Here is a 144,179-nt window from a genome sequence, read left to right on the forward strand (position 1 = left end):
CCGGCATGTTTTTGTTGTTCGTCACGTGGTCAAGTTGAATATCATTTTTTTGTCTAATTGTAAAGAATTTTTGCGCTTGACACCTAAAGATCGGAGAGATGTCATTGTGAAAGCTGGCAAATGCTTGAATTGTTTGCGCCAGCATATGGTTAGGGATTGCGTTCATGCAAATAACTGTCGTAAGTGTGGGCCTAACAACGATAGGAAACACTATTTTCTTCTGCATGATTTTTATGTGACGTCACGTGATTCTCTGGATTCTGTTGGGAAAGATGATGCTCGTGCCAGAGTTCCTGTGCGTAATGTTAAGATTGGAAATGTTAAAGCAGCCTTTAACCGCGTTACTGCTGCTCGTGTTTTGAATCCAATGACTGGCAAATCGAAGTTGGTGTATTGTCAGCATGATCCTGGTTCGCAGTTGACGTTTGTTTCGAGTGATTTGGTGTGCGAACTTGGTCTTAAACCGTATGATAAAGCGTCGTTTAAAATGGATACTCTGGCTGGTCAGAAACCTACTTGTGCTGACCTTGTTAAACTCAACATCCAGTCGTTAGAGACTGATGAACTGTTTTGTGATATAACCTCGGTGGTTAACCCAGCTTGGGCTGACGATGTTAAAACTTTACCCCATAAACAAGATTTAAGTGGTTTCCGTCATTTTCATGACGTGAATATGTTTCATTTGAATGAATGTAGTACTGTAGATGTACTGATTGGCAATGACAACGCTTATTTGATGTGGACAAAAGAAGAGCGTGTTGGTGACAATCGTAGTGAACCGCATGCTTTGCTCACTCCTCTCGGTTGGTTGGCTTGTGGTGGTAAGTCACCCTTAGTTGAAAGCGTTGCTAAAGTGTGCAGAGTGCAGACGTCTTCAGAGTCGGATGTCATCTCTGGCTTTCAGCGTAAAATTCAGTCTCGTGATATGGAAATAGCAGACCTGAATAAAGTCATTCAGGATTTGACTTTGCAAAATGAAACCTGTGAATTGTCTCGCAATGATATTTTGGCTAGAGAACTTGTCGAACCGAATATTGAGTTGAAAGATGGTCGATTTGAGATACCTGTTCCGTTGAAGGAAGATATTGATCTACCTAACAAATTTGTGTTGGCGTCAGATAGAGCAGCTGCTTTAAGGAAGAAGGCTTTAAAACAATCTGAATTTCGAGGAACTTGTGTTAATGAGGTAATGTTTTCGCGTCCTGATTTGTTAAATCCTCTGGCAGATCTCTTGGCTGGATTTCGGCTGAGTAGATTTGGTTTCGTGGCCGATATGACCAAATACTTCTTTCACATTTTGGACTCTTCATTACGTAAGCCCAATTTCATTGAACTGCTTACGTACACAGGCAGTGCCGTTCGGATCGTGAACGAACGCCCTTTGGTACCTTTGAGTGACGACCCTAGGGATTTTACTGTCATCACCCCTGCCTCACTTTTGACCCCATACTTAGACCCATACTGTGCTGTTGGGCAACCACATGATCGTGACCAATTAAGAAGGGATTATCGGTTCAATTTGTCACTTTCTCAGCAGTTTTGGAGTAAATGGATCGATTTTTACTTGCCAGGTCTTCAGGGCCGGAAAAAATGGCTAAAAATGGCCGAGAATTTGGAACCTGGTCAACTTGTAGTGGTAGGTTCTCTCCAAGACATTGGTAAACGTGGGACGTATCAACTTGGGAGGGTGCATGAGGTAGTTCCACAAATTAGGAAAGGGAAGCCTGTGGTTCGTAGAGCCAAAGTTGCCGTCTGCAACTATGATGAGAGTACGGGGAAAGTAAAAGTAGACTACGTGTTGAGGGATATTTCGTGCCTCGCCCCCGTAAAGAACACCTAAGTGTTAGGGTTTGAGCATGGTTTTGTCTGCGGTGGCCGACCCTTGTCTGAGCCCGAAACAGTCGGTTATTATCACAACTATTGTATATAGCGTCATTTTAGCGTGTACCTATGGTACCAATTTCATGTATCGTCGTGTTTATTCTTATTGTTGTTCATTCTTTGCATGCCCTTTGTATTTACGTATTAACTTAAACGTGAGTGATTCAAACAATTTGTGTATCGTGTGTTTTTATTCATTGGCTCACAATTGTCGTCATTTCTTTTTAGTTATGCCATGTCATACTGTCATAACTAGGGGCCGCTATGTTCCCGACAATTTTCACCAAATCAAACGTCATATAAAAACCGTTCAAGTCTACTGAATATTACGTCATGGAAATTCCTAAAACATGAGCCAAAATTGCACCAGCGTTCATAAGAATTGTGTCAAACCTGTTTGGGCCTGTTTGGGCCTGTTTAAACAGGAAATATTACATCAGCTTTAAACACCTGTTGGAATGACTTCATAATTGTCTTTCATTATTGCGTCACAGTACTGCATACGTGAATTTGAGATATTGCTATCTATTCTGGTCATTCGTAAAATGATTGTTTGAAAGTTGGCCGCACATTTAACTGTTGGCTTAGTGCTTGCTAGCTGGACAAAGGTTCCGTCTTTTATCCAGGTAATCTGTTCTGTAGTGACAGTTTTTCAGTGGTGTAAGGCGTTGCACCCCCTCGTTTTCGGTAGCCGTGGGCTAATTTTACAGAAATACACTGTTTGAAAAGAAGTTCAAGTGTGTGTTTCTTCGGTCATTATATACAGACGAACGGATTCGGGAACTTTATGTTAAAATTTTCCCAAGAAGAGATTATGGTTTACCGCTGTGACCACTGTTTTATCTTTATCTGACAGTGTTTCATTCACAGGCTTTCAATGACCACTTTGTTATTGTTTTGCTCGAGGTAGTCTACACTTCTTCTTCCGTCTCAACTTGAGGTAGAGATTTAATGTGCTAATCTCTTCTGTCTTTTTAGCAGAGGCAATTTTTACGAACTTCAAAATGACTCCTTTATTCTTTTTAGTTCCTCTTCTCTAGCTTTCTTTTTCTTTCTAAAAAAATCTTTACTTTCTTTTACTCTTGTCATAGGCAAAAATTAACTTTAAAAAAATTGCAATTTAAATCTTGTTCTGGAATCTGCAGCGCATTAGTTAAAAACAATAACCATAATTGCAAATTTGCTGAGTTAAGCTAAGTGATCTATTTAAGACCTGGAACTTTAAACCTTTCACTAACCTAACCCATCTTCACAGATGAAGATGGAGGAATCCCCTCTATCTACCACAGACAGATGGTAAAGGTGACAGTTGACTCGATGACCTCACGGTCCATTCCTGTGAAATAAACATTTAATTTGACCCCAATGAAATGTAGTCCAGAAAACCAACCTCTCATACGAAAGAAGAAGAAGTGAAATAAACTTAAAACTAATCTGAACTTAACTACCGTACCAAAGCTAAATTGACTGAGCAATGCTATAGCTTACAAGTACAACCGACATTCTATCATTACTTCAACAGCATGATTGCATGAATATCATTAAACCGTCACAAATACCGCATGGTGAGGCACAATCTAAAAAAGTTGCAAATTAGTTTATAGGCATAGCCTAACTTGTTTAATTTTTTGGCTTCACTTAGATCAGTGTTAACTTAGGTCGTCTAAGTCTGAGTCTCTCCGAGAATAAATTAACGTGACTGTCTTTGTTCGTTTAAACTTTAAAACGTTATCACATTTTGCCGCCCTCTAGCAACGTGCCGCACCTGGATTTATCCACAAGATCCAACGGGTAGTTACGCCACTGATGGGTAGTACCAAATTTAAATCATAAGTAGAGTAGACCATGGCAGTAGACAACCGGAAACAGACATTGCCGTCGGCTGCAGCGTGGGTCAGGCGTATGTCGGAAGGCGTACACCGATGCATAGCGCTCAAGTCCGCTTTCCCGCAATGCAGGATAAAGATAAACAAACAAACAAACAATAACTGCTTTATCGGGGTTGTAATCCAGTACTGCGGGACCATCTAACGCAGGGGTTCTCAACCTTTTTACGATCTCGTATCACTTGGACGCTCTGTAGCCTACTGCCAAGCTTACCACTTCTTGCAGAACAACTAATTTGGTCGAATCATATTTTATCCAGAAAAATAATATTGGCGTACTAAAATAACTTAACACTAAAGCACCACAACTAAATTTAATGAGATTTTTATTTACTGTCCACCAATTGGTCGATTCGCGGTGTAAATTTGCTAACAGCGCATCGAAAGTTATTTCTGGGCGCACCTAGTCGGTTTCGACTTTTTGTTCATCATGACTGAAAATCCTTGCTGACATTCCCACGTGGAAGGGAAAATGAGTACCGGTAGCTGTGGAACAGCATGGGAAGCTAGCGGTGAATATGAAGAGGCCATACTGAGCAAGAAGTTTATTGGAGAACATTCCTTGGAACTGATATCGAACATTTTATTCCGATCTACTTTTACATTTATTATTTTTACATTTATTATTTAATATTAATTATTTAATATACATTTAATATTTAATTATTTAATACATTTATTAATACATTAATACATTGAGTTTAATTCCTAGGCTATTATTACAATTCTATTTACTTCCATCGGTCATTGTAGAAAGGGGGTACGAGAAAATTTCATGAAAGCTCAAAGGGTAGGCTTACGAGGTGGGCCTGGCCCACCCACTTTTGAATACTAAATTTCTTTGAAAAGGTAGTGAAAACGGCAAATCAGAGAGAGAGAGTTCCAAAAAAAAGGTCTTCACTCATTTGATGCACAGTAGTTTGATTATCTTTGATAGCTCAATGATGAAATCCAATCTTCAAAGTTTTCTGTTGAGTCCATTATTGATGTGCAGCACGTGTGGGTGTGTGGTTGTGTGTGACTGGTGGAGCAATCTATCAATCAATATAATTATTGTCTATGCTCTCTATGGTTAGAACAGTGATATCATTACACATATGTACGTACTGTATAATGCTGCATATTATTACTCCCAAGTGGTACTGTATTATAACTGTGTGCAGTGTGTGTATTGTTGCTTTTTTATTTGTGCGTACATCGCCACATTTTGTACAGCGCTATTGAGCAATTCAACAATTTTGTAAATTTTTTTGACCAAATCCGGCCCAAAAATGGAAAATTTTGCCTGTTGGCACGAAATTATGAAAGCGCAATGTGTAAACGTGTAAAATGTGTAATGTGTAAACATTTTGACATAATGTGTAAACAATGTGTAAACAATATGAAAATGCAATGTGTAAACCAGGGGTCGGCAACCTTTTTATAACAACAGGCCAAAGCCAAACTTTACATGGTCTTGGCGGGCTGTAGCCTATTAATACCAGTTTTGATAGATTCAGAGGCATAATTTCAAGGCGTTGACGTAGCCTAATCCCTAATGCCTTCAGAATATCGGCTAGTAATATCCTTGACGGGAATCAGCTGAACAAATTCTTAAACATCAAAATTTTTGTTTACTGCACGCACAAATATCGCCAGCTCAGATGTAGGATTATCTGCCGTGTCTGTGCTCTCATCTATTGCCATTGCGAAAAACTGTCGATATACAATAACTTTTTGCTAGATGTTACGTTCTCCGATATCTCTTCTTTTCGTCGAGTTATGGTTCTCGTTGAAAGACTTAGGCCTATATCTGAAAAGTAGTTTGTTTTTTTCCTCTGGACATATGTTTTCAATAACCTCCATCTTGCACCTTTTCCCAAATTCTCCATCACTATACGATTTCTTGTCTTTTGCTATTGATTGTGCTCAGGCCCGCAACCAGCAAATATTTTCAGGGGGGGAGGCATTCAATTTTTATCAAAGAACAAACATTAAAATGATTTATTGTGACATTTTTATGTTAATGTCCACACCCATTGATAGAGTGTGTGGCACTACCATGTTACGGTTCAGTGGTCATAACTTATGTCAATCACGTTTTTGTTAAGTACAGCCTTAAAGGAAACTAGCCTTTGTAACCTTTTCTCATTTAGCTATGACTACCCAAGGAAGAAAATTACGATATCACAGTGATGTGTTCAGTCGATTACAAATAAAATACAACATCTGTAGGCTACGAACCGCATTGGCACGACTGGAGTCATAAATTAATCAATAACATATATTTACATCAACATAACAAACAGATACATATGAATAAACTCAACACGGTAATTACAAATTACAATCCTGAAACATTTTGTTGGCTCAACAAGTTTTTATGTTTGTAGGCCTAAAGAAGTTGACTTTGCAAATGCAAAATAACATTTTAATTTAGAGCAGAACGTCTAACTTTCTACTTGATTTGGCAAGTTCGTTTAATACCAATTCCGCGCTTGGAATTTGAGTACGATGGATTTGCATGAGAGCTAGTCCAGAAAGCCTGTCCTGCCCCATAGTGCTTCTAAGGTAACTTTTCAAGCGTCGTAGACAGCTAAATGTTCTTTCTGCAGAAGCAGTTGTGACTGGAAGTGTAGCCAAAATTATCAAGAGTTTGTAGGCTAAATGTTTGGATAAAACTCTTTTTGGGATTCTATTGCTGACACCGCATATAATTGCTGACACCGCATATATTGCTGACACCGGTGCTGACACCGCTATTGCTGACACTTTCAAGAATTCATTTAAAATCAGATTTACAAACGCCTAAGCCCAACTGAATAGCTTGCGAATTATGTAGTTGTTTTTAAACGCTTTTTATGGTGATGATGGATGCTGACATTATATATACGGTACGCTAACGAAACAGATAATGAGGATGCCAGCCTAATTTATCAAACAAAATCGTTAGCATAGCTTCCAACCAGCGTAGCCTACTTTCGGCTTCGATAGTCTACACTCTACAGTATGACTGTACGTGTACGACGTATAGTACATTTCATACTGCATAGAACGCTTAAAATTTTTTCAAAAATTTTTGGAGGGAGGACAAATGCCCCCAATGCCCCCCCTGGTTGCGGGCTTGATTGTGCTACCTTGTAGCTAGCAAAACAATTTTCTGATTTATTGGTTTTCCTTTCCCTTGTAACAGAGAAATTTGCTGTTTTAAAGCTATTTTTGAGTAGATTAACTTTGCCGTTCCTTGTTTGACCCATTAACTTGGAAAAAATAATATGTTTTGCATCATAATGGCACTTTATATTGAGTTCTTTGTTTATACAAACAGAAACGCTGCAAATCAAAGACGTGAGCCTACTAAAATGATTAATGAAAAGTACTTGTTCTTCCATTCGATTATACTACAATAAACCACTCTCCTGGCCACATATCATTATAATTTGTTAATGAGCGGCGGCCGGCGGGCCGGATGATTTTTCTCGGCGGGCCGTAAGTTTACCGACTCCTGGTGTAGCCTAAGTGATTTCAAATATTAGGAATGCAACAATGTTATGGAAGGTCTGGGGGGCTAAGCCCCCCAGAACTTGGATTGACTTTGATTGCTGCGCCTCTGGGCCTGTACCGACATATTCGTCATCAACCAACATTCTGCAGTGCAGTTATCTTAATTCAATTGTTTAGCCTACCGTACTCTCAACTGTTTCAAGTTTTAATTAATTAGCATTGCGTCTGGCAGCACTCGCCAAGGGTGACTGATTTCGCCTATAAAACATACTGGTGTGGTAATCTTCTCCCTTTTCGATCTACGCTCTCGCCACGGGAAGTCAGTGACGTTTCTGAATCCGCTCTGATCGCTGCAACGATTGCCGCAATAAAGATGAATTCTCAAATCTAGTGTTGCGTTTAAGTCACCTCAACCCAGCAGTGTTACACCTCAACTCAGAAGCGTTACAGGCCCACCTACTTTAAAAATGGTTCCTCCATCCCTGCCTAGGCCTACATGATTTACTATTCAGGCACTTTTAAATCTTTCAAAATTTTGCACTTTTTTCCGTTCATTAACGTGCTGGTAGGTCTATATCGACTATTGTTGTTATAGTCTAGTATCTTTTTCGTTCCCGATGCGTTAAAGACGAAATATAAAATGATTGATTGAATGAATCTCAAATGATGTGTTCTGTAAGCTATGTCACCATAGCCTACTCGAGTGATGTTTGGGCACTGCCCCGATAGCGCAATTGGTTATTGCGTCACTTCTGGAACGACGAAGCTTCAAGATCAAGCTGCGCTGGCTGCTGGTTCGACTCTCATGGGTGTGCGTTTGAGCAACGCACGTTAAGGACTGCTCTCTATTCAGCGGCATCTATAATGGATGGAATAATTCTCCGGCAACAAGACTTCACCAATCCGAACTTCACCCTGTCAATCTCGGTGACCGGGCCTGCGTCATTGATTCAAAGCCTCTACAAGTATGCGAAACTGCCAGGATTAAGCTCTGCGAGAAGCTTTCCCGGTCCGAGGATAAAGATTCAATCAATCAATCAATCATAATATCTTCTGAATGTGATTATAGGCTACTGGTACTCGGGATGTTGCTGTAGCAGTTACAACTAGGTATAGGCGGATGCTCCAGACAATTCGACGTCCGCTACAGGTTTCTCACGACAGTGGTGTATGCCTAATATTGTTAGCCTAAATGACCTGGTGATCAGTAGGCTATGTCTTCTCAATAGTTAAATAACGAGTATTTGGATAGCTAACATGAACACTCTTTGTCCATTATAAGATACTCACATGGCCCGCATGTCAAACTTTGAGAAAATTTGGCCTCCGAGTTAAAGGCATATACTAAAGGAAAATTTCAAACCGGAATTAAGCATTAGAATGAGTAAACTGAACATTCAAGAATACATTTCAAAAACAATTACCCAAAAAAATTTGTTTTCAATGGCGCTGGCAAGGCCCAAAGTCCAGTGTTTCATTTATTTTCATTTTTTTCAAAATGACCAAAACGTGCAAACACAGCTCGAGAATACGTCATAAAGTCCAGCAATAACAAAAGCCACGTTACCAATCTGATGTTTTGAGCAAACTGTCTGCTGTTTTGATGTTAAAATGTGCTGTTTTGATGTAATTACATACATAGCCTACAGTCAAATCGCTCGCAGTAACAATTATTGCGTGATCGGTTGATTGCTAGACTTTATGACGTAGACTTTATGACGTTCTTTACAGTCGCACGCTTCGTTGCTCAGGCCAATCTCGTTTTGAAAGCTCTGACAAAAGCACGCGCACAATGGTGGTCAGACCGCAATGGGGCAAAATTTTATTGAAAATCGTTTTATGGTAGCATGTTAAACACAAAGAACGTGGAAAATCGCCAAGTCAGGTTTTCCTTTAATACCCCTTTAAAAAGTTTGCACACTCCAGACATATCAATCAATCAATGGCCGTTTATTTGTCAGTAACAGAGTAGGCTACATGTTTGAAATACGCAAGTAATATACACAATGCAAAAGTTACACAAGTTCTCATACCGACAGGCAGACAGCGAGACGACCATACGGTCTACAAGTCAATTGCCGCCCTACAGAAATGACGATTTTGCCATTTACAATACAAGAGAAAAAATAAATAAAACGTTAAAACGCTCCCGCTCTTCAACATGCAACAAAAAAGCTATCTACAGTAGCCTAGGTTACTAATTGTTAAATTAACTTTTACCTTTTTGTCTTCTAAAAGGTGTCGTTTTGTGAAAATATTCGAATAAACCAATTAAATACCTCAAAAGCCTTTGTAATGTTATACGTTTTAAAGTTGGCTGCTTTTACTGTGTTTGGTTATTTCTTGGAAAGTTTGGCTGCAAAATTATTTTAGATCTGGCAACTTTGAGTAGGAGTTTGGTCTTTAAAATTTATGAAAGAGAAAGTTTGTCAGGAAATGAGAAAGTCAAGAGGAAACATAAGAATTTGTAAGTTAAAACATTCCAGAGAACAAATTTCTTCATCATGTAGTTTTTGATTAGTGTAGTTTTGTGGGAATTACTAATCATACGCACCAGTTATAAATGCCTTTTCACTGTTGTTAACAAGACTATCTTTTATGGTACCGGTAGTATTGGGTGGCAGCTGCCTCTTTTGTTGTCACAAATTTTGATAATAAATATTGGCTTATAAGATGGGCAGAAATGTTACATGATTTGAAAAGTCCAAAGAGTAAGGCAGAGCACATGTATTGTATGGCCTGTATCTTAAAAAGATAAACTTAGTGCGTCCGCCTCTGAACCGGTAGGCATGGGTTTGATACATTGTCGGGTCATACCAATGACTTTTTAAAAATGTTATGGTACTGATTCTAATTCCTGCTTGGCACTGAGCAGTGAAGTGGATTCGGGTAATAATGTACTCAGTTGCACCTCTATACGGCTGCATTGACACTGTCTGCTTTGTAAAGCGCTGAGGAGCAACGCATTCTGCGTTGGATACGGTACCGGTATAGCGCTATATAAAAACTAACATTATTATTATTAAAAATAGCAATGAATAAAAAAGGTGATGATTGCTTGAGCAAATTTGTGAAGGCTTGAAACCAGTTGCAGATCCAATAAGTGATGATCACCGAGATTGAAGTTCTGCCCAATGAAATGGCATTGTCTCTAAAATATTTCATCTGTTACCGTACCGGTATGTGTTGCTTAACTAACAGCTACTCATGAAGACAGTTGTTCAAGCACATGGTAGCCTACTGGTATTGCTGTTTTTTGGTTGGTGGAGTTGGTTGTTTATTTGGCTGAGCTATCAGGATGGTTTAACAAAAGGTGAAAAAATCATATTTTCTTACATTTGTTTCGAGGGTGTCAAACACTGTTCAACGTTGTTGTTCAGAGTTTGCTTAAAAAAGTTGTAAAGTTTCCAAAAATAAACACAGTGAAACTCCTTATCAATGTAAGGACTATAGTTGAACTTAAGGACTTTAGATCATGAAACATGTTTAACACTTCAGTCCTCGAAATTAGCGGCAGCATGCGGCAATTGCCGTGGTAAATGCTGCCGCAAACGTCATAATGGCCATTCTGTTACGGCAATAAAAATGCCATTGCAAAATGAGCACTTAAATAGGACAAAAATTTTTCAAAATTTCTTTCTGTGTTATTTACTCGCAGCGGGAGTTTAATTAGCAGAAACATCGCATCAAGGCCTCACCTCGGACTATTTTACTTGCTGTGAACACTCACGCAGTCTTGGAAATTAGCATATTTTTACTTCATCAAAAACGTTGCCGAGGCCAAACGGCAACAGTTGAAATTGCCTCAGCAATTGCAGTGAATGTTTATTATGAAAAAATTGTACCAAAACATGCAAAATGAGAAGAGAAAAATATACTAGAGTAAACTATCATGACAGCAATGTTGTTTGATTTGTTGTGATGTGTAGTAATACCAAAAGTAGCGATAAAGCGAGCACAGGCCTTAAAACTCGTGTTTTTTTCCGGCAGCCATCGTGGCCTACCGAGAGCTCCTTCTCGGCGGCCAAATCTGCGTGCTTGGAGGCCAAAATACAAATAACGATAGCACAAGTAAATAGAATTAAACTTGCAACAAGGCCAAAATGAACACGTAGTGTTGTTGAAGTCTGGGCGACGTCCTGCTGTAGAATCGTTGCACCACGCAATAACTGCTTTATCGGGATTGTAATCCAGTATTGCGGGACCATCTAACGACACTAAATTGTTTCAACTGCATCACCGATTACCGAACACCGCCTTTCATAAAACCTGACCATTTATACCGTAATGATGTCACCATTGAGTGTGTGAAGTCACTAACCAACAGCGGAAACATTTCTTAACTCTGATGAAGACACGTGTTTTCCTCTCGGATGTCAACTAACCTACCCAGACAACAAAATCCGTCATTTTTACATTGATTCTACGTTTACAGTCGTTCAATCAGGGTAAAATTGACGAATTTTGTTGTCTGGGTAGTTCTCGTTTTTAACAACGATTCAATGTCCGACAACATTGAATCAACATAAAAACGACAATATTGCAAGCCAATGTAAATTAGCACTTCGGATTAAGACTTTGTTAAAATAAACGTCGGGAATTACAAACAAGACTTAGCCATGGACGCGCTGAACCTAATTCTGCGTCACTCTTTGATACTAGATATTTTCGACAGCTAATTCACGATCATTCGATTGCAAAATTAAATAATTGGCTAGAAGAAACCGGCGGCCAAACTTGGCCGACTGAGGAGGTAGCACCGGCGGTCATTTAAGCACTACTTAGCGGCCATGGCCGCCGGTTGCTTTAAGGCTTGCGTTAAGCACACGCATGGCTTAGCCTGGTTTTGGTCATTGTTAACCTCAAATACGTCTTGGTCCGTCTGAGTGTGCTGAACAAAGGTTCGGCCTCGCAAGATGTGCATGGTAATGTCAAGTACAATCGTATGAGGGTTGCCACGCCACATTTGGAAGTTTTACATGATTAGTAAGGTGTCGTCTTCACAAAGTTTAACAACATTGTTGCGTTCTTCCAATGACAACACTGTATGGTTATTAATGGACTTTAAACCTCAGGCGTTGTTGTAGCTAGGGATGGGCAATTCAGAATAATTCACTATTCCAGAATTATTCCGGAATACTAAACCGAATCCAGAATCGAATCCAGAATACCAAATCCTATTAACTTCCAGGCTCCAGCAATGCAAAAAGTAAAAAATTTCAGACACAAAAGCTACACAATCAATATCAAAGTAAATGTTTGTTGCAATGTAACACATTAAGGCATTCTAAATGACTGCCAGCCAAACGGGAGCAGTGTTGCCAGATGATGGAAGCCGCTTGGCACCAAAAAGTAACTAAAATTTCACCAGATATTTAAAACACCCTAAATAAAGCAATTTCGCCTAAAATGCAAATAGGTTTTAAGACTTAAGACACTGCCATCACGCATACGCAAACCTCTTGCAAAACGTTTTCCATACGAGCAGAAATTATTTGCTAAAAAAATTAAATAAATTGAAAAAACTTTCTTGAAAGAAATGGAGTGGAAAAATTTCATCAGATTTCACCAAAAAGTTATCTGGTTCCAAGGTCAAAAAGCTTCGCAATAAAGACCTCTAAATTTCACCAGCATTTTTTAATTTGATATTCTATTTCCCCATCTGGCAACGCTGAGCGGGAGCGCAGCTTAGTTGACGTCAAGCCAGCAGTGGAAAAGCATCGCTGGGAAGATGCTGATGTGGCGGGTATGTTGAGATATTTCAGAGCCAACTCCTTTAGCAGGGGCATCTGCTCAATATTGTTACGCCCACCAGTCAAACTATCGCAGAGTCGCATACGCTCGTGGGTTGTGGATTGAAAAAAAGCATTGCACGATTGTGCAATGTGCATGTGTACAAAGCGTGAAGAAAATTGCGCGCTTTGTTTCTTTGATTGCTCATGCGAGCGAGTGACGTAGGGTTGCATGCGCCGTGCGCGCACAACGCTTGCAAAATGTTTTTGAAAGTGCGGAACTGCGGATGGTGTCAGTGCAAAGAAAAAAGTGAGCAAACCACACTTTTTTTCAGTTCACTGTCTCAAGCTGACAGCTTGCACAAGACTTATGCATATCTTTAAAATTGAATCTTATTACCCGGTTTTATTACAGTTTTGGATTCGGATAGTTTAGGATCCGAATCCTTCTGGATTCGGTATTCTGAATTGCCCATCCCTAGTTGTAGCATGCTGCATAGGAAACGAGCTACATTAGTGTGAATTTGAAACAGATATATTTTGAATAAACTACTTAAAATGAAAAAAAATTGAAATACCGGTAAGAGCAGGAGGTGCGCCGCATCCTTGCACCCTCTTACTCTACGCCTATGCATTTAACACACAACATTTATGAACACATTTATAAACTTATGAGGTTTACCCACACGAATCAATAGAATGAGGTGGATTGCATCACACAGTGGTAATACCCATTCACAACAAACCTTTTTTTTATGCGAATTGGCTAATGATATCAAAATGTCTGACAAGTGTATGCGATTAACTGATTTCGTTAGCATAAATAATATTTTCTTGTTCAAAACTATCGGTTCTATACTTCTATGGCTATGCAGCCTCAAAGGAATTCTATAGCTTGATTAAAGAATTCTCAAACTATTCTTTATGTATGGTAGGTAATTGTTGTACTTTTGATCACCAAGTACAGACTGTTTTCAAAAGCATTTTTTTATTTATAGGTGGTTAATAATGCATATTCTTGGTTTATAAAACTTAATCATAAAGTAAATAATGTTTTTCAGACAAAGATACAAGTAGAGGATTTTGTTTTTAAAATTATGTTTTGCTGCTTGCTTTGTGAGTAATTTAATTTAATTTTTATTATTAAAATGCTACGGACTATAAGACAAAGCTTTCGTCGGAAAAAACAACCAAGAGTTCCAGAAAGCAATCGACCACATCAATGGCAAAAAGATGAAGAGGCTGTCAAAGAAGCGAAGTGTAGTTTTCATGTCAAAGTACACAATTACTACAATTACTGTGCAATCGCCACATTTTGCCTGTTTTTTTGTTTTGTTTTTTTTCTTGGTAAAAGAAATGGATGACAACGATTGTACAATAGTTCCTGTACAATTGTATTAAGTCCTTGTACAATTGTATTAAGTCCTCAGTTTATAAACCCATTTACTTAATACAGTTATATAGTTCCAGTCAGAAATTATTCTATCCATTCTCATGTGGCAATAAAAAAAACAGTTTTTTAACTTGATATGCCCAATCAATGCTGATGAAGCAGATTGATGAAATTTGGTGAAATTGCAATTTACAGTTTTGCATTGCAATTTGTTCATATATTTGATCTTGTTGTTCTGCTGATGCAGTTTTTAATTTAACTGCTAACCAGTTGTGCGATTATTGAGCACAAGGCAATTGGTGCTCTATCTGAAATATACATATAGTATTCCTGTTTGAATTTACTTGATGAAATAGCAAAGGACACAGTATGGACTAACTTGAAAAAAAGCTTATCATATATAATAATATATAATATTCATACTGTGTATCTTAGCCTGCTTGTTATGCTTTTGCATGAAAACGGTTATTATTGTGTTGTTTATAAATAAAGAATTTTTTTAGTCAAGTGTAATTGCTTTAAAACTATGCCAAGGCAGTGCTGAATGTGCTGATTCAAAATTTTTCTATTTTGGTAATAACTTAGCCATTTTAGTTTTTTGTAATCACTAGCTCTGCTACCTGCATTGAGCACATTGTTTTGCATTTGCTATATACAATTTATTCTTGAAATATGTATAATAACATAGCATACTATATATATATAATAATAATATATACAGTTGTATATAATAATATATATAATATATATATATATATAATAATATATATAATAATATGTATAATAATATATAATAATAATATATATATACAGTTGGGGAACTGTTTATTTTGAAATTCGTGTTTGGGGGAATCACTATATACAATACATATTAAAAAGTAATTGAATCTTCTGTTTCCAGTATCTGGGCAGCGTCGAAGTCCAGGAATCGCGTGGCATGCATGTTTGTGAGCAAGCCGTAAAACAACTTAAATCTGTAAGTATGTGAATAGATTTAATATACATTTACTGACAGTGCAACAAATCACATTTGATAAAGATAGTTTTTAATTTATTGCTCAATTTTGCGAAAAGCATGGTGTATTGACTAATGACTATTGAGGTGACCAATATTTTGTATGTCGAGAAAAGGAAAAAAATATCTTCTGAGAGGTGTCATCGACCTCACAGCAATGCTTGATATTTATGACTTGGTCACATGTCTTGTAATACAAACGTTTTCACGCAAGTCAACGACAGACATTACATTTGTATATGTATATTTGTGGTGGAATGGTCACTTCAGATTATTGCTTGATTCTGTTGTATATTTTCAAATTACAAGCATTACATATTCCAGCAGTATTTGCATTGTTTTATGTCCGCTACCATTTAGGGTTGGAATGTGACGACAAAGTTACAACTCCCATGATCAGCATTTTGCCCTATTCTTAAGATTTGCCAAATTTAACAAAAAAAAATCAAACTAAATCAAACTTCTCATAAAAAAGCATAAAAAAGAAACTCAGTTTGTTTTAAAATTCTGGGAACTTTTGCTCAATTTATTTAAAATGAAGTCAAAATACATACAAATTGCATGATGTGTCATACTGAATACCACAAAATGTGAAGCAATTAAACCTATACATACAATTTATTAAATATTCACCAGGCTTATACAAGCCTTAAAGCAGCCGGCGGCCATCGCGGCCATGTCCGCTAAGTGGGTCTGCTACTATTCGGCGAGTCCGATTCGACTAGTCCGATTCGGCGAGTTCCCTATTCGGCGAGAGCCCTTTTCGGCGAGTGCCCTATTCGGCGAGTTTTTGAAATTTTTGAAAGGAAATTATCGTGTACGTAGCCTAATTATAATTGCCGTTTTTACATCGTTTTAACGTCGCTAAACGTTGAAATCGTGCAGAAAGGAATAAAAATAAAATGTTTGAACTATTAAATTAAAATTCGTCATGTCAGTTCAGTTATTTTTATTTCTGACCATCATATGAAAAACAATACACGTCAACATAGCAAAGGTAGAAGCGACAAAACGCGAACGTTAAAACGTGCTTGAATTCGTCATGTCAGTTCAGTTGTTTTTCTTTCTGATCATGATATCAAAAACAATACACGTCAACATAGCAAAGGTGTAGAAAAAGGTAGAAGCGACGATTTGTTCCAAGAACCCATTTAGCATAACATTTCATTTGTACTTTGATTCAACGTCTTAATACATTATCTTATAAATGCAACGTATCGTAGGGCTTCTGTGAATGTTTCTCAGTTTCAACGTATCCTAGTCAGCAAAAGCACCCTTTTCTACACGATTTCAACGTTTAGCGACGTTAAAACGATAGGCCACACATTTGGTTAGCCTTTTCATTCTGTTACTACAATGTAAAAATAAACTGTTAGGCTAACTGGGTTCTTGGAACAAACTTTTGCTGGTCGGGATAACTAGGCTACGGTAGCCTACCCGATAATTTCCTTTCAATCTAAGCTGTAGGAGTGTAGGTCACACATCTGTTGATCAACTAATCATTTTAACCATAGGCTCCACGCATATTTCCGCGTGGGAGCAACTTTTTATGCTGCATTGATACATAAAACAATAGATGAACTAGCGATCGGCAGCAGGAAAACATTTTTAAATGCAAACCGCAACAGCTTCGCAGTAAATAATCACTAGAACGAGTAGCGATGCTACAATCCCACCCCAGACAAAAAAATCTGTCATTTTTACGTTGATTTAACGTCTGCAGACGTTGAATCAATGTAAAAATGACTGATTTTGCTGCCTGTGACATAGCAAAAATCTACCATTTTGCGTCGATTCAATGTCATCAGATGTTGAATGCACCCAAAAACAACATAATTTGCTACGTTGACGCAGCGTGCGTTTAACTTAATGCGCTTGCAAATAGCCTCGCTGTCGCTTTCAAAAGTTGAAACCTCTGCAGAGAATTGTCGCGGCAGTGAATCGGTTGCTGTGAAAATGAACTTGAAGTCTCGGCCCGAGGTTACCACTAACCAACGTAACAAGGGCTGGTGCAAACCGCACTGCCCACAGTCGCACAAGCGGCATAATCAACACAACAATGGCCTCGCGCAAACTGCATGGCGCACACACGTCCGTTGCCATAGAAACCCGATCAAAGGCGGGGAATATGCGCATGTTTTGTTTCATCTGCAACACGAAAATGGGCATATTACAGCGAATTGAAACTTGAAAGCTGGTCAGCCATATGTTGCGATATTGTAGCGAAAAGGGAGCAATGTCAAGTCGAAAACTTAATCAAACGTCTCTCTGTAACTATTTTTCAAGGGTTGTTTACGGATGTCAGCAACTTTTAAATTTATTAAAGGTGACGTGCTGTTGAATTGCTGTAAACATGAATGATTTTACTTTCAACAGGTATATTTTCAAGCATGTGATCAAGTTAGTATTTTCATTCCATTTACAGTATACCTTTTAGTAAACCTTTTCGTCTCTTGTTTCATGCTCATAAATCTAGTTCGTTGCTAAACTTTATGTTGCGCTTAGCTTAAAGAGTCGCAGTCCATCAACCGCTAGCCAACGCAGACGCATAGCATGTGTTTTGGTCGAGCTTTGTTTATAATAATTAACGGTAGGTCGAACGTAGCGATAACTCCGAGTGTGGCAATAAAAGCAATCCTAGTGTGGCGACATAATTACGTCATCCATCTGCGTGACATTTCGCTGAATTTACGTTGCTGCTGATGAAACACGCTTTCACCCCCACGGCCAAAAAAATAGTTAGGCGCCTATGATTTTAACTATTCAAAAGTACTAACTTATAGACATAAACATGAGTTTTTTTGTAACATTTTCTTTGTTTTATTTTTCCTTCATATCTTAAATTTTTCTGAAGGTGATGCAACCTTGCCAAATTTCTTTCAACTCAATAACTTACTTCGGTCACAAGCACGTTTTAACGTTCACGTTTTGTCGCTTCTACCTTTGCTATGTTGACGTGTATTGTTTTTGATATGATGGTCAAAAATAAAAATAATTGAACTGACATGACGAATTTTAATTTAATAGTTCAAACATTTTATTTTTATTCCTTTCTGCACGATTTCAACGTTTAGCGACGTTAAAACGATGTAAAAACGGCAATTGCAATTAGGCTACGGTACCCGATAATTTCCTTTTAAAAATTTCAAAAACTCGCCGAATAGGGCACTCGCCGAAAAAGGCTCTCGCCGAATAGGGAACTCGCCGAATCGGACTAGTCGAATCGGACTCGCCGAATCGGACTCGCCGAAACGGGCCATTCCGCCGCTAAGTAGTGCTTGAATGACCGCCTGTGCTACCTCTTCCGTCGGCCAAGTTTGGCCGCCGGTTTCTTCTAGCCAATTATTTAATTTCGCAATAGAACGATCGTGGATTAAATGTCGAAAATATGTAGTATCAAAGAGTGACGCAGAATTAGGTCAGCGCATCATAGTCACTACTGTTGTATTGAATATATCCAGCTGCGATCACCAGCGCTGTAAGTCTTGTTTGCAATTCCCGATGTTTATTTTAACGAAGTGTTAATCCGAAGTGCTAATTTACATCGGCTGGCAATATTGTTGTTTTTATATCGATTCAATGTTGTCTGACATTGAATCATTGTTAAAAAGGAGAACTAGGTTAGTTGACATCCGTGGGTAAAAAACACGTGTCTTCATAGTTGAGAACGCTGTGGGTTAGTGACTTCACAGTTCACACCCTCAATGGTGACATCATAACGGAATAAATGGTCAGGTTTTATGAAAGGCGGTATGCAGTTGAAACAATTTACTGAGCTGCGAGCAGTTAAAACAATTTAGGGTCGTTAGATGGTCCCGCAATGCCGGATTACAATCCCGATAAAGCATTTAATGCGTGGTACAACGATTCTATTGCAGGACGTCGCCCAGACTTCAACAACGCTAAGTGATCATTTTAACATTGTTGCAAGTTTAATGCTATTTACTTGTGCTATCGTTATTGTATTTTGGCCTCCAAGCACACAGATTTGGCCGCCGAGAAGGAGCTCTCGGTATGCCACGGTGGCTGCCGGAAAAAAACACGAGTTTTAAGGCCTGCTTATAATTCAAGAAACAAATATATATATCGTTTAAAGTTTAAACTGTCTTTTGAAGCACAGTTTTGTTTTGATGGGATAGCTTAATTCTTATATTGTATATACTGGTTTCGTAGTACTGTATAGCTTTGGGAAAGAAGTACCGTACCAGTATAATTTTAACAATTCCATGAACATGTGACTGACAATAACTTAATAGGATTGAATAGCATTATTCAAAACAATTATTATATATACAATGCACTAACAGAATAACAATATAATATATTCAAACGTTTTTGGCAATATTTTTGTACAAATGTTTGTGTCATCATAATTTATATTTTTATTAGAAATAAAAAAGTACTTTAACCATATTATGTTTGCCCTGGGCAACTAATGTAGGTTTGATAATTACCAAGCTTCCAATGTTTTTAAACGTTTTGTGGCCTCTAGTTGGTAAAGTTTACCGAAGTCAAATAATCTCAGGATTGGAACTAGAAAAAGATAGACTATGCAAGATTGGGATTTCTGCTATCCCAACCCTACTACTGTTGTGGCATCTTTGTTGTGCACTGATATGTTGCATTTAGTTTTATGCTTTTATTTATACTTGATGCGTATTAGCACCAACATGATTACTATCTGCATGGTTTTTGTTGTATCAGGATTTGCGGAAGAAGCGTGTTCCACATTTCTTTGGACGGGTAAACAAGATGCATGTTGCATTGTGCATGAACAATTGAACATAGAGTACCATATTGTATGATGGACTGGCTAGACTAATCCTTTCATACTAATTCAACAATTTTTATTACTGACAAGTTAAATTGTCAAGCAACTTACACCTTACAGGCACCGACAATACTTAAGCAGTCAGCTTGGTGCAAGGAAAGAATATCATATTATATATATACTGTTACTGTAGCAGACAAAAGTATTAGCAGTTTTCATAGTGCTTGTGTAACTTTGAAAGCAATGCATTCAATGAGGGCTGGGTGTAGCACCATTTGTCATGAATCATTGCATAGGCGCACAGCATGGAAGATTGCAATTAGATGACAGCTTAAGAGAATTTCAATAATCAAACTATACATATATTACATACATATAGCATGAATCGTTTCAGGGTGGCTAGGTTACATAAATGATAGTGGAATTGTCGCTATTGGTCTACTGCTTTCCATGCTTCAGAACATGGCTGTATTTGCAACCGAATGCTTCTTTCATGTTTAAAATTTAAACAGTAGTTTTTCTTGTTGGTGTGGTGTGAACTGCAGTTGACGTGGTGTAAACTGTGAAGACTTGAAAATTTACATCCTTTGCAATAAATTCAACCCTTGTTTATGTGTGTTGCTGAATGCTGACAGTATCCCATTGTAGAACAAGGAACAAGCGATACAAACTTCCCTCATAAGTGCTTTAATAGTATGGGTCGAATTTCAACAGAATACTTTGCTCAAAAGTTTTTTTAAGACTAAAGGATTTCATGGTGGTTCAAGTACTACTACATTTTTCTAAACTTTAACAACTGCGGCACTCTTTGAGTCTTTGTATTGGTTGCACCATTAGCATGTTGTTTTCCTTTTTGTTTCCTAACAAAGTTTCATAAACCACTTTAATGTCTATTAATTTATTAAATGTTTGCTTCTAAGTTGCCTCGTGACTTTGCTTGTGGTTGTAATAGTCAAAAGGTAATTCTTTTTACAGTACAATATATTGTTTTACACATCATTGCTGTTTAAAGCAACACTTCGGGATTTATGTATGCCTAGAATAATGGTAATCTTGAACATTTGCATAGTAAGAATAGTTATGCAAAGTGACATTTCAAAAGAGCAGTTTTTTTATTTTAGAAATTTAAAAAAAAGCATTTGTTGAAACAGGTAAATTTTAAAAACAAAACAGTGTTTGTTTTTTGTTGACTTAGGTAATTTCTGAATTGGCATTACTAAATATAAGTACGTATTTCTATACTTGAACATCTAAGACCAATAGCATGTTATTCAAAGTTACTGTTACCATGATACCATGTCGCCTAGTACGTTCTGGTTAACAGAACCGTCATATTGATTTGTGCTTCGTGTGGATAGACGAATACTAAGAGAATGGTGTTATTTGACTTTTGAACAATCTCTGTATCGAAACTTTCAGTGGTGAAAATAACAGATGATTTGTTAAAACGAATTGTCTGTATCGGTAAGATGAGCAACTGATGCATCACAATCAGTGAAAAGTTCATTTTGAAGCATTTGTACAGCATTGAATGTAATTTTGTGGTCTTTTGCTTTCAACCCCATTACGACTTTTTCTACGCTTCCTGCCGTAGACGTTCGTTTCTTGCCGTGATTGACGGATACCTTGCCCCTTAACAAAGCTGAACCTTTCCACGGTGTTGTAGCTTCGTTTTCACTGATTTATTTAGTTATAAGAGTATATTCTTTGATGTTATTTCAGATTGGATTGCGCTTTAAACATTTCGGCATCAAATAGAAACTTTCAACAAGGTTTACTGAAATTGAAGCAAACACAACCTTGCATGTATAATACGTTTCTGGACACTTGTTTGTAAATTAGGTATTAAGGGATTCAAGTGTAGCCTACCTTTTTATTAACAAAAATACAGGCTACTTCCTACTTGTCATTAATATGCCTTTTGTGTTCGGTTGCACTCAAAAAGTTGAAGTTTTGAACAAGTGGTTATTGGATATGCTACTGGCAAAGAAGCCAAGCTTGACATCTTTAGTTCAACCCTGGTATTAATGGACCATTGCAACATGCTTCTGTGCGCTGTCGCCAGGCGTCGAACTAACATCCTCCTATCACTAAACATACATTTGACAACATGTCTGTTGTTGTCATATCCAAACTTATGTCGTGTACAGTGTACGTGTACTTAAGGCATAGAAGTCAATTTCCATTTACACCTTTTAAGCATGCCTTTAAGTGCCCTGCCAAAGACACAGCCACATGCTCTTGAGTGGTATTGGACCTGGGTTCTCACTGCTTGGCTATGTAGAGGACCACATGTCTTGCAATAATGCAGTCAAGTGTACAATGTTATGGAGTTGTAAGCTCAAACAGTTTTTGGTATGAAATGTTTTTCCAGAAAAATGCATACAGTAGGGTATATAATTACATAATACGGTATATATATATTTTGTAAATACTTCAAAAATACTTAGAAAAATACTCTCGCCTATTGTTTTGCCACAACTTACTAACATTTAACTAAATTCTAGGAGATTCATTACAAATTGTTTCACAATCAATTGCTTGTTGTTTTCACGGCAAAAAGTTTCCACTCTCACTGTAATTGATTTTGTTAAAGCAAAATGCTTGGTTAAACTGGGTGTAAAAAGCAGAAGATGAAATCCTGTAACGAACTAGTGCTTCAGAAATTTGAAAACTATACTGTTCTCCATCTTTCTGACTTTTTTTTCAAACCATTATGCAGTTATAGCAGAGCACCGTTTGGTGTGCTATAGGGCTAGGACCTAGCCGCTAGGTATATGTTTTACCACATGTTTGACTAATAAACCTTTCTTATTTGGGTTGTCCGTTGCATGAACCACTGCTGCATGGTTTTTCATTGACGTGGCACATAGTTTGCGGTCATTTTTGCATTGATTCAACGTGTACAGACTTTGAATCAATGTAAAAATATCAACTTTGCAAGTTGGGTGATATTCTGTGGTAAGATGATGAGGAAAGATGTGTAACTTGTGGTATGTTTTCAGCATAAAAAGAAGAAGATTCAAGCAGTTCTTTACGTCTCGCCTGATTCGCTGAGGGTCGTCGAAAACTCAACGAAAGCACTTCTGCTGGACCAAACCATAGAGAAAGTGTCATTCTGTGCACCAGACAGGAATTATGACAGAGCATTCTCTTACATATGCAGAGATGGAACGACTAAGCGATGGTTATGCCATTCCTTCTTCGCCGTAAAAGAATCGGTTAGTAACGCACACACAGGTTGCATGGATTATTACGTTGTACATTTCCATACTCGGCAAATGCATTAAGTATGTTCCGCTAGGCATAATGTGTTGTGCGATTTCCTGCAGATAATCTATTTCACCAGTTGGTAAATGCCTTGTACAATTATAATATATACGTATCAATCACTCTACACTTTACCACTCGGCATCTCTTTCAAATTGTATAAATTTGTCTTTATGAAGTAATTGGATAAGTTTATCAGCTGGAACGTTGTGATGAAACGCTTTTTTCGTTAATTGATCATCTTTTGTCGTTTACAAAATGCAGCTGTTGATAATGCTGATGTTTCTTTTCTCTATGATTAGAAAGATTAAGTTTTTGTGCAAAAGTTGTAAATCATTTCTGGGATATCCAGGCCCACGAACATTCAGTATGGTATGAACTAATAACCTTTGAACGCACGCGTCTTTTCTTTTTGACTGTGGCAAAATCGTTGAGCCGTGACGGTCATGCAGTCGAAAGAGCCAGCTCAGTGACAAAGCTGCTTCGTAGTGATGTTTGCTCTGCGATGTAATCACAGCTCAATACTGAAAAACAAACTAAACATAATGTGTTGTAATCACTTGTGGTAATGACGTAGTGGTGCTGTCTTTAACTGAGAGTGGCTCCTAAAAACGATGCCAATTGTGTGTTAACATTTTATTAAAGTTTTAAAAATGTATGTGCAGTGGAATACATATCAGAAAACGCATTTGCAGACCACAAAATGTACTCAAATGTATCTGAACGAATGTAAGTTTTGATGCACCGATAAGGCTTTTCGAAATTGCCTGGTTGCTTTTGGAATCGTAGGAAGCTCGTGCTGCCTTGCACGTTGATTTGGTTGCAAGACCAGACTCCAGAAGCGCAACATCCGTTGTACTGTTGAAATGACTAGAAACAAATTACACGTAATTTTTTTGACTTTTTGCAAGAAAATGAGCAAGATTTTTTTAGCATCTCTAGTAAAATTTTCGTGTGAATTCGTTCACATTAATGCTGGCTCATTGTTCTAAAAGCATATGGTCGCTTGGCCTTTCACATTGCGCAGGACCAAGTTTAAGATTTTTCGTGCTTGCATAAAATAGTTTTTTCGTTATCTGATACCGTGACTTTTAAACGTCAATTTTATCCCACTGGATTTTGTGAACAAAAGTTTTGGACTATGTCCAATGCCAACCAGTTTTTCTTCGGAGTTTCTTGTTTCATCGATACTTTTGTTGATAATTTGTTGCATCTTTCTCTATCCTGTCTTAGAAAGCGGGAGTACCTTTTGATATAAAAGTACCACCATAAAGGGTCCCATTGAACCAACATTAGGGTCCCATTGAACCAACATGATTCGGTGTACTAGGGTCCCATTGAACCAACATGATTCGGTGTAGAGCTCACCAACAAGTTGTTTGATTGGGTAATATTAACCACCTTGTGCATAAAACTGTGGTGTTATGACTTATGAACGAAAAGTTAAAAGTATATTTCATTGAATGAAAAGCATTTCAGCTTTAAGTGTCCTGCCAAAGACACAGCCGCATGCTCTTGAGCGCTATCGAACCGGCGCCCTTTCGATTGCCGTTCCAGAGCTCTCACCACTCGGCTATGCAGCCGAAATTATTGGTTGAAACACAGGTTCTTTTCGCAAACTTTCAAATGGCATGGCGAAAATCCACGCACGTTAAATGTTACCCCGCTCTTTGCTCGTGGGTTTCGATTTCATTTCGAAATAATCAGGGAATGAATTTGCCCAAATTTCTTAACCAAGACAAAGCAACTTTTCAACGAAACGAAATTTCGTTTCGTTTTGATCAACCTTCACTTACTGTTAACGAAACCTCTTCATCACCAGGGCGAGCGGTTAAGCCACGCGGTGGGGTGTGCCTTCGCCGCGTGCTTGGAAAAGAAGCAGAAGCGAGAGAAGGAAACTGGCGTCACTGTGACGTATGACAAGAACCGCACGACCTTCACAAGAGAGGGATCGTTTCGCGTTCAAACACTCACGGAGCAACAAGAGAAAGCAAATGCAGCTAAAACAGGTGAAAACCTAAATAAATCTGTTTGTATATTATCACCTACTCGGCGGTGTGCTTCAATCAACTTCCTATTTTTTCGATTTATGTTCTCATTGAAAGCTACATATTCTTATTATTTGTTTGAACGTATTCAGTATATATACTTTTCGTGCAAAGGTACCATACCAATAGTGTATGCAATGTTGTATTCTGTCTTGATGGTTAGAGAAGCTGCGCATTTCTCAATTCATCTCCGGGAAGTGAGTTCAAGTATCACATAGCTAAAACTGACCTTTAATTTACTACACAGCTGATCCCGCGCAAGTTCATGCCCAAGTTCATAATCCGAGCGCGGTGCCCCGCCCCCACGCTCCTCTTCATCTCATCAGGCAAGCTTCTATGAGGTATGTACAATTGACTGGAATTGAAACTGTATTCATTTTTTTTTTGAGAGTTGGCTAATGGCAATACTGTACTGTATTACCACAGGCAGGCAACGCACAACAACACAACAAGATTGAGCATTATGAGAATATATTTTACATATTTACAAGTAGTTTTATCAGTCGAACGTTTTCGGCTTTGCCTAAGCCCTCATCAGAAATCTGAAAATATTTGTAAGGCGTGCAATAAATTTCAGCTTTTTTATTAACGTAACCAGCTAACTGACTAAATAGCGAGAAGTACGCAGCGAACGAAGGCAATCGTGTGGAAAACTGACTTCAGTTTCACTTCGAACAGTTTTCCACATTGCGGAAAGTGCCTTACCTCTCTGGTATAAATTATAACTTACTTAGTTTTTTTTTTTTGTTCTGGCCTCGGGGAAGTAAAGTGGTAGCGTGGTCTCAAAATGTTGTTTTTGGTATTTAAGCTGCTGGTTTTGCATTAAAATAAAGTTATTAGATGTCCAATCAACGTAGGCTGAGTTTTTGATCGTTTTTATGTTGTCACAGGCCATTCGGGACCAAGAAAGGCGAAGACCCAGAGTTGAACACCCCATTCAAGCGCAACTACTCGGTGCAAGTGAACAAACTGCCGTCTACGATCAACCGACAGAACATTCAAGTTATGAATCCGGGTTAGAAGCCAGCCAGAAAATCAATCATTTTTGCATCGATTCAACGTTTACAGACATTCTGGCGCAGCGGATAAGGTGTTGGCTTTCCGATCATGCAATCCTGGTTCGACTTTCGGCTTAAGCTGGTTGTTGATAAATACCGCTCACCTTTACCCAAAAGTGTAATAGATTGGGTGGGCGTAGTTGCCCTGGGAAAGGCGGCCGAAAAGGAACTGGCCGCCCTATTCTCGTTAGTGCTAGAGGCCTAGTATTATCAGAACCTTATCTTCTCATTCCCCGCTGGTTGGATTGAAGCATTGGGCCTCCATTACCTCTACAGACGTTAAAACATCTGTAGTTATAACCTGAACCTGATCTTCTGACACTCTGATAAGTTTGTGCAAATTCATCCAAGTTTGTGCAAATTCATTTTATGATGTCATTGTTGTCTAATATTTTTCTTGACTTTCAGTTCCAGAGCTGGATGAACCATTCGACGCAAACAACTCCCAATCACAAACTACCAATATGTTCACCCACAAGGATGACCCGTTCGCTAAAGCTCCCATGCCCAAGCTCGGCTCTGTATCCACGCCAAAACCAGGTACTCTAACTTCCTATTGGTAACAAAGTCATGGGACAGTTTGTCACTTGTTCTTGCTGACCTAACAAAAATTGGGTGATTAAAACCAGGAGTTTGAAGTCGGGCAAAAAGTATGCGAATCCGACTCCTCGGATTATAACTGGCCGACTCCGGAGACGCCAAAATTCCTTCGACTCCACAGCCTTTAATAAAACTATGGAAGTATGACATTGTGTCTTCTGATCAATTTAAACCAACCTAGAGCGTGTTTAGTGTTTAGCCAATCTTTAGTCTACTTGGATTCAGAAGCTTATGATTCTAGTCCGTAAAGTCATTGCTACACTATGGATTGTTTGTTGCTGTTTTTTGCCAAGCTTTACCGCGTATCCATACGTTGTCTGCACTGATGCGGCAAAGCCTGATTATATCTAATTGCCAGAACTATCTGATGCAATTGAAGCATGTGGTTTTGGACTTGGTTTTCTATGAACTTCAATGATTCTATTTTGTAGTTTTGTGTGAACATTATGAGGTGGCATCTCAAGCAGTGGATTAACGTTGATGAGACGTTGCATGAGTGACATATTTGAAGAATAGACGTTTCTCTGTCTTGAATAGATTAGATACATGAATTTGCACGGGCTCTGTTTGCCATAAACTTCCCAAGGAGAATTCAAACTTATTAGGGGCAAGTGTTTTATAACCAGGTAGTCTTTCTATTGCTACAAGCAACTTATTAACCCTCTGACGTTTCAAAGTGATGTCTTTATTGAAGCGATACATAGAGATAGACATATCAAATATAATTATTACTTTATAAAACCTCTACAGCTTGTTTCACCCTAAAATGGAGATCATCGGAAGGTCCTTACTCAAATAGATCCCCCTATTAGGATAAAACAGGCTGTAGAGGTTTTAGAAAGTAAGAACTATATTTGATGTAATTTGCTCTGCTTGACTTTTTTGCTTGGCATTGAGTACTTTGCAGTATTAATATTTTTGACCACTCTTTGTAGTATTTTTTAGAGATAGACGTACATATAACGTACAGTACTGCTGACAGTGCACACCGTTTCGGCCTTCCGGCCTACTCGGTGCAGTAGGTACACTGGGTATGGCCACTAGTGATGCAAGCCGCGCCGCGCCGCGTACGCGGCCGCTTTTGACTTTTTCGCCGCGTGCCGCGCCGCGCCGCGTGGAAGGTTGAAATGACAAAGCCGCGCCGCGCCGCTTGCCGCGTAAACTTTCAAGAAATTAATTTTTCGTAAACGTAAACTTTCAAGAAATTAAACTTTCGTAAACGTAAACTTTCAACTTTTCAAGAATCAGCTATGAAACTTCAAATTTAAATTGGAAACACGGATCAGTTATTTTTCCCTTCGGAAACCCTAAGATGGAAAGCTATGCAAATGCAAATTGCAAATGGCTTGCAGTTGACAGGGTTTTAGGGCTTGCTTGTCAGGGAAGCTGTACGAATGTTTTTGGTTAGTAGCCTAGCTGATAAGCTCAGTTACCAGGCTATAGGCCTAGCGCAACTACCGCATTATTTACTATATCAGTTAGCCCAGTGAGTTCAGGCTATAAGTTTTACTCTTGTGTGTGTAGTTCATATAGCCACTGGCATTATAATTGCATTATTGCTTACAAAAAGTGTTCAAAAGTCCTGATACTGGATCCAGGAACATTCTATTTGTCTTAGTTTGTATTATGTCTTAGAACTTAGATGCATTGCTGATAAGAGAATATGATCTGGTTAGCCTGGCCAATTAGTGCACAACTGTATTGGTACTAGGTTACCAGTTATATGCCATGGATGCTTTTTCCTACAATTGACTTTCTAAACAATAACTCGTTAAAATATTTTTTTTTAATTTTGTAATTTGCGGTGTGCGGTGCGGTGCAGTGTCAAAGTTCCAGATAAATTGCGGTGTGCGGTGCGGTGCGCGGATAGATGAGTCAGTTGCGGTGCGGTGTGCGGATAAAAATTTTGGGTTCGCTGCATCTCTAATGGCCACGGAGATATATACCCGTAACCTCCGTGGGACGTTTTCTCATTTGTGGAACCCAAGCTCCAAAAAATAGTACTACCGCCAACCTTGCCAAAGTGCTCAAACTGCAAGCAGTGAGCTTTGCGCAATGCACAGCAACATAGCCTACCTCCAGTAAAGTGCTCAATCGGCATAAGCCAAGAGCGTCCATTACTTTCCCAGTTCCATGTTTACAGTTCAATGCCTAATTAGGGAGTTTCCTCCTTTGTTGAGCTAACTGATTTCCCAAGGCTGATGATTTTGTTTAATTTAGTGAAGTGATTCCCAACAACAACAATATATATAAAGAAAGCAATAAAGCAAATGACATTTCTATGTCTACTGTTCATGTAGAATGGACTCAAGTTGATCTTAAATTATATTTAACATTCTAAAATTCATTACAATTGAATTGAAATTAAAATTTTCTTATTGATTCATTTATCGAACATCCTTGTAGCTGCGGCCGCACAGAGCTTCTATCAAACCGCATGCTAGTGGAGATGAACTGCTACATGACTGGTACATTACGAATCGATACCGTGCACATCACGCTATCATGTTCACTCCAGTTTGTCTTTCCTGATTTTGTCAGCGACAAGAGATGCCGTAGTTGTTGATTATATCCGCCCCGTTAGCTCAGTGGTTACCAGCCCGACTCAAGCGGCGCTGGTTTGGATCTCGGGGTGTGCGCTTCAGCAACGCATTTCAGGATTGTTCTCCATTCAGGGGTACCAAGTAGTTGGAATAATTTTCCGGCAGCAACAATCGGATACTTCGCTCTGTTAGTCTCGGCATGCGTCAGTGATTCAAAGCCTCTACGAGTATGCGAAACTGCTGGGATCAAGCTCTCTAAGAAGCTTTCCCTGTCCGAGGATAAAAATCATGTCAATTAATATCAGCTCCACAAGAATAGTGACACGTTTCGCTTTGTACATTTATGTCATTCGACAACCCGTGTTATTAAATTTGCCACACCAGGTACACATTGAATATTTTACATGCTGTATAGTCAAGCTGGCTTCAGTTATCAGTATAGAAACTGCTTGGTCTATGGTGGCTGCAGTAATTTTCTGAGAAACAAAAACAACTTCGGTTAGCTGGAATTCCTCTCGATTACGCTTCACTAAATATACATGCCGCATAGTTTGACTTGAAACTGCTATGCAACAAAGCCCCCTTCAGAGTATCGAGCAGTGCTTTAGTATCATAGGTCTACCAAACAAGGGACAAATAGATGATGATGCTCTAGTACAGTGGTTCCCAACCTTTTTGTTGTCACGGACCCCTTTAGACAAATTATTAATTCTGCTGACCCCTACTTAAATTTTGCCTGAAACTCAACATACTATTGACTATTTGACTATTGTAATAACTATGCTAGTCAACTACTGTGCTGTGTCATGCATTGCCACTATGACTCCTGCGGCAAATATCAGGTTAAACAGTTGCTCAAATAAGAAAATGAATGAATTGTTCAAGAAATGTCAGCAGTATTTAAATACTATGGTGACCCAAAGTGCCATGCCGAAACTTTTTCAACGTAACCAAATTTAATGAGAGAAATGAAAGTAAAAAATCGCTTTTCCTTTTTTTTTTTCTTCAAAATTCTTCAAGGTAATCACGGACCCCCAAATGCTTTCTCACGGACTCCAAATTGGGAACCACTGCTCTAGTATCATAGGCAGTCGCAATCTCGTATCTTTCTGGGCGGTTTCTGTCGAATATTTGAATTTCTTGAATGTATCTTAGCTGATAAATCTGTCCTTGTTTAATTGGTTGAACATCTATTCTTTGTGTGTTGGCATCTTGTTCAATACTTTTACTTTAACCCGCTATTTTACCGATAAGTGTAACGTTTGCATACTGCTCTATCTGCCACGTCTATCGGAAACTATCCATCGTTTGTGGTCTCAAGGCAATGCCCGGTGGCTGCAGGTTCACATTATGTGTCAAGGAAATCAATCTTCAGGTTTGCCTTCAAGCAATTTTTTAAGTATCTTGCCAAAGACTTAACTGCGCACTCTCGTTCGGTGTCGAACTGATGCTCTTCGGAGCCCTGTGTTTGGATTGCCATCGCTTGGGTGAACACTGAACAGCCGAGTTTTTTTATCGTCTTCACTTTTACGCTTTCGCGTGTAGCCTGCGTTTTAATGGTTCTATTGTGAAAAACTGATGATTTTCGTTTTAGTGGCATCAAACTGCCCCATTGCCTGCTTTTTAACTTTCATTTAAACCTTTCATTTTCCAGCCAACGGATACAATGAGATTCTAAAGCCTACTTCACTTCCGGTTAACAATCAGCAATCAGCTGCGCTCGCGCTCCAGCAAGCGGGATTTACTGGGGCAAGTTCCCCTGTGCGCGATACAAACCCCTGGGCAGCGGACGCGAGACAGCAGCAACCTGCCATGGGAGATCCTGGAAGCGCCGTGATGACACGACATCAGAGGACTCCATCAGAGGCAGATCGGTGGCTCAATTCCGTCCAGCAACAAACAGGAGCCATGCCCACGTCGACAAACACCGGTTTTTCATCAATGACACCACAAAACCTCCCTTTCAACTGGAGCAAAAACAATGGACAAGGCTTTCAAGTGAATTTATAACTTTTAGTTTTTCTTTATCGATTCTTTAAAAGAGAAAAGTATTCCATTATATTTTTAGCCATTCTTTAATTGCAATTTTATGTCAGTCCTTATTGGTGCATTTTCATCGCTAGATGGGGTGCTGCGTGGTGTGTTGTCGTCAATCAATGTGTTCAAATTAATTTTTTCTTACCCGTCTAGCTATTTACTTGTCTACTTTTATAGTAAGCTGAAGAATAACAGACATCAAACCAACCGTTTTTTACATTGATTCAACGTCTGCAGAGGTTGAATCAATGTAAAACATGGTTGATTTGTTGTCTAGAATAACACTTCTCATGACGCTGGTATTGTATATAGTTTCTACTAGTAATGGCTTCACATACCCAGTTTGCAAATCAGTAATTTTTGCGTTGTTTCAACGTCTGCAGACGTTAAATCATTGTTATAAATGACTGATTTGCTGGCTGTGTGATTTGTATGCTACTTTTATGCGTCTTAATGTACGAAATGTCTGTGCTTACGCATTCTCTATGATTCTTTTTGCTTTTGTCAACGTTCAATTCAGCTTCAATCAAACACCGACGTGGTCCGTTGGCTGGATATCGCGAGACGCCGTTAATGAAACTTTTCTATCTGATCTCTTTCAAACCTAATTTGTCATAAACTGTCGCAGTGTTTTCATGCAACGTAAAATTGCTAATATGTTATAAAACTTTACTCGCCTTAAATGGACGTATGTTTTCTTTTTATAAGTTTCGCTAGTGGGAGGCCACAGTTAATCACTGACTGTGAGGAACAACTTATGACAAAATTCTAATATTTTTGTGCCAGCGTTTTCTAAGCCAGCAAAGGTAACCCATTTTACATTTAAACGTTTGACAACGTTAAAACGACTCAAGACAACAACTTTTGGTATCTAAGGTTGCAAACATCGGTAATCAAGCATCTCTAAATCCAAAGTAATAATAATAACAGCATTTATATAGCGCCGCATCCAGAGTGCAAACTATGCTCCTGTGTGCTGTACGTGACGATGGTGGTAAAATAATGTGGTACTTCCAGTCAAAATGTGTAGAGAAATATGTTTTTTGACCCACAAGTCAGTTGGAGAGCTTTAGCTTCACGTCGTCGTCGTCGTTTTCATATGTTTTCAAGTGAGTTTTCAATTTGAAGAAGATTGTTTGTAACCCCAGCGACATTTTACTCTTAATAATCTGCAACAAATAGGGTAGTGCGACGTCGCTTGTATGCATTGCATATGCAAAACGGATGTACGATCATTTTTGTTGGTCCTTGTAGGTATTTCTTTTAAAACTAATTTGACAACCCTTTGAATGACGTCACTCATTTTTCATATATCTTAATTTGTTGTTTGCTTGGCTCAACATTAAACTTCAAAATATTTTTCTTTTTCAAAAAATATCCACCTTATAGTTTTTTAAGTGCTGGTAGCGACAAAAATTTAAGGTAGATACTTTTTTTGTGCTTATACCTCCAGTACATGTGCTAAAAACTTTGGAGTGTCCTGTTTTAAATCAAGGTTCACCGGTTTTTAATAAATCACCGGTTTAAATTCATTGTGAGGTTACGGTGATGTCCACAGCTGTTGGTGGAAATGAACTTCTGAATAAGCTATCTTTCTTTACATTGATCCAACGTTTGCAGACGTTGAATCAATGTAAAACTTGTCTGATATGCTGACTGGGAGGTACCTAAGTTGGTATTGTTGCGCCACCCGTGTGTGAACATTTTGCTTCCCCTGCTTGTTAGTTAATCGTTTCCACGCTGATACAACGTCTGCAGTTGCTTTGGGGGCTTTTTTTATGTATATTTCGATCAGCTAATACTAATCATGCAAACTAACTTCTCTGAGCAACGTTTACTAATTCATTTTACACTTCTTACTTTTGTGACATGCTTGTTATTGTAACTTACCCCATATCTGTCAGCTAAGCACAGATTATTCAAACTTCAAGCCACTAGAAAATTACTATAATATAATTTTTCAAATTTTGTGTCAGTTTCGTAGGCTTCCTTTAGGTTTAGAAAGAACGGGTTTGCCGGTGGTGAGAGTACAAATATGGCTTCCACTCTCCAACACCAGCTTTACACGACAATCCTGCTTTTTGTGGGGTATCACAAAAAGCAGGATTGTCGAGTCCTCATTACTTTTTGCCGAGAAATACTTATTTTTTTCATACACACTATTAAAAACCATGGCCAATTTAAAATTTTTCATTTTACTATATCGGTGCGAATTTTCTTGGTACCTTTCCGAACGGTGACGCTTGATTCCATTATTCATCACAGAACGATTCAAGGTTTTTGTATTTTACTGTAATTTAGAACAATTCAACATTCATCCAATGTACGACTTTCATCGATGCGTGATTTGTGTTTGAATGGTACTTTCTCTGCGAACTATAAACTCTGTGCTTGTATACTTCACACAAAGATCCCAGACATCAAATTAACCGTTTTTTACATTGATTCAACGTTGAATCAATGTAAAAAAAGGTTGATTTACTGTGTGGAAATTGATGTCTCACAAATGAGCATTGTTAAAATCTGCTGATCTTGTTAATTTTTGCATGCCGCTATTTTCGATTAAAAATGCTTCGTTTGTATCGTCTTGCCTGAAACTGGAAAAAGATTGTTTTCCCCGAAAACCTTCCCGATCTGCAAAAAGTCTCACCTTTTAACATTGCGTTTTCTGTTTTACCCTCCCGTACGCTTCTTGCTGGTGTAATTTCATTTGATGTTTTTATAAAAAAAAATTTGGAAAAATATATTGGGCCCCAATTTGTGACTAAATGCTTCTGGCGTTTAAATTTGTGTTGATCTCAAAATGCCCCAATTTGCTTTAGTCCTCTTTTGCTTGACTTGTAATGTAGCTGATTTTGCAAGTTACGTTGCAATCATTTCTGAGCGTTGAAAATACAGCAAACTAATTTTTATTTTGTATTTTGAAAAGAGATAGATTAAATCAGGAAGTAGCCTACATGCAACTGTGAATGCCACAGGTTGTGTTGTAGCTTTTCCATCTGTTTATACGATTCTCTTGTTCCCTGTATTGCAAGTGTTGGTTTGGTTGGTTGGTTTTTGAATCTTTATCCTCGGACTGACAAAGCCTTGATTGGTTATTTCTGGTAGTTTCGCATACTTGTAGAGGCTCTTGACGCAGGGCCGGTCACCAACGAATGTCTATTCCGTTTGGTGGCATTTCTCCATGCCACCCGATCCTGATGATCGACGAGACGAGATCTTACAACCGCAGGTCATCCCGGACGTTAAATGCTTGATTTTTCCCTCAGATTAAGAAAGTCTTTTGAAAGCTTAATCCTGGCAGTTTTGCATTGGCCTGCCCTACTGGTAGTGAAGAATTTGAACCACTTACGAAGGCTTGTCAGTGAGATCGACAGAGTGAAGTTTCTGTTTGTTCAGTTTGTTTTTAATTCTGACCATCCATCACAACGGCGAGCAACATATGCCAAACATGATCGAGGTTTAGAAAAAGGTTGACGCCACAAAACAGGAACGTTACATTCTTTGATACCAAAACAGGATAGCCTAAAACCAGTTTAAAATTTGGCATTGTCGTAACGCCGTAAGTTTTGTCTAAATTCTTCCATCCACTCAGTGCCGCTGAACAGAGAGCAACTACCCGCCAGCAATAGGCTACAGTTAAAATTCAAAGGGAGCTCATTTTTACCAGCACTCCACCAGCTTAGCGGCTAGATAGAAGAACTGTGAGAAGATAGTGAAGACGTAACGGTCATTGATAAGAAACAGCAATTGTCGGCAGCAATGGCGAGTGGTTAGCGCGTTGGGCTCACAGTCGAAAGCCTGCATGTTCGACTCCAGCCACCCGCACTTGCTGTTGTTTCTCTGGGCAAGAAACTTTACGATAATTGCCTCTACCCAGTGATCGATTTCGAGTAATGGGTAGTACCAAATTTAAGTCATAAGTAAAGTAGACAACCGGAAACAGACATTGCAGTCGGCTGCAGCGTGGGTCAGGTGTACGTCGGAAGGCGTACACCGATGCATAGCGCTCAAGTCCGCTTTCCCGCAATGCAGGATAAAGATAAACAAACAAACAAAAAATACCGCCTCGTTAGCTCAGTGATTACTTGCCCGGCTAAAATCACGCGGCGCTGGTTCGACTCTCGGGGTGTGCGCTTGAGCATTTCAGGACCGTTCTCCATTCAGCGGCACCCAGTGAATGGAATAATTCTCCTGAAACAACACTTCAACAATCGGAAAACTTCACTCTCCCAATCTAGGTTACCGGCCCTGCTTACTAGGTTACCGGCCCTCCGGCCCCTAGGTTACCGGCCCTCCTCTACAAGTAGGCTATGCGAGAACTACCAGGAATAACTAATCAAGAATTTGTCAGTGCGAGGATAAAGATTCAAAAACCAACCAGACAGTGAGGAATACGATTCTGGCCCAATGGTCTATTTGCATTCCCAGGATTAGGTTCTACATCAGAGAGAGAGAGAGAGAGAGAGAGAGAGAGAAACCTTTTATTTCGTCTGTTGCGACAATAGTACGGTACAATTATAAACAATCTACCTTTTTCTTGACCTTTGCTATGTTGATGTGTATTGTGTTGATATGATGGTCAGAAATAAAAAAAACAAAAAAAAAAACAACTGAACTGAACTGAATACGAATAAAATAGTACCATAGCTATCTAAATACCACAACAGACAGGAAGCAGCGAAAGACTATATCAGTCATCGAGTCAGCTGCTTCCCAGCTCTTAATGTGACAAATGTCAAGCATCGGCAAATTACGTTGAAACAAGATAGGCTGATGTTCAGTAATATTAATGAAAGAAAAAAAAAATCATGTGCTGCTGCGATCCTTAAGTGAAGTCCTGTGGTTTTATTCAAATATAAACTTTATTCCGGGTGATTAAAAATAGGAAAAACTTTTGAAATCAATAAACTCTTGTAGCAAGGGCGTTTAAACTTCAGTGCAACCAAGAAAAGTTCAAGCCAATAAATAGTTCAAGGCTACGAGTAAAAACATTTTCAGTAACAGTATTACAATACAAAAATAATCACAATTTAAAAAAAAGGTATAGCCTAGGCCTATTGTTCTGTCATAAAAGAAATGGCTGAGTGACTCTCAGTGGTACCTGTTGGCTGCATGAAACTAGCGCAATGTGACCATATAATTTGACAAACAAATTGAATAGAATGTAAATGAGAAATAATTGAGTGTAACCGAATAACACAATAGGTCAATACCGGTAATGTTTTCTTCAGACGAAATTTAATAAAAATCAAATCCAGACGACGTATCATTACAAAGTTTGAGCCCAAAATAACAATTTATGACAATTTTTGTCACTTTTCCACTGACATAAAGCAACAAAATTTAAATTCAATTAAAAAAATCAAACACTTCGCATTGAAATAAAAGCAAGAAAAAAAAAAGCATTTTTGTCGATTTAGGCTAAGTGCGATTGATCCAAACTTGTCTGGCAGCCCTTCTTAAAAACTGACTAGGCTTGATTGCTGGCCAACGTTCGATTTTTATGTCAAAAACTAAGTAAATTATCGCTTGCTTTCAACTAAAAACCTTAAATTACTTTAAAACCAACTTCACTCTTCTTATGTAACCCATAAAAAGTAAAATATTTTGTAAATTACAAAAAAACGTAACCCTTCTACTGTTGCAGATTAACCAAAAGCGGATGAAGTTTCGCATCCCTATGATCTACAATCCCTAGCCTACGCTAGAAGCGGTTCTGCTGTCAACAGGGTTAATAATAACTTCAATAAAAAAAACTTTACCCTGCACTAGGATAACCAACTTTTCTTTCTAAATTTAATTTTTTTTTAATAAGGTGTTGCGGCTGGGGCACATTTTAAACTTATTGTTCTGTATTGGCATCATTCACGTCATAACGTTACGTCGCTTCTAACTTTTTCTTGGCCTCTGTTCTGTTTGGTATATGTTGTTTTTCGTTGTGATGGTCAAAAATAAAAACAAACTCAACTGGGCTATCGGTGCGAACTGTTGAATGTGTGACTGTGGGATGTGAAGGGAGGATTGTTGAATGTGTGAACTGTGAAGCCAAAGTAAGGCTAACTGGTGGTATGTAGGCTACGTCAGAATAATCCTTAGAAATTTTGAAAAATTAACTCTTGCAGCAGCTGAGTCATGGCTTAATTTTGCTTTTACTTTTTTTTGCATAAATTTTTGCCGAAAAATTGAAAATTCCATTTTTCTCGTGAAACTGAAAAGTTAAACCGGTTGAACCTTCTATGGTTGAACCATATCTATAGTTGAACTCACTCATCCCAAACATTTTCGTCAAGCTCCAGTAGTTTCATTCCCAGGGGATTGTAATTTGTGTATTCTACTACTGTAGCAAGTACGGTATTGCTTTCAGAATTTTCTAATTTGATCCAGTGTAGAAGTAGATAGTCTATCAGCTAAGAAGTTACGAGCAGCTTTATATTTTAGATAGGGTATTTGTGGTAGTATATATGCAATTAGTAGGCTAGTCACTGGTTGGTCAAAAACAGGGTTATGGTACCCAAAGCTTTCTAGAAATCAATAAGGTTGCAACATTGATTGAATCTTTATCCTCGGACCGGGAAAGCTTCTTACAGAGCTTAATATTGGCACTTTCCCATACTTGTAGATGCTTTGAATCACTGACACAGGCCCGGTCACCAAGATTGACAGAGTGAAGTTTTCAATTGTAAAAGTATATCTTTGTTCCAGAAGTTACCGGTATGCGCTAACCAACTGAGTTATCGGGGCGGACATAAGTCACAATCAGGTTTTAAGAATGGCATGTAAGCTGGTAATTTACTAGGCAAAAATTGTCATAACATCTAGGCTTCTGACTGGTTCGGTTGGCATATTAGTTGTTTAAATGTTGTTTTCTTTGAGCTATTCCATCCAGTACAGGCCTCGAAATTCGTTTTTGTTGACGGCGGACAAACGTGTCCGGTCTGAGCAGCTATCTCGGCGGACAAATTAAGTCTCACGGCGGACACACCAGTTGTAGCGTCGATCGTCATGCTTAATCACTTTATCTTGAAAATTTTTCGCCATTGGAGAACTATAGCTACGGTTTAGAAGGCTTTTTAAAATTTCAGCGAAGTCACTCCGAAAGGCTTTCATCAGACCAACGACGTGCGCTTGAAGTGTCAAAGCGCCGTGTAGCTGCTCAATACGCCGCATAACTGATTAACTTTTACCGAACGGAGGTCGTGTGGCTTCTTGCGTCACACTGCTCAAGGCACCAGTCGGAAAAACTTTTACACTAACGCTACTATTTTCTGCAAGTTTCACTAGGCTTTTTTCTTTAAGTTTATTTTTGCGTGTCATGTGAGCAAAAGTGAATTTTCCCTGGGCTTTTTCTTACTTACAGTAATACCAAAACTTAACAAATTTTGCTGCATCTTACTGTAATAACCTACTCGTATAATCTAATTTTGTAACCAACCTTGCCTTATCAGTATCACTCGGAGATCAAAGCCAGACATTGTGACGTAAAACTTGAACAAAGTTGCGCTGATTAGTGTGGAAGTACCCGTACTCCCATCGATTCGGGTCCACGTCTTTTAGGCGCTGACAGTTAGGCGCTGGTCTAATAGGCGCGCACACTGTGGCGTCTAGATATTTAGGTGCGAAGCACTGTGGCGCCCGGTCATTTAGGTGCTATTGCTAGTCAGGTTTTTTGTAGATTGTATCAGCTTGGCAGGTAGGAGCGTAGGACAATGCTTTTCACACAAAATATTATATTGAACAGGAAAATATATTGTTTTGTTGATGCGTGTGCGTTGTTGGTCATGGTTTCAGTGAGTGAAGTTGCTTAAACCGGCAATGCTTTTTCACACAAAATGTTATATTCAACAGAAAAAATATATGGGTGAAGCTGCTTAAACCGAGAATGCTTTTCACACAAAATGTTATATTGAACAGAAAAATATGTCATGGTTTCCGTGAGTGAAGCTGCTTAAACCGGCAATGATTTTCATATAAAATGTTATATTGAACAGAAAAATACGTTGTTTTGTTAATGCGTGTGCGTTGTTGGTCATGGCTTCAGTGAGTGAAGCTGCTTAAACCGGCAATGCTTCTTCACACAAAACGTTATATTAAACAGAAAAATATATGGGTGAAGCTGCTTAAACCGGTAATGCTTTTCACACAAGTTGTGTGAAAAGCATTGCCGGTTTAAGCAGCTTCACTCACGGAAGCCATTATATAATTTTCTGGCAAGCTGCCACTCTGATACAATCTACAGACTTTACTAGCAATAGCACCTAAATGACCGGGCGCCACAGTGCTCCGCACCTAAATATCCAGACGCCACAGTGTGCGCGCCTATTAGACCAGCGCCTAACTGTCAGCGCCTAAAAGACTTGCTCCCCATCGATTCTTAGCGAAGAATTCACCTTTGTTACCCTGATTCAATGTCATCAATTGTTGAAGCAACGTAAAAATCGAATGTTTTTCTGCTTGAATGGAAGCTACCCAAACCACAAAATCTATCATTTTTGCATTGATTCAACGTCTGCGTCTCCATTGAATTAATATAAGAATGATAGATTTTGTTGTCTGGGTGAGGGATACAGTATTCACATTTTCTGGATGCGCGCTAGAATGCGCGGAAATTATATTCTTACAACAATTGTTGTGCTATGCAATGACGATTTGTATCGCTAGTTCCTGTGTTATTTCTCGGCGGACAAATATGACCGATCTAGATGGTACTTTCCGCGGACATCACATGCTGTGACGGCGGACATGACCGCCGTGTCCGCCGTGAATTTTGAGGCCTGCAGTAGTTGCCGCTGAATGAAGAAAAGTTCAGTTCAGTTGTTTTTATTTCTGACCATCATATCAAAAACAATACACGTCAACATAGCAAAGGTCGAGAAAAAGGTAGAAGCGACAAAACGCGAACGTTAAAACGTGCTTGTGACCAAAGTAAGTTATTGAGTTGAAAAAAATTTGGCACGGTCGCAACACCTTCAGAAAAATTTAAGATGTAAAGGGAAAATAAAAAAATAAAATGTTACAAAAAAATAAAATAAAAAACATATCATAATATATAGAGATGTACCGATATATCGGTATCGGCATCGGTATCGGTGATATCGGCCATTTTTTGAGTATCGGTATCGGCATCGGTATCGGCAAAATTTGGCCGATACTGTGGCCGATACTAAACATGTAATAAAAAGGCGTTTGCTGCGAATTTTCTGCAGAAGCAAAGATATAGATTTTTTAAAGTAGTAACTAACGTCACATTGATGTAGAAAAATAAAAACCTGTTCAAATTTTTGATACCTCACACTCCCATGACTTCATGCGCACACCTTTTGGCATTGTTTGCTTACAGTGATTCTTTCACTCAAACAAAACGTTTTGTTTCAGAAGTTTTGCGTTGTTCGATTCTTAAGTTGTGAAGGAGACTCAATTTCTCCAATATTTATCATTTGTGTTTCTTTTTTACTCTCAACAGAGGATAAAACCAGGCCAGGACTGCCCAGGTGGCGGAAATGTGTATAATTTTGCATCGTTTTTGCGTTGCTGGACGTTTGGGGGACCCGTGTAACTTGGTTCTTTTTGGTGGGCTGGTTCTGTCGGTTTGTGATTTGGTTTCCGCATTTAGTTATGGTGGACTCGCCAAGCTTGGGCAATGTCGTGGCGGAGTGGGTGGGAGCGGTGAGACTGCGAGTCCTCGCTGGGCTGGTCAATAAGTGGTCTTGTTGCACCTGGGATGGCGGCCTCGTTGTGGGGGGAGCGTTCTTCTCGGCTGTCGGCGCGGTGCTGGGCACTCACTGGTGTGGCGGGCTATTGCAATTCGCTGGCCATAGCGGTGTGGCTTCCACGCTAGCCATTTAGACCATCCAATCAACTATATGTTTCTCGGCAGCCGTTTTGCAGCAAGAATTGACATCGACAAGAATTGAAATGGCTAGTGTGGAAGCTGCACCGTTGTGGTTGGCGGGTCGCAGCTGCTCGCTGTGCTGGTGGGTGCTCGGCCTTGTGCTGGTGACCGGGAGGGGCGCTCCTTTCTTCGCGGTGGGGTTGTCGTCTTGGGCGCGGCAGGACCGTTTTGATTGGTTTGGTGAGGATTCGTGGTCCCATTGCTTTCGTGTTGGGCCTGCTAGTTCTGCCGTGGAATTGTTTGGGCTTGGTGGGTATGTTGCAGCGAGGGGTGGAAGTTGGGTCGCGGACTGGTGGAGCCGGCTTGCTGGGGGCAGCCGGGTTGCATAGTTTTTTTGGACGTTTAGCAGCGTGGGGGCGATGCGGGATTGTGCATTTTTGCTGCCTGGGTGGTCTTGGCCTGGCAAAAGCTTTTCAACCAAACGACAAGCGCCCTTAGGTTGCATATTACTTGTCGAATAGTTTTTGTACGACTACACAAATCACTTGGTTTATATTTTACATCTTATTATCAATTATGATAGCCTATTTGGAGAGTTTGCGCAAACACTTTATTTAATTTTTCAGAAACCCCAATTATGATGTAATGTTTCTTCCCTTATACCCTAGTCCTCAATTATGGTGGCCTTTCATTACTAAAACCTGCTATTATGACACAAAAATGCGGTTGAGATTGGATTCTTGAATCTTTAATAAATTATACCAATTGAAAGCTTTTTTTAATAGTTTTATGCAATTAAGGTAAAACTTAGCATTTGATATAATACCTTGCAAATACCAAAATTGCATCTTTTTGTAACACCAAAGTATCGGCCAAAATATCGGTATCAGTATCGGTATCGGCCTAAAAAAGTGATATCGGTATCGGGATCGGTATCGGCCACAATATTGGTATCGGTACATCTCTAATAATATATATAAATTTAGGCTATAGCTTTATTAGCCCACATAGCTTTAGCTGATATATTTAAGATTTGTATGGACAGTTGCTATGAAGATCGGCCATGGTGCGTTATCAAGAGTGCTGATGGTCGTGAGGGGAACATGTCTTGATGCGTTTAGCTCATAGCAAATAAGAGCAAGGCAGGCAAAGAAAATCCCACAAAGAAATCCTACCACGGGCAAAGCCACTTCAAGCGCAACGCACCATAGGCCTTGCACGAATCACAAAATAGATAGGCCATAACTTGACGACATGAAAACAATGACAAAAACAAATAAAACAAACTAGCAAAAACAACATCATCATTTTGCGGAAATCCAATTATACCGAGGAAAGTACTTATGTCTTGAAGATATCAAGCGTGCTTTGTTACAAAGTTGCGTTGATAAAGCGATAATTTTAGACCCCAGTCAGCTAAACTCGTCACATCCACACCGATCCAAAAGTCTTGGAATGTACTGCTCAAGCGCACACCCCAAGAGTCAAACCATCAGCTCTTGATCTTTAGTCTAGCACTTAGCCACTGAGCTTGAGCTCCACCAGTAAAGGAACAACAAATGACAAGGCCAAGCAATGATAGTTCAACCATAAAGTGTGTGTATGATATAGAAATTTCACTCTGTCAATCACCATGACCAGGTCTACATTCTCTAAAAGATTAAATTGGAATCAATTTTTGTTTGTCATAGTTTCATTTTTGTCGCATACATTTGTGATAAAACTACAAATGTAGCATACTGTAATTTAGTTTACAACATGTACGGTATATATATAGTAAACGTTTAACTTGTTTCATAGGTTGCTGTATAGAATATGCTTTATTAGATAAAGTGAATTTTGTTACAAAATGTCTCAGTTGTCTCCAGAATTTGTTTTAAAACGTTCTGGAGAATCTATAAGTGACTTAAACTTCTGGATAAACAAATACAATACCATATTATTGGCAGCATACAGTGGAAATGCTGGTATTGATTTATGGGATTTAAAGACAAGAAGATCAACAGTGAACATTCCATCTGACAGTCCATTGGTTTCTGCATGCAGTTTCAATTCTGATCAACTTGTCTCACTTGATAAAGAGGGAAATTTAAAACTTGTTGATATGGCCAGTGGAGCTCCTCAAACTGAACTTCAGTTGTGTGTGCCAGAAGTTGCATTCTGTAAAGCTGCTGTTGTAGAAAATAACGAAGAACCATCTGAAAACTACCCATTTGTCGCAGTTCCAGGTGATGCCAAATCATCTATTAATATTTGGGATTTGCCTAAAGCAACTCTTCTGAGTAGACTCATACCTTCGAATGATATGAACCTTGGAATGCCATGGGGTGTCAAGTTGTTTTATTCAGAAAGGTTGTATGCCATTGTCAGTTATGAAAACGGCTCAATGTTGTGTTGGGACATTATGGAAAGCAAGATTTTTTCTAAATCAGTTTCTTTTTTTAATGAACCTGTGATGTGTTTTGATGCATGCAAGGATTCAGACAATACCAAATGCTTTGTTGGAGTGTCTGGTTCAGTTACTGATGAGTTTATCAAATGGAAAACTAATTGTTCTGAAGATTCGTTTGAGTCTACAAATGAAATCGAGAAAACTACACCAAACAATGTCAAATGTCAAAACTTTTCTGTTTTAAAAACCCAAAAATTGTTAAACCCAGGTTTATCATGCGTAAAAATCAGACCAGATATGAAAATACTTGCTACGGGAGGATGGGATTATAAAATACGAATATTTTCATGGAAAAGTGTTAAACCTCTGGCTGTTTTAGATTACCATACAAACACTGTGCAAGCTATGGCATTTACAAAATTTTCTTGTAAGAACCTGTTGGCTTGTGGTTCAGTTGATAATAAAATCAGCATTTGGAATTTGTATAGTTAAAGATTAATTCACTATTTGTGACTACTTTTATGCTGTGTTTCCTAGGACAAATACCGGATTCTACTCAAATGCGAAATCTTTCAATTTATACTAACTTTTTTTGTTTGTTTTATTATCTTTATCCTGCATTGCAGGAAAGCGGACTTGATAGCTATGCATCGGTGTACGCCTTCCGACGTACACCTGACCTACGTTGCAGCCGACTGCAATGTCTGTTTCCGGTTGTCTACTCTACTTATGACTTAAATTTGGTACTACCCATTACTCGAAATCGATCACTGGGTAGAGACAATTATCGTAAATTTTCTTGCCCAGAGAAACAACAGCAAGTGCTGGTGGCTGGAGTCAAACATGCAGGCTCTCGACTGCGAGCCCAACGCGCTGTATCGGTTCTGTATCATTACCCTCAGACTGACTAGGTCTCTGATTGGTTGTTTCCGGCAGTTTCGCATACTTGTAGAATGTAGAGGCTTTGAAGTAAGGTACTGATGCAGGGCTGGTTATTGAGTTTGATTGAGTGGTGCTGCTGAATGGAGAGCAGTCCTAACATGCTTTGGTGAAGCACACACCTTGGGAGCTGAACCAGCGCCTCTTGATGTTGAGTCGGACTCTTAACCACTCAGCTAACTAGGTGGACACTGAATATCAGTAAATTGCAACAGTGTCACTTTTTGTCATACCGGTACCGGATGTGCTAAGATTGGATTTTCTGAAGTATAGCCTAGGTAAAGCGACAAATGCACGTAACAGCTAAAAGGCCTCGAATGCGCGGAGGTGTAAATTATAATAAACAAACAAAAATATTGTAGGTTCCGACTGGTGAATTTTGTAGCACTAGCATCATTCTTGCAATGATTGAAAATGTAACATCTTACCTTTTTGTTTTCGTAGAAAAATTTCTCTTCAAGTCTAACTAAATCTAACTTTTAATTTTACTCCAATAACCTGTTTGCTGTTAGGAAAATTGACTTTGCCTGTGCGGCTGTGCTGACACATTAGAAATCCTACTAACGCCATTTTTTCCTGATTTGCAGCGAAGAGCTGATAGGCTACTGTCGTCATATCAAAAGAAACAAACCAAATCTCTCTGTTTTACTTTCTTTTTGACGAAACAACGCCATCAAGATTCAATTGCGTCAGATGTTCGTTTGCGGGCTCGTGTTGAAATCCGGCTAGGGTTGCCAGATTGGACTTTTTAATGCCAGATTCCACAGATTTGTTTTTTTTTTAGATTCTGTTGGCTTTAGAAATTATACATTTGGCCTTTTTCTAGATTGAGAGTTGAAGTTAGAAATTATACAATTAATAGAAATTATATTACAAAATAATAGAAATTAGAAATTATTCTATTTGACCTTTTTCTTGATTGAGAGTTGAAATTATTGAATACGAGTTGATGAAAGTTTGTGCCATTATATATAAGTTGTGATCGAAATTAGAGTTATATATATCATATAAGACAATTTATGCAAAAAAATAAAATAAGGCCACTGAAGTAAAACAGTTTTAATGATAATAAATACGATACAAAAAGATCTGGCAGCACTACTTTCTCAAAATGCATTAGTCTACCAGTCACCTTTTGATTTTGAACAATTTAGTGACAAAAAGAACTATTTAGGTTGAGACGCTGTGAGCGAAGTAAGTACCGGTATATATAAGTCTAAAAATAAATGAATGAAATATCTGTTTGGCCTTTTGTTGTATTATTTTGGCTTTAAGACCTTTTCATAGTCTGGCAACACTGATGTTAGTCAGCCCAGGTAGGTCTTACCCAGACAGCAAAATCCGTCGTTTTTACATTGTTTCAACGTCTCCAGACGTTGAAACGTTTTTACATTGATTCAACGTCTCCAGACGTTGAATCAATGTAAAAATGAGGATTTTGTTGTCTGGGTTAATATTTCTTTTTAACAGATCATATTGATAAGTTATTAAGCGTTACACTATATTATATATATAATGGCTGACTGGTCGGAAAATGAGATGGCCCAAGCCATAGATGATGTAAAGGAAGGCTCCATTAGCGTTCGAGAAGCAGCTCGACGTTACAATATACCGGAGAGTTCGATTCGAACTCGGATCAACAAAATTGAAGACTTTGTGACTCTTGAAAAAGGTAGACGGCCAGAACTTGACAAACAGCAAGAAAAATCTCTAGCTGAATGCATCTCGGTTGTCTGTACTAATGGGTTTAGTCTTCGTCAGGTCGATGTTCTGGACATCGTTCAGGATTATTTAAAAGCAAATGATTTGCAAACTCGTTTTCGTGATAACAGGCCTGGAAAGCAATGGCTACAAAACTTTATGAAAAGAAACAATTTGTCCTTAGAAAAGTCTAACCTTATCAGCAAAGCCAGAAAATCAGCCACTAGTAATCCTAAAAGAGTGATTGAAAGCAGTGCTGATGAGAGTCAACAAAGCACCAGTGCTCCTCCAGACATTACCTTTTATCACTTCTACACTCAACTGGGACCAAAACCCATTATTGACCCAGGAGAAAATCATGAATGGGTACCAACCTGGTCATTGGCAAAAAAGGCTTCAACACCAGTTACTTCAACACATAATTAAAAAAAAAACAAGTTTTGAGGAGATTTTCATTAACAGATTGCCTCAAAACAGCAGACAGGACAGTCAAAAAAAGAAGAAAAATAGATTTAAGTGCCAGGGTAATCACTGACCAAGAATACCTCAACACCATACAGCAAAGAGAAATGATCCAAAAAAAGAAACAGAAGGTACCAAAATCAACTGTAGGCTCACACAAATCCACTGTAGGCACGCAGAAATCCACTGCACGCCCACAGAAATCTACTGTAGGCCCACAAGATATCAAGGAAAATGTGAAATGTTTTTGGAGGGTGATTTCACCTCCAACAGCCGAGTCGGAGATACTTATGCGGTGGTACGCTTGCATATATACAAGCACAAAACAAAAAACCTCACTTTTTCTTGGATGAGGCCTGCGGCGATTTTTACAAGACGAGAAAGGTCCAGTTGCCAGCTTGGAAATCGACTGCTGCTTGAAGATGCAGCCAAAGGAGGAAGGTGTCTACGAAAGCATCCCTCCTCACCTTCAAAAAGACATCGAAGTATTTCCATGCTTCAACATCATATCAAACGCGGAGGTAGAAGCACTGCGTGGGGATCGTTGGGCAGTTTCGAACATTGCTCAAATCAAAGCCTGCTATGCAGAGATGCAAAAGCAGAACAGGGAAGAACTTTACAAGCAGTTCAAAAGTGAATTTGTGCAGTAAATGTGAATACAGCTGAGTAACCAATGAATGGTGCAGCTGAGGTTACACCATTCATTGGTTACTCAGCTGTAGTCAGCTGCTTGTCCCTAAGCCCTTTGAGGACCGCTGGGACATGTGTCCCATGCACTTAGCCGATAACCCCCCAGTTAACTTTAAAAAATTTGCCGCTGCTGATACCCTAAGGTAGTATTGGATGTCTACCCTAAAATGAAGGAATTGAATTCTTTTTCGCGAAGATGTGTTCTATATGACATATGAAGTATAAACAAACAAATTCTACATAAAACCATTTTCCGGAAATTTAATGGTCCTCAAGGGGTTCATAAATGGTAGCCAATTCTAATTTTTTTATCCATTCCCACTTTTCTGCTTATGTGTGCTTGTTCATTTTGTGTTTCACCTAGTCTTGTTGATTTATCAAGTGTTCTTATTTTTTCATTGTGATGCTTCGCGCCTTCAAGTAGCATTTCTCAAGTGTTCTCGACAGATATTTCTCGCGTAGCCTACCGGTACCAATATTTTTTTCATTTTGATTGTTGGCGCATAGGTTACCTTCATTTTCTCAAGTGTTCTTAACAGCTATTTCGCATACTTTCATAATAAAACCTAACTACAGGAGCTGTTTTAAGTTCTGTATAAGTCTACCAAGAAGAGAAAGCTTCTACCTTGCATCATTCTTCAGCATCAGTCCGTCCCGATAGCTAAGTTGGTTAGTGCGTGAATTCGTTAACGAAGAAGCTTCAAGATCAAGCGGCGCTGGTTCGACTCTTATGGTTGGTTTAAAACCATCCAATAATAATAAGCATGTTTTTATTTGCGCCCATTGCGATATCATTCAATATATACAGTGCGATCACAGATGCGATACAAAAGACAATAGGAAGCAGCGAAAAGGAACCAACTATTCTTCTTAGTACCGGTATGCAAAATACCGTAACATAGGCTACTCCGTACTTGATGTCTGCCTGCTGATTCACTGAAGTAGCCAGTCTGTAAGGAAAAAGAATGAGGTAAAATGTTCAGTAGAGCAATTTTCCTTTATCCATTTAATGAAATACCAATTCAACAAGAAGTATTAATTTAATGAAATACCAATACCCTGGTCTGGGGGCAGTGCCTGTCTTTGGGGTGTGCAAACCATGCGATCGTACAGGGCCAGTAATTTACTCAGAAAATGCAGAAAACATAGAGACAGTTAGACAGTTTCATACCCAAATTTTTGTTGAACATGCTGTCAAAATGCACCAAATTCAAAGTAATTTTTCAAAACTTTCTGCGGAGGCCCCAAGACCCCCTGCCAATGTCGCCCGCCGGCCCTCAAACCCCCCTCCCTTTTCAAAATACCTAGCTACGCTACTGAATTGGATGATTTGGATAATTGTCATTGGGGCCCGCAAAGCATATTCCGCACAGGGCCCGAAATACCCTAAGACCGGCACTGCTGGGGTCACAGGAAGAGAGTTCCGACGTCCCTAAGCCCTGTGAGCCATTATTCATTCATTCGATTGTGCAATAGGTGATGTAAACCTATTTATTTAAGTGGTTTCCGCGCAATGAAATTCCATGTGCGCATTACCGTAATAAGCGTCACGCATTAATATTTTTGAGTGAAAATGCGCGTAGTGAGTCTTTAATTACCTGCTTAACAACGCGAACCGGAAATGACGTAATTTTTTGGGAGTACATACCCAAGATGTTAGGCTAGCTACAGGATAAAAATTAATTGAAATGTGCAAGAACTATTTAAGCTACATTAAACTTTCTTTAAATTGCCGCGCATTTGTTGCTTTACCTATATAATGTTTTATTATTTTGTGCCCAATCCTGACTACCTGGCTGTTTATGTCAAAATTTGTATGTATATATGTACGATTGTACGTACCATGTTATCATGCTAATCATTGGCCACATGCCAATTGCTTAATGCTTAGCAACTTTATAAAAGTTTTAAACCAATTTTCTCACTCAGTTATTGATTCAAAGACACTTTTTATTGAAAATATGAGATACATATATAAATAAGCTTTACATCAAAGTTGTGCTATTTACACTTCACAAATTTCTCACCATTTTTATTCAGATACGGTACGGTACTTTGTTGGTTACATAAACACAAAATACTTAGAATGACAAAATGCCTTTGCTCAATATTCGTGGTATTGATGTTGAATTCCCGTTTAAACCTTACGATGTGCAACTTGTGTACATGACAAAGGTCATTGAGGCACTGCAAACTCGCCAAAATGCTGTCTTGGAGTCTCCAACAGGCACCGGCAAGACACTGTGCTTACTCTGTTCCACATTGGCTTGGCGAAAAGCAGAACTTGTTCGAGCAAAAAATGCTCCAACACCAAACCTGGTAAAATTTCATCAAATTGATTAGGTTTTAATTCTGAAGCAACTTTTCCAATTGATAAGAACATTATATTATGTTTTATTTAGAATTAGATGATTGATTAATGATGCACTGCTTATTAATAGGATATTAATTTGTTGCACAAATGATTTCCTCGGAATATTTTCACAATTTGGAATAAACAATTTATGGTATTAATACCACAAAAGAGTGCTCCATGTTTAGCAAGGCAAGTTGAAGTAAATAAAATCACTAATATCAAAGTAATGATGTTACGCAGTGGACATCTAATAATTTTGAGAGCGAAGTTAAGGTGCTTTATCATTGCAAGTCAATTTTGTCACGTATAATCCCAATATTTGATTAAATGAATGTGTCTTCCAATCATTTGTTGAACAAAACTGTTTTTGTTCGATAGTTTTCATGTCAAGTTCATTCTGCCACTAAGTTTTACTTTATCTGCAGCCACTTCCAGAGGGTTTGGAAGCATGGGGTATGCAAGAATCTAATCAAGAACCTGCAACCCCTTCAGTTCCTAAAATTATATATGCATCTCGTACGCATTCGCAGTTGACCCAAGTCGTCAATGAGCTCAAAAGGACAGCATATGGCAAAAAGTAAGGTGGATCATTGAAAGTCAATTTCTTTACAAATTGATTAAAATCTAGAGCGCGTCTTTTGGGTGCAGACGGTTAGGTGCCTGCCTAATAGTTGTGGCGCCCTGTCATTTATGTGTTATTCCCAGTGCAGTCCATTTTATCAGGTGCTTGATGGCAAATGTTAACTGCAGTTAGTGGCATATACATGATTTTCTCAGGGGAGAGCATAACGAAGTGCTTAATAAATATCTTCATCCTCACACCTCATGCACCTGTTAAAACAAGAGAGCTTGCTAAGTGGTTTCTTGGCTGTACTAGTGTACTTGCATAGTGAAGCACAGCACACTCATACGTTTCAAAGTGAAATTCCTTTTGTAACACAGCATGGAGACCGGTCGCATAATCAAGCATTTCTGATAAATGATTATGGGGTCCACGTCATTTAGGCGCAGACAGTTAGGCGCCGGTCAAATAGGCGCGCACACTGTGGCGTCTGGATATTTAGGTGCGGAGCACTGTGGCGCCCGTTCATTTAGGTGCTATTCCTAGTGAAGTCTGCAGATTGGCAGGTAGGGCAATGCTTTTCACACAAAATGTTATATTGAACAGAAAAATATGTTGTTGTTTTGTTAATGCGTGTGTGGAGATGAGGTGCGAGACAATGCTCTACTACTCTTGATATTAGCACATCTCCACAGGACATTTGCTAAGCATCCTGAACATAGGTTGTAGCCAGATGGAACCTTACTTAATATGTTATCTTTCGCAATTATACTTCTAGTTTTACTCGGGATGAATTGGTGGTGTGGCGAGTACGTATGAGACAACACTCTACTACAAGAATACATTTCTATATAAGGCGGCATATGAACCCTGGCTACAAGATGCAAGCATAATGGTGCGACTTTGCTCGTCATTAACCTAGTCTCGGTTTTGACAGAAAACTAAGTTACTCTTCAGTCTTCACTCAAGCCTACCACCCGCTTGAATATAGGCTACGGTATATTTTTTACTGATTAGTGTAGTTATTATTTGACTCACTAAAAGTGAACTCATTCATGTTCGGAAACTTGAAACCTGGACTAGCAACAAATAAATGCCGAAGACATGCATTAAAGTACAATATATTTTTCTGTTCAATATCACATTTTGTGTGAAAAGCACTGCCGGTTTAAGCAGTTTCACTCAGGGAAGCCATGACATATTTTTTTGTTCAGTATAACATTTTGTGTGAAAAGCATTGCCCTACCTGCCAGGCTGCCAAGCTGATACAATCTGCAGACTTCACTAGGAATAGCACCTAAATGAACGGGCGCCACAGTGCTCTGCAGCTAAATATCCAGACGCCACAGTGTGCGCGCCTATTTGACCGGCACCTAACTGTCTGGGCCTAAAAGACTTGCTCCCTGATTATGAATATAATTTGACACACCTAATAGCACCTATTGACCGAGCAGTGAGCATCACAGTGTATGCACCTATTTGGCAGGCACCTAACTGTCTGCACCAAAAAGATGTGAACGCTTGATTTCTAGTTGTTATTTCGTATGATGCTATTAGTCCAAGCCCATTTTTATTTAGCCAATCCATGAGGACATTGTTGTATTGGTTGCCTGTGAGGTATCCTTTAAGCTTGGTTACTGGGCACTCCAATGTGAGATGGTCTGTGGACTGATTTGAGGCGTTGCATTTTGGGCAGTTTGGCTGAGTTTTCATTCCCTATCGATAAAGTTTGTCATTTATTGTAGTTTGTTTTGTTCTTATGCGATTTGCAGTGGACCATAATGTCCTGGTTGCTTTGTCAATGCATGGGAGAGCTTTTGTTGGGTCTGTGATTACTTCTCTACCAGGAGGGATTTCTTGTTAAAGGCTGTTTTGTATGATTTTTTGCATAAACATCATTACCAGTTATCCAGTATATCTTGCATCAAATTGTCCTAATTTTGTAAAAGTGCGCCATTTCTGTATGAGTACCAATATATCTACTTTTCAGTGTAATGATATCTGTGCTGGGCTCCCGTGAACAAATGTGCATTCATCCAGAAGTTTCCTTGCAGAAAAGCAATCAAACAATGGTACACATGTGTCGTAACAAAGTATCTAAACACATTTGTCAGTTTTATAACAATGTGGAAGGTTAGTAAAAATATCTGCTACGTTTGAACCACTCTTTGTCTGAGTAACTGAACTTTGTCATTTGTTCTTATTGTTGCCATTTTGAGTGGCTCATGAATATATATTTTTGTCTTCCACTTGCATGACAAGAAGTGGTTCTAGAATTAACCATGATGATAGCCAGGTAGTAGATACTGTCGGTAATATAATTTGTCAACTCAACTTGTTTTTAAGATGCTCGAAAGAATAACGTTTTCACCAATGAAGTTATGGACATTGAAGATCTGGTTACTAAAGGAAAGCAAAGAAACGCTTGCCCATATTATTCGGCACGAGAGATATCAAAGCAGTCGGAATGCTCAATCATATTCACGCCATATAATTATTTGTTGGACCGAAAGTCGAGACGATCCCATAATCTTGAAATAAATGGAAATATCATCATCTTTGATGAGGCCCATAACTTGGTGAGTTGCAAATATACCGACCATTCGGTGACCAACTTGTCTGTTTTGAATCGAAATGACAATATCCACTAGCCTACAATTGCAATATGCTTGGTTAGATAAGAGAATTCAAAAGGACAGTTTTACAGCAAAACTAACCAAAATTGAATCAAAATACAATTTTAAAATACCATATTCGATTATGCTTTGTTTCATGTTTTATTTGTTGTCACTTTTGAATAAAATGGTTGTTCATTATAAGTTATATACTGTACTTATTTTTGTATTTATATCAATTGCCCAATCGGCTACTTTAAATCATTTAATGTGTAGGAGAAGTTATGCGAAGAATCGTCTTCATTCGACATTACCTCCTTAGACTTCGCTCACTGCATTGATGAGGTGGGGGACTTGTTGAAGGCGGTGACAAAAATGGCAGACACTGGCGTAGTGGCGGATGGGCATGAGGCTGGAGAATCGACTGGTTGGTGATTTGATTTCTGCTTTCATCAGTTACTTAAACAACGTTACATCGAAGTGTGGTGCATGCTTGTTGGCGTAATAAATCTATTGTTTTCAATTGGGAAGTAGGTTTTCAGCAGAAATCACCTTTCCAATTTCCATCCTTGCAGCTTTGACAGAATTCAAGAAGGAAGAACTAGCGCTGATGAAGCAGTTTTTCCTCGCTTTGGAGAAGCAGCTTGATGAAGTGAACCTTCCTACCACAAAGAGCAAATCGGAGCCTGCAAGGTTGGTGGATGACATTGTCTTTGGAGCAAAAGTTGCTGATGATTTCGCTGGAAACTATGGCTCATTACTTCTTTATGTGCAGCGTGCTTTTTATTGTTGCATTTTTAATATCTTAGTGTTAAATATCAACCTCACTAGCCTGGAAGCATGGCAACAGAGCTGCATAAACTAGCGGATCTCTGCCGGCAGGGACAAATTCCAGGTTTCATCTATTAAAAAAGGGAAAAATGGATGATGATAATGATAAAAGATGTTAGCGGTTAGCGCGTTGGGCTCGCAGTCGAGAGCCTGCATGTTCGACTCCAGCCACCCGCACTTGCTGTTGTTTCTCTGGGCAAGAAACTTTACGATAATTGCCTCTACCCAGTGATCGATTTCGAGTAATGGGTAGTACCAAATTTAAGTCATAAGTAGAGTAGACATTAGACAACCGGAAACAGACATTGCCGTCGGCTGCAGCGTGGGTCAGGTGTATGTCGGAAGGCGTACACCGATGCATAGCGCTCAAGTCCGCTTTCCCGCAATGCAGGATAAAGATAAAACAAACAAAACAAAAACAAACAAAACAAACAAAATTAATTAATAAACAGTCTGCGTTTGCCTTCACTGCCTTGTGCTGATAGGCAAACAAACGAACTTTGCAGTGATTGCATTAGTCAGATATATCTTGCTTGTTGCTACCTCTCTGTTATTCAGTTACTACGACACTCATTGCAGCGGTTTTTGTTTTAAGCTCAAAATTACGTCACAGATTTATCTTCGATTATTTTTCCAAAGTCAATCTGACGTTCGAGACTTATGATGTGCTACTGGAGCTTTGCGACAAAGTCTCTTCTTACCTCTCCACGTGTAAGTGCATTGTAATGAGCAAGTTTTAGCAAAAGCAAAACCTACATCCCAGACAGCAAAATCCGTCATTTTTACATTACAACGTTTACATTACTACGTCATTTTTACAACGTCTGCAGACGTTGAATCAATGTAAAAATGACGGATTTTGTTGTTTAGGATTGGACTTCTCGGAGCACCATGAGCTTCACAATGTCATCCGGCGTGGCCGGATACTTGGTGGAGATTACCAGTGAAAGGTGTTCATAGATCTTGGCAACATATTTTTCTTGCAAATTGTTTTCTAGTGAGCACTTCTTTCCGCACCAGAGGTACAGCACTTCAGAAGTTTTCTGAAGTCATCAAGACCGTGTTCAACGCTTCCGACTCCTCCAACAACCAATTCTTTGGAAACGATCCGGACTCAAGCAAGAGGAAGATAGCGGAAGTGTCAAAACATTACAGAGTTCACATATGTGAAGAGGATAATGCTTTTAAGAAGAAAGACCTTTGGTCGAAGGACAAAGCCATTGCCACTAAGCCAAGTATGTTACATTTCTAATCTTGGCACAGTTAATAATAGTGTTATGAATACATGCGTGCTTTTTCAGATTTTTATACAAACTTTTTCACCGTTAAAGCTTTTCAATTCTACTATTTTAATCTGTGACATCCATCCACGCTTCACAGCACGTACTCTGTCCTACTGGTGCTTCAGTCCTGGCTACGCCATGAGAGAGTTGGTCAGCTCTGGTGTGAAGAATCTCATCTTGACCAGTGGCACCCTTTCCCCCATTGATTCCTTCACCGCCGAATTGCAAGTGTAAGTTATTTACAAGCTTTTGACTTTGTTGTGAAACAAAAGTATTTGTGATGTCAAAGTCTGTGGCTAATCATCAGGAGGATGAGATTACAAGATATTGCGACTGCGTTGTGCCTACTGCATTGCTGAGAAGTAGGGTGGCAATCCAATGTTTATCAGTGGCAATCTTCATCAACGTATGCTATATTTTATTGTAGGAATTTCCCCGTCACGCTTGAAAACGATCACGTGATCGACAAGCATCAGGTCTTTGTCGCTTCAGTATCGAGCGGCGTGGACGGTGGTCGCCTGGAATCGACGTTCAAAAGCCGGTCGGACAACGCGAAAGTCCTCGAGCTCGGTCGGACAGTGGTAGAAATGCTGAAGCTTTCACCAGCTGGCACTCTCGTCTTCTTCCCGTCCTACGCGGCAATGTCGCATTATGTGACTGTTTGGAAAGTAAAAAGTTTTCTTGAACTGTGTTGACTGTTTTGATGTATGTATGTGCAAGGACCAAAGTTTAAGAATTGCCTTCCGAGATCTTTTTATCGCATCCAGGGTTACACTTGGGGGTTGAACATTTATATTGGTATTAGTTGAATGTGAAGCCAATCTTCCTTGCCCTATTCATGATGTGAAGGTGTTTGGAATATAATATTTCCCAAAGCAATCAAATTGTCTTTCAGTTTAAAGCATATTTTTGCTATTCCGTTGCATGTCTTATGATTTGATTTTTGTACCGTTTACATGCAATCTGTATATCTTAATCTAAAGTGGTTGGTGTGTGTTGTTCTTATGACGTCATCTTGCTCAATGTTTTAATTGTGATTATATTTTAGGACAAGTCCAGCGTGATGCAGATGCTGGAATTAGTGAAACCTTGCACTGTCGAACCTAGGACCAAGGGAGAGCTCCGATCGGCCATTGACAAATTCTATAGTGACGTCAAATTACCTGACGGAGGCGCCCTGTTCGCCGTCTGCAGAGGAAAGGTCGGTGTTAGTGTCATCAACCGATTGGCCGCATACGCTTTCAGTATTCACTTGGTGTTTTTTATTGAAATTTGATTTACGGCCGGTGGTTGAAGATTTAGCTTGATTGAGCGAGAAGGCAAGGAAGCCGATCTTCGTGTTTACTTTCAAGTGTGTCGCTAAGTGACTTGTCAAGGCACTGTTGGACCTACGTTCTTTTTGAGTGTCTGCCAAACACGTATCGTTAAAGGGCCACCGGTTCATATCCCACTGATGTAAATGTTATCACTCAAAGCAGTTGTAATCACGAAAATACTAGTTTGCATTGGTGGCACGTGTGAGAGCATTTTGTAGTGTATTTAAACACGTTAAATGCCATATTTGATAAAAGGACATGAGGATCGCTTCACTGACAGCCTAATCTATTTCTCTTCTGCCAGCTTAATGCTCCACTGCTAATTACCAATATTAAAAACATGGCAAGGGGTTACTTACCCTTGTAGTGAAACTAAGGAACTTTCGGGTGAACCCATAGCAATTCCACATTCATTGTTTCTAATTTTGCAACCAAGTTTAACAATCCGGTTTCTGAATTTTAAAATCTAATTTTTGGTATTGAAAATAGCAACAAATCAGGCTGGATACGTGTTGCTGCTTTCAAGGTTTCGGAAGGCCTCGACTTCGCAGATGACAACGGACGAACTGTTATCGTGATCGGAATTCCATTCCCGCCATGGCAAGACCCTAAAGTCAAGTTGAAAATGTCGTTTTTGGATGACCTGCGCCGCTCGGAGGGCTCCAATTCTAATGTAAGTCATTCACACGGAACTTGTGTTCAGTTTAGCTATGAAGAGAATAGCTATCGTCTAGCAGCTTCCAAGTGTGTTCCAGAAAAAAATGAACAAATAAGCAGTAAAAAAATAGGACCCTTGGCCCCATTCTCAAACGCAAAACAAAAAGCACATATACGTAGTTTGTTGTTTTTTAGGGCATTCAAGGCAACGAGTGGTACAGGCAGCAAGCTTGCAGAGCTGTCAATCAAGCCATTGGAAGAGTGATACGGCATAGATACGATTATGGCTCCATAATACTTTGCGACTACCGGTACTCCAAAAAGGAACAACTCGAAGAGGTACTTGCAAACTATTGTTAAATTCGGTAAATTATACTTTTATTTGCGCACATTGAATCAATGGTGTAGTACCAATTGCAACACGTACTGTCCATACAGCAAATCAGCCGCTTTTTTATTTGCTGTCTGGGTGGCTATACCACCACGCTATGGTGATATACTTAGTTCAAAAACGCAAATGTTGCACGGATTGAAATGTTGCGAATTTACTTGGCATCACCAGTCACCACCCACTCAGCAATGACATGTGATATGGTGGGTTTGAAATAGATATATTATTATTACATCTGGTCTAAACGCTAATTTGATTGTAGTAAATTTGCTTCTTTAAACGTAAAATTATAAATAATGTTTCATCTTCAGCTCCCGAAGTGGATCCAGTGCCACGTGTGTAGCTTCGATGATTGCCCGAAGTTTCTTCGTCGCCTCAAGTCCTTCTTCTGCTCCATTCGAGAAAAGGAGAGAATTCGACTTGGGTAATGACTGGAGTTGGTTGTGTTACATTGTTAGCGCCTTGTAACGCGTGTCTCACATACTGGTCGTGTATATCTGTGTTCTATGACGAGTACTGAAAATTTGGAGTGAGAAAGACAATCTTTGTTTCTATTTTCAGTTTTTCAGGTCACAGCCCTAAGAAGGACCTTGAGCATTTCTCTCTAGAGCAGCATACTGTTCATAATCATGACAAAAATCAAGGGCTATAGTCAAAGGAGTGGCATTCACAATCGACGACACACCTTTAAGTGCCTTTCCAAAGACAGAACCACGTGCTCTTGAGCGGTGTCGAACTGACGCCCTATCGAACGTCGAACCAGAGCTTTCAACCACTTCGCGTGTCATTAAACGTCTTGGATGCTGAACTCGACATTCTTTGGTTACTTCCTTTTACCATTCGGCCACACAACCGTTGGTATTAAGATTTGCTTTCATTCAGATCCATTGTTTGTGAAGAAATGTTGCTATTCGTCATTTAAAATTCCATAGCAGGCGCTCCTGTACTGGGAATGCTTGATTCAACTTTAGTGTTTGTTGTATGGAATTACAACCAAATATCCACCATGAATCGACATTATTAAAACAGGTTGATTGGGCAGTGACGATCAGGAACGCTATGCTGTCCAGACAAGTTGTGCAGTGGTATTAGAATTTGAAAAGGTTAAGAATCGCTACTGTAGACAGCTCTTATTTTTCCATAATACTGATTTTTCTGTTTGTCGTTTTTCGCCGACCATGACGTGCAGTCCATCGTTTCAATGTTTTTTCTATTTTGTATCACATTTTTAACGAACCAGTATGCAGTATACACACTTTGACGCTGTGTGATCTCACAGAACAACGACCACCAAAGAAAGCCACAAATCTGGAGTGGAATTGGAAAAATCCCACATCCTGCCTCCCACCCCGTCTGGTCAACTGTCGTTTGGTGGGGTTGCCACTCAGGAGTACATACAACGCTTCCCGAAAGCCAACGAGGTGGACATCCACGTTCCAAGCAAGGGATGTCCGTGGATGTGAGTTTTGTGGTGTTGTGACCCCTTCTATATTTTTGTTTCTAGGCTGATGTCCGGTGGTTTTCTTTCTTTTTGCTTCAAAAACAGTTCTTCATCCCGAAATATCAGGATCGGCCAGTTGTCTGCAACGACTCCTCCACTTCTTTTTACTGTTGGCGTCTTCAATTTTTAAGTTTTTCTTTCTCAGATCATCTTTCATTGTGTCTCCCCATGTTTTCTTTGGTCTTCGAAAATTTCTATTAAATGGACGGGAGTCTTCATGTTGAATTTCAAGCATGTCAATAAGTGTTTGCTAAGCCACAAGCCGCATGCTCTGGACTGGTGTCGAACTTACGACCTTCACATCGTCGTGCGAGAGTTCTCTTCACTCGGCCACTAAAACAGTTCCATTTTGTTTTGACTAATAGTTTAAATTGTGATCTAACCTTTTGCGATCACGACAGTTAAGCCTTGAATCAAATTTGCTATTTCAGTACCACCCCGTACATAGCGCCCGTTCAGCACATTAGTCCATGTTTTACATTAATTCACTCTCTGCAGACGTTGAATCAATGTAAAAGATAGGCTGATGTATTGTAAGGATAGGTTATGTGCATTTTGCCAGGGTATTTTTTATTTAGTGTTTGAAGCTTCTCGTGTCTATTGGCACTTTCTTTGTCGGCTGCATAGCCGAGTGGTGACAGCCCTGTTACGTCATGCGAGAAGATGCCGGTACGGTACCACTCAAAAGCATGTGGCCGTGTTTTTAGCAAGACACTGGCATTTCTGAATATGGACACGACGATTGGCTTTCTTGCCTTCCGGTCCACTTTAGCTAAATCTTCAACCATCTGACGTAATCGTGGATGCGACAAAAAATGCTTTTCTGTTTTATTGTTGTGTCAGCATTGTAGCTTCCCTCTGGTAAAGTTAAGCTATGAAGAATGAACCCTACTAAACTTTATTGTGATCAGGGAGAAGATGTACAAGCCTACCCGCCAACCACATCTTAGTGGCGATACTCAAAGCAGTTTCTTCAACGCTGGATGTCGCAAAAGAGCTTCCGACTGTAGCTCAAGGTTTGTCTCGTCTTTGTTTAGCTTTAAGTTAGTTATATAATATGTAAAGGGCATAGAAGCGTGCCCAAGGCAGACAAAGATTAACCTACTTAAACCAACAAACCGACAAAACTAACACCAACATACACCTAATACACACAGCAAACAACAGAGAATCTTGGAAACTTTTCATACAAGAGGCAGTCAATGCTTGGAATCAAGTGCGACAATAAAAGAAGAAAGGGCATATTGCTTTATGCAGACACAATAAGTGGTGATGATAGAACCATTCATTTGAGATTTTACAAAGTAAATCTCCGTTGGCTTTGTATCAGTTGCATTTCAAAGTCAGACTTCAGTGAATAATCTCGCTTTGCAACTCAACAGCTCCACCCCGAAAAAGAAAGGAACCCTCATAGATGCGTTGGACGGGTGCGGTGACGTCGCTCGTGACGTCATAAGCGATGAGCTGGCGCCAGACGAGATCGGGGAGGCTGCGGTAAGACGACGTCATTTCGTGTTTTAGACTGAAAGCCTTCCCTGAGATTATGAAGTTGTTTTCTTGATCAATTAAATCGACTTATTTTACATTGTTTGAACGTCTGCGAACACTGAATAAATCCAAAAAGGACATGTTTGCTGACTGGGCTGGAATTGAAGTTTAAAAGCTTCGAGAATATCATCACCCTATCATAAAGGATAGTTATCCCAGGTTGCATCAAGTACACCTGTCATTCACTAAAGACCTTAACATGTTGTTTCACTCTTATTGGGGTCATCAAAAGGGACTTATTGAGATAGAATCCAAGTCATGTGCTGTCTTTTACTTTCCTTAATGTTGGAATCTCCTCTAGGCTCATCGTGTGTCCACCCATCTACTGGTTATGGACAAACGGATGGAAGACGAAAGATTAAAGAGGAAGAAGAAGATTAAACTAAAGGTGAGATTTTGATGTGGACAAACATATAAGAGCAAGAGGTCAACGCGAAAAATTAGTTTAACAATTTTCTTCGTCGTCTTCAGACTTTATCTCTGTTATAGTTAGTACCCGATTTAGATCAAATTTTCTGCACACTGCTACGTATATAACTTTGCCGTCATTGAGTAATTTTATCATCACGGTAAATCGGCTCATTTTTGCTTGGAAACATTTTATTTCAATGCACATTATGACTGAAAGTATGGTACTATTTTATCACCGTCGTCATGTACAGCGCCCAGGAGCATAGTTTGCACTGTGCATGTGGCACTACATGAATGTTATTATTAGATACGCGAGACGATTCTTTCAAAGCAGATTCCTGGTTTCTTTCTACCGATTGCAAGGTTGTAAACGCCGAAAATTTTTGTCGTGTCTAAAGCGGCTCTCAATATTCCAATGTTGGGAATTTTTGGGTTCCATATCCTTACAGTAGTCCTTCTGGTACTCTGTGACGCAACTACGGCTTGTCTATGTGACCGAATTGTTTGCGTTATTATAAGTTTGATTAACTTAAAGCAATTGTTAACTAATTGAAACATTGCAGCCACCGTCGCGCGTTGTGCCTCCCGAACCAGCTTGCTGCTCCTACGACTCCACGAGGAACACCGAAAGAGGTTGGTGATGATTTTGTATGTTGTGACGGTTTTGTGTTCTTCAACACACTCATGAGATGTTGCCCAACATTTGGTTGTTCGTGAGCCCCTACAAGACCCTGGATCCTGCTCGTCAATAAAAATCAAGATTTGTTTTAACGTGATTTAATTCACCACCTTAGCTAGAAAGCCTTAGGATTATCAGGTAATGTTACTTAACTTTGCATAAACTAGGTCAAAGAATTTCTAATTAACGTTGTTAGTGGGGAACTTTCTTTTGGAGTCGCTCCATCTGGAACATTCTGGAAGGCTTTTGTGATGTGCAGTTTGGCGTGGCTGCGTTTCGGCTGTTGACTAAAGGCACACGTACCCTGTGTGTGTGTGTCGTATCCGGGCTTACACCCTGTGGTTAAAGATTTAGATTAAGTAGATTGGAAGACAAGGAATTCAATCTTCGTGCCCACCTTCTTCAGGTATGGCTTACAAAAAGTATCCTGCCAAAAACACAACCGCTCTTGAGCGGTGTCGAACCGGCGCCCTTTTGGGTGCTGTACCAGGGCTCACACCACTCGGCCATGCAGCCAACCTACCTTCATCAGCTATTTTTAGGAGCTTAGTATTTATTATGCACGTCATTTTTCCTGCTCTGGTATATTTACTAGGATGTTTCATTTTTTCACGATTTTTGAAATTGAAAATGCTTGGAGTCTAATCAGATCGGATTTTGGCCACATACAGCCGATCCAAAATATTTTTTTGATCGGACGACTTTTAGAGGGTGCGCGACCCCCCCAAAGTTTGAAAATTTGAAGCGTGGGAAAATTTGCAGGAAGTATGCGATATCTCGGTAACGGAAGGAGATAGGAAGACGGGCAAGGTGTCAACTTGTTCGGAATGGCCAACTTCCTATCTGCGCTTAATACATTTTACTACCCATCTGCAACGGAAAAAAAGTTAATTGCGAAAAACTGTTTTTTTCATATTTTCGATGTTTTCTTCCCAGTTCTACAGAAGCAAAACCCTTCCAGTAACTGCAGTGATGACAAATGACATTTTTTACGAACAAAAGGTTTTGTTAAATGCACTTTGATCTAACAATGCAGGTGGACGACTTGTAGAATATTATACTGTGCTTTTTAAGTTTTCAGAACTACATTCTTGTTCGAGTTTGTAGTAAGAAGATTTGTTAGTTATAATGTATAGGGTTGTTTTGAGAAGCTCCCGTTGCAGATTGAGTCGATGTCATTCGCCATCTGCTGGTATAATTTACCATGGATTGTCATTGCAGGTGTTAAGATTTAAGTATTGGCTATTTGTACCCAGAAGTAGTTAGTTCAATTGCTATTATGCCAGAAACAAGACTTGACGCCAGTGAGACATTGCAGAAATTTGAAAAGCTGCCAGGGAATGTACTACCCACAAACATAAGCGTTCTTCACCACTACATTTTTTTATGCAAGCAATGCAGTGAAACGAATCCCAAGTTCTTCAAGAAGCCTCCATGTTTTGCTGATGTCAAGGGACAGTTGATAAATGATATAGTTCATGTTTGGGTTAGTGCCAGCCTTCCGGTGATAAGCATCATTCGAGTTGAGACCAGGTTAAAACTGCTCATAAACAAATTTAAGGCAATCAAGAAAAGAAAACAGCCACAGACGGGAGCGACAGAAGGTATATTCCATGAGCTGTTTGATATCTGCAAGTGTAAATGTGCCATTCCATCACAGGTGAAGTTTTACAACGGCAGACTTTCTTGTAGCTGTCAATGGATGCACCGTATCCCAGAAGAGGAGGTTGAGTTTTTGCAAGATCAAAGTTCTGCTAGAAAGATGTTTATTACTGCATCTCGCGACAGATCTTTTACTTTAAGGGTAAAAAAATAGATTGAGTCATCAGAGTTCTTACCAGCAAAAGTTACCAAGTGAAGATGAACCATCTTACTCTTATTCAACCAGCTCAGAAACTTCCAGCCTGGTAGCACAGGAGAGGCTAAGGCGAAGACCTGCAGATATGATTACACCTGATATAACCGTTTCCAGCAGTGAGTCTTCGGAAGATGAGACACGAGGCTTAATTCTTGATCCTGATTTCGCCAAGACAGCAGTAACAGGTGGCAAGATGTACACAAAAAAACGAAAAATTGCCGTAAGTTCTTTAAGCTGTATGTTAGCTGACCGGCGAAACACTTCTACTCGCCAACAATCTGACCAGTTGCTTGCATGTGCTGGTGACGATATTGCTGCCTCACCGACTATCATGTATAGATGTAGGGAGAAAACAAGAAAGCTGTGTTTAGAAAAATGTGATGATGACATCTCTGCTTCCGATTTCCTGCAGCTTCATTATGATGATCGAAATGTGAATGGTATGGATCGTTATGTGTTTTTGGTTCAAACGCATGATCGAGCAAAGAACAAAACTATGGAAAGAGTTATCGGAGTAAAGTCTTTTCTCAAGGAAATTTCTGTTAATAGTGAAGCTGTCTTTAATGCGATTATTGGTGCATGTGGTGCATTTAAGCAATGCTGAAGAATAATCATTAAGTATTACATGCCGGCAGTAATTTTTATTCTTGGGTAACATGCCCGAATTTTCGTTCTACATGATGTTGTTTATTTGTTTTGCTTTCACTGGTCACGACTGGGGGATCCCTGTTCCTGCGTTTGAGTACCTCTAGTCCGCAAGTATTGTACATACTGTTGAATTTATGATTTTCTTTGCGTTCACATGGTGTATGACTCTTGATTTGCACAGCCACGTCAATGTCAACTGTTTTGTTTAATTACTCTGTGTTGGTAGCTTATGCTGAAACGTTTACATGTGAGAGACACTGTGCGATAGGAGATGACGGTATTCTAAGCCAATCGCGAAAGGAAGTCCATTGTTGTGTAACATTCGATGCACACTTGTACCCTATGCCATAGCACATGTTTGTTGCTCTCTATAACTTGTAATCACTGTAGTTACTGGTTCCAAGGGTTTTGCTTCTGTAGAACGAAACATCGAAAATATGAAAAAAACAGTTTTTTGCAATTAACTTTTTTTTCGTTGCAGATAGGGTAGCAAAATGTATTAAACGCAGATAGGAAGTTGGCCATTCCGAACAAGTTGACACCTTACACGTCTTCCTATCACTTTCCGTTACCGAGATATCGCATATTTCCTGCAAATTTTCCCACGCTTCAAATTTTCAAACTTTGGGGGGGGGCCGCGCACCCTCTAAAAGTCGTCCGATTGAAAAAATATTTTGGATCGGTTGTTTGTGGCCAAAATCCGATCTGATTAGACCCCAAGCATTTTTGATTTCAAAAATCGTGAAAAAATGAAACATCCTAATATTTACCTTTACAGAAGAATATGCCCCATGGAGTAAATCCAACTCCGTTTGTGAACCCATTCTAGGCCAAGAATGAATTTGAATTTTCTTGCAAGGAATTTTCTTGTATCCTTTTATTTTAACATGTTTATAAAACGTGATGTGCCTGTATCCGCCCTGTACCGTTCGATGGGTTAAATCGCTCACGACCCAGACGCCCTTACGAACTCTGACTTAAAATACACATCGTGTGAACAATGATGAGATTGAATTTGCAAGGATGCTCTAAGTTCATTGGTTCCAAAGTGAATGAAGCACTTGGTTTCGGGCCATGTACCTGGTTCTACGCCCGGTTGAGTCAAATGTTAAATAAACTCTCACGTCCTGCCAAATTGCAATAATCTTGGTGGATTTATCTGCTGGAAAAAAGACGCCGAAATCAAGGCCCCAAGCCTCATCAGTGCGACGCTGAAGAGTGTGACGAGCACCAAGGTTCCCAACGCTTAATTAAGTTCAAAATCACTGTAGCCTACTTTGAACTACTTTTTTTGGTTAATTATTTATTTTAATTGTGGCATTCGTAGAGTTTTCATAGAGTGTTGGTTTGTACTTTGCAGTTTCTTTGGAGCGTTTACGGAATGGGCCTCCTGTTGTGTATCTCAATGAACTTCGTAGCACTCTCAACAAAGAGAACTACGCCAAATTCAAAGCAGCCACTAGCTCTTACAAGAAGAATGGAGACTTGTCCGCTATAGTCAAGGAACTTTCTAGCTTCTTATTGGTCGATGAATCGTCACGTGACCTGCTGAAGACCTTCGTACGCTTCATAAGGGTTGAACATCAGACGACTTACAGCGACTTAATAGAATCTTTATTAAAAAAAAATGCAACGTGACCCATAGTTCAGGTTTAGCTTTTGCACCGTGTTATGTCAATCGGATTGCGTTTTGTCTTTTGTTTCTTCATTTAGTATAACGATGCAATTGCATATCCTATCGAGTCGCTTGGAGATAAATTCTCATCGGGGTTTAATTCCTTGTGTAGTCTTTTTTTTGCGAACTACGATAGCAGAAGTTGAACTAGTCCATTGCAATTTGAAGACGCATTGCCACCTCATGATGATGTAAGCTTGTACGGAAATTATGCTATTTTGTTATCATCTCAGTAGGCCTACTGGCACTTCTTTCAACATATTTTCGGTATAGGCAATCCTATTTTTTATTTCGTTGTCTTTCATATATTGTAACAATTGCGCATGTGTTGTCGATTGTAGATAATGTAGTCACAGTGAGCACACAGGTGATGCGTATCTTGCTGCAGCCTGTAGACTGAACGAAGTTGAGGCTGCTCTATTGCACTGTAGCAATTGACAACAAATTACACCCCGATAGATGAGTTGGTTACAGGTAACGACTAAATGATGAAAAAGTTTCAAGATCAAGTGGTGCTGGTTCGACTCTGGGGGTTTGCGCTTAAGTAATGCATTTCAAAAGCAGCTCTTCATTCAGCGGCACCCAGTGGATGAAATAATTAATAGGTAACAACACTTCAACAATCAGAAACTTTACTCAAGTTTGGAACCTCCATGAGTAGTTTTAAAGCACGCATACAGGCAACTTCTGGAAAGGCTTCTCAGTCGGAAAATAACGATTTTGACAATCACATTGAGGTAAGGATTCAAAGCTAGTTTTCAAACAGAAATTAACCTAAAGTTAATATTTTTGGCAGTTTAAAGTTAGCCTACTTTCAAGCAAGCATTGATTTGCATTTTGCAAACGAGCTCAAATAACATTTTGGCGGGAAATTGGAAAAAGCATCTGTTGCGTTACAAACACTCCTTCCGCAGCTTGTTTCCTATGTCATGCTCCTGAAATTTCTGGCTCCTTGTTGCTGAAGACTTGATTTGAGCATTGTGGGGTTCTAGTCGCTGTTATCACGTTCTTTTTCAAACCTCTCACAAAAAATTCTGAGGAAAGGGATGCGGAAAACAACGGAAGGGAGGGGCGGTTCAAAAGGTTCCTAAACAATCTGCTGCGGTTGATCTGCACGAGACGGATCATACCAGTAGAAGATGACATAAATTTGGTTGTTAAGCTCTGCATGATGCGTAAGAAAATTATTAGTGAACTTAAAGAGAGATGCAGTGGTTCTCAACCGGAGGTCCGCGAAGCAATTTCCGAGTTTTCAGCATGATTGATAAATTATGAAATTTAAAAATTGGTTGGTTGTACTTTATTTGTGTATTAGGCTACTGTGATTTTCAAACTGTACTTCCCAACAAACTGGTGCGATACCCTTTGAAAGTTCGAAGGTTTGGTTTCTTTAATAAAAAAATTATAAATGAATTAATTTTTTAATAAGGCTATGTTCAACTTAATTCTTTTGAGACCGCAGTCTATTGATCAATGGTATAACTTAGAAATACAAACGTTGGTCAGCAGTCTATCACCACTCTCAGTTTTGCAATGATAAAGATTATAACGAATTAATATTGATAAGAAATAAAAAATAGGAAAAATTGTTTGTAGCCTAACGGTTGTAAAATTCTATTGATTTTTGATAAAATTTATAGAAAAACATCAAATCAACATATACTGATTTTTGATTCTGTGTGCCAACATAGGCTAAAGCTAATAGTCTTCGATGTCATCAACCGTCATAAGTGCGTCGCGAGTTCAGCAAATTCTTCCAAGTGTGTCGCTTCGAAACTTATGAAACATTTGATTCCATTATAGGAGAAGCGATACACCAAAATTTCAGATATAATTCTTTTTAAGGGTCCGTGACCGCTTCGAAAGTACCAAAAGGGGTCCGCCAAAACAAAAGGTTGAGAACCACTGTATTAGTGATTGAAATTATACACTTTATTGCAACAGAAGAAATCCTCAAAAGATAGTCTACGCTAAAGTTTAGTTACATCATTTTGTGCATGTATGAAATAACTTAATACTGCCATTGCAGCAAAAAAAATGTCAAGACTTTTTATAGTTGACTAAACTACAGGGTCATAATTAACGTTATAACTTCAAACAACTGCATTTAACAAACGGTAGACAATTTTTGAGTAATAAACATATTGTCAAGTAAATATTTAGGAAAAACAAGTTAGGCCTACTCAATGTGTACGCCATTAGCGTCGATAACAAGTCGGAGACGCTTCGAAAAGGACCTGCAAGAGTCACGAATAACTCTTTGAGGTAGGCTATTTTGACTCATTCTTTTTTTCTGATTAGCTTTCAGTGCTTTTACGCTTTGGTGATGTTTAGTTGAAACTTTGCTCTCCAGATGATATCAGATGCCAAAGTCTAGAGATGAAGGAGGCCATTCTTCCTTGGAAATGAAGAACGGCACAGTGGCTGAAAGCCAGTTTCGCGTTCTTTTAGCTCCATATGAAGGGGCAAAATCTTATTGGAATGACCAATGACGTTTATTGAAGTGTTTCTTTGCCAAAGGCAACAATGAACCCTCAAGAATATCATTTAGGCAGTTTTCTTGGTTCAATTTTACTGCTTGGTCCACAAAAATCAATGACCTCCTTCCTGATTCGTTGACTGCAGCCCACACCATCACTGATGCCGCCCCTTGTCTCCGAGTGACTACCCGGGGTTCCACGTCACTATTTCTTGACCAAATACGATCATTCTGACTGTTAAAATGATGCTGGACATCAAATTTATTTTCATCGCTGAACACAAGGTTTGGCAGCGTGCCTCCTCCTTCAATGTGTGAGAGCAGAATTCTGGCTCTGGAGAGTTGTTTTTTAATGGTATTGGCATTTAGCAATTATTTCTTCATGTGTTTGAATGGGGCTCGTCTTCTAATCCTTTTTGAGAACTGTGAACATGGTTCCATAGACCACGTTCGTCTTCTTTGCCAGTTTTTGAATTGGATCTCTTGTAACGTTAATTATTGATGACCCTCTATATATCTGTGACTTCAAATATGGGTTATCAAAGGTGATAAGTTTCTTTAGACCTATGGAGCGTAGGCCACAAAAAGATGAAACGTTTTAACGATAATAGGCAAAAACATATTTCGTATGCGTTGAATCTGAAATTCCAATACTGTTTTGATCGATTCGTTTGTGTCGTTTAGATGCAAATAGCCTAAGAAAAAACTTATTTAAAAAAAAGCCATGAAACGTTTTTGTTTTGCTTTGATGACAGGAGTGTTAAGAGAAATATTCTACTCAGATAGAATCCCAAGTAGTCTGAAAAAATCTGTAATCAAAAAATCCAACGAGTATTTTTTCTCAAAAATAGCCAATCATTTTCATAGCGAAACTTTTTTTCCTAAGTTACATAAAGCATGTTGAGATTAGTAGGTTTTCAAAAAATCAAAAAGAAACTCAATCAATTTCAAAAAAGAACTTTAAAATTCTTAAGATCATTGAGGTGCGTTGTTGAATAATTAAGTGTTGTGGTTTTGATAGCTAGGCCTGTCTTGTTTCAACACACCCCGCCCTTTTCCCCTTCCCGAGTGAGTCACTGCAGGATGCAGGTTCTTCGGATATGCTCAAACTAAAACTGTCAACAACCAAAAGTACCGTAGAACAATGTTGCCTTATGGTGGCTCTGCAACAATGCAGTAGCTGGGGTGTAAATAACATCACAAAAAATCTTTGATTAGCCTGTTCAAACGGCATTAAACCCAGACCTAAAGCTTGCCTGGGCAAGGTAAACGACACCTCTAAGCTTAATTTTTCATATTTTCAGAGATTAAAAAATATACATCCCTCTGGAAATATTACAGTAGTCATAGCTCCTTTATGCTAAACATTTTAGTGAAGATGACTGCTACTTTTAGATTTTTTTTTTGGCATTGAGCACTCTTTTCATAAAAAAAAGTTTTTTTGTTGTAAAGATGTGGTCTGGTAAGAAATATTTCACTGAGGCTAGATTCGACTTGGCCCGCATACGTTACCGCAAAATCTTGTGCTGATAAAATACAAAAACTTTATGTGCCTAAAAACATTGCTAGGTTTATCTCCATTTTGTATAATGTGTAAAAGTCGCTCGCTGCTCGTGAGGATCGAACTAAGAACGTCTTGGCGTGTCTCTGAATTGCTATTAATTACACCACGATGTTACAATATTGATCTACCGACGATAGTATTGATGCAACTGACAGAAATTAAATTGCTTTATATACTAAACTATTTAGCCAACTGTACTTCCTCTCTTTTTTTACCACCTGGAGTCGACGTAGTTGTAATAAATATGCTTGCTGTTATTTCAAGCTGAAATTTCCTTTGGGATATGAAGCTAATCAGTTAGATATAGCTCAACAGTATAGTTTCGAGTCCTATGGTAAATTACTTTTAAGCAATGATAAATGTGAAGAGAGCATTCTTCTACTACAGCACTTCTTTGTCAACTGAGTCTTGGAAAGTAACCACGTGGGGTGGCCTTGGGAGAGGGCAATCACTTCTAAAAATTTTATCTTGCTCTCCAAAAAATGGGCGTTTAATGCTATTAAAACGTTTTAATGACACTGTATTACATGTTGAATGATGTTTCATAAATGTTTGGATGCGTTTAGTGGCTATATTTTAAAATAAACTCCTCATTTCACACATTTAAATATTTACCCCCCAATTGTTGCTCTTGCTCCCTTAAAACTCTAGCTCTGTCACTAATTGACTTCCAATGTATCAGGCATTTTCGCATTTCCATGATGTTTTTTTATTGATTTTAACCTTCTGTAGTAGATCACTATGACACTGCTATAGCTCAAATTTTGATCCAATGATATGATGATACTGTATCGTACTACAATGTACAAACATATACTGTAGCCTACTTTGAGTTAACCATTTTGTATAACTTAGTGTTATAACGATTGTGATTGTAATCATGCTAAAAAAATAAACAACGCTTTAAATGTAGTACTGAGGTATTGCATGCCATATGTGGACTCGCGTCTTCAGAGCACACAAGGTAGCGAAGGTACCGTCAATCACTTTACACACTTTTATTAACAACAACAAAATACTACGTGGCCAGCAGTTGAGTTTTTTTTGTTTTTCAAAAGTATTGTAGTGATTTTGTTGTTGCATTTTGTCGTTTCTAAACATTGATAGCATATGGGACATATTTTTGGACACATTTTCAGACAACTAAAAGCACGACATTTTCTTGGGTTTACAGAAAAACTTTTGTTCCACAAATAGACGTAACTTACATTTGATATATTCCTCTGGCGCTAGTTCGACTTTCAGGATGTGCGCTTGAGCAACGCATTTCAACGACTGCTTTTTCAACGACTAAAAAAAAAAAAAAAAAGACAACGACTGCTCTCCATTCAGAGGCAGCTTATGGATGAAATTATTCACAGACATCAATACTTCTACAATTGAAAACTGCACTCTGTCAATCTCGGTGATCGAGCTTGCGTGAGTGGTTCAAAGCCTCTGCAAATTATACGAAACTGCCAAGATTTAGCCTTTACAGTTCGAGGATGAAGATTCTCTCAATCAATAAATAAATCAATCTAAATTGACCAGAATAGTAAATTTGCAGACTTTGTTATTATTTCGTCAGGGGGGCACTATGTTTTTTATACAGAGAAAGTCCTCTAGTTTGTTTGACTTAGCTTAAATTGGCTGGAAATACGTCAGTGAAAGACTTAAGGTAGTGCTTCCCAACCGGTGGGTCGCAAAGCTATTTCAAGTGTTTCGCGAAGCATTTCTAAATGTTACTGAATGTAAAAATTTTCTAAAAAGTACCGACATTACTATGGATCTCACAAGCCGCAGTTTGGTCTTGAACAGTAGCCTACTGCGGCTTTGCCATCGCTACTCTTATCTTCACATCATTTGTTGATTTTCCATTTTCATGAATTGTGCACCCTGTTTTCTTTTAGATCGGAAATTATTGCATTATCATTAGCCTATGTAACAATGTAACAAATACGGTATGTAACAATTAGATGTATTGTGTCGCATTAACTATTTCAGTACGTACGCCAGTAGTAAAGATGCCATAATAAAGATGTCATATCTCATTGTGGGTCGCACAATAAAACTTGCATTAAAAGTGGGTCGCGAACTGAAAAAGGTTGGGAAGCACTGCTCTAAGCCAAGGGTCTCAAACTCAAATGACTCTGAGGGACAAATGAATACTAGTAGGCTAAATTTACCGGAGGGCCGCAGTACACGCTAAGAATTCTATAGGCAAAATAACACATTAAAAACACAATAAAAAAGGATGTAAGAACGCATTAAAAACGTAACATCGCAATTAAAGAAATTGTAGTCCCTGAGTAGTAGCCTACGCTGTACCAACGAAAAAAACGCGAACTAAAACAAAAACAACGCAGAAGGAACGACTGGAATATGAAGAGGAAAAATTTTGCAACCAATTTTTAAAAAGTGCGAGGAAAAAGAACTACATTCTTGAAGCACTGTTTGCCACATATAGCCTATCCAAGCTACTATTGCTATAACGGTACAAGAAGTGAATGGGCAATGTGAATTTGATGTAACAATATGAGTTTCTCGCACTCAATAAAATGGCGCGACAGTAGCGCTTTAATGTGATGTGAAGTTTGATGGGCATTTTCAGATCAGATTGGAGCAATTTTAAAGTGAACTTTACCTTTTTAAATTTATAGAAAACATACGCACTTGAGCGAATTGTTGATCATTTGAAAGTTCAAAACTGCATCGCGGGCCGCACTAAAGCGTTCTCGCGGGCCGCGTGTTTGAGATGCTTGATCTAAGCTGCTGTTTTTGCTTCTTACTGTGTCATGTTTTCGTATTATCTTTTCTCGCTGTATAAATGGTGGAGGATAGCAGTTCAATTTTTCTTAACTGATTTTCTCAAAAATTTGAAATCAGTGATATTTGAATAAGACCCTGTGCTAAAACTGTTCCTAAAAATTTCAAAATCCCATGTCCAAGACATAACATTTAAATTTATTTATGCAAAAACTGTGACACTCTTTAATTGAAGATCACGCTGAATAATTTACCAAGTTGGATACTACTGTACAACTATTTAATTCCGTAATTGTCCGCAGACGTTGAATCGATGAGAAAATGTAATAACTACTGTTGTGGTTATCTGAGCAACAAGACGATATTGATTTACTGTATGGTTAAAGTGTTTGATAAACCTTTTTTTAAAGTTTTGTTCTGTTAAAATATTTTTTGTTTCATTAATGGATCGCGGTATCATTTTATATCAAGCAGTTGATACATTGCGCATTTCCTACTTTGAGGAAATTATTTCGCTACTTTTTTTTCGAAACACAATTTTCAAAATGTCTTGTCTATTATTTATTATGACGTTGTACAGTTATATAAGGAAGAATGCCAGCAAAGTTATCAAAAATGTAATTCAAGCTAAAACTTCCGCTTCCAATCATTCCCAGTGTGGTTCCTATTGAGACTTAGCACAATGGCTGATTCTAAAGCGTCTTGTGTAGCTGAAGTTGCTTTCTCAGCTACGTCTACTTTCTACCCGAGGGTATCGTGCTTCAACCAGCTAGAAAACTGTGACTTTTTGCATACATTGTTCGTCTGCGGACGTTAAATATGTGTAAAAAGGACGGACTTTGCTACTTAGAAAGGAGGAAATTGCAGCAAGAAAGAAAATTTTGTCTCAGGGTACTCCAAAACTATGAACAATTGAACATGTGTTCACTGCTGAGTGGTTCATCGATTGAACTTCACTTTTCTGTAAATTTCTGAAAACATGTTGAAAATCTGCATACACTAGTTTTGGTCAAGTTTCTTTCGTTTATACATTTGAAACGAGGGCTGACCATTTGTATGTTTACTTCACAATATACAGTATATTTTAACAGTCTGTGTTAGCCGCATTCGTCATAGCACATGACTAGGAAACTGTGTTCCGAAAGCTAGTGCGATTCGCTATTACTGCAGCGAACTCGCAGCATCAGGCTAAAACAGGTCGTTAAAATCTACATTGTGAAGTAAGCAACGAACATGTTGCTAAAAGCGAAACTCAATCAATTGCATTTGTATGTTTGCTTGACTCTACAGTATTCAACTGGAGGATATAAATCAGTCAGTAGCGTAGCCAGGAATTTTGAAAGGGGGGGTTTTGACGACCCAGCGGCGAGGGGTCTGGGGGGCCTCCCCCAGAAAATTTTGAATCCAAAATTACTTTGAATTTGGTGCATTCTGAGAGCATTTTCAACAAAAATGTGGTTACGAATATTCCTGTAAAATGGTGGTGTCTGGTGGCATAGCAAAAGGATAAGATCATGTTTTCTTCGGCATTTTTCGGAAATAAAGCTAAGTTTCTATGTTTTCTTGTTGCTAATTCCTGGCTGAGATGTTTGGTATTGGCAAAACTTGCTCTTTTAATGCAATTTTGTTTAAAATTAGGCAATTTTTTTTAGACTGAAAGCATCATTCTCAATATCGTGACGTCACACGCGTGCCTAGGGGGGGTTGTAACCCCCAACCCCCCCCTCCTCCCCCCCTTGGCTACGCCACTGAAATCAGTCTAAAACTTTGTAACTGTAGCTAGGAGATTACAAACCGTGTCACGTACGAAAAGCCAAGGGTTGAATCATCTGAAGGAACTTTTCCCGCAGCAAGGTTCGCATCTCTTTAAAAATATGTTCAACAATTTCTATCTCTGAAAAAATAAATTGGAATGCACTTTCACAATTACGAGAAAGCTCTGCTAGATAAGTTCACACCGGTACAAAAACTAGCCAATCAGAACTATGAGTGATAAAAATATCACAACATTAAGAAAATCCAGCACTGTCAACAACTTGCATTTAAAGCAGCTAAGATTAAATAAGATTCCGCAACTTGGAGTTAGAACTGTGAACAAGTTGATGGTTTAACGCCGGGATCAAGTTGTCTTTGTTTTGAATTACGTATCTTTTGCTTTTTCTCCACGTGAGCCCTTTTTACATATATTTATCTAAGATATAGGGAGCCTAACACATTAGTCAAAAGTTTTACATAGCGTTTCTTTCTTTATCATGCATACAGACTGGCGTTAAGTTGATGAGTAAAAATAAATTTTACGCCACTGAAAGGTGTTGCGAAGTTGCTCTATGTTTTTTACTTCGTTAGCATAGAGACATTGTTGGTGACTGACCTGAGGAAAGACTTCAAGATGCCTTCTTGAGCCAGTTTGCGTGGTTAGTGCTTGCAGGACGCTCGAGAATGAGTCGGTTTCCCACTTTGCGTGAGCACATTGCTGACGACAACGAGGGAGGTCAATGCTGACAGATTCGGAAGACAATTATGTTGAATGTTGGACATAGAAGCCTTTTCTTTACTTCCCGTCCTCGTAACTTGAAGCTTTTGTTTTTTTCGCTGCAACTACCAAACATGAGTCTAGATACAGCAAAAGTCTTTCTTGAGCAAAGCATTGGACGAATGAGTGTAGATTTGTGGAACCTAGTGGCTGAAATGGTTATGGTCACAAACACTTAGCTGTACAAACCTCTACCATGCAATGCAAAGACTTTACATTAAACCATAAATTCCGCTTTTTAAACAAATCAAAGCCGTTTTTCCACATCTCTACATAATTGGAGCTTTTTTGTATTCTTAAATGATTTGACGTAGATTCAAATTCAATCCCTTCCAGAACTTGTGTCAGTGTTTCCAAAAGCAACCGACCAGTTGTTTTTTGACTATTTGCATGAACTTTGCTTATTTGCACGAATGTTTGTTGTGAAACAATGTTTTTGAACGTAGAAATAATTAAAATCAATTCAAAAAACATCCGGCCAGATTGCAGCAGACACAACAGCTTTGTTGTAATCGAATTCTTCTACAACGCACATTGCCATACAAAAGCAAAGTAGCCAATCAGAACGCAGGAACTAGCGTCTTGCGTGCTCGAATTCCTTTTGTCTCTCCAGCAGCAAATTACTCTCCGACGATTCTATATTGTCCATACGAGCGTGGCATTTTTTGAACATAGAAACATGATATGTTTTGCGATAAAACTTTTGAAGTTACATTTCATTCTTGAATATAATATTTGTAAATCAAATCATCAGAATGTGTAAACTGAAATTAGGCCAAGGCAGCACGCAGATAGTTTGGTCGGCCATCAGGACAAGCAGCTCTTTCTATAGTGCTTTGTTATTACAAAAATTATTAAAACATTTTGTTTGCTTGGCCTTTGCCATGACGCATCAATTGACGCACTGGCGGATTTACTCGCTATATTTCACGAAAAATGAGGGAAAGAGAAATTATTGAGCGTTATTTTTATTGTGCTTTTCAACATCAAAAAATGAACCTTGTGAAAACGTGACTGCAGCAGCATCCAATGGGATTGCAAGTTAGATAAAATTTTGTGCATGTTTTCAGACACAGCAGTATCGTAGAGAATTGTAAATAGGTTATGGTTTGAATGATGTTCAAAGTCAAAGTTGAATTGGCTAGCTGGTAAGTCCGTGCTTGTTTAATGTATTACTTTTTTGCTTTCTGTAATGCTTTGCTTGCAAAAAATGCATCTAATAACAGTTGTAGAATAAAATATTCCGCTTATGGATGATACGTTAGCTAATATGACGTCACGGAATCATTGCACTGCAAATGCGTTCTATGTCAGTTTTATCAATTTTATAATACATTTAATTTATTTCTTTCTTTTAAAAACTATATTATAATTGTTAGAGACATGATTTTTTGGCAATGAAAAAGTAAACAAATAAAATGCGATTCTGTTCTGGGATCAAAAGAGATCTAATATTCACTGTTGTATTTTCATTACACACAAACGTTAAAAAAGCTCTCTTGATAAGAAATGAAGTACAATAGCATTAATATCTAGGTTAAGGATTGAAAGCTGTTTTTAATAAACGATTTACTTTGCTGACAGATTCCTGCAGATTGGCCAAGAAAACAGGAGACTGGTGATCGATTCTTTGTCAAGGTAAGAATAGTAGGCTCTTATGCATTAATAGTGATATCTACAACACGGGCCATCGGCGCGGGTTTTGGATCCAACCAGATACACCATTAACATTCTCTCATCTTGTGGTAACAAGTATTTCAACTTATACAAAGCTGTGGGAGAAGCAACAGTCATATTTCATTTTGCACCACCTGCAAAGCAGTATAGCTTTGTAAGAACAGTGAAACACTGTTTTTCTTGCCAGCGACAAAAGTTGAAATTTTCTTAGTAGTATTCGGAATCTACTCGATTCCATGTTCCACTAATATTTTTGTTTAAAGATTTACTTTAATGTTATCACATTTTTGTGATAATTGCTACTGACACATCAAAGGTCTGCATGATCATCTTCTTTCTACTTTAAGATCCTTGTTTTGTTTTGCGAACGATGGAGTAAATAGAGAAGTACACGAATAGTAGATTTTTCTCCTGCTTAAAGCTATTTTAGTTACTTATGATTAACCACGCGAGGTTTGAACCACAAGTAGTTAACACATCTGAAGAGGACATGACTCTAAAAGAGGCACGAGAGCTCAGACTCAGATGCACAGCTGCAATGCTTGTTAACAAATATTAAGCGTAGACGTTGTTTCAATAACAATTGACGTTGAAAAAATGTAAGCAGAACAAACTTTGCCAATTGAAACCATTGGAATGAACGCCAAAACAATTCTCAACCGGTTTTATGCTTGGAATTTGTTCAGACGAAAAACTATTATCTTTGTCTTTTCAACGGTGATATTTATAGACCAGAAAGAGTTTAACAATTGATAGAGGGGCTTTAAACCTTTTGTGCTGCTAATACAATAGCGTTTTGCCCAAGCTGTGGTCTGCAACCTGGATCAAATTTCCTTGATTCAACTAAGCGACATTGATCAAACGAATGATTTTAGTTGTTGGGTTTTGGACACCACCTGTTATGCTGTAAACTTGCTAACGATTCTTATGACATCTGCAAACTTACACATATGATAAGGGACACACGGCCTACTAGAACACGGCCAAATATGTTGCTATTTGAAGAAATTTCTAAGAGTCTGAATTGTTACAATCATAACTATGACAAACCTATCATCTTCCCATTTCCAAAAGTAAGTAAAATGAGCAATATTTGCATCTAGACATATTTTTGGCTTGTTTTTCCAGAGATTAGATATGTATGTTAAGCACAACTTATGCAATAATAATGTAAAATATGTAAAAATTTCCAACTACTTCCTGGAGGTAGTCTCATCATACAGTCGTTAGGTTTTTTGTATAGCAGGATTTTTTGCCAATAGCCACATTTTACTTGCAAAATTAAACTTGGTGTAAAACAAAACAAACTAAAATTTAAATTAGGACATCAAATGAACCGCTTACAACATAGAATTCACAAAAAATCCTTGATATTTTAAATGGAGCATGCAATTTCACCAAAAGCGATACTCCAAACGATACTACCTCCAGGTTGCAGTTGGAAAATCTTACATATTTTACATTGTTATTGCATAAGTTGTGCTTAACATACATACCTAATCTCCGGTTGAACAAGCCAAACATATGTCTAGGTACAAATATTGCTTATTTTACTTACTTCTGGAAATGGAAAGATGACATGTTTGTCATAGCTATAATTGTAACAATTCAGACTCTTAGAAATTTCCTCAAATAGCAACATATTTGGCCGTGTTCTAGTAGGCCGTGAGGGACACATATCACATACGATAAAACAAGTTGTAAAATCAAATCAAAAAGATACAGACCCAGACCTCAGAATCCGTCATTTCTACATTGATTCAACATCTGCAGACATATATTTTTTCGTGCAGCTGTGACTTCAGGAGGAAGCTTAAAAAATCTAATTATTATTCTTCAACGCAAAAGGGGACTAAAGAGATTGCAGACAAAAATCGAATCATGTCGAATCATGTTTGAAACAACAAAATCACACGTGTTAGTGACTTTTCCTCTATACCGCTACTCGTGCATTGCAATGGATTTAGTAAATTTGGGCTTTAAAACCCATTTTCCGTAAATTTCTAGTGGTTTAAATTTATGCAACTCTTTGAGTTGTTGCGCAGCTATGCTTTGGATTTCTCAAAGAGGTCTATCATTGGTTTGAGGTCCAGAACATTCGGACCAACACCTAAAAGATTGTTGGTTCAATTCCAACAGGAAGCATTGTTTTTTTCGTATCCAGGCTTACGCCCGGTGGTTGAAGATTTGGATTAAGTGGAAGGAAAGGCAAGAAAGCCAATCTTCGTGTCCATCTTTAAGCATGCCTTTAAATGTCCTGTCGATGTCACAGCCGTATGCCCATGAGCGGTGTCGAACCAGCGTCCTTTCGAGTGCCATACTAGGGCTCTCATCACTCGGCTTGTGTCTTGGCAAGGCACATATTCACCTGCTAGATATTAAAGTGAACGGGAAGTTGGGTTCCCATTTCCAGCTTACATATTTCACAATTTTCATAATTGAATATTTGTCGATCTACACTACAGTAGCCTATAGTATCTCCCTCTTGCCTACTTATCTGCAAGCAAGTTTACGGTAACACTTCACGTTTGTACGCATAAATAAAATGCAAGGACCTTTTAGCAAAAGATGGGTATGTTTCCATGAATGAGTCACCCCTGGGTGAAGTGTATGAGCTCCTTTTGACAACTGTACGCTGTACGACGATAACTCTTATCTTGTCAGTGGTAAGATAGAAAAAATATGTCGTTACGTTTACCATCAGAAGACGTTGAAGCTTTGTTAATCTGAAGATTTATATGTAACAGTTGCTCATAAAAATAGAACTGTTTCAGGTTGCATTATATTTGCGGAGACAGATGTTGAAGAAATATGAAGAGCCTGCAGATAGTTTCACCACTTGCAGACATTATGTGATAATCTATTGCTTACAACGACAGTTTGTGGTGAGATAAACAATACAGTATAAGCCGGAGTGTGAGAAAGGAAGTTAGCTCCATTTTTTTAAAACTTAAGATGGTCAATAATTAACTGTCCGTTCTTTCTTTTCTTCCTTCATAGTCATGTCAGATCGCTTGCTCAATGCAAAGTCAAATTAAATATGCTCTTACTTTGTGTGTAACTTGAGCAAACAGGACAGCACACTCTTTACTTTTGCTGTTTTAAGTTTGCTAAAAAATATCAATACCTCGCATCAAGTTTGCAGAAATGCAACGTTCATATTCGTTTATTACAAAAGGTATTTCAATATAAAATCATGATCTTAAACCATCATGATCTTAAAAATGTCAATCAAATTTTAAAGCAAAATCGTCACGTAGACAAAAAAAAAAGACAAAAGTCTTTAATAAAATGAAGGTCTTCAAAACGAAATTATTACCACACCCCAGAAGAAAGCCCTGACTGAAATTATTTAAATTTTTTAAAACAAAATGCTTTTCTTATCTGAAGATGTGTCATTTTAGATCCAAAAAGTTTCACCTGCAGAACTTCAGTCATGTGAAAACCAAGAATGCAGTTGATCCAATAATCCAGTATGCAAATTGTATTACGCTGCAATACAGCAAGCTTAAAAAGTATTTATTTCTTCAATGCCTAAAATGATTGATTGTGATGACGTCTATCATCAGACCACGAAGAATTTCGCCACACAATAATCTCGAAGCTGTGACATGCTTTTGAAAGTTTACAACAGTATTATGGTTGAGAAAGCTCAAGTATAAACCTGTGTCATGTGGCTTTTGTTTACACCCAGCAAAGGTGGTTAATTTTATATCGCTTCAACGTCTGCCTACATTAAAACAACGTTTGGCTTCTCTAGAGACAAGAACACGATGTGAAATAGGCATATTTTTTCTGGTAATACACTTTTTCTTGCTGAATGTTAGCATGCAAAATCAGCATGCTAGAACATCGCACATTGGTGGTGCGTTTTTTTAAATGTTGGAATTAAAAAAAAACTACTGCACATTTACCAAGATAATTGAAAAGCCTGAAGCAGTCAGTTAATTTTCTCCATCAATTTGCACTTTTCAGAACGGCTGTTAGCAAATGAAATCTGCATTAAAAGCACAGCTGCCTGAATCATGCTAATTTATCAAGAGTTGGCTGATTGTTTTTGCGTCTTATGCTTTTGCAACGACCTACAGTTATACAAAACAAAGAAAAACATAAAACAAATTTAATTTCCAGCAGTGTAGTTTTACAGTGTAATGGTTGTACACTGTACAGTAATGGGGTCAAAATTGCAACAATCTAAGGTCAAAATAAACGCACTTCGAAAATTTCATGACGTTGTTTTGAGATTCTCTTGTGTTTCGAAGGTCCATAAAAGCGAAATGGTAGGCACTTAAACATAAAAAAACTTTTGTAAGACAAATGAATTATTGGACCATTCAGAAGATACAAGAACAGAGTTTAAACTAATCAGAAGTTGCAAGGAAAACAGAGAAAACATTTCTGATATGAAGTAAAGTCGGCGTTTCGTCATCCACAGCTTGGCGTTGTAAAGGGTTAATGCAGTGTTAGGCATTTCGACGACATGTGTTCGATTCCCACCCAAACCATAAATCTTTTTCCTCTGTAATTACCACACAAAGTTCAAAGTAGGATCAACTCTCTGGCTGAATGATAGAAGAATCGCAATTGAACGTTCTGATTGGTTGGCGGTGTCATCGGGTCTTACAAGAAATTGCCATGTTTAAGTGGCTACCAAGCGAAATACTTTAAATTAGAGTTTTAAGCAAAAAAAACATCATTTGTGAAACAAATACCATTTTAAAATAAAGAAACTCCTTGTTTTGAAACTTTATATTTAAACAAAAAAAAAGGTTGCGAGATTTAAAAGTAGGCTACGTTGAAAATTATTCTTTTTCGTGTTACCAGTTCCGACAGTTTAAGATTTTCTTTTTGTAGTTGCCATGTTCATGCTAATTTAAATCGTTTCCAACAATTTCTGCTTGTTAGCCGCATCTTTGTTATACTGTCTTCAACCAAATCGAAACCACAATCTTTTGTGTTAAGGCTTTCAAATCTCCTCGTTAAATTAATGAATAACAACATGGTTGCCAGCCTAGGTGGGAGGCATACAAAGAAGGCTACCCGTAGCGCATGTTTCATATTTACCATTACCATTTTCCACAACAAGAGATACTTTTGTTACATCAATTTTACTTAAAACAACGTTGTACATCTAGTATGGGGTTATTGTTTGCAAGTAACACTTTGCAGTTTAATCAAAACTTCTCAACCTTAGTTGCAGCTTTGTACAGTATTTAGTGCCTATATCTCTGCTGCGCTTCTGCCACGATAAACGAACACACCTCTACCTCGGGGGCATTGGGCTTGAGCTTTTGAAGCAGAAAAAAGTTTCAAAACGCCAAGCAGCATGAAAAAATACCACAAAAACTTTAATCTGGTATCAATTTGAAAGACACAAAAGCACAGTAAAAACACATTGTTTTTTCTCATCTTCCTTAGAAAGCGTTTTTTTTTTTAGGTTGAATGGCTGGAATCGATTGGAAGGGTTGTATCAAAACGTTTTCATATTATGAGGAAAGTGTTCTTTCTTGCATTAAGCAACCCAGATAAGTCCACAATGCGTCCCATCGGAAATATAATACATCCGCTAGTGGTAAAGTAACAAACAAAGAAATGAAACCACTGACTTTCACTTATTTAAAAAAAGTCTCAGATTTTTCAAGGCTCGGTGCTTCTTCGTGTTTCGTGTCACAATTTACAAAAGGTCCCTGATACCCCAGACAGAAAATCAGACGTTTCTTTACACTGATTCAACGTTGGCGTCTGCATCTGATACACAATCGACTGGAATGCTTGCAATCTGCTTCGTGAGCAGATTTTTACTTTGTAGATGTAGTCGAGCTATGGTCATTTATACTATTGTTGCATCGTGCATCAAGCTCAGCCAGTTGTTGCTATTGCATTTGATCATGTGGGTATTTTTAGTTAATTTTGATTTATCCCTAGATAGCAGGCGCTTAAAATTCCCTGCATAACCTGCTGGCTATTTCTGGGCCTGGACGCCGCGCTGTCTATGAGGTCATCGTTACCATGACGGCCCTGTTGGGAAAGCTAAAACGGCATCGGTTACGTCACGTCGCGTGACATCAGGCTGGAGATGCGAGAGAGACGAAGGTCGTTTGAAAGACGCGAAGAGAAAAAAAGGCGCCTATGACGTCATCACGTGATGAAGTATTGCGAAATTAAGGTTAACGCGTCAGTGTGTGCGTAGCAGGGCAGCGGTGGTAACCTACGTCAGCTCAGCCAACAGCAGTCATCAAAATTTAATGGGAGGCTGCAGTAAAAAAGAAGGCATTCTTTTCACTGGATTGCATTTGCTACTTCTAAACAGCCAGAAACAGTTTGTTTGGAAGGTAAAAACCCCAGGTATTTTTTCGAATTTGGCAGCTTGTGCAAAGTGGTCATTGCCGGCATTCTAGCTGAGCCTTGTAAAGTTCTCGCGTTCATAGCCACCACGCGCACTTGAGAAGAAAGCCTTTGTGACAGCTCAGCATTAAAAAAGAACTCGACGCGGGGTCCAAAATCCAACTAAGGTTGGCTATGTTTGTTCAGAAAGTTTTTCTGACTCTCTCGTTTCGAACGAAATCACGCGTCTCTGCCTAACGGCAACCGCAATCCGATACTTTAAAGCTGAGTTAGCCATGTTGATTACACGTTAATTTGTATTGATTCAATGCTATAACATTTCTCAAAACTGTTAAGAGTGTTGACAGATTTTTTCACTTTGTTAGCGTTGTAATCGAACACCGGCGCTAAGCAAAGATCGCGCCACCAAAGCAGGTTTTCTCATTCAAAACTGCTTTATGCTTTACCAACATAAACTAACATGCAATTAACAATAAAACAAGTATTTCGATAATTAGCACAGATCGAAATGAAGTAGCTTGCTAAAACCTGCTCGGGATGTTTCTTGGAGCAAGTGTTATTTGTGGCGTTGCGTTCTATTAACTTTCAGTTGACGTAAAAACAACTTCTGTCATTTTACTGAACAGATAAAAAAAAACAATACATTGTTTCATCTGGTTGGCAAAAATCGAAGGTAAAATCAATACATGCCTTGTCAAGTGCTTTCTTCGTACAAAAACGACAATCGCTGCTTGATTTATTAACTTTTTACCAAAAAGAAATCGATTTATTATAAACTAACGTTGATAATACGTTTGTCAAAACTATTTCTTGGGGGACACGAGGTGATTGCACTTGATCAAGTTGATGTTCTTGAAGCGACTGCATTAAACCGATTAAAGGCAGGATATAGCTGCTTACGAAAGCAAAATATAAGAAGTCAAAAATTTAAGACACAGAAAGACTTCAAGTTTGTATGATGCACTTTGAACAATTTCGTCCATGCCTGAACGACATGGCAATTTTGAGAGGATTGGGTGGTTGCGTATTCCAATAGAAATTACGAACAGCACAATTATTTAGTAAGCTCGTCTGTCAATTTCGTAAATGTTATGCAACAAACCTGTTATCTTGCACGAGCGCAAAATTTATGTAAATAATTTTTGAAACACCTTGAGGCTTAACATCAAAATTTTCGTTTTCACAGGTCGAATCAAAAACTTACGACAAAGCCACCGATTTGATTTATTTCATCCAGTCTTTCATATAAAAGTTGATATGACACGATATCTTACGATTAGTGAATTGAAACGCCAACATTTATAAAAGCCTTACCTTTCATATAAATTAACTTTTCGTTGCGTATAAAACGGAATCTATTCATAGGTGATCGACGTTTAGTATATTAATTAGCATTTAAGTGCCAATAATTTCAATTCAATATTCCTGGTGAAACTGAACTTGGATTTTTGGTTCGTTAAAAAGTCAAAGAAGTTGTATAACAGACTTTAAGCAAGCTCTATCTTACCGAACCATCTTGCACCGCTGTGCGGCAGCAGTTCCAACGGCAGGTAAATTATTAATGTGGAATAACTTTAAGCTTATGTTAATGCTGTCGGTTTATCTTGTTTCATCGGCGAGCATTTTCTTCCAAATGTTTTGATGACGTCAGGGTGTGTTTTCCGCTCAATATATCATCGTTGCGTGTTCATCACGCAATAATTACAAGGGGGCATTGACCACTGAGTCGAATTTGTTGACATAAAGGACAACACCACCCCCTTTTCATTCATCCTGGTTTATATAACTCGTTGACAGGTAAAATCTTGTTTTCCTTATATGGTCAATGCCTGCAAGTTGTTGTCACTTTTCAGACTGCAATTCAACCTTGTTTTACATTAATTCAACGTCTACACACGTTGAATCAATGTAAAAAGCAGTTAATTTGCTGTCAAAGGGTTGCTACTTCGTTGATTGAATTTGACGTGACGTCACTGGCCAGCTGTTTCCAAGTAGCACCGCGAGTAGTCTGCTGGACAACACGAACTTTCGACCATCTCTGTTAAGTTTGCTGCTAATATAATCAATAAACTAATAACAAGGTAACTTGGTATATCGATCTCGGTTACGACGACCTAGCTTCTGAGCACCTTCCCTTGGTACCCGTGGTTTTGTTATTTGTAGCCAAACTGAGATATTTCTTGTTTCCAAGTCGCGACTAAATTTTAAGAAAATTCATCTTCTGAATGACTTTTCAGTTGTTTTAAAGTTATTTTTCGAAACATTTCTTGACTGATTTCAAATTCTTGCAGCTAGGCAACGTGTCTTGTAAATTGTGGCTCATCGTAACATGGAGATGTCTAATCGATACAAAGAAGCGTTAGCCCTCTCACAAAGACGTTTTTACAGTTAGAATGTCGAGCTTAAAAATCACAGCGTTTTTGTGCATGTTAGAGTGACGCATTAGTTAGTGTTATAGTAGTTTTATACTTTTTACCTCAGAATGACAGAGATCTGTAAGTTGAATTAGAATATTACACCTTGCCTGCGTGTTTTGAACTTCATCAAGAGTGATTAGTACTTTTTGACCATTGCCATACTGCAGAAACAAGGCTTAATGTGGTTTAAAATGTAGCAGATAATATGCCACATAAATGCTTCTTTGAGTCTCTGGAGTAGAGAGTTTATCTATTTACCGCCCCTGGCTATCGATATTTACACCATGCAGGTTATCAACCTTTGCTGAGAGGCCACTGAAAAATAGCCATTTATATTTCTTCCATGTGGAAAACCAGCCACACTGGAATACTTTTTGTACCACAAATACAATATCTGCATGTAACATGTCACTGGAGATTCAATTGTTGATAATGTTCTTCACCAAGGCACTTGCAGTTACTCCACAGGGTTCACCAAAGAACATTTTTGTGCAAACGTCTAATATTATATGGTAAAGACTTCACTCAAATAAAATATATCTTAGGTTGTCTTTAAATCTAGTACTAAAAGTGACGAATACTTATCAAACCGTATTTTCATACCAAGTTGCCCTACGATTATATGAGCAAAAAAGATGCAGCCAGATTGACTAGATATTTTAAAGAAGCACTTGATCACGTTAGTCAATGGACGTTGGTGCAACGTCATCTCACGATGATGAAATTAGTTCATTGTTTTTCAGATGCAAGATTACAAAAAGATGTGTAGTATGTTAGCCGGAGATGATGCTCTCAACACGTTGCTCTCAGTAAAGCAGGAACCATACAGTCCGCTTGGAGGAACATTTTTCAGCAGTTTTCACTCTTCCCTCACTAGTAGCCCAGACAGTTTGAGCTCTGAAGAGGGGCTTTACAGTCCTCCAACAATGGTGCACTTGGGTTTTCCTCCAGTAATGGAGAACAATGCTTCTTTGTCCACGCAAATGAACTGCAACTATAACAATAATCGTCACGGTTCATCTGGCGACGATGACGGTTTTGATGACCTAGCCAGTTGCATGGTGACGTCATCGGGCGACCGCGTCAGTGACGTCATCGCGTCAGCGACCTCAGGAATCTTTACCTTCGGAGATTACAACATCGATTCTACAGATATCGGTAGTTTAATGGCAGCTCCTCCAGGAGCAGTGATGAAATGTTCCGGAAGATCCAGTGAAGCAGATTCCTCATCTTTAGATAATTCCACATCCTCCATTTCCACATTAGCATCCTCCTCACCACCCTCCTCTGACCCAACTACCCCCACCACCCCCAAGCGTCTCTGCCTGGTGTGTGGGGATGTGGCTTCGGGGTACCACTATGGAGTTGCATCGTGTGAAGCTTGTAAAGCGTTTTTCAAAAGAACCATACAAGGTGAGTTAGTTATGTTTTGATTATATGAGAATGCGGTTTATATTTTAAGTTTGACAGTAACCAATGTAAAAGGCAATACTCGCTTACCAGAACATACCTTGAGAGGTTACGAAAGCTCATGGTTTATCATGCAAACGAAATCACATTAACTCAATAAAATGTATTCATAGCAGTGGATTTTAAACTGGGTTGATGACCCCCCTTTGAGGGCTCGTGTAAAGCATTAAAGAGCTCTGTAAAGTGCATAGATTTTATGAAAAAGTAGCCCACTTTTGCCAAAATTTATCTACATCAGTGCAAATTTGGAAAATTGTCTCTTAGGTTTACTCTTTGAAGTTTAGAGGTTGATAGGATTTCAGAAAATTGCCATAGGTCCGTGGCTACATAAGGTTGGGATCCACTGATTAAAAAAAATATTTCAGTCCAACGTTTTCTGAACTATGTATATACAATAGGCTACTGCGATTTCAAAAATGAATATACGGATTGAGTTTTGAACTAAAAGGAAAAAAAAAATTGAATGAAATCTAATTTATAACAACGGCAAATGAGCCACGCCTTTTGTGTCTTTATCTTAATGAGAAATGAATTCCAAATTAATTCAAAAGGATTTTGTTTCACTTTTTACCTTCGCTGCTGATGAATTTTAAAAACGAATTTTTAGCATTAAGGGGAATGTATTAGATTAAAAAAAAATACGAATACGTTCAGTTTTTAAAGTCTTTGCTTAATGCAAGTGGCCCAACGAAGAAAATTTGAGCTTTAATTCTCATTTCTAAAATGCTTTTAACTGATATTGGGTGCAACCCTTGAGGTGGATTAAACGTAATCGTCGTGTTTCAAGCATCGTTGTTCATTTGTTTGATTGCACGAGGCTTAAAACAACAGTGCCAGCATAATCCGGTATCAGAGACATGCGATTAATCTGCAAATGTGTTTTTCAACAACAGGCAGCATCGATTACTCTTGCCCTGCCGCCAACGATTGTGAGATCACAAAGCGAAGACGAAAATCTTGCCAGTCGTGCAGGTTCAGCAAATGCCTTCGAGTTGGAATGCTTCGAGAAGGTTCGAACGCCTGTTCTGATTTACAATTGAAGAGTTGGTCCAGCGGTTAAGATCATTGACAGATGTTCGGGTGGTTGCGGGTTAGAATCCAGTGTTGGGTGTACAAAAATTCAAATTTTTTAACAATTCCGTTTTTCATGCTTTTTTAACCTGAAAGATTTGTCAAAATTTTTGTGACATCTGATAAACAACAAGCTTTCACTATAGATGAGGAAATTTAAGTGGAAGCCACCCTTCTAAACTTGTTTAGCCCACTCATGGCCACCTAAAGATACGGCCTGATTTGCCACATTTTGCAGAAATTTCCAGGTTTTTCTAACTTTGGGCGAACGTTTAAATAAATTTTTCTAAAAATTAGATTTTTGCGCTTTCTTTATTTTTTTCCCCAGATGACACAATAGGTTTTAACATCCTCGCATGTTGAAAAACAAAGAAAATTTGATTTTGTAGATTTTAGTCAGACTGTTAATTTTCAATAACAGTCTGATTTAACGTTTTTCAACTTACTTTTTCTCATTTGCTACTGCTTCCCCAAGGCAACAAAAAGTTTTTTGTCATTAAGAAACCGCAAAAAGTAAAAACATCTCAAAAAATGTCAGTTAAACACTAACAGTAGCTGTAATCAAAATCTGCAACAAAATGTGACAAATTAGGCCGCATCTCCAGGTGGCCATGGCCCACTACAAAATAGCTCAAATTTTTTTTTAACAGCATTATTTTTCCTTGAAATGTTAGCACTATCAGTTTTCACCCAGAGGGGATCCCATTGAAAACTTTTCTGGTGGGCCGCTTGACTTAAAGCCAGTCAGACGGCCACCGTCCTGTTCTACTGTATAAGTGGTGAACCTACTTTGAATACATGAGCACTTTTAACCAAAATATGGGGTTTTCGTGTTTGAGTAATTCTGATTTAATAACAATAGCTACGGAGCTTTCATTTCCAAATTCTTAGGCCGATTGACTCTGCTATGTTCTATCAACATCTTGGTTTCAAATTGACATAGCTGTTCGTGTACATGCGTGCACAGGTGAACCCTGACCTGTGTGCACGAGTGAAACAAGCCACTTTCGATGATAAACACGTGCGTTTTTACAAAATTGATGATGTCACAATCATGAGGAGCGCTATTCGAATTGGTTTATGTAATGAAATAATCACTACATATTGCAATTTCTTTGTTTAGTGTTCCATGAAAAAAAATTCTTGCATTTTTGAAACTAAGAGACTTAACAACGATGTATATGTGCTTTACAAATACAATGGTTGCCCCTACTGCCAGTAACTTTTTTTGATTGATTCGACGTGTGTAGACGTTGAATCAATGTAGAAAGAAAGAATTTTACCAGCTGCAGATGGCAATTGAGGAGCAAAGCGTTGCTTAGTAACATCATTAAATTCTTGTGCTTTAAAAAAAATACGTCATAAATATGATTCTGAATGTTGTTATTGCATCGATTATTCTGCTTCTTTGCAGGTGTTAGACTGGACCGGGTGAGAGGTGGGAGACAGAAATACAAGAGGAAAATAGATGCGGGTGACATCGCCCCCTATGTAGTTCCTGTTTCAATGGAAGTCAAGCCTACCGTCATACCTGGTATGTTTGAAAATTAGATGTGTAGTCATTAATAAACGTAAAATTGCGGTAAGTTACTATCAAAGTTACGTTTCAAAGTGATCTTCAAGCTTTTAACACCTCGTAAGCGAAATCATCTGTGAAAACAATCAAGAATTCTTTTTTCTAAACGATTGTCTTCCTTTTTGCAAATTGCACTGCTGCGGTATGTAAAGAGAACCACTATATTATGAAATGAGGTTTATCCAAGTTTCTTGCGTTGTACGTAAATTTCAGTCAATTTTTTTTAAAAGATGATGAATAACAGAAAGTAAATTTCACAAGAGTGGGTTCAGTCATTGGTTCAATCGGAAATATAAATTATTTTGCCTGTTGAAGTATAAAACAAATTTGAGCTCTTGCGGTGTGCTTGGTTGTTTTCTTGATCTGATTATCGGCAGTTTTGATGCACCAGTGATTTCAACAATTATTGATTTATTTGACAGAGCTAATTAGACTGCGAAATAACACGCCAGAGTGGTTGGGCCGACTCCGTTCAACATTTGATTGTTTGTATTTCTAGTGCAACCTCATCTAATTTATGATACCTTTTCTGTTTGAGTTTTCCTCGAGTTGCGTCTAAATGAAAGAATTTTTTTTAATTAAGCGCTTCTGCTAAGCTTCTGAAGTCTGACGTTATTTCCAGAGTGTTTGCTTTCAATAAAAGATGTCGTTTACTTTAAGCGTTCTTTCATGACCTCATTATGACGCAGCAAACAAAGTGGTCACCCATCTTCTCATGGCTGAACCGGACAAGATATATGCCCAACCGGATGCGTCCACCCCTAGGTCCGAGATGAAAATCCTTACTACCTTATGCGACCTTGCAGATAGGGAATTAGTCGTCATCATTGGCTGGGCTAAGCATATCCCAGGTATTGCTATGTTCACTTGTTTTTAACTTAATGTCACTTGCCATTTGCCTTCGTGTGGAGGCTTGGGGGCATCGAGAAATCTGTCGGGTAAGTAAGGGTACCAGACTAGGATTGACCCAACCCTGGCATCAACCCTGCTATAAATTAAAGTTTGGCAAAACACAAAGAAAATACTAAAATATAAGCTGCAATGCAAAACTGTAAAACAAACTTGCTAAAGTGAGCATAATGGTGAATACTGAGAAGATTAGGCGTAATGATAATTGTTCACAGGGTGCAATAATGATAATGCATTGCACATTGTTATCTGGGGCGCGCATTGTCCCCGTTTACTGGAAACCCGAGCTCCGCCACCATACCCAAGCGGTCTACCTTTTCATTAAAATCTTAGATGCAATAGCTTTGATGACGAAACAGTTTGTACATATTTAGTTTACAGTGGTGGTAATGTGCTTGCATCTGGTATAGTTTCATGCAACAAAACGGTTTTACTTTTAGATTATCATCATTAAAAACTCTTTTTTCAGGTTTCACCGTTCTCTCGCTGGCTGACCAAATGGCTCTTTTACAATCCGCCTGGATGGAGGTTTTAATTTTGGGCATAGTGTACAGGTTTGTACAGTTTAAATGTTTTACACTAAATAATAATGCTTGTTTTTATATAGCTGTATCCATCGCAGAATGCGTTGCTCCTCAGCGCTTTACAAAGCAGACAGTTGACACTATATAAAGACGCAACTTAGTACATTATTACCCGAATCCATTCGATTGCTCAGTGCCAAGCAGGATTTAGATTCAGTTCCACTTTTAAAAAGTCTTTGGTATGAACCGACAGGGTATCGAACCCATGCCTACCGATTAAGAGGCGGACGTACTTACCACTAATAAGCCACCGAGTAATTAAGTTAATTTCTTTCAACGTAACACTATTCTCGCTTTTTTTTTAATAGAATTGTTGCAGTGGCTAAACATTTTCCTTTAAAATTGTTGACCCATTTAGGCAGGGGGGTGTTTTTTGAGAGAAAACTCTGATTGTTATTGTCTCCCTGGTTTGGAGCAACTTGTCAAATTTAAATTGACGTTTGCACAAGTTCTCCTCACCCATTTGACACTGTGATGACGTAACGACGACGAAGGTCGTAAGTTTGACGTCACTAGTTTCTTGCTGTTACGCAACGTTTTGGATGTGTGGTTTTAATATTTATCTTTATTAAAGGTCCTAAATTAGAAGCAAAAAAGAAAGTGAGAAAATCACTATTCCACCAGCCTAGCCTACTATGAAACGTTGCATTTACAACATAAATACTCGTGGCTTTGGTAGAAGTTGAACCTATGACCTTTCGCTCGTCAGCCAAATGACCAAACCACTCGGCCACGCAAAGTTAATGGTTGTTAAATGAAGATTTGTTTTGATTTTACTAAAGATGAGCACAGCTTAGTTTTCGAAACGTTTGCTGAACATGAGTTTAGTATCTACATTTTGGGCTAGTTATTTTTTGATTATTTGTTTTTCAGCAAAACAAAAGTAGGCTATTCAAAAAAATACCTTAAATTTTAGTGTAGTCTACATTCTACAACATTGATTTAGCTAGAAAGAAAATTTTAAGCGGACGAAAACAAATGCTGGGGGGCATAAAATTGGGGGTGGGCTATTTATTCCCAAGCTTCTCCGTTGCTACGTCCCTGGACTTTCATTTGTATCTTTTCGTGCAGGTCGCTGCCTTATGACGGAGATCTTGTTTTCGCGGAAGATTTTGTCGTCGACAGCGATTTGAGTACAGAGGTAGGGATGGGAGAATTATTTTCCATTGTAAACCAACTTCTGCGACGACTCAAATCCCTCCAAATCACCAAAGAAGAATTTGTCTTAATGAAATCCATAGCACTTGCCAACGCAGGTGATTGTGTTTAAAGTAATTTTGTTATTTAATATTAATGTTCGTAAGTTAGTTGCTATACCACTCTAAATGTGAGCAATGATTTTTGGAAATTGACATTTTTATTGATCAATTATGGAGTTTGGTTTGAATTAATTTTGGAAGCGAAATATTTTTTTGATGTAAACTTCTGACATTTTTAAACTTTATCTCCTCAATTTTTCAAACCAAGTTTCTTAGTAAAGAATCTCCTTTAAAAGCGACTTTCCAAGCGTCTAGGAGGAGGGGGTGTATTACACATATTTTATAAGAGCAGCGAAACTTAAATACTAACTATCCATATTTTACGTTTTGATTCGTGAAATGCTGGAGTAAACTTTTGTTCAGTTTTGCTCAAACATGATTTGTTCACAACAATCTGAATGTGGTAAATCTATTGTAAATATTTCAATAAAAAAACTGAAAAAAAATTAAATCAAATTGCGCCGTCCAGAAAGAACAAAAATGTGGCTGGCCGTAGTCTTTAAAAAAAATACTGTTGCATTTTTGATCGCAAAACCAAGCGAAAACAGCATCGCTTTGTTATTGCTTGGGAAATACAAAAAAATTGAAAATAAAAAAATCGATTTCAAGCGCTTGCATCAGGATTTGTTTGTTATTTGCATGATTACGTAGGCTATTTATGTCGCAATATTCGAACTCCTGGCATTTTATAGCGTCATAGTTCAACCAAAAGCGTGATGTCACTATGTCGCAATAATGTACAAAGTTTGGAGTGAAAATGAAAGTGACTTGCATTTATTGATATTCTGTTATTGAAATATGATGATGACAAGACGAGGCTTGCTGCAAGGAAACTTAAACTAAACTGAACTTGTGCAGTGTGTGATATTTTTAGATTTATATTGAATTATTCTTCATCAACGTAATTATTCTCCCAATGGATAGGTACGCCTGAACACTGAACAGTTCTCTTTCTCAAAGCGTGAAAAGAAAGTTTGTAACTCACAGGGAGCGCTTGTGATGAGAACGCATATAGCAAATCAATCGTTTTTTACATCGATTCAACGTTTTTTGTCTGGAGAACAACTGAAATTTTGTGGTGAGGCAAGTGTTTCTGCCAGGGCCCAGGTCAGGTAGAGCAGCTAATCCAACCAGACTTCAAAATCACAGACAGAAACTTTTCCACTTAACGTGTGTGTGCATGCGCAACCCTTATCACGTGACAGAACACCCACCGATGACGTAGCGATTGCGTTATCAGTCTCTCCGCCAATAGACATTTCTCAAATTATCATAGCTCTCTAAAAAAGAGATTTCATTTTTTTGGTGGCTCTCTCGTGTTGGTTGCTAGGCAACGTGCTGACGTATGTGAAACGTGTAAGACGAGTCTTTGTTTCTCTTTTGTTTCATTCGCATCTTTTGCTCATATTTGGCGAGCAGAATATTCAGTTACTGGCATTCCGAGCACGCATGCGTCAGAAAAATGTAGACGTCATTCTTTGCCGCAGGGTTGCTGCCCTTGTACTTTTTACTGTGCATAGCCTACACTGATGATGAGAAAAAATAATTTTATTAGCATACTCTTTACTGATTGTTTAATAAAAAGAGTTGAAATGTTGTTGAATTGTCTTTTAATTGCATTTGTGTTGAATTTTTGAGTTGATATTTCATATTTGATACAACCTATTATTACAAATTCATTATTTGCAAATACGTCAAATTCAAATCCCTTTAAAAAATTCACTGCAGGTTTCTCAAAACCAAGAAAGCAAATACAGTAGAAACTTTTTAATTTCTCCTTTTATTGCGATTCATCTCAGAATGCTAGTTTGTCGTCTGCTATGCATCACCAATTATTCCCAAGACTAATTTAATGCAAATTGTTGACCAACAATACGTTTGTTTAGATTCTCCCCATGTTGAACAGCATCAAGCGCTTCGGCAGTTGCAAGACAACCTGCACCAGGCGCTCTCTGAGGCGGCGATGACTGCTTCCAGATGCGGGCAAATTCTCATGACTTTGCCGTTGTTGCGGCAGGTTGCTATCAGAGCGATTATCTTCTTCAACAGCGTGAGGGAAGCAGGCAAAGTGACGATGCACAAGCTCTTCCTAGAAATGCTAGAAGCAAAGCTTTGAAAAATGAAATTATTTAAGTTGTTTGTCTTTTTAGTGCATTTTACTTTGATTTAATAATAATCCATTTCCGTTTTATCAACGTCAAAAGTACATTTTGAATTTTAGTTCACTTTTACTCAAGCCACCTTCCAGCCAATAAATGTTGCTATTTTTACATTGTTTCAATGGTTAACACTCGTTAAAACGATGGAAAAATTGCAAGTTTTGCTAGCTAAGTGATCTGTATTTGAGACTCATTTTCCATATTCTTGAACTCAATACCAGAGGCAAGAATTTTCTATCAAATAGTGCAAGACGAATGAGCCTAGACAGCTAAGCAACCGTTTTTAATATTGGATCAACGTATCCAACAGTTGCCAACTGTTGCAAAAAGTACAATTTAAACCCAAATAGCAAAATTCGTATTTTTTACATTGATTCAATGTCTGCAGACGCACCAGTTTTGCTAACTGTTGCAAAAAGTACCATTTAAGGTTATATTAAGTTATTAACGTAAAAAGAACGGATTTTGCTAACTGGAACCATAATTGATGATTTGAAGTTAAACGTTTTCGTGCTGTTGGGAACTTGTATACCAAAGATGATATAGAAAACTGTGATTTTGTCTGCTAAAAACACGTTTCAAAATATTCTTCTATTGGTCTTCGATCGTCTACATAACTTAAATGTTCAAATTTCGTTCACAAATTTAATAGTTTTTAAATTGAACAAATGAGTTTTTATATGACGTTGTTTGTCGGCGCTACTTCTATTTTTGCTGCAGAGGTTCCCAATCTTTTTCAAGCAAAGGGATTTTTTTAACAATTTTTTTTTAAATTACATATTGAGTTTGCAGACTCTTACCTTCTGGGAATAAAGCTGAGTTAACTTTTCAAAATTATTTATAAATTTATGGATTATACTGCGCTTACTTTTAATATTGTTGCCCAAAGCGAGTATCTACCCCTTCAAACTTCCCAATGACCTCTTAGGGGCCATTGGCCAGAAGTTGGAGAATCACTGCTAAAGGTTAATACGTTTGTAAGTTTTTGTTGTTGAGTAATTTTGTCTCTGGAAATCCCTGATCAACTCGTAAAGTTTATTTTCTCCACGAGATGTTTCAAAAGCTTTTACGTTAGCGGACAAATGCTGAGGTTGTTAACATTTTAATTTTATGCAAGCTGCAAAAAAGTTTGAACTGCTGAAATTTTGAAAAAAAAAATTGTATTTTTACCAGTTTCTGATTTGTGACCCGGAAATATCAGAATAAAAATTTCTCCCATCCCGAGACCTCTAGATCACGTGGTTGGACTCGTGGATGTGAGGAGACATGCCGAAATTTGTTGCTAAACATTTTTCTTTAAAATTGTTGACCCATTTAGGCGGGCGGATGTTTTTTGAGAAACAATTCTTATTGTCTCTTCCTGGTTTGGAGCAACTTGTCAAATTTAAATTGACGTTTGCACAAGTTCTCCTCACCCATTTGACACTGTGATGACGTAACGATGACGATGGTCGTAAATTTGACGTCACTAGTTTCTTGCTGTTGCGCAATGTCCAGGGTGTGTGGTTTTAATATTTTCTATTGAATTTTGCCAACTGTTACAAAAAGTACAATTTAAACAGACAGAAAAATCCGTCATATTTACATTGATTTAACGGTTGCAGACGTCAAATCAATGTAAAAATGACCGATTTTGCTGTCTGGAAAGGTTTTATTAATGTTCTTGTAAGTTATTCACACTTCTGGTTTGCTATATTATTTCTTCTATTAATTGTTGTGATGTGTTATGAGCTGCGACTTGGTTACTCTGCTTCGGTATTAGCTTGAAGATTTTAGTAAAAAATTTGCGGCTTATTTTAAGTCTTGCTGCAGGGAACTGCCGTGCTTAATTATTCTTTTGCGTAATCATCGCCCTATCGGCTCTGGTTGGTATTTTGTATGTTATCTACTCTCAACATTGTTAGGTACAAGTCAGAAAGCTTTGACATGCTGATCACAAAGTAAAGACTGCCGACCATGCGGCCATATTTACACAGATTTATGGTGCGTTTTTTATTTATTGCTGAATAAAAGTATTAATCGAACAGATGAGCTTCGTATAAGTCAGCAGTTGTGAACTGAGCAAATGGCAGTTCATCAAGTGACATCCGAGCTAGTAAAATTTCAGCAAGAGGCTGAAGTTGAAAAATAGAACTGAGCAAGCCGAAACTTGGCATGTCACAAGTCAGAAAATTAAGTTTAGCAAGCGATGACCAAGTAAGTCCCATAAGTGAAAGTCCTATTTGCTAACTAGCACAGTTGCTGAAATGTGCTTGCTGATTTGAAGCGCTTGCTGAATTGTCGCATGCAGAGTGATCCGACAACCGCATATCTATTCTCGATGGTCTCGAGTCAAGTTTTGTTAATAATTTTACCGAACTGCCACAACAACAAACCTTCATCAAGTAAAATCTCCCAAGAGCGATCTTTCATGCCATACAAAAGCTATTTATGACCATCAGTCGCGGATTATGCAATTTTCGATCCTGGCTCAATGCAACTGCTTAGCTTTAGTCGCAAAGCAACAGTAGACGTTTTAGGAAGACTAAACAAATAGGTGACATTGTGGTACGAATTGGTAGTGCGACACTGATGAGCCCAATCTCATGGGTGTGACACGGTGCCTATCGTTGTCAATTGTTGCTACACTCGACTACTGAAAAATGTTTGTTTATAGAAAAGCCTTGATGGCTAGTGTGTAAGCTAGGCTCCATCGGCATGGTTGGGAAGCGCAATGCTCGCTGTTCTGTAGTGAGTATTCAGCTTTGTGCTAACGCCAGGAAGATAGCTCCTTCTAAATAAGCGGAATTTGTTCATCATGGTTTTCATCTATGTGTTGCCCAAGCGCCCCCATACGACGTGAAATGTTTTTACAGAATATCCAATAAATATTTCCTTATCCTTTCCAGGTGCATGTACAGTAGATGTACGTATACCAACACGATAATTCTAATTCATTTTCATTTTGCGCTGACATAAACTTCTTAGTGAAAGCAAGAAACGATAGAAGTATTGCTGATTTGATAGTAGTCAATTTTGATAGTTAGAACTTTGGGCTATATCAAAAATTTACACATTAAATATTGAATCAGGCTGTCAGGCATTCAATTAAATGACAAGATGCTTTCTTTTGGTACAAATTAAGCTAAACCATCACAAGATGTTTAAAGTGATAACTTGCTTTTATTCCGAAGTTTCGAAAGTCAAGCACCACTAACTTCATCAGGCAGCTAGATCAGGTAATGACTAATGCCTGTCTAGCATGGCAAAAAACAGGGACATATTGCTGTAAATCAACTAAGCATGCACAATTTAAATTTTGCCAACCTGAAATACCGTAGCCTACCGTGGTAAGAAAACTCCTCTTCCTGAATAATCTGTTTACACGTGATATATCAAACCTTGTATCCTTTTGTTACCATATGAAGCACGAATTTAGCTATCCTTCTTTTACACCAACAAAGGAAACGTATACATCCTTACATAACTGGGAGAACATATGTCGCGATTGGGTTGGTGTAGCAGCGGATCTAGGGGTAGAGATGATTGGAGCGATCACTATCCCTTAAAACACAAAAAAGTGACTTTATTTATTGTGTATTTGTAAGGTTGGAATAACTGTAGACCCATACACATCATTGTGTTTTGTTGAAATTTCTCTCCCCTAATCCTACTTGCTGTATCCGCCCATGGATTCATAGATTTACGACGTTAGATGGACGCCGAACGTGGTTTAAAAAGAGCGCCACAGTTTTTTTGACCCTTGTTTAGTTTATGTTAGTACAAATACTGCAACTGCCTTCAAAAAAAGTGGGCTACTACAAACCTAAATCAACTTAAAAAAAAATTGTTTTCATACCTGTGTTTTTTTGTTTAGTTTATGTTAGTACAAATACTGCAACTGCCTTCAAAAAAAGTGGGCTACTACAAACCTAAATCAACTTCAAAAAAAAATTGTTTTCATACCTGTGTTTTTTTGTTTAGTTTATCTTTAACTTTCAATGCTAGGCAAACTAAGTTTCTAGTTGTTATATTGGCTTCATTTAAACTAAAAATTCTGTTTTTGGTGAGAATCAGATTCCTTCTAAAAGTTAAATAAAACGATCAAGCACAATCAAATCCACTAAGAAAGACCATTCGGATAAGTGCTTGACTTTTTACACAAAACACTTATAGATCCAACGGCGCAGGTTCGACTCTTGGGGTGTGCGCTTGAGAAACGCATTACAAGGACAGCTCTCCATTCAGCGGCATCTCATGCATGAACCAATTCACAGACAACAACACTTCAACAATTAGTAACCACTCTGTTACTCTCGATAACCGGGCCTGCATCAGTGGTTCAAAGCTTCTGCGAGCATGCGACACTGCAAGAATTAAGCTCTCAAAGAAGCTTTCCCACCCGGATGAAGATTTCTTCAATCAATCACACTCAAGTGGCCTATAGTCATTGCGGTTGAGCAAGTGACAACTGAGCTAGTAACATTTCAGCAAGTGGCTGAAATTTTAGTTTAGCAAGCGATGTCCAAGCAAGTCTGATATTAGATGAAAGTTTCATTTGCTGACTTGGGCAGTAGCTGAAATGTACTTGCTGAGTTAAAGCACCTGCTGAGTTGTCACACGCCAAGTGGTCCGACTACCATAGTCAAAGGGGATTGTTTGAAGGTCTAGTTTTCTCGGAACGCTTTTTTTGGTATTCTTAAATTTGTTTGTTTGAAGCATAAATTGATTTATAAAATTTATACTTTTGATTTGGCCTTGAATAAGTCTCTTTGAAAGTCTAATCCAATCCGGCTCGTATACTTGTGGAGGCTTAAAACGATGGTTTGGGTGAGCGAAATTGACACTTCTCCAATACACGTTTCCAGCTGCTTTTGGTGTGTCATATCATTTTATTGTTCGTCACAAACATGTCTGGAACGAAAAAGATAATAGGCTTACTAGCTACAAAAATCGATATACCAGAACGTCAACGAACGAGAAATGGCGGCAAAAACCTTAAAAGGTTTAAATTGTGCCTGAATAGTTGTTCATGTAGTTGTTGTACGGTTACATTTCTGTAACTAGCACGGCCACAAGCACCCCGCCAAAAAAAAAACACGAAAAAAAAGTAGCTTGTTAATCTTTGCATGTATAATCTGATTGTTTTCTCTGAATAGAATGTTGCTCTTTCATTTGCCGATTACACCACAACATCGAGAACTCGAATTGAGACATCGCATTTTAATGTTGCCAATTCTTTATTTGACATTTCCGTACTAGTACTACTACTACTGCTTAGTAAAAAAGCCAAACCGCGAGCGTTTACCTGCAAAAAATAGCGAATCTCTGTAATTTTTCATCCGAGTCGCTGCATCGATGCTTTCAAAGGTATCTAGCGCCCTTCAACGGATTCTAGTTTGCACAAAGCAACCGCAACCAACAAGTTTGCCATCAACTTTACCAACAAGTAATTCAATTGCCTTTTGTAATGGAACCAACGTAATCATTTACTTGCTTATTATTGTAACCAACTGTTTTTGTTTTTAATAGCCCCTTTTCAAAAAATCTGTTTCGACTAGGTATAGCAAATCTATTGCAATCAATAATTGCTTTGTAAATAAATGTACTACAATAACATCAAAATGAAAGATATTGTAGTCCTCAACTGGATAGGTCACAGCGACTGAGAAAAAAAATCGTACATTTAAAGGTATGAATTCTTTTAAAATTTCCGGAAGCTAAAATGTGTGTAATATGCTGCTGTGTTAAGTAAAGGAGTGTTAGACTAGTCTTCTTAAGCGCACTCAGTAATGTTCTAACCCAGGGGTCACCAAACTTTTTTGCATGCGGGCCACTTTGGCACTAAGGAGAGCTGTGGCGGGCCGCACTAATAAAATGTTAGGTAGGTTGACTCTTATGCTAAAAAAGAACGCATTTTGTACCCAGTATCCAGCGTTACATGTTGTTCATATTTATGTTAGAATACCGCAGCAACAAAATTAATCGAACAACGCTACTGCCAGGCCAAGCTCCTTTTACAACACTTTTGACTTTTTTTTAACAATGCCTAATAAACCAGGCCACTTTTTTTGCGCACTTATAGCGAGGCGAGCGGTTTCATCAGAATATTCATCTCCAAGCAAGAGTGGTGTTGTCACTTCGCTTCACCAAAGATATCTTGCAATTAACAATTTTAGTAAACAAGGAAATGTTTGACACATCGCAATACAGGCAACAATAGTGACCTACAAACATATCAGCGAAAAATAGGCTCCAATAACAGGGAAAAAGAAATCAGGCACCATGAAACAAATTCTTGTAGAAATCACCCAAAAATCGTAATTCTATCGTAATTCATGAACAGTCTTCCCAAGCAATGAGTTGGTTTTTCATCCTTTTTGTGAGAGTCTATAAAACCGTCTTTCTTTTGTTGTATACAACTGACACTTGCGATGCTTATCAGCGTGGCAAGAATTTGTTGATTAACAACATTTTGTAGAACTTGCTTCGGCAGTACATATACTAAAATTGGAACGATACAGAGAAGATTAGCATGGCCCCTGCGCAAGGATGACACGCGAAATCGTGAAGCGTTCCATACTTCTTTAAAAAAAAAAAAAAAAAAGCATTTTGCAGTACTAAGCTAAATATTTTCATAATACAATCAGAAAAAGTCTTTAAATTTATATATAATATTTTGCCAATTTATTATAAATTGAGTTGGCACACCGAACTATTTTTCCAACAAAAACTTGCATAAAGAGAACACTGGTCGTGAAACATAATAACGGTGAAACGCACACTAGTGTTTACATGACATTTGCAAACTTACAATAAGCAACCCTATGCTCACAGACATTTTCGAAATTCGAAAACAGACGTTTTAGTCAACCACTGTTACACTGTGGCTGGACATCGTATTGGAATAGCTTTAAGTAACCCCCACCTATAGAACTATAATCTGATTGGTCGGTCGGTGGAATCGTATGCAAAGCGAAAATACGCTTCCCGGAAAGTATTTTTTGCCTTCGTGCTCTTTAACTCCTCAAAGAAAAGTATTTTTGGTTATACTTGTACACTGATACCTTCCGCGGGCCGCGGCCCGCCATTTGGTGACCCCTGTTCTAACCTGGTGCTTGAACCCGTAGGGCTGTAGGCTATTCTGTTTATTTTCAAAGGGTTGACTATTGACTTTGCAAGCGTGGGTGATTCCATTAGTGGTTATTTTTCTGTGGTTCTTGTGAAAAGCCAAGTCAGGATTATTACTTTTCTTGACGTTTTGTTGGCATTTTCACTCTTTATCGTTGTCACGTTTTTCAGAACCTTTCGATAATAGGCTTGTATGAAGATCAAGCGGGATATATTTCTTTTACCACTGCTGACTTGATACAATTCATGTTTTTATCTTGGTTTACATCAAACATTCTTTTTGAGACGTTATATTGTTAATATTCTAAGATTAATACATTTATCAGTTTATCCTGATTTAAAGAAGTAGAAATGGGAGGGACATGAAGTAAGAATGACCAAAGTAACCACAAAGTGGACTCCAAGAGATTCGAAAAGAGGTAAAGAAAGACCCAAATAATGTTTTATCATCGGACTGACAAAGCCTTGATAGGTTATTCCTGGTAGTTTTGCATACTTGTAGAGGCTCTTGACACAGGGCCGGTTACCAAGATTGGCATCTTAAGGTTGTCTTGTGAATATCAATTAAACATCAAGTTTAAAGTTTGCACTTAAATTAAAAAATATTGAGATGAAGTTTGTGCTTAATTACTCAGCAGTTATGAATAGATAATAAAATAATTTCAAAGCTATAACAATAAGTTACTCCTACTCTATTAAAATGGTTAAAGTAAAAGTTAAAAGGTCCGTTTACGGTTTTTAAACTTTGTTTTTTTGTGTTTTCTTATTTCATTTACACACTTTTCATGTTGTTGACATGCAGCCAAGCATTTGGGAAATTACAGATCAAAGGTAGAAGCAAAAAGACTTGCTTCACTCATTAGCATGCAAGTGTAGTTGCGCTGAAAGTCGGGTACTTTAAGCAAGGGACTTTAAGCAGGGACTTTAAGCAGGGATTTTAAGCAATCACAAAATCAAATTTATAAATAATTCTTATTCTTGAAAAATATTCACGATTCACTCTTGTGGTGACATTGATTCATTGAAATATTGTCTACTCTGTTCACGTGTCTTACCAATATCAACTTTGACAGGGGAAGTTTCAGATCGACAAAGGCCAAACTAGTGTTCCTTAATAGCTGATCAATGATCATCTTGTTTTGTCAATGAACAGTTTCACTTACAAAAAAAAACGGAACTGCATTATTGACTGAACCGCGATGATTGATCAACACTGCTCAAAATAATTGATTTTTGTTTGAGCTTATAAATTTTTGTAGGCTGGTTTTAATAAACATAGCTTTTACAAGATGCAGTCTAATTAAGCTCCCTAAAGAGGAACTCAGTCGTGTTTGATAATGAAATTGTTGATCACCAAAATGAAATGCTGATGAGATGAAAATGAAAGAGTGAAGTGAAGTGACAATGAAATGAAATGTTGAACTAATAACGGATCCGAAAAAAAAATTTTGCAGGGCAATAAAGTTAGCAAAAATTCTGAGAGAGAATAAATTATAAATTAAGGCTCAAGGAAAGAAATATTTTAGTAAGGAGTCGGAGAGCTTGACCACAGAACATTGATATTTATTACATCGTTTTGTTCGCTTTTTGAGGCCCAATAATATTTACAAGGCTATTATTCTATCCCATCATAATTACCAAATCTAAACTTCTGTTGAAGTTGAGTTAAAAGTAGGCCTATTATTACAACAATGAAGTTAAATTTGAAACCATTTAGGCTATGATTACAACTGAAACATTTGAACAATTAAACAAAAGTTTTTTAATAGTCTTTACGCGGTAGGCTTATTAGTAGAGTTTCAACTGAGGCAGACTTTACATACATCATATACGTATCTATGTTTCATGTAAAGTTCGTTACCAAAGTTGTGCTTTGTGTTCTTGCTATTTTGTACAATGTCATTACAATGCAATGAACACAAGCTTTTGTAAGTGCTTTCATTATTTTTACGCAACATACAAATTCGAAAACTCTGAAACAGTGGTTTCCCAAACCTCTCTTTATTGCAGAAACGCAAAGTTTATTTGCTGAAGTGACTTTCGTTGCCCTCTCGTGATTGTTTATGGTAGTTGGTGGGGTAGTTTGAAATTTTATACACTTTTCTATACTTTGTGGTAGTTTTTCATTTTTGTTAGTTTATGAGGGAGAGGACATATGGCAACCCCTCCCCTGATCTACTGTTGCCAGCAACACTTTGTGGTAGTTAGATTGTTTTATAACAAGAAAGTGTACCGTGGTTTTAAAGTAGGGTACAGGTTACCATTAGTCCAAAGGCGGTTCCGGCAGGTTTTGCGCCGTTTTGTGGGCTCGCAACTTTAATGGTGCTGTTCAGCAACTGCTTCTGTTACATGGTCTTTCTCCGTCCTTGGCTAGTTGGTTTTTAATGGTTGACATATCATACCAGAAAATGTAAAAAAGTATTATTTTTGTTGGTTGACAACAACCAATTTTAGACTTTTGTTAAAATGATTTTTTGAATAAATGCATTCTTATTACATGAAAACGTTTCCAAAAATTGTTTATGATTTTTAGATTATTTTTTGTTTTTTATCACCTTTTTGCAAAGAAATGATGACGTTTGCAATTATTCTTATCCTTGTGATGTTGACTTTGGGCTGTCAGGCTCAGATCGACTTAGGAACTTGTAGCCTCCAATGTGATGGAGACGGAAATAATTCACCAACAATGACCCCCAATCAGTCTCCCACCACGATCCAAGGAATCCTTCGTAAGAAAGGAGCGATGGGATTGAAAGGATCTAAAGGTGATCGGGGGTCTATTGGACCAAAAGGAGATCCAGCGAAGTGTACTTGTCATGATGTGGAAGAGTTAAAACGTACGTCATTTATAATAGCCTACGTACGTCGTCATGAAATTAACACAACTGTTGGTTGCTCAAATAGTTGTGATATTTCAGTCATTTTTATTCATTAATATGATCAAATAGTTCACAAATGTAAATTCATTGTTTCTTGCTCTACTCACTGTTATTATTGCGCCAATGTCTAAACTTCTTACTTGTGAAAGTCTGTTTGCAAAAAACAAGACAAATTTCTCTGCTTATTATCTTCAAGTTTACCAGACTTTTGTCACGTCAAAATAATTCGTTAGTTTAGTTTTGCATGGCTGGAGCAAATAGCGAAAAGGCAATTGCAATTTTGTAACTCAAAATATCCTCAACACCTAAAATGTAAAGTTAGCCGGTCACATGATGCATAAGTTACTATTTGATGTCATTTATTGGATTATGCAAACTTCTGCAGGTGCATTGTTTCTACAATCATGCTCAGACTATCCCTCTGGTGATGGAATCAACGAGAGCGGGATCTATACCATCTATCCATATCAAGATTTTAATTTGACCAGTTTAAGGGTTTACTGTGACATGGAAACCGATGGTGGTGGATGGACGGTAAACAATTTTCTTTACTTTTGCTGAGAAGTTATAAGTCTTTTAAAAGCTCTGAGATTTTATCTTAGCTAGCACCTTATGTGCAAAAGATGAAAAGCCAGCTTAGCTACTGCACAGCGTGAAAGAGTTCTACACAGTGGCAATACGCAGTCTGCCCCGTTAGCTCAGTGGTTTCGCGCCCGGCTCAAGATCATGCGGCGCTGGTTCGACTCTCGGAGTGTGCGCTTGAGCAACGTATTTCAGGACTACTCTCCATTCAGCGGCATCTAGTGAATGGAATAATTTCCCGGAAACAACACTTCAACAATAGGAAAACTTCACTCTGTCAATCTCGGTAACCGGCCCTGCGTCAAGAGCCTCTACAAGTATGCGAAACTACCAGGAATAACCGATCAAGGCTTTGTCAGTCCGAGGAAAAAGATTCAAAACCAAACCAATCAAAGCCAAACGTATGCAATCTTCAAGATTCAGCTTAGAGCTTTAAATTTCAAACAAACAATTTTGGCTGACTTTTGTGTAGCGGCAGTTGAAAATTTTTTACTCTTACCAAAAACACGTTGACAGCTAAATCATGACCCAATATTTTTAAAACTCATACATTCGGAACTTATGGGGCTATATGGAATCGTACCAAATGCTGTCAGATTTGCTGTGATATTGAGGGCTTTGCCAATGAGTGTTAAGTTGTATTTTTCAGTTTGGCCGCTTTTAAATTTGGGTTTAGTGTGGCCACATTTGGCAAACTAAGCCACAATATATTTACAAAACGCTTTTCCTTTTTTTCATTTTTATCTTTTTCTAAATTCTATGACATCACTAATGGCATCACATCACTATGATAAATCCTATGTTATTGCAAGTGTTCGTTTATTTGGTGTTTAGATATAAAATTAGTAGCTACTAAAATAACAATTGAAGACTGTAAGCTGCAAGACAGTTCCCACATTGAGAGGAAAAATAAGGAAAAACAACAAAACGACAGAATATTTTTAAACGCACTTTTGAACAAACGCAATGACAGTTGAAGGATCCTTATTGCTTATTGCTCAACACATACATTACAAGGAATAAAGAAAAAAATGTTGATGCTTTTTGAAATACAATTTTTTTGGTTGTAATAATCAATTTACGAGTCACGAAAATTGCGACTTTTCGATGCAACACTTACAACTCTGTTGCCAACCTTGATTGCTAAACTCATTTAAAGTAATGTGTAGATTATTCATTTATGAAAAACAGCTGAAACAAGGCTCCCCAATTGACACATTGATGACGAAACACATTGAAAAAACGTTTAAAAATAGCTACATCTTGGTCGATACTGAATGTACAGTAGCCTACATAATGTTGCATTTGTATTGTGAGGGCAACTTAATGAGGAAGTGCCGTACAATAACCAGACCAGACTTAACTTTCTCAATTTCTTGGAAATTTTCTCATATCGGTTGGCAGGTATTGTACCATATGAAGTTTTTATCTTCCAAAATATTTTATTAATATATAGAAAAAAAGAAAACTTGTCTACTAGAAAAAAAGAAAACGTTTGTCACAGTCTGTTCTTTGTAAAAGCGACATTTTAAAGTTTTTATCGCCTGATCAACTAACTGCAGTAAAAGTTAATCTTGAGTTTATTCTTCAGAAACAAGACTATACCCTCTATAGTGGTTTCATCTTCTCCATCAAACAGTTATTATCCGTCTATAATTTTAATTGATTTCAGCCAGGTGCTGTCAATACGTTTCTTTGCAGAGGATATTACGGACCTGATAATAATAAAGCAGGCTTCAAAATTTGCAATTGCAGCACTTTTGAACAATGTCGTGAACTAATACATACTTTATTACGCAAGCTTATATTAGCTTTAACAAACTAAATGGAACATCTAAACAAATATAAACAAATGAATTAAGCAGTATATCAGACAAATAAGATTATCAATCTGAACCGCACCTCAACACTACAAGCAAGTAAACAGAGTGAGAGTGCCAACTGAACAGTTGCGTTGGCCAAAGGCAATATGCGTGGAACGAGGCAGGAGTTTCTATTGTAGCATACAAGGTAAATTACACGACAAACAACAAGACAAGGAAAAAGAGAGTGATACAATGTTTATCTTTAGAAAAATTAAGACGCTGACATGGATACAAAAGTAGGCTACTATTTCTAACTACCAATTTAAGTTGCTCCAAAAAAATGCAGCGTTGTGAAGTTTCCTTTCGGTTGCGTGAAAATGTGGACCCGCAAAATTGTCTTTGGTCCAACAGTATACTGAGTATAGCCCACCCTGGAGCACCTTGTTAACGCTATTGACTGTCGATATCCAATAACATTGTCGCCATTTCATAAAGTTTAATGTTGGAACACTCTATTAGGGACTAACTTCTACCAACAATTAAATGAATTTTCCAAGAAAGCGAGACTAATTTCGAGTGATCGAAAAACACTAGGCCAACTATAAACAGGTGAGGCCCTAAACAGATGTGGCCTCTCGGACGGAGGAGATTCCTGGAAGGTGGGAGAGTTAACACGGCCTGGAGTTAATGGTTAGACTAAGTGATTTATAAAGCAGCTTTTTTAAACAATCATACGGCTGGTAGGCCTATTAAAAATACTTAAGCTACAGGTACAGTACTCTGTACAATTTAATGTAAAAATAATTTTCAGGTTTTCCAGAGGAGAGTAGATGGTTCAGAAAATTTTTATCGGAACTTTGCCGATTACGTCACAGGCTTTGGTCGATTAGAAGGAGAATTCTGGTTAGGTGAGAAATTTGTCATATAACTGCTAACATAATACAGCTGTAAATGCTCGGTTTATATTACGATAATAAGTAGGCCCTATACCATCTCCACTAGGAAATGCTGCCTGATTTATTTCTTTTTCTTGACCTTTTGCAAATTTTTTAGCTTTAGTATTGTATTTGCAACAAAATTTTTAAACCACTTTCAAAAAAAAATAAAGAAACAATTTTTCAGTAATCAACTCAATATGGTTAGCCAACAATTCAATTACAGTAGCCAAGTAGAGAATTTAGTAGCGAACCTAATAATACTCAGCTAACCTCGTGATAGTGGTGAAGTTTATCAGTCTAAACTCTAAGTAATTCTAAATCATAATGCTCAACTTGTAATAAACCACAAAACTTTTTAAAGTTGGAGTATTGTGTAATTTAAAAGTAGACTAGTCCCTGTAGCCTAGTTCATTTCCAGTTAGATAGCCTACAGCGAGAGTAGATTCTTTTTGAATAAGGACTTTCTTATGATTTCCAGTACTCTCAGGATAAAACAGGCTCTAGAGCAGCGCTTCCCAATTTGTTTTTCACACCCCACGGGATTGATAAAACCAATCTCGCAACCCTGTTTTGAACCGTAGAGGTTCTGAGAAAAAAATGCCAAACGCTGGCCACAAAACGCTATTTACTTACTACAAGCTAATTGTCAAAACAAGGGAGACAATGCCTATTATCAACAACAAACTTATTATCAGTAACTTGTCGGATGGTATTTGCTAGTTGTTGTTCATTGCGCTGTATAGGCCAACATAAAATGCTCTGAGAGGTAATCACCACTTCTCTTGTTAAAAAAATTCCCTAAATAAAGCTCTTCATCCTCGATGGATCATCGCATCCCCAGCAACAGCTACTCGCACCCAGGGGGTGCGAGCACCCCAATCGGGAAGCCCTGGTATAGAGGCTATTAGAAAATAGTAAGTGATTAGTTTGCTCTGCTGGGCTTTTGCTTGGCATTGATCACTTTTTGTTGTATTAATAGCACTTATTGTCTAATTCTAAATCAAATACTGTAAATACAAAAATTACAGTAAAAAACCAAACTCAAGGCAAGTTGGTTTTTACAAGGTTGCTATGACTACATAATTTTATTTATCACAATGAATGAAATCATATTTTCGACACCATGATTGTCTCTACATATATTTTCTTCCTTTAGGCTTGGATGTCCTCCACAAATTGACTAAAGATGGAGAATACAAAATGAGAGTAGATATGGAGGATTTTGAAGGGGAAACTAGATATGCTCATTACGAGTAAGAAAAGAAGTTGTTTTAAACATGTTTTCGTATGCTATTTTATAAAATAACTAAGAGATTAAAAGCAACTTTGATGCTTAACCAATTGCAACAACGAAAAATTTAAAAACCTGTGAAACAATACCACAGGAAAAAAAGGATCTTTTGAAGTAGTCTTTCTGTACAGTAACCTATGACCAATCGGGAGTTAATTCACTCAAGATTGAATTGAACAGTTAAAAGGTTTGCCTCCAACCAGACCTCCGCATCAACTACAACATATTTTTTCAAGCAAAATCAAACGTGAAATCAATAAAAATATGCTTGATAGTTCTTTACCAGTATGCAGTATGCACTATATTTACACTATAAATTATATTTAAGGAAACAGGTTAAAAGGTTGAAAGGTAGCCTATCAGTTTAACTTTATCTACAAGAGAGAACAAGCAATGCAAACAAAAGCATTTTTTTAAAGTAAATATTCTTCAAATCCACATTCTCGACACTTATAAGAATGGTGTAGGCTAGTGCTCTTCAACCTTTTTTCTCGTGATATACCTTTTATAATTTTGAAAAAACTTTGTAGCCTATTCCTCACAAAGGAAAACTTTCAATTGCGCTTAGAATTTTTTTTCCAAAAGTGAAAACTAGCACTAGGTGGCTCGTTATTTTATAAAGAAATTATTAATCTAGTTTGTGCTGGGTACTAAACCAGGGAACTACAACAGCTCAAGCAAAGGCGAAAGACCAGGAAACGTTATGCCAAATTGGCAGTGTCTGAAAAAGATTTTGAATCTTTTGAACATCAGATTCTAGATTTTCCCTAGTGTTAATATCGGCTTACAAGCAGCATAAAAAAATAGAAAAAAACATTAATTTTGGGTGGCACCAGAGTTTTATCGATGCAAATAATTTTTAAGAAAAAATAGACAATCTGGAAAAATGAAATCCTAAAAAGCAAACCGATTGACAGGGGGTTATGTTATGTTATGACCAACACAGAAAACTTTTTAATTTTTAAAATGGCAACAGTGAACAAATTAGATTGAAACTTCATATAAACTTTTGTTGGACACATATCACATTAACAGTGGCTTAATGTTAGTAGTCCGGAGTCGGAGTCGTTAAAAAATGATAGGAAACGATGAACAATAATTTTGCAATAACTTTTTTTAAATTTTGTTTCTTGTTCTCTGTATTTCTTTTTAAAACTTCACCAGAAAATAGAAGTGTTGGTTCTTGTTAGTTTTTATGAAAATTGCCGTTTTAATTTTGTTTACAACTTAAGTGAAATAAATAACATAAAAATCTGGCACCCTTAAAAATATGGCAACACTGAAGCCAGAGTAGGCCAGTTATATATCGGTAACGACTATAACATCACACGCCCAGGGCGAAAGAGAAAATTGAATTGAGTCCTGTCTTTGTCATGAGTTACCAAGGGGGGTAGGGGGACAGGTTATACCTGGGACTGGTATATGTCCCCCCTACCCCCCTTGGTAACTCATGACAAAGACAGGACTCAATTCAATTTTCTCTTTCGCCCTGGGCGTGTGATGTTATAGTCTTTTCCTTATATATCGTGGTGTTGGGGTCGTATATTTTTTGCCGGACTCTAAAGAGAGAGAAAGAGAGAGAAACCTTTTATTTTGTCTGCTGCGAAAAATAGTAGGCTATACGGTACAAATATAAACCGGTGCAAATATATAAAGCCCTGGTTGTCACTAATTACTTTGTACAGTACGAGTTTTAAAAATTTCTTAATCTAGTCAGTGAACTTTAATTTTAAAGTAAAGATAATGAACTTGTTTTTTTTCAAGATCAAAATCACACAAAGAATTGATCTTAGATTAAAATCAAGTGATCTTGAAGAACCAAAATAAAAGTGATCTTGAAGATCAAGATCACGCCCATTTCTGACCACATGGACGTGTAAAATGTTTGCACAATTGCATATCTTAAGCAAATAAATGGTAATAATATTTTCACTTTTCAGTAAGTTTGTGGTTGGAGCTGGGACGGATTATACCATGACTTTTGGAGGATGTACTGGAACTGCAGGTAAAGAAGGTTATCTAAAACATTATAGAAATTCAAGTAGTTACAATCACAGTTGTTTCAAGTCAAGAAAAAGGAAATAGTAAACGGAATTGGTAGATAGGTTGCTTTGTTGAGTCATAAGCTGACAAACCTAGGTAACAACACGGTGTTTATAGCAATACAACAAACAAGATTCGAACGTTTTCGGTTCTACATCTAGCCTTTGTCAATCATGAAAAAAGAATTACAACGCGCTAAAATAAAAAAATGCCTGAGAATAGACACCTCATGTTAGCAAATAGAATCACAACACACAATGGTTTATTTAAATACGTTTAATAGATACAAAGCTTTTTCTTAAATCTTGCAATCGGGTGCTGAATGCAGGGCCGTGTAAGCACTATCTTGGGGCCCCTAGAAATCCACTAGTGGGCCCCTATGTTTAGTAATAGTTCTTAAAAATAGAACAAGAAAGTGTGAGGTCATGGCCTCAAATTCTTTCAACGCAGAGAAGAAATTTACATTCATCAACCGGCTCGGTGCTTAATAGTTAATGGCCTCTGAATCGGTACGCATGGGTTCGATACCCTGTCGGGTAAAACCAAAGACTATTTGAAAATGGTACTGAATCTAATTCCTGCTGGGCAATGGAATGGATTCGGGTTATGGATTGCCTTCCTGGAAGGGCCTGCTTCTGAACCTACATTATTGGTAACAGCAGATTTACCTTTTTTTGATTGATAACACCAAATTACCATACCACTATAAAATATAATGTACTTTTCCAAAAAAAGTTATTTTATAGTAAAGTGGTAAAGTGGTAACTGGTAAGGTAAAGTGGTAACTGGTAACACTGCTTGTGTTATCTCAAGAATATCGAACCGGTCACCGTAGTGTGTCAACTTGCACCGGTTTAACAGCAATAGCGGCAACGCCAGTCGGATGGCGGCCGGGCCACTATGAATCCACGTTTACTCTGTCACAGCATAGAAATCAGCACAATTTATTGGCGAGGACACAACTCCCCAAACTGTTTTTATTTCAATTAGCTTTTTTTTCTAATGGTGGTACTATCTCACGTTTGTTTAAGTAGTCTATCTTTTCATCATCATTGATGTATGTTGTAGGACAAGGATTGTATTCAGCACGATTCAGTGCCAAGGATCGTGATCAGGATACATCGTCCGAAAATTGCTCCAATAGATTCAAAGGTGGTTGGTGGTACGCATCTTGTCATAAAGCCAATCCCAATGGATTGTACTTGAGAGGGCCACATGAGTCGTATGCTGACGGAATAGAATGGGAGCCTTGGAAAGGATATCGTTACTCTCTCAAACGAATTGAGATGAAGCTTAAGAAAAAATAAAAACTGCACAATGTATATCGTCAATTTTGTGCGTTATTATTATAATTATGATGTAAAACAGTGAAATAACAAGCATGTAAGTTTTTGTTTATTTTTACTTTATACCGCGATACTGCATACTAATACTAGCATATTGTACCATCGCAAATTGCAATTGTAAATTTACAGTGTATTGGCTACGAATAATTTGTTCGTGAATCTAAGACTTATTTTGCATTGACATCACGCTTAAATATAAAACTTGCTATTAATCATATTTGTTGAGATTCTTGCTCCAGTCCAACGAGTTCTTAAAGCTTCAGTAGGCTACACTGTACGGTGGATCGATTTAGGTGGGCGAAAAACTTTTTCCCTCATTTTGCTTAGCTTGGGGTTGGAAAACTTGCCAATTACTACTAAAACTAGTTGTGCAAAATTAGAATGTAATCTGACGACATCTTGATCTGCCACCAGCCACTTGAAAATTTACTATTTCCTTCAACATTAGGGTGGATCAACTTAGGGGGGTGTAAAACTTTTTTCCTCATTTTGCTTACCTTGGGTAGCCAAAACTTGTCATTGGGTGTGTAGAACACTGTGTTAAAAGTATATTTCGATCGAACAAATTTTTGATCTGCAACCAGGCCATTACTTATCGACTAAAAACGCAAAAATACATGCAAATGTGTTTGAATTTGACGTTAGCATAGAGATTTATTGCAACGCAATGGACATGATAATATGCATCAAACTTCCTCGCTTTAGATGAAATAGTCACGTTTCGATTCGAACTTGGGCATTTCTTGTCGTGATTCAATGCGTTAGAGTATAAATCCATCTTGCAAATTATCCCCTCACACCGCCTCTGAAGCTTCCGTCACCAACTTGACGCACCTTTCCACCACCTGTGTGTGACACGGAAATCGAGGAAATAAAAGTTCTGGAGTGTCCTTAGCTGTCGTAGTTCTTTGTCCCCCATCTTTCTTGTTACAGGAGGCTCGGTAAGATTGAGAGCCTGCCAGTCAACCATATCGTAGTATTCGTTGGCATCAAACTTTAAGGGCGGAATGCAGAATCGTCGCATTGTTCTTTATTCGCGATGGCTTGATCGAGCTTTCTGAATTTACTTGAGTCCACGCTCACGGATTATTTGCCTCTCATCTGTGATCATGGCCAACGTAATGTTTTCTGAGTGTGCGAAGTATTTATTTCTCTGGAGAACAGTATCGTGTATTTGCATGAGACCTGTCTTGGGGTCGATGTACAGGACATTGGCAGATAATGTGTTATGCAGTCTGAGATTCTGAAGCACATTCACAAGATGGTGAGTCGGTGAGGCCTCATCGAAACATGTTGCTGTTGAAACGGCCCACCCCAGTCAGCAAGCGATTGAGCTTCACTCATTCCTTCCGAGGTAGTTCTCCTCTGGGTGGGGTGTTGGTTTTGGGAAGGACTGTGAATTGGGTTGGTTTCGCAACTTCTCTCCATTCACTGTTCCAAACTTCGGTAATGTGGAAGTTGGACTTGCAGATATCTGCAGCATGTCGGGAAAAGGGGTGTCGAGATTTCAAGCCCTGGGGCTTTTGAAGGTGCGAATTTAGGACAATCTAGTTGAGGAGGTGGTCAATGGTCGTCCCTTGACATAGCTTGTAAAACTAGACTGCGTACGTGATTTTCCCTACGCATTGTACCTGGGGCGATGCCGGATAGCACCGTCAGTGGGAGTTGGAAGCAGGCAACCAGTGATTATTCTCATGGTGGTGTTGAGGGCAGTGTCAATTTTGGAAGTGTGTGCGCTGCGGCTCCAAGTGGGGGAAGCATATTCGGAGGTGCTGTAAACAAGAGCAAGAGCACTTGTACGGAGTGCAGATGTACTAGAACCTCAGGATGTTCCAGTTAAGCATCTCAGCAAGTTGTTGCGTGCTGATAGCTTAGCATGGAAGGCTTCAGCATGGTGTTTGTAGATTAATTGTCGGTCGAGATTCACTCCTAGGTCTGTGGGGCATGGGTTGTGTGGGAGTGGGTTTCCGTTAAGACTGACAATTGGCGCGTAGATTCAATGTTGCAAAGGTGAAAAGGTGTGACAGTGATCTTTGCCAGGCTCAGTTTAAGCATTCAAAGCTTCAGGTAGTCTGTGATTTGGGCCATGTCATCTGTAAGTGCTTCCTCTACCACATGCCAGTACTTGTTAGAATGGAGTAGTGCCAGATCATCAGCATAGCCGTACTGGTGTGACGTACTCACTGATGTAGATGTTAAATATAGTAAAGGTGATAAGCATGATCCTTGCGGAAGACCGTTTCCTAAGCGGCTGGGCCGTCTGCACTGCCCATCATTCGTCTTCAGCAAAAAGGTCCGATTTTCCAGAATGTTGGCGAGAAATCGCACTAACGTTTTGTCTGGGATCATGCGGAGGAGCCTTAGGGTTAGCCCTTGGTACCACATAGTATCATAGGCAGCAGTGAGGACTACCAAGATTACTCCTGCTTTGTTGCTCTTCTCAAAACTTTCCTCAATATCTTCGGTCAGCTTGACTGCTTGATGAGTCGTACAGCGTCCATGCCGAAATCCAGCTTGTTCTTTTGGTAGCTGGGGATCAACAACTGGCTCGAGTCTAGATAGCAGGAGCAGTACCAGGATCATATACGGGACGCAGAGTAGTGATATGGGACGATAGCTCTTGGGATCATCAGCTGGTTTGTTTGGTTTAAGTAGTACCACTACACTTCCTTTTCGCCAGATTTCAGGTATGGTCTGGAGGGTCAGGCAAGCAGAATAGAAGCTTTCCAACCGTGCCAAACATTTGGGACCACAGTGCCTTAAGAATTCTGGAGGGATATTATCGGGCACTTGTGCTTTCCCATTTTTAACTTGTTTACTGACAGATGCAAGTTCTCTGGTGCTGAAGGAGGCTAACAAATGGGCATCTGCGCTTTGGGCGTTCCAGAGCCAGCTGAATTCCTGCTTCACTGTAAGGGCGTGCTTCTTATTTTCCATTTTCCATTTTTAATGATAATCCGTGAGCTTGGACTAAAGCGAATTCAGAAAGCTCGATCAAGCCATCACGAATAGAGAACAATGCGACGATTCTGCATTCCGCCCTTAAAGTTTGACATCAACGAATACTACGATGGTTGCCTGGCAGGCTCTCAATCTTACCGAGCCTCCTGTAACAAGAAAGATGGGGGACAAAGAACTACGACTGCTAAGGACACCTCAGAACTTTTATTTCCTCAATTTCCGTGTCACACACAGGTGGTGGAAAGGTGCGTCAAGTTGGTGACGGAAGCTTCAGAGGCGGTGTGAGGGGATAATTTGCAAGATGGATTTATACTCTAACGCATTGAATCACGACAAGAAATGCCCAAGTTCGAATCGAAACGTGACTATTTCATCTAAAGCGAGGACGTTTGATGCATATTATCATGTCCATTGCGTTGCAATAAATCTCTATGCTAACGTCAAATTCAAACACATTTGCATGTATTTTTGCGTTTTTAGTCGATAAGTAATGGCCTGGTTGCAGATCAAAAATTTGTTCGATGGAAATATACTTTTAGCACAGTGTTCTATATACCCAATGACAAGTTTTTGCTACCCAAGGTAAGCAAAATGAGGAAAAAAGTTTTACACCCCCCTAAATTGATCCACCCTATTGTAGAAGGAAATAGTAAATTTTCAAGAGGCTGGTGGCAGATCAAGATGTCGTCAGATTACATTCTAATTTTGCACAACTGTTTTTGGTAGTAATTGGCAAGTTTTCCAACCCCAAGCTAAGCAGAATGAGAAAAAAAGTTTTTTCACTCCACCCTACGGCGCTACAGTAGGTCGTTTCAGCAGAAATAAATTTTATCAAATAGAAATAATTTTGGACACTAATCTGCAATTTTTTTTTTAAATTACCAATTTCCGATGTAAAACCGCTTGACTGAGCTATCCTAGCGGAACCAAAATGCTATTGTAGAGTCGCATTTCTTATTAGCATGCCCATTGCCCACTCATATATAGTGATCGTCAGGACGACAACACGTCTGGGTGCGATGGTGGCGAGAGGTGGTCAGGACACGATGGTCTTCGGTATCGACTCGTTTGTTGATTCATTCCAACACAGCAAGCATGGCGTTGGGCGACAGAATCCAGACAACAAGAGTATTGAGTGAAAAACATTAGAATGATTACACACCAGAAAGTCCTAGTCCTACAACCAGAAATTAGCACACCTCAACAACACTCTGCCGTCCTACTGTACATTACTTTTAAAGAATAGTAGGCTAAGAGTTATTATGTTTGTAGCTACTTAAAAAATACCCTATAATTTTGATTGGAATGACACCGCAGTGAGCATTGCAAGCATTGAAAGTCGTGGTGAAAGTGTAGTAGCGTTGAAAGTCGGGTACTTTAAGGCTAAGCAATCACAAAGTCAAATTTATAAATAATTCCTATTCTTGAAAAGTATTCATGATTAACTCATTCGAGGCGACATTGATTTATTGAAATATTGTCTACTCTGTTCAATTATCTTGCCAATATCAACTTTGACAGCGGAAGTTACAAATCGACAATGGCCAAATGAGTGTTCAAACGAGCTGATCATCTTGTTTTGTCAATGAACAGTTTCACTTACAAAAAAACGGAACTGCATTATTGACTGCACCATGGCCACCTGGAGATCTGGCCTGATTTGTCACATTTTGCAGATTTTGATTACAGCTACTGCTAGTGCTTGACTGATATTTTTTGAGATGTTTTTACTTTTTGCGGTTTCCTAATGACATAAAACTTTTTTGTTGCCTTGGGGAAGCAGCAGCAAATGAAAAAAGTAAGTTGAAAAACGCTAAATCAGACTGTTATTGAAAAATTAACAGTCTGACTAAAATCTTCGAAATCAAATTTTCTTTGTTTTTCAACATGTGAGGATGTTAAAACCTATTGTGTCATCTGGGAAAAAGAGAAAAGAAAGCGTAAAAATATAATTTTTAGAAAAATTTATTTAAACGTTCGCCCAAAGTTAGAAAAACCTAGAAATTTCTGCAAAATGTGACAAATCAGGCCGTATCTTTAGGTGGCCATGACTGCACCAGCCATGATTGATCTACACTGCTAAAAATAAATGGTTCCTGTTTGAGCTTATAATTTTTTGTAGTCTGGCTTTAATAAACATAGCTTTGACAAAATGCAGTCTAGCCTAATTTCCCTAAAGAGGAAGTCAGTCGTGTTTGATAATGAAATTGCTGATTATCACTAAAATGAAATGCTGATAAGGTGAAAACAAAAGAGTGAAGTGAAAATGAAATGAAGTGATATGTTTTAACTAATAACGGATCCGAAAAAAAAGAAGAAATCTGCAGGGCAATAAAGTTAGCAAAATTTTAAGAGAGAATAAATTATACATTAAGCGTCAAGGAGACCAATATTTTAGTGAGGAGTCGGAGAGCTTGCCCACAGAAAATCGATAATTTTTACATCGTTTTTTTTCGCTTTCTGAAGCCCAATAATGTTTACAAGGCTATTATTCTCTCCCATCATAATTGTCAAATCCAAAATTCTGTTGAAGTTGGAGTTAAAAGTATTAGTAGGCTACAACACTAAAGTTAAATCTGAAACCATTTAGGCTATGATTATGACTGCAACAATATAGCAATTAAACTTTTTTGTAGTTGTCTTTACGCGATAGGCTTAAGTAGAGTTACATCTGAGGGAGACTTTGCATACATCATATACGTATCTATTTTTCATGTGAAGTTCGCTACCAAAGCTGTGCTTTGTAATCTTGCTATTTTGTACAATGACACTACAACTCAATGAACACAAGCTTTAATATTTTTACGTAGCAAACAAATTCGAAAACTCTGAAACAGTGGTTTTCAAATCTCTTTTTTGTAGAAACCCAAAATGTATGTGCTGAAGTGTCTTTCGTTGCCCTCTTATGGTTGTTTGTAGTAGCCTAGTTGATGTGATATTTATACACTTTTTATGCTTTGTGGTAGCTTCTTGGGTTTTGTTAGTTTAAGAGGGAGAGGAGCGTATGGCAACCCCTCCTTGATCCGTTATTGGCTGCAACACTTTGGGGTAGTTGCTTGTTTTATAACAAAACAGCGTAACCTGGTTTTAAAGTAGGATACTGCTGGTTACCATTGGTAAGTTGGTTCCAGCAGGTTTGACACAATTTTGTGGGCTGGCAAGTTTTGTGGTGCTATTCAGCAACTGCTTCTGTTAAACGATCTTTCTCCGTCTTTGATAAGTTGTTTTTTGGTTGACATATCATACTAGAAAATTTAAAAAAAGAATTTTTTTGTTGAGTGGACAAAAATCAGTTTAAGACTTTGGTGGAGTGGTTTTCTAAGTAAATGGGTTCTTATTACATCAAAACGTTTTCAAAAATTGTTTATGGTTTAGATCACTTTTTGTTTTTTTATCACCATTTTTGCAAAGTAATGATGACGTTTGCAATTATTCTTATTCTCGTGATGTTGACTTTGGGCTGCCAGGCTCAGTTCGACTTAGGAACGTGTAACCTTCAATGTGATGGAGATGGAAATGGCTCACCAACAATGACCCCCAATCAGTCATCCAACAAGTTCCAGGGAATACCTGGTAAGAGAGGAGCGATTGGATTGAAAGGATCTAAAGGTGATCAGGGACTTGCCGGACCAAAAGGAGATCCAGCAAAGTGCATTTGTGATGTGGAAAAGTTAAAACGTATGTCATCTCATACATCATAAATTAACACAACAGTTTGTTGCTTAAATAGTTGTGATATTATAGCCATTTTTATTTAGCAATATGATCAAATAGTTCACAAATGCTGCAAATTCATTATTTCTTGTGCTCCTCACTTACTATTGCGCCAATATTTAAACTTCTTAGCTAACTTATGGAAGTCGGTTTGCAAAAGCTACAACAAAAGTCTTAAAGAACACAACAAATTTGTTTTTGTTTATGATCTTCAAGTTCACCAGGCTTTATCACGTGAAGACAATTCGTTAGTTTAGTTTTACATAGCTGGTACAAATAGCTCTGGAAGCATAAAAAAGCTCAAGAAATTTGGTAACTCATAATATCCTCACCTAAAACTAAGATGCATAAGTTGCTATTTGATGTCATTTATTGGACTATGCAAGCTTTTGCAGGTTCAATGTTTCCACAAACATGCTCAGACTTTCTTTCCGATGATGGAATCAGTGAGAGTGGGGTTTATACCATCTATCCATATGAGAATGGTGACTTGACTCATTTAAGGGTTTACTGTGATATGGAAACTGACGGTGGTGGATGGACGGTAAATAATTTTTGTCTTACTTTTGTTTGGAAGTTTTATTGGTCTTAATTGTTCAAAGATTTTATCCAGCACCTTATGTGCAGCAAAATAACTGCCACCATATAGCTAATAAATAACTTAAAGCAGTGATTCTCAACCGCTGCCCATAGGACCGCACGCGGCCCTCAATCATTCTTCCTGCGATCCTCATTGGTGCATTAAATAGTATTATTTGTGCTAGAAGAACTGCCCAAAGGTTGTTACATAACTTACGTGCTTGCAAAGAAATGCATGCAGTTGCAACAGATGAGTGTCCTTCCATACTAGGGCAGAATAATGGTCTTCATGGACTGGTTAACAGATGGTGTGAAGACTGAAGAGGATAATGTTACACTGTGATGTGGCACCACTGCATTTTACACCAAGAAAATAGCATTGCTAAGTCACTAAAGATGCCTAATGTGATAGAAATTGTAACATGAACAGTAACTAGGATTCTTGCAAATGCGCTTAACCGTCGCATGTTTATTTAATCATGGCCCAATGTTTCTAAAATTCATCCACACAAAGCTTGCATTACTTTATAAAGTCGTACCAAGGTTGCCAGGTTTGCTGCGATATTGAGAGCAATTGTAACATATTTAAACAACATAAAGACAAGGAAACAGAAAGTGACACTGTGTTTGTCCTAAAAAAACTAAAACGCTGACATGCATGCAAAAGCACTATTTCAAACCAACAAGTTAAGTAGCTTCAAGAAATGGAGCGCTTTGGAGTTTCCCTTCGGTTGCAGGGCCCGAAATCTTTAAGCCAACAAAATTATCTTTAGTTCAACAGTATACCCTTGAGCACCCCTGTTAGCGCTATTGACTGGCAATATCCAATCGCCACCATTTCACAAGCGTTTATTGCCTGAAAAGTTCTGTTCTACCAACAATTGAAATAAAGTTTTAAGAAAGCGAGAATAATCTAAAATATTAAAAAACCGACTTAATATAAGTGGGCCCTTAGACATATGTTGCCCCTCGGACGCCGAAGTGTCCCGGAAGGTTTTTTTTCGCGCGAGCTGCTGTGATCGAAGCCAAACGTCACAGATTAACACGGCCATGGAATTAAGGTTAAGTCATATATGAAGCAGCCAATACGACTAGGTATTCTGAAAACTTAAACTGTAAAAAATTAATGTAAAGGTAATGTTTAGGTTTTCCAGAAGAGAATAAACGGTTCAGAGGATTTCTATAGGAACTTTGCCGATTACGTCAAAGGTTTTGGTCGATTGGAAGGAGAGTTCTGGTTAGGTGAGAAAACAATCATGTAAATAAAAATATAACACGATTGTAAATGCTCGGTTTATATTACGATAATAAGTAATATCATGACAGCCTATACCTGGAAATTTTGCCTGATTTCTCTCGTTTTGCTGACCTTTTCAGATTATTCTTTTGTTTTTCTGCTGTAGGTTATTTGCAACCAACTTTTTAGACTATTTTTGAAGTGAAATACAAAATAAGTTTCTGTAACAAACTCAACATGGTCAGTTAATCCATTTACGACTGGTGTCCTTTTAAAAGGACATCGTTTTGAATGCATCAGTATTGCATCATCTTATTTTGATTGAATCATTTTGGACTTGCTAGTAGTTGTTTAGGGTCTGTTTTGGAAGGTGTTGATAAATATTTGCGAACAACGTACTTTTTCTGAATTTTGTGAAAGTTTGAAAATTGTTGAAAAATGAGAAGAGCCCGATGAAGTGAAGTGAGGAGGAACATGCATGTTTTATTGCCTATTGGTAACTAATAGATATGAATTATGTTTCTTCATAGTTTGGTACTCTATAATATTGTGCTTCCTACTACACTCTAATTTGTGTAAGGTTTTGCTTCTTTTGTTTGTTTATTTTGCTTTATATTTATTGTTGCCTTTTAAAAGGACACCGGCCACGTGGCCACATTTTTTGGTTGTTTGTAACACTGTCAAAGAATATTGAACATCGTGTAAAAGCAGCACATTGTGCCTATGGAAGACTTAACCATCGTGTTTTCAACAACCATGCTATATCTATCCGCACAAAAATTATGGTCCTACGGGCAGTCGTTCTATCCATCCTTCTCTATGCTTGTGAAACCTGGACAATGGACATTATACCGCCGTGACATCAAACGTCTTGAAAATTTTCAGCAGAGGAAACTGGGGCAAATGCTAGCCACTCGTTGGGAAGATTGTCTCATCAAAGATGCAATCCTTGATCGCGCTAGGTTGGTTGACCAGTTCAGAAGCCACCATATTGCAACACTGTCTTCGCTGGACAGGGCATGTCATGAGAAGGGACAACGAGGAGGGACAACTAGAGACAGGAACCCCCCCCCCCAGAAGACCAAAAATGAGATACAAAGATCAGCTGAAAGTCTCCCTCAACCATGCAAACATTGATCTGGATTCATGGGAAAACCTTGCTAGAAAAACATCTAAGGAAGGCAAGGAAATTTTCGAAAAAAAGGATACAAAAGCCCAAGAAAAACGAACACTAGAAAAGCTAAAACTACTACGTCCCTCCCTCCATACAATCCATAGCCCCCATATAATGTGACTTTTGCCTACGTCTTTTCCATCATACACTGGCCTCTAAAGCCATATATGACATCACCATCCAAAGCCAAATTCGATTTGATGACGAAACCAATGCTCAGTCACGAGCTGGAGCCGACGACTGTCAGTGGCGTATCGCTATGGTTTGTGCCGCCCGCGGCGGACCACGATTTTGCACCCCTGAACGCGTGAAGTAGGAGCCAGCAAATAGAATTCGAGCCAAATCCGTTTCAAAAAATATTTTTACTATGCCTTTTCGTTTACGTTTAAAAATATTCTGCCGCCACAAGCTTCCGACCGAGGGGGGGGGACTGCCTAATGGGGGGACTGCCACCCTTCCACTAGCTCCGCCGATGGTTATCGTGAATATAATATGTTCATACAATAACTTTGAATCGTCCTTCAAGAAAGATCTAACAAATTTCTACCAAAACAAGCACCTTCTTATGTTAAGGTATCGCGAGATTTACATTTGACTATGTGGCCGGTGTCCTTTTAAAAGGCAAACAAAAAAATGTATCAAAAAAGCAAAAATCATCAAATTTTTTTAAACTAATTCAAAAGTTATGACAATACAACTTTGTGGCTGAAATATTTTCTAAAAAGAGCAATGGGAACTTGTGGAGGCTTTTAATGGGTTAAGGCGTGGTAATGATAAAGCTCATAAGTTTAACTTGTAAGTCAGAGGTCACCAACCTTTTTTACATGCGGGCCACTTTAGCACTAAGGAGAGCTGCGGCGGGCCGCACTAATAAAATTTTAGGTAGGTTGACTCTTATGCTAGAAAATAACGCATTTCGTACCCAGTATCCAGCGTTACATGTTGTTAATATTTATCTTGGAATATAGCAGCAACAAAGTTAGTCGAACAACGCTACTGCCAGGCCAAGCTCCTTTATCAACACTTTTGACTCCTAACCAGGCCACTTGTTTTGCGCACTTATAGCGAGGCGAGCAGTTTCATCAGAATATTCATCGCCATTTGCCAAGCAAGAGTGGTGCGGTCACTTCGCTTCACAAGAGATATCATGCAATTAGCAGTTTCAGTAAACAAGGAAATGTTTGACGCATCGCAATACAGGCAACAATAGTGACCTGCAAGCATATCACCAAAAAATAGGCTCCAATAACAGGGAGAAAGAAACCAGGCACCATGAAACAAACGCTTGTGAAAATCACCGAAAAAACGTTTCTATCGTAACTCATGAACAGTGTTCCCTCTAAAAAAGCAATGAGTTGTTTTTTGTTATGAGAGTCTATACAACCGTCTTTCTTTGATTATTATTATTAGACAACTGTCACTTGCGGTGCTTATCAGCATGGCAAGAATTGTTGATTAACAACATTTTGCACTACTAACTAAGCTAAACATTATCATAATAGGCCTACAACCAAAACAAGTTTTTAAATTTATATATAATCTTTTACCAATTTATTATAAATTGAGTTGGCACATCGACCAATTTCGTCAAAAAAAAAAAACTTGCATAAAGAGAACACTGCTCGTGAAACACAATAACGGTAGCCACTTTAACAAGGAAACTTTCTGCCACTGCAAACGACTAGAATGACACCGCCAACCAATCAGAACATGTTATAAGAGGCTACCGTGACCCTTCGTGACCCTTCTAGCACTAAACCAGAGAGTTAATCCTGATTTTGAACTTTATTTGGTAATTACAGAAGAAAAAAAGAGCAATAGCAGTGATGGGAATCGAACTAACGTCAATGAAATGACTCACTAGCCTTATGCCAACCAGTTGACAGAAAATCCATCACTTGATTTTCTATGTAACATCTTCTTTTCGCCCTTTTCACGTCACGGAAAACGAAGCTTAGGATTGGTTGGCGGTGTCATCCTAGTCATTTGCAGTTGCAGAGTTTTTCTTTGTTAAAGTGGCTACCCAAAATAACGATGAAACACACACTGGTGTTTACATGACATTTACAAACTTAAAATAAGCAACCCTATGCTCACAGACAATTTTAAAATTCGAGAACAGACGTTTTAGTCAATCACTAAGTCAGTGTGGCTGGACATCTCATTGGAATAACTTTAAGCGACCCCCACCTAGAACTACAATCTGATTATTCGGTCGTTGGAATCGTATGCAAAGCGAAAATATGCTTCTCAGAAAGTATTTTTTGTCTTCATGCTCTTTAACTCCTCAAGAAAAGTATTTTGGTTATACTTGTACGCTGACACCTTCCGCGGGCCGCCAGTTTCTGACCCCTGCTCTAAGTGATTCTAAATCAAATAGATACACAAAGTAAAGTCGAAAACCAAACTCTAAGGCAAGTGTTGGTTGTCACAACGTTGCACCCTCATTAATAAATTTGTTTATCACAATGAATAAAATCACATTTCCAACTCTTTTGCCTATAGCCATATTTTATTCTTTCAGGATTGGATGTCCTTTACAAATTAACTAAAGATGGAGAATATAAAATGAGAGTTGATATGGAGGACTTTGATGGTGAAACTAGATATGCTCTTTACAAGTAAGAGAAAAGAAGTAGTGTTCAACTGCATTTTCGTGTAAGCTACTTTGTAGAATAACTAAAAGATTAAAAGAGACCTGTTTAACTAATTACAGCAACAAAAAATTTAAAATCTAACAAAGAAAACAGCACTGGAGAAAAAGTATCTGTTAAGTTGAATTTGGACGTGACCAATCGAGAGATATTTTACCTAAGAAAGAAGTAAATGGTTGAATGGTTTGTCGCCATCCAGAACTCCCCATCAACTATATCATATTCTTTTTTAAGGAAGATCATACGTGTTGGAAACAACATAAATCAAAAAAATTTGCTCGGAAGTACTTTACTATACTCTGTGTTTAAGAAATCAGCTTAAAATATAAAAAGGTTGTAGAAAGGCACGAATTTAACTTTTCTCTAAAGCGAGAACAAGCAGTGCAAATAAAGGTGTTTTTTTAGAAAATCTTTTTCAAATCCTTAATCTCTATGGCGATTTATTGGATAGACTGTTAACATTTCACATACATTATAACGATGCCTATCTCTTGAAAAATGGTTATAAACTCATGTTTAATGATGTCACTCTATAAGAATAACATACACCTTGTCTTTGCCCTACGTATGACTCGTTTTTATCTTCCAGTGAATTTGTGGTTGGAGCTGGGACGAATTATACCATGACTTTTGGAGGATACACTGGGGATGCAGGTACAGTGTATTGTCGTGGAGATTACCCAACTTCAAGTTGTCCCTGTCACAATTATTTGAAATCAAGAAAAAAAAAATCAGACGGTTTTGGTAGACATGGTGTTTTGTTGAGTCATAAGCTGATAAATCCAGGCAACAATACTTTGTCTGTTTCTATACAAACATGATGCGAACGTTTTCGGCTCTACAGCTAGCCTTCATCTCTCATGTACACAAAAACAAAATTGCCTTGTGCTAAAATCAAAACTAGGCCTATTAGAGAATATATACTGCATGTTAAAGCGAATAGAATCACAACGCATGATGGTTTATTTAAATACGATTAACAGATACAAAGCTTTTTCTTAAATCTTGTAATCTAATGCTTTTATCTAATCGTTTCAAAGTGTTGATACAATATTTAACTAAGCCAGCATATGCTGAGCCTTTTGTGGTTGTATTTACAGTGCTGGCAAAACATTCCGTTTAATCAATAAAAAATTCTATGACAAGAAAATTCTAGAGCAAAATGGTTGAAACGACTTGTCAATCTAATGAAAAACAAAGAGCCCAAAATGCAGATACTAAACTCATGCTCAGTAAACGTTTCAACAGATAAACTGTTTTCATCTTCAGTGCTACTAAACAAAATATATTTAGCTTAGTTTTCGAAACATTTGTTGAACATAAGTTTACTAGCCTATCTATATTTTTGGCTCTTCATTTTGTTGATTAGAAGAAAATTCTGTTTGCTTAGTTGCGTTAAACTGCGCGACATTTCCTAGCAAAATGATAATCGAAGTATCGCATAAGTCATTGCTTTTTTTATCACAAGAATGTCAAAAATTCCTGGTTGAAGAATTATTGACAGTAGGCTACAAGCAGTTCGGATCAGCATTATAAGATTTTTACCATTTTAAATGAAAAGAGTAGCCTATTGTGGCAAAGATTTTGCCCACCAATGCCTATTTCAAATTCCAAACATCAGAAGTAACATTTTCATTTGACTGTATTGAATTACAACTTTGAAGCAAATATAATAGTATGACATAAAATGAAGATTTAAAAAGAAACTCATTTTTTCTCAATGTTTTCAGTTGTTCATGACTACATAATTTAACAATTGCCTCATTGTTTGTCATGAAACGTCATAAGAAAAGACCTACCGCACGATCTCGCACAATCAATAATACCGTCCTTATAAGTGGGCACTTTATAGCAGTTTCTGTTCACTTGATGTGGGCCTCTGTAGTGGCGTGTTACGTTGCGAAAGAGATAATTGCGCATCCTGCTCATGGGTTTTTGATTTTAACCGAAGATGAAATTGTACAAGCAACACTGTTTGTATTAATCAATATAAAATACGACCAGCTTGTAGCTCTTTGAAATACTCGACCTTTGCATTCAAGACAATACTTCACTCACAACAAGTATTCTTGTGGGATGCATATAACGTCCGATGAAAATCTTAAAGCTGGTGTCTTTGATGGATCTCAGATTTGAACGTTGATGAAAGATTCGGATTTCACCAGTCACATGAACAGCAATGAACTCACTGCATGGAACTCCTTCAAGGATGTAGTACAAAACTTCTTGGGGAATAACAAAACACCTAATTACAGAGAATTAGTTCGGAAGATGTTATCTGCATTTGAAAAACTTAGAGCTAACATGAGCATTAAAATTCAGTTCCTATCCAGCCACCTTGACGGATTTCATGACAATCTTGGTGATTACAGTGAGAAGCAGGGGAAAGGTTCCACCAAGACATCAAGACAATGGAAGAAAGATATCAGGGCAGATGGAATGAGTACATGATGGCAGACTATTACTGAAACCTGTTGAGAAACTGCCCAAAAGTTTCTCACAAGCGAAAACCTTAAAGGAAACATTTTTTCGGCGCAAATTAGTTACTAGTTTTAATCTTATTGTATTTGATACCATTGTTTTCAATTTACAATAAAAAAGATAATGTGGTTCCTTTTATCTAAATTTTATGATACAAGGTTGATTGACTGATTTAATGCAACATTTTTTAGTGTTTTATGTACTTACACTACTGTATATGATTGTGTATTTGTGTATATGACATCGGTAACATCAAGTTTTGAAGTATGACAAATCTAATATCCCTAAAAATTTCATGATGTTGCTGTATTTAAACTTAAAACTGTCTTTATTGTTCACAATTGACCATTAAATTGCATTTCTGAAATATCTAATATGGTTAAACTGTTTTTTTTTTTTGATCTAGCGCATAAGGCTCAAATACGGGATTTTGGTCAAAATGACCCTATGCGATATCTCCAAAACTAGAGCCAATTCGGGAAAACTAAGGCCATATTCGGAATCAGCGCCCTTCAAAACCCCAAAAAGCACTCTAACTTTGTCTGCTAAAAAATTTGTGTTGACCAGTGTTGTTTTTCATTATCATTGCTGTGTTTTGTAGGTCAAGGATTGGAGTCCGCACGGTTCAGTGCCAAAGATCGTGATCAGGATACGTGGTCAGCCAGTTGCTCCAATGCATACAAAGGTGGTTGGTGGTACACTCATTGTCATGCAGCCAATCCTAATGGATTGTACTTGGGAGGACCACACGAGTCATATGCAAATGGAATAAACTGGAACCCTTGGCGAGGATATCATTACTCTCTCAAACGAATTGAGATGAAGCTTAAAAAAAAAAAGAAAATGCACAATGTATATCGTCAATTTTGAGCATTGTGAATGTAATTATGATATAAAACAGTGAAATAACATGCATGTAACTTTTTGTTTATTTGTACCTTATACAGAGATACTGGATACTAATACTAGCATTCAGTAATATATTGCATTACAAATAACACGTGTAAATTTATAACCTATTGGCTACGAAAAATTTGTTCGCGAAGCTAAGAAGCTTTTACATTAACACCAGGCTTAAATATTAAATTTGCTGTTAATCATATTTGTTGCGATTCTTGCTCCAGTCCACGAGTTCGTGAAGCTTCAGTGCAATAGGTCGTTGCAGCAATGCAGCAGGAATCACCATTATCATATAGAAATCATTTTGAACACTAATCTGTGAAAATTTTTAAAAGTAACATTGTCCGATCCAATACTGTTTGGTGATGAATAATGACTTATGTCACCTGAAAGCAATGGAAACAATGTGATAACTTTTAAAATATTCTGGGCACAATTAATGTTTTAGGCATTCTTCCATCATTTTCAGCTTGTGGTAGCTTTGCACTGCTTTTTGAGAGCTTGATCTTAGCAGTTTCGTATACTTGTGGAGGCTTTGAACCACCGAAGCAGACTAGGTAATCGAGTTTGGCAGTGTGAAGCTTCCTGTTGTTGAAGTGTTGTCTGCTTTGTATTATTTTATCCACTAATAGTAGCTGAAGAGAAAGCAGTCCTTGTAATGCGTTGCTCAAACGCACACCTGGAAAGTTCAACCACCTCCCTTTGATCTTGCAGTTTCATCATTTGTAAAGTCATGTGCTTAAAACTGAGCTATCCTGGCGGAACCAAAATTCTATCAACGCCACAAGGCTCAAGAGATTGATCAAAATCAAACAAAAAGTTAAACAGAACAACGTCGCAAGGATAAATTCATAAAACATTATTAACTTTAGCATAGCACTGTGAATAAAAAAAATATTTTAAGCTGAAATTATTCAATTTTAGCATCCTGCAAAGTTCAAATCAATGTTGAAAGATTGAGGTAAGAGAAAATGAAGGAATTACGATGAAAGATGTTGATGTGTCCTTGATCATTTAATTGATGGAATTGAAATGATAGTTATCCTTGTAAAAGCAGTTTGTATCGTTGTATGTTTTTAAGAAAATAGCAACAAGGGCGTTTGGATAGATAAAATTGACAGTCGGTAGTCGAATATAGGTACTTTTGGTAGTCGAATATAGTTTTCTTCCAATTGCAATGGTTTCTGGCTGAGTGGTATCACACAAATCTTACAACTCTTTGTAGAAACCGAAAGCTGTAAGATTTTGTCAGGCAAGAAGAAGACAGATGTTTTATTTTTGTTTTATTACAGAAAGAAAATTTTTACTATTCAATTTTCTGTTTCTACTTCTCAAGAATCCTTATTTGTCGCTGGCGTCTTTCTCCAACAACCAACTGTCAACCGCCAACAAATATTATTTTTTGCTCTCCAGCTTTGTGTACTTAAAATTATTTTCCATTTTTGCAATAGCCACAGTTTATAGCTTTGAAAACCTTTGCTTAAAAGCAGACAGAAAATTTTTAATCGGAAACTTTTTACAGACAGAAAATTAACAGACGACTTATTATCAAACCTTTTACAACAACTTTTGTTTTTATAACTATTTCAAGTTTGATATACTTTTTATTTCTGGCCGCCACAACAAAAACAATACCAACCATAACGTAGCTCTACAGTGTAAAATCGTAGAAGCGACAAAAGAATTATGACTGTTTAAAACGATATTTGACTAATTGAACAATCGCTCTCGAATTAACTTTACTCGGAAATGTCTGTACGAGCGACATATAAGTCACTTCTATGATTAGCTTATCAGTTGTTTTAGCCATCCTGGTTCATGTACAACTGAATAAAGGCAGGAGATAAAAGTTTAAAATAAGTAAAATTTAAGATAGATGGCATTACTGTCTGCTTCCATTTGAGTTATTGCTTTGGCCGGAAACTACCGAAGATTTGTAGAAGTTGGGGATTGTTCATTGAAAAATAAGGAGGATCACAGTGTTAACGATCCACTGGTGATTGGTGAACCATAAATTCTTAACAACTGAGCGCCCGACTCAAGATCAAGCGCCGCTGGTTCGGCTTCCGGGTGTGCACTTGAGCAACTCATTTTAGGACTGCTCTCCATTCAGCGACACCTAGTGGATGGAATATGTCACAGACAACAACACTTTAACATTTATGGAAACTTCACTCTGTCAATCTCGATAATCGGCTCTACATCAGTGGTTCAAAGCCTCTAAAAATATAAGAAACTGCTAGGAATGTTCTATCAGAAGGTTTGTCAGTCTGAGGATAAAGATTCAATATCAACCAAACGGCGCAAAATTGTTTTAAGTGCGATCTTGGAATAAAGGCATGGCTATTGACAAATAAGCTTAGTATGACGTGAACAATGGTGCATTGTGTCCAACCCTCATCGCTACAAGAAAAAGTGATGGTGATCTCTTGTCATCACTATGTCTTTATATCGGTATTTTCTTGAGCCTGCGCATAATATAGATAAGTGAAATGTTTAATTAAAAAACTACTATACTGGCCTACACTTTTTTAGTGTCTAACAACACATTGCAAATTGTTAAAAAAAACATTACTTAGAAGTATTAAACAATTGGAGGAATTTTAATGCATAAACAATGCTGCACTTTTAGTAAATAAACTCACTGCAAATGAAAGTATGCAGCTAGGCTACGTATATTTGAAATAACAATGGCTGTTTCCTCATTATATAAACGTTGCTTTCTTTGTATCTGATGAGCAATAAGACAAACTCGTCTTTCCGTTACAAAGTCCTTTTAAATGAGCAAAGTTTTTTCTGCAAAACTTTTGTCTTTTTTTCAACTGCCTCTTCAGATCCTGAAATGTTCACCAATCCTGTTTTACATTTTGCAAAGGATGTCATATGATGAGACAACTCTCTGTAACTTTATGCTAAGTTGCGCTTTTGCTGTACGTTAAAGTTACATTATTTTTTATCAGTTTTTGAGTCTTGTTTTATTGGTTATTGCAACTTTGCCAGTGATGACACCATGCAAATAATCTTCAGCTGTTTAACACAATTTAACCAAAAAGCGACATTTACAAATTTCAAGAAGGACGCACAATTGCAAGAAAAATATGCAACGCCCAAAACTTCAGTTCAACTGAAATGGGTTAAAGGTTCACTTCTGCAAGTAATGTGAGTTATGAAGCCGCAAAATCTGCTACGACTGGTAACCTACATCAATGCCCATTAATAGAGAGCAATCTTTCGTTCATAGTGCCTCACTAGAACGAGGCCTGGTAGGTTACTGCTGCAGTTGAATTTCAGCTCGCATAAACTCAAGGCTCTGCGTTAGTTGTTGGATGACCAAATTAGATGTTCATTGAGATGGGTGTATACACTGTGACTACGGCATCCGATGAGTGCAATGGCATTCAAGTGGAAAAAGCTGGGGTTGCAATGTGCAAGATATCTGTGCAACCCAGACACTCCAATTGTGCCTACTAAACCCAAAATATGGTAAAGCGAAATGTTGGCTGTTTGTTCGGTCTTCTTTTATAACTTGAAAGTGACTTGACTTTTATGACTTCAGTGACTTGAAAGGCTCTATAGCAGTGGTTCCCAACCTGGGGTTCGCGGACCCCTTGGGGGTCCGTGAGAAAGCATTTGGGGGTCCGTGATTACCTTGATGAACTTTGAAAAAAAAAACGAAAAGCGATCTTTTTACTTTCATTTTTCTGTTTAAATGCAAATGTGTCAAGTACACCGTACTTTTAAAGCGCTCTGTCAAGAAGTAGAGTCAGATTACGAAGTACTTTTGTATCATTTTGAGGTGCGTTTGTTATCTAGAGGAGAAGTAACAACCACGTGGAATGCAACGATTTTGATCTCTATGAGAGAAAAATTTTGCGCACACTTGGAAACCCTGCAAATCTCATTTCGACGTTATTTTAATTTAGAACACCTGCGAACGAAGTTGAAACATGGATTCAAAATCCTTTTCTTTTTGACTTAAACAACATCAGCAAAAAAAAGCAATGACGATCTCAGTAAAGATGACCTAATTGATTTGAGATTAAAAGAGTTATTACGCATTGAATTTCATTCAATAACTGTGGAAGAATTTTGGTGCTCACAACTGCAAACCTACCCATTCTTGGCAAAGCAAGCGATTATTGTTTTTGTTACCATTCATAACCACGTAACCTTTGCGAGGCAGGATTCTCAGCTCTTGTTGCAATAAAAACAACATCGAAATCGCCTGGCCAGTGGACGTTGAAGATGACACGCGTGTTGCATTGTCAAAAACTCAACCCCAGTTCAGTCGTTTGGTTCAGGAAAGGCAACAACAGTCCTCTCATTAAATTTGCTTACGTTGAAAAAGTTTCGGCATGGGACTTTGAGTCACCTTAATATTCAAATACTGCTGACATTTCTTGAACAATTCATTCATTTTCTTATTTGAGCAACTGTTTAACCTGATTTGCCGCAGGAGTCATAGTGGCAATACAATATGACACAGTACAGTAGTTGAGGCAATATTTAGGTAGGAGTCCGCAGAATTAATAATTTGTCTAAAGGGGTCCGTGACAATCAAAAAGTTGGGAACCAATGCTATAGACAGAAGCGTTGACACGAAGATCTAGAGCAGTGGTTCCCAACCTGGGGTTCGCGGACCCCTTTGGGGTCCGTGACTACCTTGATGAACTAAAAAAAACAAAACTTTGTTCTATATGCACGGATGGAGCACCAGCTATGCTCGGGAACAAATCCGGATTTGCTGCTTTAGTAAAAAACGAAGCTCCTCGCGTGGTTGTTACCCATTGCTTATTGCACAGGTACGCCTTAGCAGCATAAACTTTACTAGCAAGTCTCAAAGAAATTCTGACGAATTGCGTGAAAGTCGTTAATTTCATCAAAAGCAGAGCTGTAAACCACAGTACTTTTAAAGCGTTCTGTCAAGAAGTAGGGTCAGATAAAAGAAAAAGGAAGTCCCCTCTCAAAATTATTTGAGAGTAAAAGTTTTTTATACGGCATGGCCTACTTAGCCGATATTTTAGCTCATATTAACAATGTTAATCGTGACATTTAAGGACCAGGTGTGACAATAATTTATTGATGCAGTTGAAAAACTGAAAGCGTTTTAAGCCAAGTTGCCGGTTTGGAAACGCAGATTGGAAGCAGGTAATTACGCTAACTTTCCCATGTTAGAAGATCTTATCTTGATGGATGAAACTCAAAGAGAATGTACTCTTTTGATCTCTATGAGAGAAAAATTTTGCGCACACTTGAAACCCTGCAAATCTTATTTCAACGTTATTTTAATTTAGAACACCTGCCGAACGAAGTTGAAACATGGATTCGAAATCCTTTTCTTTTTGACTTGAACAACATTAGCGATGACGATCTCAGTAAAGATGACCTAACTGATTTTTTGATCAAAAGAGCCATTACGCATTGAGTTTCATTCAAAAACTGTGGAAGAATTTTGGTGCTCACAACTGCAAACCTACCCCTTCTTGGCAAAGCAAGCGATTATTGTTTTGTTACCATTCATAACCACGTAACCTTTGCGAGGCAGGATTCTCAGCTCTTGTTACAATAAAAACTAAACATCGAAATCGCCTGGACAGTGGACGTTGAAGATGACATGCGTGTTGCATTGTCAAAAACTCAACCCCAGTTCAGTCGTTTAGTTCAGGAAAAGCAACAACGACCATCTCATTAAATTTGCTTACGTTGAAAAAGTTTCGGCATGGCACTTTGGGTCACCTTAATATTTAAATACTGCTGACATTTCTTGACCAATCCATTCATTTTCTTATTTGAGCAACTGTTTAACCTGATATTTGCCGCTGGAGTCACAGCTGCAATGCAATATGACACCGCACAGTAGTTGAGTAGCATAATTATTACAATAGTCAATAGTAGACCTACTGTGATTGAACTGACTCGTGTGAAAATAGATTTCTTTGCAATAGTCAATAGAATGTTAATTGTGTTTAGGCAAAATTTAGGCAGGGGTCCGCAGAATTAATAATTTGTCTAAAGGGGTCCGTGACAACAAAAAGGTTGGGAACCACTGCTCTATAGCATGTTCTATAAGTTATTAAATCAATATCTACTAAGTTCTCGGCAAGACGACAAACGCTTGCCGTTGGAAATCATTTTTATCTCTTGCTTTGCTTACTTGTTGTTGCGATGAGCATTGTCACCACAGCACTAAGTTTCAGGTTTCATTGATGGAGTTATTTTGATGAGGCGGTCGTGTTTTGGCTTCTTCTTTTTGTACCATGCCTGTTCCAGGCTTTGGCTTTCACGCATAGCTCTTTCCACCTATCCCGGTATTTAACTATCAAAAATTGTTGTTCTTGTAACGTGAAGATGATCGTTGAGGTTATTGAGGAACCCAAGTCACTGTTTTCCACGATTGAGTCCAGCCACGTTGATAAAATTCAAGTTACGATTAAACAAAAACTACACAGTACACAGCGTAAAAAAAAAAAGTTTATTCATTGAAGTTTTGGAAGTGTAGGTCTCGTGTGGGATTTGCTTTGCATAGTGGGCTGCGACATAGCAGGCTACTTTGCTATGTACAACTACAACAGCATTTTTCTACAGTCTGCTGTCAGATAGTAAAACAATGTAAAGCCAAATTGTTACTGCAAGTTGTTTCACTGTGCAAGAGTCATTATGCAACGATTTTATTCATTTCAAAATCTATCAGCAAAATTTGTTACCTCTCTGTTTATCATATCCGGAACATAAGGGTCTGCGTAATACCAACATTATGCAGTTTGTGCGAGGTTTTGAAAGTCTATTCTTGTTTGCTGCTTGTGACAGACATTAAGTCAAAGGATCGAGAACGATGCTGCGTAGTTCTCAATTGAACATGACGTCATGTTTTCTACAATCTTAAACATTTATGCATCGTTTCGCCTAGACAACGATGATGATGCAGTTATGATAGGCCAGTGAAAATGTTTGTGACATAGGCTATAGGCTACCACAATGACTAATCATAATCTAACAAGAGTAAATTGATTTTAGGAATAAGAAAAATCGTTTGATGATTATCAACGTTTGATGAAAAATCAGCTTTTTCTTGCAGTGTAATCATGACATTTGTAAGTGTTGTCGTACTCGTGATGTTGACTTTGGGCTGCCAGGCTCAGATCGACTTGGGAACTTGTAACCTTCAATGTGATGGAGATGGAAATGGTTCGCCAAAAGCATCCCCCAATCAATTACCCGATAGGATCCAGGGACCCCCTGGTAAGAGAGGAGTGACGGGACTAAAAGGATCTAAAGGTGATCTTGGACCTATCGGACCAAAAGGAGATCCAGCGGAAAAGTGCAACTGTCATGACGTGGAAGATTTAAGGCGTACGTCATAACGCAACATACATTTTATAAGTGATATCATTTATCATTTAAATGTTTACAACCTTTTAGTGATTTCTCATCGTTGCTCTTCAAGTAATCGCTTGCAAAAGAAATCTATTGCACCCAGTGCCTGCTATTTTCGTTTTTGTTAAAATTGTACTTAATTTTGATTTTTAGTTGTGGCAATTGCTTAAAAGTATAAATTTATTAAATGCTATATTTTTACTAAAATAACAGGATTGTCTACTTTTTGTATCAAGCGATTTAAATTTAACAAACATTAATCAAATTTCAGGACATAGGCCTACGGTATACTGTAGCTTAAGTTTGTTTAATATATGTAAGTCTTCAATTATCCTACCATAACTTTATTAAATTGTTAGTTATAACTTACCTGAAAAGGGGATCACATTCACAATCTATTGAAGCATTGCCAATTAATCATTCATGGCTCAAAACATTAAAATATTTTTCACTTGTAAACAACAATATCATTTGATGTTAGGCAGCAACTACAACAAAACATGTCACTTATCAAAACGTATGATTCATTTATTGAAATATGTTGATTTTCTAGGTGCAATATTACCACAGTCATGCTCAGACATTCTTTCTAGTGATGTAGTTAAAAAGAGCGGGGTTTACACCATCTATCCATATGGAGATGGAGATTTGACTCATTTAAGGGTTTATTGTGATATGGAAACTGATGGTGGTGGATGGATGGTGAGTTCACAAAATATGTTACGTCATCACTAGAAGAACGCTAAGCTTGGTTGGTAAGCTTTTTTGTCAGCCGCACGTTATAAATGTTCAGCAAAAGTGTAGTTGAATTGCAAGACACAAATGTTCAGCTTTGTAATGTTGTGTGTTGAAAAGTAAACCAACTGCAAGATGTTAAGATTTAAATTAAATTATAGATTTTTGATATTGCCGTATTATTTTATCACCATCGTCATGTCCAACGTCCTGGAGCGTAGTTCGCACTGTAGATGTGGCGCCATATAAATGTTGTTATTATTATTACTGTATTACTATTTATGTTGTGGTGTATCAACTTTTAAGTTATTTTTTTTAACTAAAATTAACAGTCCTGATAAATGAAGAATTATGTTGTTACACAGAAATAATTATGTCTAGGCTTCGTTTTGACATTAATTTAGTGTATTATGAACGCTGAATAAGTTGGTTAAGGAAAAAAATATTCTCTTGCAACTCAGTTGAAATTTACAGTGTTTTCTATTTTACTCATGGTTTCCAAAGCTTTTGCCGCTTGACCGTAATGCAGAGTTTGTGTTTATCAATATAGCAACAGGCTTGCGAATTGTATTTGAGACTGTTCAGTGTTCAGTACACACGCCTTGTGTGGGTAATATTAAAGTTGCAACTTTTTCTACTCGCAATGCAATGCAATGTAGTCTAAACGTTTATCTGCAGGCTGATTTAGAAACAATATTACAAACAATATTAATGAGTTTAGTTGTTGTCTCACACACACACTGACAGAGTGAAGTTTCCGATAGTTGTTGGTTTGGTTAATTTGGTTTTGAATCTGTATCCTCGGACTGACAAAGCCTTGATAAGTTATTCCTGGTAGTTTCGCATACTTGTAGAGACTTTTGATGCAGGGCCAGTTCCCCAGATTAACAGAGTGAAGTTTTCCATTGCTGAAGTGTTGTTGCCGGGAAATTAATCTATCCATTGGGTGTCGCTGAAGGGAATGTAGTTCTTAGAATGCGTTGCTCAAGCGCACATCCCGAGAGTCGAACCAGCGCCGCTTGATCTTGAAGGTTCTTCGTTCAGGAAGTTACGCGCTAACCAACTGAGCTATTGGGGCAAACAAGTGTTGTTGCCGGAAAATTATTCCATCCACTAGGTACCGCTAAATAGAAATCTGTCCAGATTGCTCAACGCACACCTTGAGAGCCGAACCAGCGCCGCTTGATTTTGAGTTGGGCGCTTAAACATTGAGCTAATGAGTTGACACATTCTTATCTTGCACAGAATCACGATCTGACGTGGCACGATTTCCATCCAACATAAGTTGCAGATTTTTTGTTACTGTATATATATATAAAATGGCCACGTTTTCTGTTTGGGTAAGATTATGATTCTGGTTGCTTTGGTGTTTTTGTCACAAACATTTAGTTATGTTTCTTTGTTATTTAAATCAATTAAGTATCTCGATTAAGACTTTCATTACTGGTTCAGATTGTTTCCTGTTAGCGTAGTCAAACTATTGGGTAGCTTACTAGATAACAGAAAGTTCACTCTGTTAATCTCGACAACCAGCTCTGCGTCAGTACTTCAAAGCCTCTGCAAGAATACTAAACTGCCAGAAATAACCAATCAGAGGCTTTGTCAGTACGAATATAAAAAATTAAACAAATCAACTTCAGATAATGTTATAGCTTACTGTAGTAAACCAATTTCAAGACACTTAAACTACCACATTCAGATGTTAAAGAAATCTATTTTCCAGGTGTTTCAAAAACGAATAGATGGTTCAGAGGATTTCTATAGAAATTTTACTGATTACGTCAAAGGTTTTGGTCGATTAGAAGGAGAGTTCTGGTTAGGTGAGGAAATATTTCAAAAATATGGTCTAAAATGTTTAAACTTGTCTTCAGTAAATAATTAATGGTTCTCATTTTCATCAGGTTATTGATGATGTGTTTGCATAGTGGAATAAATACAGATATTATTGCAGACATGTGCAACCAAAGTTATTATTATTATTGTTACCGGTATTATCAAGTATTATTTTTATTACTATGTAATGTAGTTTATTACTAAGTATTGCTATACTGTTGTTAATGTTAGGCTATATTATTTTTTCACTGAGGTTGTTGTTATTATTTGCATAATAGAACAGATACAAATGTTATGGCAGAGTTGTGTAACTAAATTTACCATTTATTTACCACCAAGTTAACATTTTAATTGCTTTGTCTGGTGAAATTGTTTAGCTTACGTGTATTTGTAACAGCCCAGCTTAATTTTGTTCTAACATAAGTTACTATTAAAATTTTCAAATGACCACTATCAACTTCATCGTTTTTTATGCAGTCACATCGCGTTTTGTTGTGGACTTTCATTTCTTAAAATTTTGTGTATGGCGACACAGAACAAGTAGCGCTTTTTGACAAAATCGAAAAAAAAATCATTCAAAACGTGAAATAAAAAATATGAAATATGGCTCAATATAAACAATTCGGTTTTCTGAGCTAGTGTTGATTGCTTAACTTCTTGCAAAAATTTATGTATGAGGAGTTTATAGCCTTGTAGTGATACCTGGTGTACCTACTGCACTGATGAGGCTGTATGACCGAAATAATGTACCACAGTTTGCAGTTATGGTCCATACTACAAAATGTTATGGTCCAGCACACATGACCACACTACAAAATGTTATGGTTATGGTCCACCTTATGGTCCACCACACATGTTCACACTACAAAATGAAAAGCTAGACCACAGACAGCAGGTTTTCCCAATTTACGAAAAGCTAGGCCCCAGATCGCAGGCTTGTCCAAATTTGTAGCTTATTAATTTTGGGCCACATGTTTGTGTTGAAACGGCGCTCAAACAGCAGTTTGAGCCACCTTGCTTTATTGTGAGACTGAAAGAAAATATATTTTAAACAATACTGTATTGCCTAAAAATCGTTTCATTTTATTCAGGATTAGATGTTCTTCACAAATTGACTAAAGATGGAGAGTATGAAATGAGAGTAGACATGGAAGATTTTGAAGGCGAAACAAGATATGCTTCATACAAGTACGAAAAAGTTTTTGTCTTCAAATTAAATAACTACACTTGATTTTATGTTGTAGTAGTAGGCTATTCTACATTCAGGCAAGAAGTGTACTGGAATTTACAAAAAATAGACTTTGATGAATTATCACCTAACCAAATTTCTCTCAAAAGCCTAACCTTATGAAACTAACATTGTTCATCGAGTAAATATAGAATGTCGATACATTCCTTCACCGATTTGTATTCCGTCGCTAATCACATGCATTTTGTCTCATTCCGTCCTCGGTTCACGCTATTCTCAGCAAATTTAGAAAATAGAGAGTTTTTACGTATTCACATTAGAGACAAGCTGAGGGGTAGCTTACATTACAACCTTAAAACTATAGATTCTGTGATAACCAGGATCAAGGTTTAATAAGATTTTGGTATGACCATTGACCAGACAAGGTATTGAACTTGCATTCACAGATCAAACATGGAACACTACATCCACTAGAGCACAAAAACAGTTTCAGTTTGACATAAAACTACTTTATGCATCTTGTATATTCAGCATATCATCTTGATAATGAAATTCAATTATTTGTATATCAGCTTGTGTCTTAGTTAAGTTATAACTTTCTCAATCACCGTTATATTGTGAAGATATTTCTGTTGGTGTCTTGTGTCCCTCCTCAATAAACCTGTGTAACTTATACCTTTGGTCTCTGTGTTTTTTGTTTCAGTGACTTTGTGGTTGGAGTTGGAACAAATTATACGATGACTTTTGGAGGATACAGTGGAACTGCAGGTAGAGTTTGTTTTAACTTGACAGTTGATCGAGAGAAAAATTGTTAAAATAGCAGTTTTTCAAACGACAGTTCCATAAAACAAAAATCCGTTGAAGTAGCTGACAGTGTGATCAAATGACATGTCATTGAAAAATTAACCCAATTTATTGAAACGACTGGGATTTGGGGAAAATTAAGGGCTGGGGAATTGGGTCAATTGAATCATTTGAAGAGTTTGATCCGACGATTTTTGTCTGGAGAATAATTTACTAAATCTAATAACCTCCAATATCTTAATCCCCGAAATCTTAATGATCCACTTTTGTTAATATTTTTTTTATATACCAGATTTTTCATACAAAATTTCTTTTGAATCAAGTTGTTTAAGTTTCGATGCTAAAGCTTCGACACAAATAAAAACTTTTATGAAAGAATAGACAATGCAAAAAAACAAAGTTTTAAAATTCGTCAATTTTAGTTGGGGGAATAAGGACTCAACCTTGAAATATTTAGGTTAATTTTTGTCACTTTTTAGTTCCATTTTGAGTATTTTGTGGCCAAATATTGTTTCTTTTTTTAAGACTGCACAGTTGGCATCACAACTATTATTTCGGAAGTGTTTTAAGAAAAATGTTTTGTTTAACAATAAAGTTAAATTTAAAATCACTGTTATATGACGACGGAGGAATTTCATTTTTATTTTGTGGAAAGGTTTTGAATAGTTGTCATCAGCTTAATAATCATGGGAAGGTTTTTAAGATTCTAGCAAAAAAGTAAAATTTGTTAGGAAGGCTGCAATTATTCTGCTTGCTATTTGTAACCACAATGACCAGAAACTTTAGTTTGTGCTTCTTGTGATTTTATTCAATATTATTCATTCAAACCATTGAGACTTTTTTTTCTTGATTTAGCCGAAGTAGGCTACTATGATCAGCAATTTTTGACCAACTAAATATTTAACATTTCTTTTTTACTAAAATAAACAAAATGTAATAAATATGTTGATCATGCATCTAATTTGCTACACTAATTCAGCCAGCTATTTTTTAATCAAACAAATTATTAATTTATGTTTTTCTAAATTTATTGTTTATGACACATAAAGGCCGACTGTTGACCATCATGTAAATGCGTTTTTTAAAAGTGTTGTTTTTTTTGTCATATTTTGCAGGATCAGGTTTGCAATCAGCACGATTCAGTGCCAAGGATCGTGATCAGGATACATCGTCAAGTAGTTGCGCCAATGCATACAAAGGTGGTTGGTGGTATACTAGGTGTCATAGCGTCAATCCCAATGGATTGTACTTGGGAGGACCACACGAGTCATATGCAGATGGAATAGAGTGGAGCCCTTGGCATGGAGCCCATTACTCTCTCAAATTAATTGAGATGAAGCTAAAGAAAAAATAAAAACTGCACAGTGTACATCGTTAATTTTGTGCGTTGTTTATGTAATTATGATATAAAACAGTGAAAAAACATGCATGTATTTTTTGTTTATTTGTACTGTATATTATATTGCATATCAACATGTTGAACAACAAATAGCAGTTGTCATTTTGTGTGGGCAACGAAAAGTTTATTTATCAAGCTAAAACTCATTCGGCATTGACACCACGCTTCAATATAAGATTTGCTGTTAATCATATTTGTTGTAATTCTTGCTTCAGTCTGCAAGTTCCAAAAGCTTCAGTGCAGTAGGTCACTTCAGCAGCAATCAACTTTATCAAAAAGAAATAATTTGGACACTGATCATCTGTAAAGTTTTCTAAAAGTATTACTTTCCGATCTAATACTAGTTGGTAATGAGTAAAAGATTATGTCGCCTGGGAGCAGTGAAAAAGAAAATTTATTTCTTTTAGAATCTTCTAGTCTAGTAGGGGGAGGCTAAATCGGATTTTTTCAAATCTAAATTTAACCATGGTTTTAGTAAGCAACAGTACACTCTAAGACCAATGGTAAAATTTTTTAAATTGTTGTTCAAACAATTATGTAGAGCTTTGGCTCGACAGCTTTTGGTTAACCTGTAGCCTACATCACCTAGTAGAAGACCAGCCAACTTGACCATATATCCATAGTCTAGCCAGCTATGTATATTGACCAGCTTAATTGACCAGAATTAATTGACCAAGTTACCATAGGTACACATTTCACTTGTTTTATACAATTACAAGTAGGCGAGTGTCATCACAAACTTTTCTAGCAGTATATTTGCAACCTTCACTGAGGCCTACTTCTGAGCAACATTGTATGACCTAAACAATGGCGCATTGTATCCAACCCTCACCGCGAAAAAAAAATAATGATGTCTTGTCATGACTATATCTTGATATCGCATCTTTTTTAGCCTGCGTATATGGATAAGTGAAATGTTAATTTATAAGCTGTTGTCAACTCATACTGGCCTACGCATTTTTAGTGTCTAACAAAACATTACAAATTGTTAAAAGGAAATTAACAAGAAATATTCAACAATCGAAGATTTTAATGCACAAAACAAAGCTCCACTTTCAGTAGATAAATTCACTGCAAATGAAAGTATGTAGGTAGGTTACGTATGTTTGAAATAACAATGGCTGTTTCCTTATTATAAACATTGTTTTCTTTGTATCTGATGAGCAATGATTTGATCAACTCTTTCCGTTACAAATTATATTTCAATGTGCAATGCTTCCTTAGCATGGCGTTTTTCCTTTTCCAACTGCCGTTCCAAATCTGAAAAGACTCACCAATCCTTTCATTTTACGAAAGATGCAATATGAGACAACCAGTTTTGTTTCTACAACTTTATATATTAAGTTACATAGAAACGATCACGTTTTTGATCAGTTTTTGACTTGCTTTATTAATTATTGCAACTCTGCAACTAATGACATCATGCAAATAATTTAACCAAAATGCTACATTTGCAAATTTTAATAAGGGCGCATGACCGAAGGAAAAATACCCAAGGTACGAAACTTCAACTCAACTGAAACTGGTTAAAGGTCCATTTCTGCAAGTTATGGTTTATGAACAGGGCTGTGGAGTCGGAGTCTGAAAGATTTTGGGGTGTCTGCAGTCGGAATCGTTAAAAAAACCACTTACCCCGACTCCGGCTTGATAGAAAATGATGAACAATAAAAATGTTGTTTGCCATACATTTTTTCAAAATATTGTTTTTTGTTTTCCGTATTGCGCTCCAAACCTTTACCAAAATATAGTTTTGTAAAAGCGGCCGTTTCAATTTTGATTACAACTTTAATAAAAAACAAAAATAAGACAAAAACTTCTAAAAATCTGGGAACACTTTACAATCTGAGGAGACGGAATCGCATATTTTTCGAAAAAATCTACAGCCACGATTATTAATTTGCAAAATCTGCTATGACTGGTAACCTACATCAATGCCCAGCTCATAGCGAGCTATCTTTTGTTTATTGTGCCTTACTGGACCGAAGTCTTTTTCTGGTGGGTGATTTTTTCAGTTTAATCTCAGCTCTCACAAACAAGTGTCTTGGCGTTTGTTGTTGGATAACCAATTGGATGTTAATTGAGATGGGTGTTGTATACACTACTGCATAAGACCAGAACGACGGCATTTAAATGGACAAACCTTGAGTTGATACGTTCAAGGTCTCTGTGCAACCCAGACACTCTATGTTGTGCTTACCAGACACCGACTATGGAGAGGCAAAATGTTGGCTTTTTGCGCAGTATTTTTTATCGAGGCTTATACATTTGTTTGATACCCCATAGATTGATACATTTCTTT

The 144,179-nt window shown here is 37.9% G+C and overlaps 7 protein-coding genes and 1 non-coding gene across 9 annotated transcripts; all 8 read left to right on the forward strand.

The window, feature by feature from the left end:
• The first annotated feature begins 14,050 nt into the window (after positions 1-14,050).
• On the forward strand, positions 14,051-34,623 carry LOC145783818 (protein numb homolog). Of its 2 annotated transcripts, XM_082595610.1 has the most exons (9): positions 14,051-14,259; positions 15,277-15,351; positions 20,095-20,133; positions 23,167-23,382; positions 25,254-25,440; positions 25,727-25,820; positions 26,370-26,494; positions 26,946-27,077; positions 31,335-34,623. In XM_082595610.1, exons 1-9 carry the CDS (start codon positions 14,131-14,133, stop codon positions 31,688-31,690), a joined length of 1,353 nt encoding a protein of 450 aa, XP_082451736.1. In that variant the 5' UTR covers positions 14,051-14,130; the 3' UTR covers positions 31,691-34,623. The 2 variants fall into 2 exon arrangements, with proteins under 2 accessions (XP_082451736.1, XP_082451737.1); XM_082595611.1 differs by lacking the exon at positions 20,095-20,133.
• Positions 34,624-43,398: 8,775 nt separating this feature from the next.
• On the forward strand, positions 43,399-44,433 carry LOC145782562 (guanine nucleotide-binding protein subunit beta-like protein 1). Its single transcript, XM_082594372.1, has one exon. The coding sequence runs from the start codon at positions 43,399-43,401 to the stop codon at positions 44,431-44,433; it is 1,035 nt and encodes a 344-aa protein (XP_082450498.1).
• Positions 44,434-47,844: 3,411 nt separating this feature from the next.
• LOC145783860 (regulator of telomere elongation helicase 1-like) lies at positions 47,845-66,386 on the forward strand. Its single transcript, XM_082595616.1, has 20 exons — positions 47,845-50,052; positions 50,515-50,666; positions 52,642-52,784; positions 52,998-53,230; positions 53,543-53,693; positions 53,842-53,959; positions 54,711-54,808; positions 55,096-55,332; positions 55,478-55,610; positions 55,808-56,048; positions 56,429-56,581; positions 57,223-57,369; positions 57,549-57,692; positions 58,056-58,168; positions 59,024-59,203; positions 60,157-60,261; positions 60,628-60,739; positions 61,095-61,181; positions 61,768-61,837; positions 65,750-66,386. The coding sequence occupies exons 1-20, from the start codon at positions 49,828-49,830 to the stop codon at positions 66,025-66,027; spliced, it is 3,120 nt and encodes a 1,039-aa protein (XP_082451742.1). The 5' UTR covers positions 47,845-49,827; the 3' UTR covers positions 66,028-66,386.
• A 10,067-nt stretch (positions 66,387-76,453) lies between these two features.
• On the forward strand, positions 76,454-96,878 carry LOC145783869 (steroid hormone receptor ERR2-like). The gene is made up of 9 exons (XM_082595625.1): positions 76,454-76,533; positions 76,970-77,023; positions 86,568-87,237; positions 88,188-88,304; positions 89,780-89,899; positions 90,631-90,792; positions 91,320-91,404; positions 92,506-92,690; positions 94,580-96,878. The coding sequence occupies exons 3-9, from the start codon at positions 86,568-86,570 to the stop codon at positions 94,807-94,809; spliced, it is 1,569 nt and encodes a 522-aa protein (XP_082451751.1). The 5' UTR covers positions 76,454-76,533; positions 76,970-77,023; the 3' UTR covers positions 94,810-96,878.
• A 4,433-nt stretch (positions 96,879-101,311) lies between these two features.
• Positions 101,312-101,418, forward strand: LOC145785022 (U6 spliceosomal RNA). The gene has a single exon (XR_014291102.1). It is a non-coding gene; the product is annotated as a U6 spliceosomal RNA (small nuclear RNA).
• Positions 101,419-104,681: 3,263 nt separating this feature from the next.
• On the forward strand, positions 104,682-112,944 carry LOC145783962 (fibrinogen C domain-containing protein 1-like). The gene is made up of 6 exons (XM_082595726.1): positions 104,682-104,799; positions 105,227-105,375; positions 108,040-108,136; positions 109,323-109,419; positions 111,398-111,462; positions 112,569-112,944. The coding sequence occupies exons 1-6, from the start codon at positions 104,706-104,708 to the stop codon at positions 112,805-112,807; spliced, it is 741 nt and encodes a 246-aa protein (XP_082451852.1). The 5' UTR covers positions 104,682-104,705; the 3' UTR covers positions 112,808-112,944.
• Positions 112,945-119,192: 6,248 nt separating this feature from the next.
• On the forward strand, positions 119,193-128,544 carry LOC145783897 (microfibril-associated glycoprotein 4-like). The gene is made up of 6 exons (XM_082595660.1): positions 119,193-119,485; positions 119,917-120,065; positions 121,246-121,342; positions 125,036-125,132; positions 125,755-125,819; positions 128,248-128,544. Exons 1-6 carry the CDS (start codon positions 119,221-119,223, stop codon positions 128,514-128,516), a joined length of 942 nt encoding a protein of 313 aa, XP_082451786.1. The 5' UTR covers positions 119,193-119,220; the 3' UTR covers positions 128,517-128,544.
• Positions 128,545-135,627: 7,083 nt separating this feature from the next.
• LOC145783918 (microfibril-associated glycoprotein 4-like) lies at positions 135,628-142,039 on the forward strand. The gene is made up of 6 exons (XM_082595683.1): positions 135,628-135,896; positions 136,474-136,622; positions 138,379-138,475; positions 139,580-139,676; positions 140,381-140,445; positions 141,597-142,039. The coding sequence occupies exons 1-6, from the start codon at positions 135,629-135,631 to the stop codon at positions 141,833-141,835; spliced, it is 915 nt and encodes a 304-aa protein (XP_082451809.1). The 5' UTR covers position 135,628; the 3' UTR covers positions 141,836-142,039.
• The last annotated feature ends 2,140 nt before the right edge of the window (positions 142,040-144,179 follow it).

Source organism: Aplidium turbinatum, chromosome 1 (assembly GCF_918807975.1).
Source record: "Aplidium turbinatum chromosome 1, kaAplTurb1.1, whole genome shotgun sequence".
NCBI classification, from domain to species: Eukaryota; Metazoa; Chordata; class Ascidiacea; order Aplousobranchia; family Polyclinidae; genus Aplidium; species Aplidium turbinatum.

Excerpts from the sequence above, each read along its gene's own strand:
- LOC145783818 (XM_082595610.1), top strand. The coding sequence starts at position 14,131 with ATGCTACGGACTATAAGACAAAGCTTTCGTCGGAAAAAACAACCAAGA. Across the intron at positions 15,352-20,094 it reads CCGTAAAACAACTTAAATCT|GATTTGCGGAAGAAGCGTGT; the intron begins GTAAGTATGTGA and ends TTGTTGTATCAG. Across the intron at positions 23,383-25,253 it reads TCTTCGCCGTAAAAGAATCG|GGCGAGCGGTTAAGCCACGC; the intron begins GTTAGTAACGCA and ends CTTCATCACCAG.
- LOC145782562 (XM_082594372.1), top strand. The coding sequence starts at position 43,399 with ATGTCTCAGTTGTCTCCAGAATTTGTTTTAAAACGTTCTGGAGAATCT.
- LOC145783860 (XM_082595616.1), top strand. The coding sequence starts at position 49,828 with ATGCCTTTGCTCAATATTCGTGGTATTGATGTTGAATTCCCGTTTAAA. Across the intron at positions 50,667-52,641 it reads AGGACAGCATATGGCAAAAA|TGTAATGATATCTGTGCTGG; the intron begins GTAAGGTGGATC and ends TCTACTTTTCAG. Across the intron at positions 54,809-55,095 it reads CTCTTCTTACCTCTCCACGT|TGAGCACTTCTTTCCGCACC; the intron begins GTAAGTGCATTG and ends ATTGTTTTCTAG.
- LOC145783869 (XM_082595625.1), top strand. The coding sequence starts at position 86,568 with ATGCAAGATTACAAAAAGATGTGTAGTATGTTAGCCGGAGATGATGCT. Across the intron at positions 89,900-90,630 it reads CAAGCCTACCGTCATACCTG|CAAACAAAGTGGTCACCCAT; the intron begins GTATGTTTGAAA and ends ATTATGACGCAG. Across the intron at positions 92,691-94,579 it reads CATAGCACTTGCCAACGCAG|ATTCTCCCCATGTTGAACAG; the intron begins GTGATTGTGTTT and ends ACGTTTGTTTAG.
- LOC145783962 (XM_082595726.1), top strand. The coding sequence starts at position 104,706 with ATGGGATTGAAAGGATCTAAAGGTGATCGGGGGTCTATTGGACCAAAA. Across the intron at positions 108,137-109,322 it reads AGAAGGAGAATTCTGGTTAG|GCTTGGATGTCCTCCACAAA; the intron begins GTGAGAAATTTG and ends TTCTTCCTTTAG. Across the intron at positions 109,420-111,397 it reads ACTAGATATGCTCATTACGA|TAAGTTTGTGGTTGGAGCTG; the intron begins GTAAGAAAAGAA and ends TTCACTTTTCAG.
- LOC145783897 (XM_082595660.1), top strand. The coding sequence starts at position 119,221 with ATGATGACGTTTGCAATTATTCTTATTCTCGTGATGTTGACTTTGGGC. Across the intron at positions 119,486-119,916 it reads TGATGTGGAAAAGTTAAAAC|GTTCAATGTTTCCACAAACA; the intron begins GTATGTCATCTC and ends AAGCTTTTGCAG. Across the intron at positions 120,066-121,245 it reads CTGACGGTGGTGGATGGACG|GTTTTCCAGAAGAGAATAAA; the intron begins GTAAATAATTTT and ends GGTAATGTTTAG.
- LOC145783918 (XM_082595683.1), top strand. The coding sequence starts at position 135,629 with ATGACATTTGTAAGTGTTGTCGTACTCGTGATGTTGACTTTGGGCTGC. Across the intron at positions 135,897-136,473 it reads TGACGTGGAAGATTTAAGGC|GTGCAATATTACCACAGTCA; the intron begins GTACGTCATAAC and ends TTGATTTTCTAG. Across the intron at positions 139,677-140,380 it reads ACAAGATATGCTTCATACAA|TGACTTTGTGGTTGGAGTTG; the intron begins GTACGAAAAAGT and ends TTTTTGTTTCAG.